The sequence below is a fragment of the Anabrus simplex genome, chromosome 6 (assembly GCF_040414725.1).
Source record: "Anabrus simplex isolate iqAnaSimp1 chromosome 6, ASM4041472v1, whole genome shotgun sequence".
Classification (NCBI taxonomy): domain Eukaryota; kingdom Metazoa; phylum Arthropoda; class Insecta; order Orthoptera; family Tettigoniidae; genus Anabrus; species Anabrus simplex.
This window is the reverse complement of record NC_090270.1, coordinates 192,007,850-192,152,028: the sequence shown is the minus strand read 5'-3', so window position 1 is coordinate 192,152,028 and position 144,179 is coordinate 192,007,850. Positions and strand designations below refer to the sequence as shown.

Here is a 144,179-nt window from a genome sequence, read left to right as displayed (position 1 = left end):
GATGGTTGCCTAGTTGTAGTTCCTCTTAAAACAATAATCAACACCACCATCACCTGAATGGAAAGAATCATCAACAATGTGACTGGCTAAATCACTAGCTGATCAGAATGCGGTGCGATTAACGATTATAATGTTGTATAGAAATCGCAGGTGATGGTAATGGTGGTAATTGTTTACTATAATTCAAAGTTTCTCCTTTCCCTTCTCCGGTCCAGAGCACAATCATCCACAAATCGTTTTGCGGTTAATACATACTGTGGAACGAATTGTAGTTTACAACTTTGCGGAAGTGGCCAGGTGTACTCAGTACATGAATTTATAAGTTTGAACTTTGTTATTGCGGAGTCGACCTCGGCAAGGCAGTGATGACATACTCATTTCACCTGGACGGATGTGGGTTAGAATTCACTTCAGGAATTAAAGACATTTATAAACGGGACCTCCACTCGTGGTATTCAGAGAGGTGGCTACACGGTAGGGCTGTTTAGCATCATCAGTAAACCTGAATTTGTTTTTCCGTGGTTTCCCATTTTCACACCAGGAAAATTCCACGGTTATACATTAATCAGTGGCACGCAAGCTACCATTCTAGTGCCAGTTCTTTTCATATCCCATCACCAGAGGGCTATATGTGTAAATACAACGTTAAACAAGTAGCAGACGGAAGGCCCCTTCTGGAGAGGCAAAAGGTTCAGGTGATGGGTTTACTTTACTTTCATTAAGGTTCAGAGAAGGTCGCAGAGGACCAAAATGAAGTGGAGTGAAGTGGAGAAGATTGGTGAATCACCATACATTAACTGTGAATGATGTTCCTAAATGAAATGCGTGGACACGGCCTTTTGAATCGAAGGAAGGAGAAGAGAGATCCACTACCTCAGAGGTCATTTAATTTATTAAATAAGGTGGTGGTAGTTTTAAGATGATGTACATCTAGGCAACCATCCCCGATGTAACACTAATCAGAGAGAAAAGTGGAAGAGATCCGACACTTCGAGAAATGAAGGTATCGGCCAAAGAAGGATGAGGGCCACGAATGGCGTGAAAATAAGACTCCCTAGGCCTCAATATCTAATACCGTCGGGGTCGGAAAAGAATGAGTTGACGAAGGGTAGTTGGATAGGATAGATGACAGTGAGGAGGAACCTGGCACTATTAAGTGGAAGCAATGCCAGGACACAGCTAAATGGCCCCGTGGTCACCATTTCACGCTCTCTGGATCCCCTTTTAGTCGCCTCTTACGACAGGCATGATATACCGTGCGTGTTATTCTACTGCTCCCACCCATAGGCCACTAGCCTCTACAGACATTAGTGTTATGTATCTTTCTTTCTTTTTCTTTCTTTCTTTCTTTCTTTCTTTCTTTCTTTCTTTCTTTCTTAATCTGTTTACCCTCCAGGGTTGGCTTTTCCCTCGGACTCAGCGAGGGATCCAACCTCTACCCCCACAAGGGCAGTGTCCCGGAGCGTGAGACATTGGGTCGGGTGATACAACTGGGGAGGATGACCAGTACCTCGCCCAGGTGGCCTCACCTGCTATGCTGAACAGGGGCCTTGCGGGGGGATGGGAAGATTGGAAGGAAGAGGGAAGGAAGCGGCCGTGGCCTTAAGTAAGGTACCATCCCGGCATTTTCCTGGAGGAGAAGTGGGAAACTACGGAAAACCCTTTCCAGGATGGCTGAGGTGGGAATCGAACCCACCTCTACTCAGTTGACCTAACGAGACTGAGTGGACTCCGTTCCAGCCCTCGTACCACTTTTCAAATATCGTGGCAGAGCCGGGAATCGAACCCGGACCTCCGGGGGTGGCAGCTAATCACACTAACCACTACACCGCAGAGGCGGGTTATGTATCTTACGTAGTTAAATCGCTTTCACAGAGTAAGTTGGCTACACAGTATGGATCACGTAGCTGTGAGTTCGCATTCAGGGGATAGTGTGTTCGAACCCCTCTGAACACACATCATGTACCGTACACACACATCAAATAGACTTCACATCACCGAACAAGTTGGCCGTACGGTTAGGGTCATGCATATGTGAGCTTCATTTCGAATCCCACCGTCGGCAGCCCTGAGCAACTGCAACGTGACCTCGATAATGTTGTGAGATGGACAGCAGGCAATGGTATGTTGATAAACGGGGTTAAAAGTCAGGTTGTGAGTTTCACAAATAGGAAAAATCCTCTCAGTTTTAATTACTGCGTTGATGGGGGGAAAGTTCCTGTTGGGGATCATTGTAAGTATCTAGGTGTTAATATAAGGAAAGACCTTTTTTGGCGTAATCACATAAATGGGATTGTAAATAAAGGGTACAGATCTCAGCACATGGTTATGAGGGTGTTTAGCGGTTGTAGAAAGGATGTAAAGGAGAGGGCATACAAGTCTCTGGTAAGACCCCAACTAGAGTATAGTTCCAGTGTATGGAACCCTCACCAGGATTACCTGATTCAAGAAAAATCCAAAGAAAAGCAGCTCGATTTGTTCTGGGTGATTTCCGACAAAAGAGTAGCGTTACAAAAATGTTGCAATGTTTGGGTTGGGAGGAATTGAGAGAAAGAAGAAGAGCTGCTCGACTAAGTGGTATGTTCCGAGCTGTCAGCGGAGAGATGGCGTGGAATGACATTAGTAGACGAATAAGTTTGAGTGGCGTTTATAAAAGTAGGAAAGATCACAATATGAAGATAAAGTTGGAATTCAAGAGAACAAACTGGGGCAAATATTCATTTATAGGAAGGGGAGTTAGGGATTGGAATAACTTACCAAGGGAGACGTTCAATAAATTTCCAATTTCTTTGAAATCATTTAGGAAAAGGCTAGGAAAACAACAGATAGGGAATCTGCCACCTGGGCGACTTCCCTAAATGCAGATCAGTATTGATTGATTGATTGATTGATTGATTGATTGATTGATTGATTGATTGAATGATAAAGGTGGTTTTCCGTGGTTTCCCATTTTTACACCATGGAAATTCGATGGCTGTACCTTAATTAAGGCCACGGTTACTACATTCCCAAACCTAGCCCTTCCCCATCGTTCCATCACCATAAGACTTATCTGTATCGGTGCGAGCTGAAGCAAATTGTAAGAGAAAATAAGGAACATCTTACATTACTACTTCAGGTAATGTAGTCCATTTATAAATTCCCCAGTTGAGGAAATGCCGGGTTCGGTAGCGACTGGAACATATTGTACACACAAATATTTATCATAGTTTTCTGTTTTCTACTTTTTACTTTATGTGAATGATAGTTCCTGCGCCTGCTGCTTATGTAACAAGGCTATTCAAGTGGTGGTGGTGGTGATTATCGCTTTAAGAGGAAGCATAACTGGGCAACCATTCTCTATATAACACTAAATTAGAGAGAAAAGAAGGAAGGGATCCTACACTTCGAAGAATGAAGGTATCGGCCAGAGAAAGACAAGGGCCACGAAGGGCGTGAAAATGAAAGACTCCCTAGTCCCCGAATGCTCTAATAGCATCGGGGTCGGAAAAGAACAAGAGTTGACCAAGAGAGGACCGATATGATAGTTCAAAGTGAGGAACCTGGTACAAGTAAGTGGAAGCAATGCCAGAACTCAGCTGAGGACCTCGTGGTCACTAACCCACGCTCTCGAGCTGAGAGCCCCTGGGGCCCCTTTTGGTCGCCTCTTACGACAGACAGGGGATACCGTGGGTGTTATTCTACCGTCCCACCCACAGGGGGATCAACTGTTCAAGTCTCCCCAAGCTAGCTTATTCGTATAGGTGCTGTACACGGCGCATAACCGTGATCTTTCCCTTTTAGCATCCAACGCCTCACACTGAAGTTTATCATTCTTGTCATACTACTCCTAGGATTGATAACATTTAAGTAGTGTCCTCATGAGCGAAAATAGCCCAGCACCTTCGCCTGGGACCTGCTGCCTTTCTGCACCTTCATCGCGAAATACAAGAACTATACGCTTTAATCATTATACTCTCTATATGAGTGTATCATTTCAGATTATTCTTTTATGTCAACCCCTAGGTATTTACATGAGCTTCTCTTCATAACAGCATCCGATTCCAGAAAATCTTACCTTTCTGTCTTCCCTATTCTTGCAAGATTGCATTTTCGTGAATTTGATCTGCTTAATCCGCTTCAATCCGGTGTATTAACCCTCAGCTTGTGAGGACGTTGTGCGATGTGGCCACAGAAACCATCAATGGATTGTTCGTACTGACAACCAAACGATTAATTAAGAAAATGTCCACTGCTAGTACCAATTATTGGTCTGAGGTACTAAATGAAATTATTACAATGTAATTCGTCATTTTTTTACCAACAGGTAGTGCGTCAGCAACCCTGAAGACGGTGTTCCGTGGTTTCCCATTTTATCACCAGACAAATGCTGAGGATGTACCTTAATAAAGGCCGCGGCCGCTACCTTCCCAGTTCTAGCCCTTTCGCATAATTCCGTCGCCGAAAACCTTCGATGTGTTAGTGCGACGTTATACATGTAGTAAAAAATAAATAAATATAGAAACTGGCAGTGCATTGCTATGGAGAGTTTCACAAGTTGGAAGGGTAAATAAAGTAAATGGAATGGGAACCAACTACATGAGGTGGTGGTGATTACTGTTTTAAGAGGAAGTACAACTAGGCAACCATCCTCTATATAACATTAATAAGAGAGGAAAAATGAAAGGGATGCGACACTTCGAAAAATGAAGGTATCGGCCAAAGAAAGATAAGGCGTGAAAGACTCCCTAGCCCTCGGAAACCTAATAGCATCGGGGTCGGAAAAGAACAAATGTTGACCAAGGGAGGCCGGATAGGATAGATGGAAAGTGAGGAGCCTGGCACAAGTAAGTTGAAACAATGCTAGAACTCACCTAAGGGCCCTGTGGTCGAAAACCCACAATTCCAAGTTAAGAGCACATGGAGCTCGGGTAGGAAAGAAATGAAAGTCAGGAGACTGTCACAAGTCAGACTCAGTTAGGATACCGGAGGTTGCAACATATCCTCCGCAGTTAGAGAGCCTCTGCTAGTTACCTCTTTAGTCTTCTCTTACGATAAGTAAGGGATACTGTGGATGTATTTGTACTCCCCACCCACTGGAGGTCCGAATTCATCGAGCCTGGCCTTTCGCAGACTAACAGATCTCTGTTGGTGGTGATTGTTAAGAGGAAGTACACCTGGGCAGCCATCCTCTCGTAATACTAATTAGGAAAACAGCAAGTACTCCGACCCTTCGAAGAATGAAGGCATCGACAAAATAAAGGGAAGGGATCATGAACCCCCGCAAAACTAACACTATCGGGGTCAGAGGAAAACACGTATGGAGCAAGCGGGTAATGAGAGAGATGAACGACTGATACAAGTGGAAGCAATACACCTCTCGGCTGGGGACATCGTGGTCGCCAACCCACTTTCCCAGTGAAAGGGTCCTTGGGAATTATACCTTTTCGTCACTTCTTGCGGCCCCCTGTGGGTGGGGGTGGTAAAATACATCCACGATAATCCTGCCTGTCAGAAAAATCTACTTAAACGAGCATCACGGGCTGTCGCCTTATTAGCGTAGTTTGGCAGCCACGTTTTCAACTACACTGACTTGGCAAATGTCATGGGATAGTCACCTAATAGCATGTGGGGTCTCCTCTGGCCCTGCGAACTGCAGTGAGACGCCGTGGAAGTGAGTCGACAAGTCCCTGGTAGTCCTCTGGACGCAGCTGACACCAAATCGTTTGCAGAGCGGCCGCCAATGCTGGTCCGTTCGTGGGTGCAGGATCGATGGCACGGAGCCTGCATTCCAGGACATCCCAGATATGCTCGATAGGGTTCATATCGGGACTCCTAGGTGGCCATGGCAGTCGTTGGACCTCCGCTGCATGTTCCTGGAATCTGGCGGCGTTATCATCTTGAAACACCGCAGAACCGTCTGGGCGCTGGATGGCCAAAAATGGGTGGAGATGGTCTCCGAGCAGCTCAACATACCGCGTACCATTCAAAGTCTCTTCCAGAACAACTAAGGGGCCCATTCCATACCAGGAAAATGCACCCCAGACTATAACAGAGACACCAGCGCCCTGGACCACACCTTCGAGGCAGGCGGGATCCATCGCTTCATGTGGTCTGGGCCATACACGGTGCTCCGATCGGCATGGTGCAGTTGAAATCGTGATTCGTCCGACCATATCAAGTTACGCCATTATTCCAGTGTCCATCCGTGGTGACTGGCGACAAATGCGCGTCGTTGTGCCCGATGACGTGTCCGGCGCCGGCTCCCATACCCCATAGAACCCATGTTCCTGCGGATTGTCCACTGGGAGACGTGTCTAGCGCGGCCTGTGTTGAATTGAGCCGTGATTTGTTGCACGGCTGCCCGTCTGTCACTATTGACAATCCATCTTAGATGTCGCCGGTCACGGTCATCGAGGGTGGCTGGACGGCCGGTCGTTCGTCTGTTGTGGACGGTGACACCCGCATTCAACCATTCACGATACACCCTGGACACGGTTGATCGTGTGAAGCCGAATTCCCGTACCACTTCTGAAATCGCACTTCCCATCCGTCGGGCACCGACCACCATACCCCGTTCGAACGGTGTTAGCTCACGACGACATTCCATGTTACACCTGTCACATGCACAGCCACTGTTCACACGGTCTCCTATACAACTGCCGCTGGCACAGGGGTCGTGAGGTGCGCAAACAACACACATGCGCATTAGTGCTCCGTTATACCAAGACATTTGCTCAGTCAGTGTACATGAATTTGGAATTGCTCCCACTTACTTGTGCCAGTCTCCTCAGTTTCACTTTTCCTATCTGACCTCCGTTGGTCAACTCTTTGTTTTCTTCTCACCCCGACAATAGTAGGTTTGCGAGGCCTTGGTATTCTTTCACTTAAATGCCCTTCGTGAGCCTCCTCTTCCTCTTGCCGATACCTTCATTCTTCGAAGGACTGGACCTCTCCCTTTTTTTCCTCTCTTGATTAGTATTAACAAAGGATGGTTGCTCAGTTGTGCCTCATCTTAAAACAATTATCACAATCACTAATCCCTCTCCCCATGCTATAAATGTATTCTACTGTCTCTGCCCACAGGGGGACATGATACCAAATAAATAGGTTTTCTATCAAAATTTCTTACGACAGACCGACGCCACAAAGACCACAAGAACTCAGGGGTTATAAAAGTGGTTTCAGAATGCATTTCTTTGCTTGTTTACCAGAAGGTTGATAGTGATAGAGAAAGTATTGTGGCTTCAAAATGACCTTAACTTGGTACGGAAGTCAAGCTTTATTAAAAGTGTATTACCACCGAGATCTGGGTCATCTACTTTAGGTAACCTCGGAGCCCTCTGGCTCTGCTGGCCTCGTTTCCACTCGCACATCTCGAGATGCGTGGGCTGTGAGCCTTGTCTTGAGTTCAGACGTCAAAACAGTCGCCAACCTAATGCCACCGTGCTCCAGAAGTTAACATGTTAGGCCTATCTCTCGACTACACCGGCCAGCCTGAGGAGGTTAACGTAGAAAATAGAAACATCTACCGTACATACCTACATTCGAATTTTTCAGACATATTTCACGAGGAGAGTTTATTCTTAAGGTCAGTCAGAACCGAACTGACACAGAGAGAAGACATAAATTAAATAGAGTACCATTCTTGTGTGAATAGTTTAGTCCTGAGATTAATTTAGATTAACAATGTATATTTTAGGAGAAATTAAAATATTAAGTTGAAGCACACACTTACCACTGTCCATAAATCATAAGTATAGTACTAGGTTTCATATTTTAAGTTTCATTGTATATTATTTATAAAATTAGAAATAAGAAATGGAAATGTTCTGTAAGTGAGCCGAAATGCCTGTTGAACATTAAATCTAATAAATAAATAAATAAATAAATAAATAAATAAATAAATAAATAAATAAATAAATAAATAAATAAATAAATAAATAAATAAGCATTTTACTTAGAAAAGCCGGAAGTATTGGGTTTAATGGTAGGGGCACGTGGCACTATAAGCAGGTTTTTTATAAATTTCTGAAACAGATTCTAGTCGTCACTTTACGAGGATCTGTGTCTATTTTAAAATCACATCTGTATTCACAATAGTTCCCGTTAATGTCCTAATAACGAATGTATTGTTGTTTAATTCTCTTGTGTGTGTCCAAATGTTTAATGTTGTACACTATTTATTGTGTTATTATTGATATTTTAGAGTTATTTATCAGGTAATGTTAATGTTCAAATTTAACTTTGTTACTTTATGAACGTAGTTAAACTTTGTGGCAATATAGAGTGTCTAGAAAGTCCTTGAGTCTCTCAGTACATATATATTGAGACTGTTGAGGATTAGGCAGCGCTTGGTCTCAGGTATCACTAGAGCCCGGAGTCATATGAAATTAAATAATTTGTATTTCATATATTTCAATGACACCATATTTCTTATCAGTCATAAATAGACTACGTATATCCTATCTAGATTTATAATGCCTTATATCAACAGCTGGAATGTTGCACTGTATGACATTGAATGTTGGCAGCCAATATTGGGTGTCCAAAGTCAAGAGGTAAATGAAGAAGATAACAGTTCTCTTTTCTATATATTTTTCATAAAATATACTGTCCTATTCGGTTCATAAAGTCCAGTTTTTATAGAATTTGACCTTAATTTCTCTAAACAAATATCGTATCAATCAATCATGAATGAATGATCTCCATTTAGGGCTGTAGACAATTCGCAATAAAATAATACCTCCCTACCCTCGAGCAGGTCTTCAGCCGGGACTCTGCCATGTGAGCTATTGCAAGGCTTGACATAGGCCTACATCGGACAATTCCCAGCCTATAGGCTACAATACCTGCTCCTGGTCTGTGTGTGCGCCTCTTGTTGTAAGGTACGTGTTCTTCGTATATGTGCTCGTTTTACGGGTTAATTCGGGGTACCTGTGATTAATTAACAGTGGTGCTCACGATTCCTGCTGTCTTTTAGTCCGTAACCTTACATCCCGTTATATTACCCAAGTTTAGGATGAGGGACTGATGTATTTCAGAATTGTAGTACAGTAAATGTGGCTGGTTGTATAAAACTATATCGCAGCGGGCGAGTGGACCATCCGGTACGTAGATCATACGCACTGTCCGCAGTTCAGACTCAGCAACGATGTGATACCTGCAAACGTCTCCTCACAAGTCCCATGGGTGACCATTCCTGGAGATTGATTGTGACATGCAATGAATGAAAAATTATTTCTCTGTCGTAATCCTGGGAGTGAATAAAGTGTGAACCTCGTAAGAAGGAGCCTCAGTCAGTAGTTGGTAAGTTAAATTGATTTCGATTCTTGCGAGGAACTGGAAATATTTTTCCTAAAGGAGTAATAAGTCTCTTTTAGTGTATTGGCACTGCTTATAGATCCAAGTGGCCTGTGCGGTGGCCTCCATTAGGTCAGAGAGAGGGCGTTACCGTCTAGGTGGCGCGCTCCTCCCCCTCAGGGAGGGGGAATGAAAACGTTCTTAATGAAGATGCCTCCACTGCATGCGCCTAGCAATGCAGCTTAGTGGGTGTGCTGGTTGTCGGCTGATGAGCCCGAGCCCGGTGTGGTGCACTGGGACGAAGAGCTGGCGACCAGGAACAGGTTGGCTGGAAGATTTGTAATGACAGTAACAGACCAAGTATACTGGATATATAGATGCCAGGGGCCTTCAGAATAAAAAGGCGTTCCTCTTTGTTTGGTATAATTTTTAGTCTGTTCATTTATAATTCGTCCTAAATGGTCGAGTAGTTGACAATTAGTTGGATAACATGGAAAGAGATCAAAGTCGACATAACGGGCGAAATTGAAATCTTCTCTATATTTGTACAACGCAGATTTGAGGGAGCTCCATTATCGCAAGCGTGATCAGCAACCGCATCCATGAGTCCAAAGTATTTTTCCGCCACTGGGATGTACCAATTATGAATTATGTGGACGGCTGCGGCACCAGTAGCGTGGACATCGCTTCTCAACGCTCGGCCGTCTTATCTTTGAGTCACTCACAATTATTATTATTATTATTATTATTATTATTATTATTATTATTATTATTGTTTTCGAATGGGTCTACTATGGACCACGTTAAGCATCATTCATTTACGGTTCTTCCTCTTTCGATCGGCCCAGTACTTCATCCTTTCGGAGTGGGCTTCTTTATGTTCTCGTGACCAGTTGTTGCCGGTCCGTTTTTTGCTACTTTGATCTTGGAATCCCTTAATTTTGTTGATGATTTTTCTGTATTCCTGTCTGTTGTATACTACCTGCTGTGATATATTATTTTCCTCCATATCCTCCTTGACCCCTTTAAGCCAGCTAGTTTGTGTCTTCCTGTTCTCCATGTATTCCAGAATTCGCTTGGCTGTTCTCTCTGGTGGCATTCTTTTAATGTGTCCGTAGAAGCAGAGTCTTCTCTTCTTGAAGGATGTTGTGATTTTTTCGGTCCTTTTGTATAATTACTCATTTGGTCGCAGTCTAAATTCTTGACCCACTTTCCTGGGCCCTAGTATCTTCCTCAAGATCTTCCTTTCTGTCTTTTCAATGTTTTCTAGTAAGCCCTTCCTGTTCAGTGGAATACATTCGATCGCATATGGACTTTCTGGTTTGATGACAGTGTTGTAATGTCTGATTTTTGCAGTGAATGAAACTGATTTTTTAATTGTAAACATGATTATTATTATTTACTATTTTCTTTACGTCGCTCCGACACAGATAGGTCTTATGGCGACGATGGGATAGGAAAGGCCTAGAAGTGCGAAGGAAGCGGTCGTGGTCTTAATTAAGGTACAGCCCCAGCATATACCTGGTGTGAAAATGGGAAACCACGGAAAACCATCTTCAAGGCTGCCGACAGTGGGGATCGAACTCACTATCTCCCTGATTCAAGCTCACAGCTGCGAGCCCCTAACCGCACGGCCAACTCACCCGGTCACTCACTATTAGCCTTATGATGCTCGGCATTTGGACTTTCTCGAACTTTGTTGAACCTGACGAGCCGCTTTATCCTCTTGAATGCGTTTTCGAAAAATTTGAAGCCATTTATTGGTCATATGTCGGGAAAGAAATTTTTCGCTCTTCATCACACTATAATTTTCTCAAATTTTCAGTATTTGATTTTTTTTTTTTTTCGCCATATCATTGTACAACACTCTGAGAGGAATAACACGACTTGTTACCACACTGCAGTACAGAGCTATACTAATTGTTAGCAGTGCGCTACGATGTTCTTAGTAGGTACCTCACTGCATCGCCCGATAACATGATCTTGTTGCTAGGTGCGATTTGGTGCTCCCTCTTTACAATGATATATTTTTATTACATCATTAAGATTAAGGATAACACCAAGTAATGGATAACAAGACAGAAAGTAACTTAAAATGTAATGCCTAACTTAACAAGACTGTCCTGCGATGGTTTTTGATAATTACTAACTTGGTGCAGGAAAATTGGTGGTATGTTATTGGGTTTAGAGACTGTGTCCGAGTTGCTTGCATTTTCGTCATCCATAGGTTCCAATGGGATGTACCAATTATGAATGTCTATTACAGCGGTGCTCGGCGGGCAGGCAGACGACGAGCACAGTGCATGCTATTCAGGCACAGTGACGTGTTATGTCAAGGGCCGCAAAGGCTGAACGAAGTCCTCATAATCACTTTCAGTCTCTGCTCCGATACCCGAGTTTTAAATGAAGGCAGAAAATAATGAAATAGGGCAGAAATCCACCTCATTTTCAATTTCTAGTGATATGAATTACAGTTTATGTATTTTGACCGGATACAATAAAGAGTTAGCCTCAAATATTTTTATAATGTGCCTAATTAATTGCAATTTTCACTATTACATATTAAGAGGGTCCGCCTCAGTGGTGTAGTGGTTAGTGTGATTGGCTGCCATCCCCGCAGCCCCGGGTTAGATTCCTGGCAATGACACGAAATTTGAAAAGTGGTACGAGGGCTGGAATGGGTTCATCCAGCCTCGGGAGGTCAACTGAGTAGAGGTGGGTTCCATTCCAAGCTCAGCCATCCTGGAAGTAGTTTTCCGTGGTTTCCCACTTCTCTTCCAGGCAAATGCCGGGATGGTACCTAGCTTAAGGCCACGACCGTTTCCATCTCTCTTCCTTGTCTGTCCCTTCCAATCTTCCCATCCCCCACAAGGCCCCTGTTCAGAATAGCAAGTGAGGTCGCCTGGGCGAGGTACTGGTCACCCTCCCCAGTTGTGTCCCCCGACCCAGAGTCTGAAGCTCCAGGACACTGCCCTTGAGGCGGTAGAGGTGGAATCTCTCGCTGAGTCCGAGGGATAAACCGACCCTGGAGGGTAAGGAGATAAAGAAGAAGAAGATATCTTAAGAGGTAAGTTAGAAACAGTTCTAATATAATACGGAGTTAAGGTGGATAAGCTGTGGCTTGTGGTTGTCTGGGTTTAAATTATCTGATAATCTCATCAACAATTCAATCATGCTTACCGGGAATAAAATCAATGAGGTTACTTATTTCAAGGCATACTGTATACCAATTTGGTAGATACGTTTACGTTCTTGTTGTTGTTGTTGTTGTTGTACTTTAATCTTGGATAGTAAATATCCATGTCCTCACTCGAAACTCCCTCACGCCGTTTAGAGGCTAGTTTTTATCACCGAACGCCTGTTAAGTTTTAAATACTGTTTACAGAAATTCAGTGAACAGGGAAAGTCACACAACACTACAACACTGTGCAAAATCATTGTTGCATTATGTAATTATATTACTTTTTGCTTAATGAATAACAGGAATTTTAATTTTTTAATGAAAATACCGTCGTCCAGCTCTGTGCTGTATGGGTTAGTGTGATTAGCTGCCACGCCCGGAGGCCCGGGTTCGACGTGGTACGAGGGCTGGAACGGAGTCCATTCAGTCTCGGGAGGTCAACTGAGTAGAGGTGGATTCGATTCACACCTTAGCCATCTTCGAAGTGGTTTTCCGTGGTTTCCCATTTCTCCTCCAGGCAAATGCCGAGACGTACCTAACTTAAGGCCGCGGCCGCTTCCTTCCCTCTTCCTTGTCTATCCCTTCCAATCTTCCCCCCCCCCCCCGCAAGGCCCCTGTTCAGCATAGCAGGTGCGGCCGCCTGGGCGAGGTACTGGTCATCTTCCCCAGTTTCATCCAGACCCCAAGTCTGAAGCTCCAGGTCACTGCCCTTGAGGCGGTAGAGGTGGTATCCTTCGCTGATTCCGAGGGAAAAACCGATCCTGGAGGGTAAACAGATAAAGAAGAAGAAGAAGAAGAAAATACCGTCATTCCCATCGAAGGAATTGTAAATCGTAGCTTGTGCGCTTAAACCATGTACTTTTGTGGATTGTAACACAAAAATCATAATGTGTCAGTTTTCTTGAATAAATACAAGAAAATAAAATAAAACTGACTGTTCATATCGAGCGCAAATGAAACCGGAATGTCCTGAAATTCTTTTCTTTGCGATTGTACTTTTATTTTAAAAAATAAATGCACCCCAATCAGCACTTCGCTGTCCGGCTCCACGGCTAAATGGTTAGCGTGCTGGCCTTTGGTCACAGGGGTCCCGGGTTCGATTCCCGGCAGAGCTAGGGGAATTTTAACTATAATTGGTTCATTCCCCTGGCACGGGGACTGGGCGTACATGCCGTCTTCATCATCATTTCATCCTCATCACGACGCGTATGTCGCCTATGGGCGTCAAATCAAAAGACCTGCACCAGGTCTCTTCGGAGGTCACACGCCTTTATTATTTCAGCACTTCGCTGAATAGTGGAGGAGAGCTTCATAATCACAATCGATCGTCAATGCTCCCTCGCTTTCCTGCAAAGTGTTTTCGCTCACTCTCCTCACTGTGACGTATGCATTCTACGTAAGCTGCCCGCATTTACGTCACGACAGCCCGGCCGCACTGGGCTAGCCTCAACGGGCGCCCAGCTGAGCACCCCTGGTCTATTAGGTTTATCGAGTAATATCTCTGGCCACGGGCGGCAGATATTGTTTGTTTCTTACTTGGTATTTGGAACTCGTCAATGCTACCTTGGTCAACATTATCAATTACACTGTCATGCACACACGTTTATAAGGTACAAGTTTAATTAATAACGACTCGTCGGTAATTACATTGTGACTTACAATTTGTTGTTGTTGCTGCTGTTCAAATTGCTGCTGAATAGGAGGTGGTTGATTTAAGGACTGGATGTTATTTATCGCAACATGCTGGTTCCGTCAAAGTTGGTCGTGAGGCATGTCAAGGGTTAACTGTTGGATTGTGCTGAATAACACATGTTAATTTATTCACTGATGAAAGGCCCTGTTTCCGGATTAATTGTGTTCTCCATGGTTTGAGAACAGAATTACATTTTTAAGAAATGAGAGGAAAATATATTTATGTTGAACTGAATCACTTTGTTCGAATATCGACACGCAAACACTGAATAGTAGGCTACACACACTGAGCAGATCAGAGCGGATCTGACCTTCTCAGAGCAAGGTAAGCGAGGAACCGACAATGAAATACTGAACACCATCGTCACACGCGTTATCTAGAAATTAAATTGAAAACTTCCACGTTTTTTGTAACACTCAATGGTTCTACTTTCCAAGCGGTAAGTACCATTATGGGAGGACGATGACCTATATTTTGGACCCATTTAGCTTGCAAGCATCATCGATGCAGTATTGAGCTATAGAAGCAGTCCCTTGGTCAGTATTACTCTTGTTCTCCGTCAGTTTCTGAGACTGAGGCATTGCGGGTCGGCTCCACTGATTGTTTTAAATTCATATCCATCCGTTCATTTTTCGTTCTCACGTTTTGAATTCTGGTTAGTGGAGGATTTGGGATTTTTATTTTGTCATTGCATTTCGTCTCATTTCGTACCATCAGGGGCCAATGACCTAGATGTTAGGCCCCTTAAAACAACAAGCATCATCATCATCATCATCATCATTGTAACACTCACCGGTCCAAGTACAGTCCCGACATTATGGACATACTCTAGGACGAAAAATGTTTCGGATCTCAGAAAGTGAAATGGTTAGTGTTATGTTTCGAGCCAAAAGATTTTGACTTCTCTAGCTGTCGCTCTCCAAATATCTCTTGAAAATTAAAGGTTTGAGTGAAATATCAACAGGCGAAGAAATGTGTCAAATAGAAGGCGAAGAGGTGGTTATCATCAAAACAGTACCAAACTGGTTTAAGTACAGGAACACTAGTTTAGAAGACTAACTTCGCTCAGGACGAACTTGTTATAGAAAATAAGTTTCCGCCCACAATGCTTGAAAACCACGCTAATTGTTGGCAAGTCTTGAAAACGCTAAAGTCACTGTTGCAACGCAGGATGCTAAATTCGACGAGATGATCATTATGTACTGTCTGCAGCTTAAACTCAGCAACGATTTGATATTTGCAAATGTCTCGTCACAAATACCACGGACAGCTTTCCGACATTCAGTGAAAAATGATTTCTCTTTCGTAATCCTGGGAGGGAAGAAAGTGCGAACCTCGTAAGAAGGAGCCTCAGTCAGTAGATGTTAGGTTGCTTCCAGAAAAAAAAAAAGGCGTATGTTTGGTGGAATTTTTAGTCTGTTAGCTCCTCTGTGGTTAAATGGTAGAGTTGGTCACCGAGTCCCAAGACAGTGGGTTCAAATCCGGCAGAGGTAGTCGAATTTTTGAAGGGTAGTAAAAAGTCCATGCCACATCCCATGTCGTATGATGTGAGCATATAAAAGATCTCTGATAATATATTTGGTGTTCACCCGACAAAAGTAATTGAAACTAAGCCATAGACGCCAAGAGAGATTTGGTTTACTGTGCCATCTGGTAGACCTACAGGAAAACGAAACGTCGAAATTAACGAGCAGACAGCCAGAAAGTGTCAAACTAAAATGTGTGCATACGGTAGCTGACGCCATATTATTATTATTATTATTATTATTATTATTATTATTATTATTATTATTATTCAACTTCGCTAATCGGCCAACTAGGGACCACGATAAGCCTCACTTTACGTTCTGAAATTTGTTCATTTTTCGTTTGATCCACATCGTCTTCATTAGTTCACTGCGTTTAGCACGACGTTCTTCTGTCCATTTAGCACCAGTTGCCCGCTTTTCGTCCCGGAAAGACCCAAAAGTATTGATGGCTGCTCTGAAAAGATTTCGGTCTTATGCATCTTCTGCTTGTAGGCCCAGTTCTTTAAGATATTTCTTGACATTAACGTACCATGGCATTGCCGTTTTTGGTTTTGAGTCAAATATACTGAAGATACGTTTCGTCCATCGAGAGTCGATCATACGTCGTATATGACCGTAGAAGCGAACTCTGCCTTTACGCATTGTGTACGTGATCTTCTCTATCTTAAAGTATACTTCTTGCCTGGATTTTCAAACATAGATGCCATTTTTGTAGTTTGGGCCAAGTATGGTGTGTAGGATCTTTCTTTCTTTCCTCTCTAAATCCGCAAGCAAATATTTCTCGGACAGGATAAGGCATTCAGATGCATACAGCGATACTGGTTTGATGACAGTGTCGTAGTGACGAATTTTTGTGTTCAGGGAAAAGCACTTTTTGTTGTATATGTTGCGGGTGCTTTGGAAAGTGACTTCCATTTTCTTGATTCTTGCTGTTATGGCCTCTTTGTCAAGTCCATTTTGCTGAATCATTCACCAAGATATTTAAATTTACTAACACGGTTTATCGTTCCATCGGATACTTGATAACATCTCTTACAACAATACAGTTAATAATCTTCAAGGCACCGAAAACGCCTGCGCTGAGTCCTACGCCTTAAATGTTCTAAAACGGAGTTATACACGTAAATGAATGTAAGTAATGATACTGTGTAGAACATGCTGACAAAATAGGAGGTTGATCGTGCCGTGCTGCCACTGAAAATGAGAGTTCTACATTTTGACTGAATTACTCGTGGTGGTCTTCATTCTTTCGTCGGATAGAGTCACTGTCATATATACCGACCCGTTGGCTGAATGGTCAGCGTACTGGCCTTCGGTTCAGAGGGACCTGCGATCGATTGCCGGCAGGGTCGGGAATTTTAACCATTATTGGTTAATTTATCTGGCACGGGGGCTGGGTGTATGTGTTGTCTTCATCATCATTTCATCCTCATCACGACGCGCAGGTCGCCTGCGGGTGTCAAATCAAAAGACCTGGTGCGTCAAACATGTCCTCGGACACTCCCGGCACTAAAAGCCATACGCCATTATAATTATAATACTGTCATATACGACAACTGTCTTGTGGAATGTTTCAGCGGCGTGTCTCTAGCCTGAAACTGATTTTCTCTATAAACCTGTCTCATTAAAACGTCTGTTGCCTTATATAGGCTGCTCGTTAACCTTCAACTGCAGTGTTGTGGATCGTTGATTTGCAACTGGAGGTATGTAATATTATATGTGATTGTTTATTTATAAACATCTTATTAGTGTTGATGAACCGGCCGACAACACGTAGTTTTTAAGCTGAGGTTTCTCCGGCTAGTTGTGTTTTACAGCATTCCTCCGCTGACTACCAACGTTTGAAGGGTAGCTCAAGGGTAGACAATGAGGTGTAGATACCATGAAACTTTGCAGAAACAATATGGCGTAAAGTAAATTCTTATCAAACGAGCTCGATAGCCGCAGTCGCTTAAGTGCGGCCAGTATCCAGCATTCGGAGGATAGCGGGTTCGAACCCCACTGTCGGCAGCCCGGAAAATGGCTTTCCGTAGTTTCCCATTTCCACACCAGGCGAATGCTGGGGATGTACCTTAATTAAAGCCACGCACGCTTTATTTCCACTCCTAGCCCTTTCCTATCGCATCGTCGCCATAAGACCTATTTGTGTCTGTGCGACGTAAAGCAAATTTTAACAAAATAAAAATTATTGTCCTGGCCCTGAGGTAGTGCAGCTCTTTTCAGGCATGTCCCGAATGGAGGTAATTTGCATGTGCAATTTAACCACACACCAGCCCTTCCGTCGATTTTAAATGTCTGGCAGTACCGGAATCGAACTCGAGCCTCCAAGGACCACAACTAATAGCGCTAACCGTTACGTTACGGAAGTGGACACCACATGGGGTGGAACTTGAAGCTACAGTTTATGACGCAGGGTTCAAGCTGGGCAGTAACGCTTTGATAACTACGTACGGTTCCACTGTGCTCACTTTCCCAGTATCTCCTCATCCTCTCGCTGGGTTCCATTTTATGTTGTTCATTCCATCCTGTATTTAGTCGAGTGAGCTTTGCAGAGAATTTATATTTTTGAATTAAGGTTCAGAATTTCATTATATCTTGAATGGTTCCTTCATTAATGCCAGTTTCGTTTAGGTCTTCACTGATATCTTTCAGCCAATTACTGTAATTTTTAATTGATAAGGTTAAGTTTAAAATTTTCTTTGTGAACCTGTTATTATCCATTCATTCTATACAAGTGGCCATACAATTGTAATCGCCGTTTCCTGATGGTATCGGTGATTCTGATCATTTGTAATTCATCCCAAATGCCAATATGACTTAGGTCCGAAGGCCTAGTGGGCCACTGCTGCTGAACTTGCTGTATCGTAGGTGCATGTTGGCAAGGGCAGACTTGATAGATTTCATGTAATTTCGTTTTCATCCACATTCCATTTTCGCATTTTTATCCTAAGATTTTTCTGAAGATTATCCTTTATTGTTTTTCGATCATTTTTATTCGAGATTTGCCACTAATTATAATAGTTTCAGATGCATAAAGTACCCCTGTTAAAAACTGTGTTATGTCATTATTATTATTATTATTATTATTATTATTATTATTATTATTATTATTATTATTATTATTATTATTATTTCAAAGCAAGCTTGCAGTTTTACGTGACTGTTGATATCACGGTAATAGCCATGAGAGCTCCAGAAACCACAGGAATGAGAAATATAATTTCAAAACTCTCATATGCATTTTACAATTTCCTTTAGGTCACACCGACATAGAAAGGACTTATGGCGACGATGGGACGGGAAAGGGCTAGGAATGGGAAGGAAGTGATTCTGGCTTTGATTTAGGTACAGCCCCCCTCCCCCCCACGCAGCATTTGCCTGGCGTGAATATGGGAAACCACGGGAAACCATCTTTCTAGTTCCCTCTTCCTCCCTCTCCCCACGAGAATACCGTATTAGGTCTCCGATTTTTTCTTCGGACATATCCTTGCTTTCTTCTTCTACCGCTTTTCCCACGCCTGTGGAGTCGAGGGTGCGAAATGTGTCGCACATGTGGATTTGGCCCTGTTTTACCGCCGGATGCCCTTCGTGGCGCCAACCCTTTATAGAGGGTTGTAATGAGTATTGCATGATTCTGTGATCTCCTCGTGAAAAGGAGAGTGTTGGGACAAACACAAACACCCAGTAACCGAGCCGAAAGAATTAATCAGATGCGATTGAAATCCTCGACCCGGTCGGAAATCGAACCCGGGACCCTCAAACCGAAGGCCTCAACGCTGACCAATCAGACAAGAACTCGGACGGATATATCCTTGTCTATGCAGTTTTAATTCTGAACAGTCCTCTGTTTCCTACCTTCTATCTCGATCCAGTACTCTCCTAGTTCTTGGTGAAATTATTTTGCTCACGGGAATTGCGTCTTCTGCATCTCGTGGGATGCTTTGAAGTGCCAATAGAAACCCATCCTCATTTTAATCACGGTTGAGATATTAGCAACTTTTTATCATAACACTTGGTTTGGCCTGAAGCGAATTGTGGAATCGTTTTCTGTTATTATTATTATTATTATTATTATTATTATTATTATTATTATTATTATTATTATTATTATAACATGTTTATATTTAGCTTCGTCATAATTCCATGTCTCTATTTGTTCATAAGTTTCTGTGGATGGTAAAGGTACCCCATAATTGTTCCGAATTTTACTTAAAGTAACTGTTAAAGAAAAGAAAAGAAATTCCACTGAGGGTAGCTGTGACAGGGAAGTGTATTCCTGTCGCTAAACCGGTGTAATATCCTTCTTCTCTTTACCTCAATCTGTATATTTCCGGGTATGGTTTCATTATTTTCTATTGCCAACTGAACAATGAATAATATTGCCATACTGTGTGTACATCTATGTGTACATTTCCTGGTCGCTCACGCGGCGATGACTCAGTGTGAGTTCCCTCATTTATCTTTCTGTTTTGTGTTTTCTGCATTCTTAGATGACTCAGAACGTCGGTTTTCATGAGCGAGGAGTATGTTACACGCTGCGTCGTGCTAACGTCATAAGTACTGTAGATCATCTTTGCGCCTCGAAATACCGTTATGTGGCAATGTTAAGGGGAGAAATACTGACCCGCAGCACATTCATTACTTATACTGCTAATAAGAAGAGATGGCGTCTGACAGGTAAGGTTGGAGGGAGGAGCACTGCACGTGGCATTTCACGATGTTGCCACATTCCAGCATTCCTTTCTGTACATGCTCTTACCCCTCGCTTCCGGCTCACTTGTTCTCTCCGTCATTCTGACCACTGTGATCTGTTGTAGACTGCCTGGCCAGGCGGTGTCGTCCCATTTGCGATCACTCTTATACAATCAGGTTCTTATCAGTGACATACAAACAGTCAGGTTGCTGTGAGGGAAATCCTTACTGAAGGATTAGTACAGGAAGACATCCCTCAAGTAACTGGCGAAACTGGGAATCTTAGGAATCGTATGTTGAAAGTCATTAAATTACTTATATTTACCGTTTGAGACTGATGCGTTTATATCGGGATTGACAGGGAATAAACAGGACTCAAATAAACCTTTTATTTACCGAGCTGGATAGCTGCATTCGCTTAAGTGCGGCCAGTATTCAGTATTCGGGAGATAGTGGGTTCGAACCCCACTGTCGGTAGCCCTGAAGATGGTTTTCCGTGGTTTCCTAATTAATTTACACAGCATGTTTCTACTGCCGGATGCCCTTCCCGGCACCAACCTCAGTTGAGGAGCTAATGAAGACGAAATGTGTTATGGTGAATAAAATTGGGTAAGGGGTGCCTATGGATAGGAACTGTACCGGCATTTGCCTGGAAGTGAAGATATTAAGCCGCAAAAAACTATTCTGAGAAGAGCCGACGGTGGGCATCGAACCCATGCGTTTCCCGAATGCAGAGCTTGGCTCCATAACCACAGAGCGTTAAAACGCGCGGCCACTCGGTCTACTTTCATCTATATAAATAAAATTATAATTTTTGTCTGTACGCTTCGATTAGATGTACAAGATTCCAGAACTTAATGTTAAGAAAATGTTTAGATTACAATAAGTTGAAAAAATGACGATTCTATAATGATAGCGCGAAGAGAATATATTGCGTTCGGAAAATAGTGGGTTCGAATCCCATTGTCGGTAGCCCTGTAGATGGTTTTCCGTGGTTTCCTATTTTCACAACAAACACAACAAGCCAGGGTCGTTTCCTTCCCACTCCAAGGCCTTTCCTATCCCATTGTCGCCGTAAGACCTATCTGTGTCGCTGCGACGTAAATCCAGCGGTAAAACAAACCCTTGTCACCAAACATCCTCACTTTTCCGTAAATTTCTGTAAGAGTATCCATTATATAAAGCTACGCCTTAATTAGCAGTCCCCTTGCTGCGTTAAAGTTGGGAAACCCTGACAGGCTGCTGAAAATTTTACAGTGATCGCAAATGAGACAAGAACTGGTCTTTCTTCACATTCTTGTTTTCCACTGTAATGGAACTGGTCGCAAATAGAACAAATTTTGCTCTGGAATGGAATTAAGGGAACATTCCTTTCCGATAAACTCGTAGCCTCGTCTTCAAAGAATTCTCTTGCAGCACATATCATTTCTCTTCCTTGGTGATGAATTGTCACACCATGGCCGGCGGTATTTTTTTCACGAGGTGGACGAGTCCTGGGCCTCCCTCTCCCTCGAGGAGTATTCATCGTACTCAAAATATAAATACAATGATTGCACGTGCGTACGTACGTAAATAGTATTTAAAATACAATTAGAAACTTACTAACGGCCACTCACACTGAACTGCTTGCAACAAGATCTAGCTCATAAGTGAAGTGAGAGGTTTGGCAACTCCCAGCAAGACGAGCCTCCCAGAAGTTTTATCTCCATGGCAACCGCAGTCGCCCCACCCTCGTTTCCATGGCAACCACTCAGCCACTCCCTTTATCCCGCCTCGGCAGGCAGTAAACGGACCTCCCTCTACGAAATGTCACAAACCATCTCTTATTATTAGCAGTATAGAACGAAAATGCATTGAAATACAGTAGTTCATGCAATACTGAACCTTAGATGACAGAACCTTTCTGGTCAGAGTTCTGAGCTGAAATATTATCACACAGCAGTCTTTCTAGGCGCAACGACGATATATTATAACAATCTAGTTGAAGGTATAGTATCCAGCTAACTCAGAAGAAAGTCTTCGCAGATGTCTGTCAGGCAGTAGGGTAGCCAGGATCAACCGATCGCGGAAGGTTATAGTTACAAAATGATGATAGAACGTAATAAAGGTGCTTTTGCGTGTGTGGTGTGCCATTATAGGGACATTTATACAAGTAGATTATATTGATATTCAAATTGAAGTACTCTACAAAATCTTACATTAAAATACAGAACAAGAACAGTATGATCAAGGTCAACAATTTTACAGCGAATGGAATGTTCAGATTACAATAAAAAATCCAACTTTCGAGGCTTCTTAGAATGTATATTCAACATATGTGTTGGTTCTACAATTATGTCTCTGAATTTTTAGTGAGTTTATTGTCAGTTCCTGATTATTTTATTTTTGTAAAATTTCCATGGAGTTGGGGGAGTTAAATCACCCAGTAACCCCCCCCCCTGGCTATGACACTTCTGCAATCCTTTTATTGCCTCAAAATTATAAAATGTATTATTGAAATTAAATGTTAATTATCAGTGATTCGTCTGATACATTAAATGTTAGGTGTGAATAAATTAATCTGAAGCCCAGAAGTATTCCACGGCGTTTTCATTTTTGTCCTCTGCTGTTATCGAAAAGGATGCCACTGCAGCAGAGATATTGAACCCTTGAACCTACCGTTCCATCGTCGGTCGTCTGTCTCAGCTGCCCCGGTAGAACATTTGACCCTTAAATCTTAGGGGTGCGCCGGATCCCTTCTTGTCACTTCATCGACCGATCGATAGGGTTCGGAGGAGAGCATAACTACGTTAAATAAGGAGCATAAATTAATGTACTTCCTATATATATATACATATAGGAAGTATATTAATTTTATAATTTTTTATTAAAAAACGATTGTAAAGAAATTTTAACAGATTTTCACAAAATTGACTCATTATTCGAAATTCGTTCTAAGTTATGAGTCATATTACCTTCTTAATATTGAAAATATCTTAGACGAGGCTATATTTAAGTCTGACAATGACTGTAAACGTGATCACAAAAATGCTGATAGAAAAAAACAGAAAACTATAAAAACCTGAAAATCGGGTAACGTCATACGATAACTGGGAATCGACTAACTGATCCGTGGAAAATCTGACTTTCGACAACTAGAACTCCAGATTTACATTTAGTTGAGGTTGTCCACCAGTAGAATATCCTATCGGATACTGGTAACACTTTCCGAATGGACCCTCAATCGAACCTAGTCAACCAGCAGCTGCTCTGCTCTGCGTCGATTATCAAGTTGTTAGGTCTAATCCAAAGCATAGTGCCTGCTACAAGTTAATAGCAATTATCAAATATAAAATAAAATTTGCACCATATGTTGTCATCATATTATCATATTATGGCACCCGTGTCCGGCTCCATAGCTAAATTGTTAGCGTGCTGGCCTTTGGTCACAGGGGTCCCGGGTTCGATTCCCAGCAGGGTCGGGAATTTTAACCATAATTGGTTAATTTCGCTGGCACGGGGGCTGGGGCTGGGTGTATGTGTCGTCTTCATCATCATTTCATCCTCATCACGACGCGCAGGTCACCTACGGGAGTCAAATTGGAAGACCTGAATCTGGCGAGCCGAACTTGTCCTCAGTTACAGAGAAATCCCGATGCTAAAATATGCATCAACCCCAAACATGTGATCATAAGGAACCAATAAAACTTGATCTTGGAAGAGCCTGCTTTATGAATTCTGAAGGAACAAACTGACGAAATGCAGTACAATGTTAATCCAGACATGCGTTTTGAAGAAATGTTAAACACTGAAGTTAAATTTTAAAAAGTGCAAATCATTCGAAAAATCTTATTACCGAAACAACTTCAGGTTATGAGCGCTTTACGACATGAAATTAATTTAAAATACAAGTCCGTAGCTTATTTGAAATATATCATGACATTATTTTTCAAATATCCAACCACTAATACGATTACAGATCTGTCTATCTGCTACTTGTCCACCTACTCAACAACTACAATTAATAAGGAAAGTCCGAATGAATGTCTCAACTCAATAACACGTAAATAAATTGCGACAAAAATTATAATAAATGCCATGACATATTCGTAGTGTTAACTCCACAAAAAATATTTTTGAGAACAACTAAGGGCCAACCCCGGACTGTCCTAACTTAACATAAACCTGAATGAAATGCAAACGCAAAGAAAAATATAAATATAAGCTATCAATGTTCCTGGAGCTTAAACACGTGTGGCTGTGTTGTAGGGATCCGTCTCCATTAGCCAGACCTTCACGCGGAATCATCCTTACACGTATGACCAATACTGGTGCGACGCTAATATGGACGCATTTTTCCGGCTGGTGAGGATTAAGCTGACTGATCTAATTGATGACCGAATCCACTTCTGTAAACACAATCATCGTTCAAGCCAATTCGCAAACCTAACCTAAAATTCACAATATGTACGTGACCTCGTACTCTTGTCGCGAGGTGGGCCGCTGAGTGTATGTACACCCCTACCATGACTATGGCTATAGCCTCCACACGCTATCATAAAAACTAAAGTAAAATATATCGGCACCCCTATCTGGTCGAGACACACAACTTCCTAATGTCATTGTCCGTCTTTTATTATAAATGAAATGCTAAATCGCATAAAATTTCTAGTCGATTGAATCTGACAATATCAAAGTTCCAAAGACAACTTAACTGATCTTATTTGTGGTAACACATCATAACAAATTCGTGGATATCGCTTGCATTTAACTCAAGGCGTAGTAACAACAAGCACACCTAGAACATTATTCCTTTCTCACTTGCTCTGTGAAAATTGAGTATGGGATCACTGCATGACCTCACTTCTTATCCCCTTCTTGACCATTGGGACTTACAAGTCCCACCCTTATAAAAGTGCATTCACATTTTATTGGCAGAGTTTGGATGGCACTTGACTATTGGGACTTGCTAGTCCCACTTCTGAGCAGGAAGCAATATACTTGTAGTGTTATTACTGGTCAACAGATGGCAGTTAAATGGTTATATCTTAGCTGTGGTATCTAGGCAACCGCAGAGAAAAGTGTAATCAGTTTTCAAATTATTTATTGCCTTGTGTGACAGCATAAATAAACTTATGATATTATATTTATGAAGCATGCATATTTGGAAATATATTTCTATTACTGCACAAGGCTTCTAATATGTAATATCGTAAATATTCACATATTTCTAAAAGGGACTTGCAAGTCACGATGGGCAGCTAGTGACACTCATGTCGTGAGTGTTTTGTTCCATGCCTTAGTGTTGTTGGAGTGCGGTAATAATTATGCACGTTTTGTTAGTTAGAATCCGAGTGAAATGTTGAAAATGTTTAGGCTTAAGACAAAAGGATTAAGTGAAGATGAACTTATTTCTGTCGTATGTGAAGATATTCCAGTAGATGAAGGAAACTTAAGCGATTTGGAAGACAGTGACAAAGAAGAAACAGCTGGTAATTTTACAGTGTATTTGATGCAGAATTGGAAGCTACTGACTGTAAGTATTTATTTATTTTCCCATCAATGGCCTAACACTAATACAAATACAAATAATACAAATGCAAATAAATAAAAATATACAATGATATTTGAATGGTATTTTGCTCAAATATAATTTTCATTACTTTTATGGGGTTATGTTAGTCACTGACAACGTTACAAAACAGATACTAGTATTGATTGATTGATTGATTGATTGATTGATTGATTGATTGATTGATTGATTGATTGATTGATTGATTGATTGATTGATTGATTGATTGATTTTCCCTATTAGTTATGTCAATAGACAAATACACAGTGATGTCTGAATAGTTCTATTCCTGAGTAGGGCTACTCTTCATTTGTAGTGTTAGGCCTAATAATTATAAGATAGCAACTAGAATGGTTTGGAGGCTGTTATAAATAGCATATTTGTTTCATTTTTAGGTGTTAATCCTTAAAAATGGTGATGACAATGATGAACTGTGCAATGTTTTTGAAGCAAATGTTGAAGATGGTTCATCAATTGAAAGTAAGACTGCAAGAAAGAACGCTAAACTTCCTGAGCCCAACAAAGGATGGAGAAGAAATCCCCCTTCGACGGTGATTCCTATATATGAACATCTGTTGTGCAAAGAACAAGAAATGATGGCACTAAAATAGAGGTAAAGTGCCCCATTGTAGTAAAAGACTACGATGCAGATATGGGAGGTGCTGACAAAGCTGATCATCTGCGCGCCCTGTACTGTGTTGATAGAAAGTCAAGAAAGTGGTGGCAAAGGTGATTTGGGGGAATTTTTGACATACTTCTTGTCAGTGTCTTAATCATACATAACCAGATGTACCCAAAGATAACAGTCGTGCAATTCAGAAGAGCTGTTGCCCAAGGACTGGTGACAAAAGAATGTAGGAAGGAAGAGATCCAGCCAAAGACCCATGCCAACTGATGCACCCCAACCTAAAAGAGGGAAAGGTGCCTGCCTATTCAGTGTCCAATGATGTAAGGCTAGGAAATAGGGGGTGTCATTGACCTGTATTTTCACTGAATAGAGGAAGATGTGAAGTGTACAGCCTACAGAAAGTTGAGTCTAGGCCTTATTCAATTTGTAAGATTTGTAAAGTTCATTTGTGCTGCAAAGACAGGTAAAACTGCTTTGCCCTGTACCATGAAGCAGAAATAAGTTAAGAGTGACAGTGCATACTTGTATTTTTCAGTTGTAAATGTGTCCTCTACATTGATGTAGTCATAAGTCAGAATGCACAAATTTTTACAGGAAGCCTATTTCAAATTTTGTATTTTTCAGTTGTAAATATTAGTTAAATAGTTACTTTATACTTATTTAATAATTCATCACAAATCATGTGCTTCCTATTTAAATAATAATTGTAAATAATGAATGTAGATCTTGTCTCAACGTATACGTCTACGCTGTGGTCAATACTGGGTTTTATGACTGTTTACTGCCCAACGGGACTTCTGAGTCCTATTCTTTTTGTTATCATGTATTAATCTTTTTTGTAAAATACTATGTAGTATGTTTCATTTAGAGTGTATTAACCTTAAATTTAACAATATTCAACAAAAAATATTTTTCATATATGTAGTGGTCAAGAAAGGGATCGCTTGCATTTAACTCAAGGCGTAGTAACAACAAGCACACCTAGAACATTATTCCGTTCTTACTTGCTCTGTGAAAATTGAGTATGGGATCACTGCATGGCCTCACTTCTTACACAGCCTGTCTCTGAAATATCACACCGTAAGTATATACATCCTGTCACAAAACTACCTTCACAAAATCATAGGGCCTTTCCTCACGGCAACCTACTTCAGATAACAGCGGGGAGGGGGGCTCTTCACAAAATATAGGACTTACGTCTGCCTTAAACTTTGTTATTCTCATTACTCTCGTAAATATTCCCTTCTCAAATTCCGATCCATTTCTCCTTCTGAGCTCAAATAGTATTTAACTGCAAACTATATTACCATCAAAGGGATTCCAAAATCTTAAATTTCACGTATATTCCCCCGGAATTCAGAGACAAATAAATACCATAACCTCAAATTTTACACACATGGTGTCACAAAAAATTGACAAATACCTAACTGGCAACTTCACTGGATTTCGCTCCTAAATTATCATCCCATCCTCGTTTACACATATTATTATGACTTCAATTTATTCCCGCAGATAATGTTATTCTCACTGCAGTCTTCAAGATATAAATTCTAGTATTACCATATTAATTTTATTCTGGTCATTAATATCACTTTTTTATTACTACAAATTTTAATGGCGTGAATATGTTAACTGGTTTTTATCACATAGTTTAAATTTACTTTTTAATGATATTATTACATTTTTATATGTCCCGTGGTCACGCAAATTACCGGAATCGCTCCTACAAGATTTTCCGAGGATTTTCCTACAAAACATGACAGTGATCAGCACTCGCAGTGACTTAAAACTACACACGCATTTCCTTTTATAGGCAGCGCATTGTCATGACTAACTACTGAAAATGTAAGTGGACAAGTATTTACATTCTAACTATAAACACATGAAATTTTAGACAGACCTGTAACTGATGATGAGTAGTTTCTTCCTGGCCTCATTTCACTAGCCAGCTTCACCTCTAATAATTAACACATCATGATGGTAATAAACATTTCACTTGAACCAATTCTTCCTCTACAATTAGGGCACACATTATTAAACTTCCGACACCATAAATTAATACAAAAATTTAGACATGATACTGCATAGGCTTTTGGGCTTATGCCGTCTGGGGAGCCATCTGGTGGTGAATGAACGTACCATTTCCACTTCTATTGTAACGTCTATAAAGAGTCATTGTTTAAGAAGCCTTTCTCGTGGACAGTCGAGATTTTCTTCTGATTACGCAGAGCACATTTCTCTGCGAAACGTAAAGAATTTCACCTTATTTTCTTGACACGGCATAAGCCCAAAAGCCTCTACAGTATCATGTCTATTAGCATGAGCCTTGAAAGCATCAATGGCAACAGAACACTTTACTTATATAAACACCGAATATGAACCTCACGGCCCAATTTCTTGGCCTTTAGACCGTTATTGACGAAGTTACATGAAGATTTCTTAGTCAACTCGACCAAGCGCTCGGTACTTAAGACTGTGGGAAACTTTACCTTCACCCCCGCTCGACCATGTGTTCTCGTCCCCGGGTAGTTAATAACCGTGTTATCGAGACGACAGATATTTTTAGACCTCAATGTCTCCCTAGCAGAAGTTGATGAATTCTCGACCAGTACGCCGATGTTCCCTTGTGCTGTGACAAATACTGACACATATATATATATATATATTTGCTAGGGGCTTTACGTCGCACCGACACAGATAGGTTCTATGGCGACGATGGGATAGGAAAGGCCTAGGAAGGAAGCGGCCGTGGCCTTAATTAAGGTACAGCCCCAGCATTTGCCTGGTGTGAAAATGGGAAACCTCGGAAAACCATATTCAGGGCTGCCGATAGTGGGATTCGAACCTACTATCTCCCGGATGCAAGCTCACAGCCGCGCGCCTCTACGCGCACGGCCAACTCGCCCGGTACTTTAATATTTTAACCACAGCTAAGTATGCTTTATTTCTAACACTTTGATATTCTCTCTAGTGGAAATTCATGAATCATCTCAAATAGCTACACCAACGTCCCTTCGTACTATGACGAATGTTGAAGACCTTAATATTTATTAAGCTGACTTTATTTTCAACACTTAGAAATTGCCTCCCTCGTCCCTTAAGCCAGGTGGCTTCTGAGATAATCAGATATATTTCCACACGACACTTAAACATTTCCTAGTATCTGATTTCTGAAGTAAACTAACGCAGCTCCACCCTCTGACTCTGAGAAATTGGGAGTTTTGGCTTCTGGAGGAGGGGGAGTATTTAAAGGAAAGTGGTGACGCTAACGTCCGCCTCGGGTATTTCATAACAGAGCATCGCCTCTTGGACCCCTGGGTCGATTTCCTCGAAATTCACACCAGAGATTCCACTGTCAATGACCATTACAATGGTGATATCCCTGGCTCGTCATGTTCTTCCAAATAGGCGTAATTAAATAATTCCATGGGTGATTTTCCCGCGTCTTCTGGATGGATGAACCTGCCTCGTGTCGTTTTCACTCTGGTGACTAGGAAACTGAACTTCCCCTATCTAAGTAATTAACCAGATTCTTCTATGTAGATTGATACTCAAATTTCCATTAATTATTTCCTCTTTAATGATGTGCCGAGAAATCTCCAAAGCCTTACTCAATCTTTACTATTGAGTACAATTATGAATTTCCGAAACCCACGGAATCATCCTTCTCGATGTCTTCGGTCACCGCGCCGTGAGTAATAAGCAAGGAACATGACTCTAAATTTGCCTGCAGGCTGGCTATTTACCAAAAAGGATGCGCGCTTTTTCCTCTCGCAGCTGGCCCTACATAGCCGTGCGGCGGTTTTTTTGTACTGTAGAATTATGGGCTCAACATTTTTCTTCTCAACTCTCAGCCGGAGTTTACCTGGTGTTCTTTCCCTCTCCTCCTCAACCAACCGGGCAAGGGTCAACGCTGCAAGAATTTATCACGCCCAATGTTGTTCAACTTCGGACGGGGTGTGGTTAGCTCAGTGGCTTATCTGCTGGCTTCCCTCCTGGAAGACTGATCCTAGCCAATCCTGGGTTGAGAGTTTCATCTCAAAAATCGCGTGACGTCAGGCATCCGGCATCCAGCCTTAAACCCCCGTCCAAAAACAAAATGAGCTTCGGTGACTCCATCGTCCCCAGGAATAAAACTGAGATAAGCTGAAGAAATGTAATGCCCACCCCAAGTTCTCGTAGTTGGGAAAAGGCCTGGAAGAAGAGAATAATGTTATTCAACTTCGGAAGTTTCATGGGCTCTGGTGTTTCAAAATGGCTTCATTCTTTAACTTATTCACCTGCAATTGATCTCAGGTTCCCTGGCTGGGGCGTCAAAGGCATGCTCGGTGCACCCGGAAAGGCAGACGGGTTCGATTTCCCGTAAGGAAGTCGAAAAATGTAAGGATTTCCCCGTCTGAAAGGACACATGTCCGTGAGGTTCACTCAACCTACACCAACAATGAATGTACAGCTAACCACTCTGCCCCACCAAGTGCCCGGGTTATGAATAGTGGAAACTTTTACCTTCCACCCCTCCAAGGGCCTCCATGGCCCGTATGGAGACGACTTAGTTTTTGCTTTCAAGATGTTGTTCACTTATTTTTAGCGGCTCTTTCCTCTTGTGCCGAAGATATTGGTATCGTTTTAGCATGTTCAACAAGATACGAGAGGCATAAATTTTCTGGCTCATTGGAACACCGGAGATGCCTGTTTCTTGAGAGTGGAAAGGATGTCAGTAAGAGCGCGGAAGAGAGAGTGATGATTTCATAAGAGGAATCACATAAAACGAGACTGTACAGATCTCGTCATATGACTGTGCGAGTACTTAGGGGGTTGTGGTAAAGATTTAAAGGAGAAGGCATATAAGTCACTAGTAAGACCAAAATTAGAGTATGCTTCCAGTATATGAGACCCTGCCCAGGATTACTTAATTCGATAACTGGGGAAAAACCAGAGGAGAGCAGCACGATTCGTTCTGGGTGATTTCTGACGAAAGAACAATGTTAAGAAAATGTTGCACACTTTGGGCTGGGAAGATTTGGGGGGTAAGGAGACGAGCTCTCCGTTTAAATAGTATGTTCCAAGCTGTTAGTAGAGAGATGTAGCGAAGTTGAGCGGTTTTTTTGTAGTAGGGAAGCTAAAGTTGGAATTCAAGAGAAAAAAACTGGGGCAATTATTTCTTTATAGGAAGAGGAGTTAGGGATTGGAATAATTTACCAATGTACAATAAATAATCATCTTCATTCAAATTATATAAGAAAAAGCTAGGCAAACAAACGATAGGGAATCTGCCACCTGGGCTACTACCATAAATGCAGATCGGTGGCGATTGATGATAATAATGATATCCTTGAAACACTAAAAAGACAGATTTATGAGCAGTGATACAAGAAAACCTACAAATCGAGTTTAGGAGAGCATTGAGACGAAATATATAAGAAGAAGCTGAACAATAACAAAGCCAAAGAATGGAAGGGATACTGGTAAGGAAGAAAGCTCTCAAGAACGGACACACAGTTCCAACAACCGTTTGATCATTTTCACAAGAGTTTAATACACTGAATGGTCAAAAGTCATGGGAAGACGCTAAATATGATGTTTGTAACGAGTTGCTCCTCCACGAGCCCTCAAAACGGCAGCAATACGGCAAGGCATCGACTCTACGAGGGATTGGAACCGTTCTGGAAGGATCTGGACTCACGCATCTTGCAGTGCTACCAACAACTGTTCTTGTTTAGTTGGTGCGGGGTTCATGAAGCGTACACCAGCATCGACAGTATCACATAAATACTCGATTGGATTAAGATCAGGGGATCTGGAGGGCCAATCCATGGTCGTAACTTCACTGGAGTGCTCCTCCAACAACCTGCGTGCCTCTACAGAGCGGTGACATGGCGCATTGTCCTGTTGAAACATGGCATCTCCATCCGGGTACTCTAGGGCCAGAAAGGGGTGCAGATGGTCTGAAAGAATGTTCACATAACGTGCACCTGTCAGACGGACAATGAGGCCTAACTGCTACCATGAGAATGCCGCCCCGACCAGAACTGAGCCACCTCCCTCCATGGTCCATTGCCGATGTTCGCGGTCTCTTACACGTCGTTGAGCTCTGTGTTGAGGTGTCAGCAAAGGGCCACGAGTTGGTCTTCGGCTGGTGAAGCCTCTGCCTCCTTACAGTTCAGGTAGGAATGGATTCCTGACTCCTACATTCGATTGGGTCAGGTGATCTGACTCATCGTAACCCGTCGAGCGTGGGTCTGCGGAGGCAACGTAATGCCTGTTCGTTAGACAACTGTGGTCTTTCCGTGCGGCGGTTTACGCGGGTGGTAATATTCTCTCTGCGATATTGAAGATCCACCCTTGACACTGTTGACCTCGGAAACCCGAATTCGCGTGTAATATCTGCAATGCTATGAACCATGCGCCGTGCGCCGAAGATCATCCCACGTTCAAAGTCGGTTAACTCGCGATGTGTTGCCATCTTCACGACACAGACTGCTTCAGCTACCCCGCAGATAGCCGCAACGCTCAGGCACATTTTCTAAAGGGGATTTTTGGCCACTCAGTGTATTACAAGCAATGAAACTGAATGTTGAGTTTTTAAGGCGAGGTACATACATTCCCGAAGAAGAAAAAAATAACACCACCACCCAAGACAAGTGGGAAAGAATGTTATCCAGAATCTGTTTCAGTACATCAAGCAATATTTACGACGCTGTTCCAAGTATGGACTTATATTTTATCAAGTCCAGTTTGCCCCATGTCTTCAGCGTCAGGGCGTTTACTAAATCTCGCATATCCACGGGATAATGAAGTGCACGTGACGGCTGCAAGTAAGGCTTTGCAATTTATATTGTGCTTTATCCAGCGAGAATAAACCCGACTTAGAGCACGTAATATTTGCCAAGGCTCAGATAAGAATGCTATATAGCGCCACATTCCTTTGAATTACGACGAAAGAAATGTATACGCAGCACCGCGCTGCCAAGACAATTGTCACCTTTCAGAGTTCGATACAGTCGTACATTGAACTGGAACTACTGATCTGTAAAGACACATGATAATCTGAACTACTGATCTGTAAAGACACATGATAATCTGGTAGTATTACACAGTCAACAAGCAAGTAGCTATCGGCTTGCATTCGGGAAACAGTGAATTCGAACCCCAATTCTCAACAGCCCTGAATGTGGTTTCCCGTGATTTCCCATTTTCACATCATGAAAATGCTGGGACTCTTCCTTAATCAAGGCCATGGACGTTTCTTTCCCACTTCTAGCCTTTCCCTATCTCATCGTCGCCATAAGCACCTATCTTTGCCGGCCTGAGTGGCTCAGGCGGTTGAGGCGCTGGCTTTCTGACTTCAACTTGGCAAGGTCGATCCTGGCTCAGTCCGGTGGTATTTGAAGGTGCTCAAGTACGTCAGTCTCGTGTCTGTAGATTTACTGGCACGTAAAGGAACTCATGTGGGACAAAATTCCGGCACCTCGTTATTATTATTATTATTATTATTATTATTATTATTATTATTATTATTATTATTATTATTATTATTATTATTATTATTATTATTATTATTATTATTATTGGACCTATCTGTTACGGTACGACGTAAAGAAAATTGTAAAGCTGTATTACACAGTGATGATAAACATAAGTTATCGCAAATTATTATTATTATTATTATTATTATTATTATTATTATTATTATTATTATTATTATTATTACCATTTGCTTTACGTCGCACCGACACAGATATGTCTTATGGCGACGATGGGATGGGAAAGGCCTAGGAAGTGGAAGGAAGCGGCCGTGGCCTTAATTAAGCTACAGCCCCGGCATTTGCCTGGTGTGAAAATGGGAAACCACAGAAAACCATCTTCAGGGCTGCTGACAGTGGGGTTCGAACCCACGATCTCCCGATTACTGGATACTATCTCTCGGGTGCAAGCTCACAGCCGCGCGCCTCTAACCGCACGGCCAACTCGCCCGGTGGACCCAGTTTTAAGGCACCAGGTACTCGCCCTTAGCCATCCCCATGAGGGGTAGGATTTGCTGGTTATATTAACAGATGGACTGTCAACTAAAGCATCTCTTGAGTTTTAATGGCAGCACTTACTCGACATCAGTGCAACACCCTAGGTTCAACAACCAGCCATTGACCCTCCTCCTTTACCGGGCTTGGGACCGGCACTAGGAAATCCGAGTCATTCCTAGTGGCGGAATTGCTTCCTATATTATTATTATTATTATTATTATTATTATTATTATTATTATTATTATTATTATTATTATTATTATTATTATTATAATATTCATTTTCTTATTATATTCATATTATTATTCTCTCATTGTAACATTTCATTATGCTTACTCCTCTTTTTTTCCATCTGTTTAGCGTAGGTTTGCGTGGATACTGGGATAGGAAAGGGCAAGACTAGGAGTGTATCTGTCGTGGCCATATTAAAATACAGCTGCAACATTTGCTTAACCTAAAAATGGGAAAATACGAAAAACCATCTTGAAGGCTGACGACCGTTGGGTTTGAACCCTCCAGCTCCTTCATGTAAACTTACAGCTACACGACTCGTATCACGTAGCCAACTCGGTCGTTGAACAGCACTGTTATTTTTTTCTTTACGTCGCACTGGCACAGGTAGGTCTTACGGTAACAATGGGATAGGAAAGGGCTAAGAATGGGAAGGAAGTGGCTTTAATTAAGGTATATTCCCAGCATATGTCTGGTGTGAAAATTGGAAACGACAGAAAACCATCTTCAGGGCTGCCGACAATGGGTTGGAACCCACTATCTCCCGAATGCAAGCTCACAGCTGCGTGGTCCAAGCAGTACGGCCAACTTCCTCGGTGAACCGCACTGTTGGCAGCCTTGAAGATGATTCTGAGTGGTTTTGCATTTCACACCACCCAAATGCTGGAACTGTACCTTATTTAAGATCACAGTCACTTGTTTCCTAATCCTAGCCCTGTTCTGTACTATCGTCACCATAAGACCTGTCTGAGTTGGTGCGATGTAAAACCGACACGAAAATATGTATATGTTCAGACATTTATTTATTTATTTATTTATTTATTTATTTATTTATTTATTTATTTATTTATTTATTTATTTATTTATTTATTTATTTATTTATTTATTTATTTATTTATTTCCCCAATAGAGTTTCAGCAGCGTCTCCTGATTCCCTGTAGTCGACACTTACGTCGGAAAATGATGATGGATTTCCCTTATTTGGACTGAGAACTTTTCCAGATACTTCATTATCCTCTACCGCCTACTGTATTCTACATACTGAATATTACCCGAGCTACGTGCTGCAATTGGTTAGTCGTTGTCTTTCTATTCCCAAGATAGCGGGTTCTTTCCTAGCCGTGATTGGTGGCCTGTGAGTTGTGTTTAAATGCGACAGCTCATTGTGCAAGCCCTCGGATGTCTTGTACGATGTGCTCCACCGAGAAAGCTGCAGTGGTCCTGCCATTTCTGCTTTGTTGGTTTCCATCTCTCTGACGTCCGATTGGCGAATTTTGTCTTGTTCTTTAACTTCTCTTTGGCATGCATGCTACATGCAATGCATATGATGGGAGCTGAAAGCCTATTTTAAGTACAATGCCTTAGTGAAAACTGTCCATAAATAATAATACGTAGGTCGAGTCATAAGTCATGGAAACTTTTTTCTCGCGAACAGGAGACAACACGGAAAATCTAAGATATGGATTTGGAAGCGTACAGTATGTACTTGTGTATGTAAACAACAGTGTGGGTCTAAGCATGCCCTCAAGTTCAGTGTGTGAGTGAGAGCGTCACAAAATGGAAGTCAACAAGCAGGAACGTTCTTCCACACCCGCCTTATTCGCCTGATCTGAGCCCATATGACTATGATCTTATCTCCAAAGTCAAGAAGCCATTACGTGGACAACAGTTTGCTAACAAAGAGGACATCGTAACAGCATTTCGGAGAGAGGTGTCACACATGCAGCGAATGGTATTCAGCGCCTACCCCACCGCTGGCAACGCACAGTGGAAGCCTTGGGTGATTATTTTGAAAGTCTGTAGCCAGTGGATACCTGTCCTTTGTACGTAGTCTTGTGTATTTGCTGTCTATACCATAATAAAACAATGTTTACCAATGGACTCTGTTCTGTCACTTTCCTACGAGAATCTCCTGAAGTCACAATTTGTCTTCCGGCACTAAGCATAAGTACATGCCCTATATTTCTAAATGCATATCTTAGATTTTCCGTGTTGTCTCCTGTTCGCGAGAAAAATAATAGTTGCCGTGACTTATGACTCGACCCTCGTAGTAATAATAATACTAATAATAATAATAATAATAATAATAATAATAATAATAATAATAATAATAATAATAATAATCGTGAATTGTAGAGGGTACCTGGAAGTTCCGGATTAGATTCACAGCTCGCCCAAGGATTCTAACCCTGGTCGGAGGGCTGGAACGAGGTGCGCTCTGAGGAGCCGTGCGATTTGACGAGCATCGGTCTCAGTGAAGAAAGTCATCTTGCAACGAGTGAGTTGGCCGTGCGATTAGGGGCGCGCAGCTTTGAGCTTGTTGTATTTGGCAGCCCTGAAGATGGTTTTCCGTTGTTTCCCATTTTCGCAGCAGAAAAATGCTGGGGATGTACTTCAGTTAAGACCACGGCTGTTTCCTTCGCACTTCTAGCCCTTTCGTTAATAAATAATAAAATTATCACGAGGAACTGACTCTACATAGGCTACAGCAGGGCCTCTCAAACGCCCAAAATCTCACGCGTGCAGAGCGAGGCGCAAGAGATCCGTGCACTGTGCATCGGTGCCGCTCGGTGCCGCTCGGTATGGCTCGGATCAACGCTTCGTCTCTGGGCTACTCGGCTATGCTCGGCTCTACTCGGCTATACTCGGCTCAACTCAGCCCGGATTTGGAGCGCTACGGCGCAAGTGGGGGAGAGGGAGACAGGCGGAGCGAGCGAGACAGGCGTGAGGAAAGAGAGAGTAAGCGCTATTGCTCCAAATCGAGGAGTGGGGGGTCTGCACTCTGGTCAACCAAGCCAAGTCGTCTTTTGCACCGTGCACAGTGCATGCACCACGCGCATGCACCCTGAGAGGCCCTGGGCTACAGCATAAGAATCCAGCCCATATTTCTAAGCGAGTTATTTAAAAGTGGGTTTTGTGGTTCTTTTGCCCCCTTAATCACTAAATTAAACAAAAAGGAGATCGAAATACTTGTTTTCTGTTCTTACTGTTGATATTGGTTTTAGTTCTTGACGTTTTTAATACCAATCTTTTCCGTTGATTTCATAGCGGGATAAGAAGCACTAAGCAACTGTTAGTAATTAGTAGAGACGTGAATTTGCCTATTTGCCTATTTTATTCCTGTGTTCAGAAACGTAGGCTTTTGAGATATAAATCCGTTTTATGGTCTTTTTAGCTAGATTGTGCTGGTTTTATTGTGCCTATAAATGCCTATTTCAGGGGTTTGTGCCTATTTGGAGTAGAATTGCCTATCTGATGCCTTTTGACTGTATTTTAAACAACCCGATTTTATTCCAGTGCTCGACAGAATTATCTTCTCATTTCTCAATATCTGTTTACCGAGCTCGATAGCTGCAGTCGCTTAAGTGCGGCTAGTATCCAGTAATCGGGAGGTAGTGGGTTCGAGCCCCACTGTCGGCAGCCCTGAAGATGGTTTTCGTGGTTTCCCATTTTCACACCAGGCAAATGCCGGGGCTGTACCTTAATTAAGGCCACGGCCGCTTCCTTCCACTTCCTAGGCCTTTCCTATTCCATCGTCGCCACAAGACATATCTGTGTCGGTGTGACGTAAAAAATAGCAAAAAAAACCAACTGTTTACCCCACGAACCAAAATGGGAATTCTCGGAAGTCACTAGGAATAGTGGGTGGGAAATTTCTATCAGGGCAATCTGATATCAAAGCCTTCAGCCCCTCCAAGCCCCTCCTAAGACATATGCGAGAACCAATCAACGTCGAACTATGTTGCGGCTCCTTCTGGATGCGAACTGTTGTACGCATACCTTTATCTTCAGACCGTGTTGTGTTTTATTGTGAAGAAGAATAAGAAGTGTGTCTGCCGCAATGCCCCCCAAAAAAATCGTCGAAGTCCTACTAACTGAAGCAGTGGATCACGGGGTATCCCAATTTCACTAAGCATGGAAGGGTAGTCTTTCGCCTGCTGTTAGGAGGTAGGTTCGTTTGTTCCTTTTCCTTTTATTTTTTCTGTGATTGAGAACTGTGATCGCATTTCATTGTAGCACTTACTGTATATGCCTATTAATTTATGTATTGTGGCAAATTGTTTTGTTGCAATACTGTATTAGTCGTGAACTTTCAATTTTTCTGCTGCTAAAATGTAAATAATCATTTCATTACTGAACAAGGAGTTAGAACGTCGGGCTCTTGTTACAGAGTGGATGGAAATTAAAAATCTTTATTTTGAACTGTGATTCATTTCCTGTGAAAATAGAAATTTACAACTGAAATGCAATTTTTAAAAACTCGTTAGTAACTTTCACCAGCTCTATGTGCCCGCTACAGTGAACCCTATTATGCTTCCGCTAAGCCTTCGCGAAACATAGGTTACAGATCCAATGTGGCGCGGCTAGGACGAGTCACGGAGGCTAGACATACAACATGGCCCGGCTCGGACGATGTCACAGCTTGTTTTACAAGGCTGCCAAGGCTATCTTTACAAGACCAGGCCAATGAAAAGACCGTTGGTCTGGATTGGTGAGGTCCGGTTAGTAACCGTTGTGCTGGGGAGCAAGAAAAGACAATCTGGGGGGGGGGGGGGAGCGTAAGCTCAGGTAAGGGACGCGAAGCGGCCAACAAGCCTCTAGCATTATTTCTAGAGTCTTGCTAAATTGTGACAAAAGGTAAGGTTATGGGCGCATGCCACGACAATTTCAAATTACGCGGTTTTCTAATTTTCAGTGAGGGTGGCATCCTTGTGGGCACACATGATGCAGGATTTATTGCAGGCAACAGAAAATAGTCTTCATGACGGCTGACCAAAGCCGGCGAATAGCAACAAATAAAATGTTCACAAATCTGAGATTTATAGTTCCTCCATTTTAATTTTTGTATGTAAGTAAGAATACATCTAGGGGCAGCTTGGTAGGTCCGTAGCAAGCATAAAGAAGGGAACTCTCCTCTACGCTACTCAGGTACTGTTTCACGTCATTTTTATTACCTTTTTCACCCGGTGAACTCGACACGATACTGCCAAATTATAACTGAAAAATCTCTGAGGACATATTTCCATGAAAATTACGAATTCCTTGTTCCTACTTTAAAGTGTCGTACTTCTGGAAACATCACCTCTAATAGCTTTTTTTTTTAATGAAACAAGTGCACAGTATAAATACTAAGCATTATTGCCAACTAGCCCAACTGTAGAAATTTAAGATATAGGAACAATGTAATTTAAGACAATTTTATTATTAATATCAAATGTGAAAATAGTATCATATAGATCAACATAGAAATACTGAGATGCATCTGACACGAGTACAAAATGCTGTATCAACGCAGCGTTCCTACCAGACCACTGTGAAGAGCGACCTACAACGATTTTCTTCAGACCTATGCACTGCAATGGTGGGAGCATAAACTGGAGCATCTTCAAACTTCAACAAGCTACCGGGAGCAATCACGGAGCTGGAGAAGAGCGACATGCCCCAGGTGGAGTCATTTATGATTTTGGAAGAAATCAGGGGAAGTTTTGACCGAACCTCCGGCAAGGTAGCCGCTGTCAGCGAAAAGTTCGATAGGGTCCTGCAGCGGAATCCAGGATGAAAAGCGATTGTAAAAGTAACCAGAGTGCTACGAGGTGAGGTAAATGAAACAATGGAACTAAGGGCAGATGAAGTAGCTTCATTGAAGTTTTGTCCGATCATTCCATGTGATGTTGAGAGATCTTTCTCTCAGTACAAAACATTCTGCATGACGAGAGAACAAGACTGTTACCGGAAAACATTGAACAGTTGCTTGTTGTAAATTCTTTTTAAAGTAATTGAATGTGTTATTACATTATAAGTAATTTTTGTTGCCTACTTTACACGTTAGTAGTGCCTATTTACATGCCTACTTTGGCTAATTTAAGAACCTATATGCCTACCTATTTTTAACTGTTTTTAGTGCCTATAATTCTCGTCTCTAGTAATTAGATTTGCTGTGCTCCAAGTTGTAGCCTGGAGTATCGCATGCGCGGATCACGTGAACCACCAGCACTGCAAAATAATTGGCCTCCACCTCGAACCCTGAGGTATTTCCTTATACTGTCCTTGGATACATCTAAACATAATGAATATTATGCTGACATGTGACATTCCATATACGATAAGTACTGCGTCTAATTTGAAAAAGAAAACACTGTAGGTACTGCGATTGGACCCCTTTTTTATTGCTTCTGGTTTCCTCGGCATCTGTGTTATCTAGCTGTCTATGTGAGTCACTGAGACACATTCTGCAAACATGACAACTATCAACAAACCAAATACCGATAGTTTTAACCACCCTGCTTCCATAATATTAAGGAATAAAGAGGCTGAGCATTTAAAACATATGTTTTTATTAATTTCCTGTACTCCGGCTCTGCAGTCTTGTGGGAGTGAACCTACACCTTACCCAGAAGCCCCGGATTCGATTCCTAAACGAGTCATAGATCTGAGGGTTGTTTCATGGTCCATTCAATTTCCATGAGGACAGTTGTGGATCTACCTGACGGTGAGATAGCGGTCCCAGTCTAGAAAGCCAAGAATAAAGGCTGAGAGGTTCGTCGCCCCGATCGCGCGTCACCTCGTAATCTGCCTGCCTTCGGGTGGAGCAGAATTTGCTTGGGAGGCCAAGGCCCGTCAGGGCTATAGCGCCATATGGTTTGTGTGTTTCATTTGCTGGAGTTAATAGCCCTGCAGCCACGCACAATTCAGCGTTAAAGAAGATCACATGAAGCAGACAGGTGTCATTAAGTTCTATACGATTATTTTATATGGCAATACAGGTTGTACCGGACGAGTTGGCCGTGCGCTTAGAGGCGCGCAGCTGTTACCTTACATCCGGGAGATAGTGGGTTCGAACCCCACTGTCGGCAGCCCTGAAGATGGTTTTCCGTGATTTCCCATTTTCACACCAGAAAAATGCCGGGGCTGTACCTTAATTACGGGCACGGCCGCTTCCTTCCCACTCCCAGTCCTTTCCTATCTCATCGTCGCCATAAAACCTACCTGTGTCGGTGCGACGTAAAGCAACTAGCAAAAAAATACAGGTTGGTAATTCGTTTTGAAAATCTAATAATAATAATAATAATAATAATAATAATAATAATAATAATAATAATAATAATAATAATAGAATGGCCTCAGCTACCGAGCGCAGACATTTTTAATCTGACGCCATCTAAGTTGTCTGCGTGTCAGTTTTGACGTTCCATTTTACTCTAGCAGATATCAGAATAAATTAGATCTCTCTTGAGCGATCCATCGCTGGTTTAAAAAAGTAATTTTGTCGGAATCGTAAGTACAACATGGAGTGCCGAATGGAATGCCAATTATCTCTGCCATGTTGGAAATCGCGATCCTGGGATCTAGAGGTCGGCCCTCTGCCACTAATTTGAACATAAATTATAATCTATTTCCTCTGACACTTTCATAATCAAGATTTTTTTTACAAGTGGCTTTACGTCGTACTGACACAGATACAGTTCGTCTTATAGCGACAATGGAATAAGAAGGGGCTGGGAGTGGGGAAGAAGCGACACTGGCCTTAATTAAGGTTCAGTCCTAACCAGCATTTGCATGGTGTGAAAATGAGAAACAACGGAAAACCATCTTCAGGGTTGCCGAAGTGGGGTTCGAACCCACTGTCTTCCGAATACAAGCTGATAGCTACGTGACTCAAAGCGCACAGTCACGTGTTCGATCTCCTGTGCTCTAGCCACAATACAACCACGTACAACTGGCGGAGTTATGGCAGGGCTGCACGAGAACAAGTTAGTATGAGTGGCTCACCCCGATAGCATCTGGCTGTATCCAGCTCGATCCGAAAAGATGCAGAAAGCACAAGGTCTATGAGATGAGTGACCAGTTCCTGGTTCGAGCTGGCAGCGCTCCACCTTACACCTTATAACTAACATTACTATCCATCTAACTAAAACAGTGCACGCTAGTTCTATATAGCCGCACACAAACTTAGACTAATAATAATAATAATAATAATAATAATAATAATAATAATGAACGTCCTGAAAACAGTCATTTCAACAACGAAATATCTTGAATGTCGGCGAAATTCATCAACATGGTGAATTTTTCAATTGAGAGTTTAGACAATGAGAAGTTTAATCATAATTCGTTAACAATTTTTCTCATCAGTAAATTGTAGTCGTCAAGTGTAAACAGTGAATTTTATTTAGACAATTTATGTATTCTCAGTACCTATATATAATTTCAAACTGTAGCTGATGGGATGCTAATAAAGAAGCAAATCATTGTTCTCTTTGTATTCATCAAACGTTCGCACAGTATTTTCTCTGTTAACACAGTGCCTTTATCTTTGTGTTTCCTTTCTTTTTTTCTTTTTTTCTACCGAGCTCGATAGCTGCAGTCGCATAAGTGCGGCCAGTATCCAGTATTCGGGAGATAGTAAGTTCGAACCCCACTGTCGGCATCCCTGAAGATGCTTTTCTGTGGTTTCCCATTTTCACACCAAAAATGCTGGGGCTGTACCTTAATTAAGGCCACTGCCACTTCCTTTCCACTCCCAGCCCTTCCCTGTCCCATCGTCGCCATAAGACCTATCTGTGTCGGTGCGACGTAAAGCAACTAGCAAAAAAAAAAAAAAAAAAAACTTTCTTTTCCTTTTCTTTATAGTCTTGTAATTATACCTGGAGTTGTCGTTCTCTAAGATACACTGATCCCTTCCGGATTGTCTTAGTGTCGCAATCTTAAAATACTGAAGTTAAATATTAAAAAAAAATATTAACCCATATCCTTAGCAATAATTATAAATAGTCTATTATTGTGTTATTATGTTCTTTATGAAGAATGCTGAAGGTGAGACGGCTGGATCGAATTCGAATGAAGAGATGCTGAATCGAATTGGTGAGAGGAGGCCGATTTGGCTAAATTTGGCGAGAAAAGAGAGAGAATGATAGTGCACATCTTAAGACACCCAGGACTTCCACAGTTGGTTTTTGAGGGAAGCGTAGGCGATAAGAACGGTAGGCGTAGACCAAGGTATGAATATGACAAGCAGATTAGAGCAGATGTAGGAATGAAAAGGTTAGCACAGGATAAGGTAGCATGGAGAGCTGCATCAAACCAGTCTAAGGACTGATTACTAAAAAAACAACAACAACAGTATGGTGCTGTAATGTATTTAGACTACCATGATATTAACAGAGCATTAGAAATAGTTTCTTAACGAAAATCAATATAAATTTATTGGCTGTCGAAGAAACGTGTGTAGACGTAAGTTATAACATGTGTACTTCGACGGAAACAACGTTGAAGAATTGTTTGTTGGCGAGCTGCCTTGGACAAAATGTCCTGAAACCGGAGAAAAAAGCTGGGTTCAGTATGACTCATCTTTTATTTGAAATTCATACTTTGATAGGCGAGGGCGCTCATTTTTTTGGAGAAAAAGTTGAAATCGAACAAGGCATTGGCACGTAAAAATTATTAAGGCCCATACGAACCTTGGCCAGCCTAGATGACCGCTCCCCTGACATATTTTTTGTAGATATTCGAGAGACAGTGTGATGAGATTCCAAACCGTATTGCATGGTTTTCATGAACGGGACCCGTGCCTCTCGTATCAGACAGCTCCTCTATTAGTCTCACGTCGCTGAGAGAAACACTTCCATGTCCTAAATCCATAATTAAAATTAAAATCCATGCACTGGTCGGGAAACCAACCCGGAGCCTCTGGATAAGATACAGACATGTTAACTCTACAGTACAAAGTATAGTTGTTGAACATAATCTACGGATAACAGCATAATTGTTAATGCAGTACTTTCTTTGATACTGAATATTTTGTGTTCTGGGACTTACTGAGTTTGTCATCTCAATCATTTTAACTATACTGAGTGCCCTTACCTGGAAGTTGAATAGGGAACTGATGAGTAGCGATGTATCTTTTGAAGATCGTAAGAGAGCTGACAAACTTCAGACTACAACCAGTCTGAGCATGAATGAAGGATGTCTTAAGTGATCAATACTTTTTGTGTCATATTTCTGCATATCTACGGTATTACTAATATAAACTCCTGTTATCTGTTTGCCACAAGCTGAAAACAGTGGTGTTTAATACATTAGTTGTGAAAATAAAATGGAAGTTGCACGGTACTTACGCAGGCCTCTGAAAAGTGGAGAAAATCAGTTAGTTTTGGCTATGTAAGTACGACGAATACACTATGTTTGAGTGGATTGTTTGTATTGGAAGGAGTCATTTTTGTGTGTTGTGTTATTTATCCTGATTATTTCTTTCTTATTCCCTTTACCGTCCAAGGTTGATTTTTCCCTCGGACTCAGCGAGGGATTCCACAACTACCGCCTCATGGGCAGTGTCCTGGAGCGTGAGACATTTCGTCGGAGATACGGGGTTGGAACACTTGCACGGAGTGACATTTGCACGGAGTGACACTTGCACGGATCCCTTCACTCTGTCTAATAGTACTTTGCACGGAGTGACACTTGTACGGAGTCTCGATTTTCATATACTCCGATATTAATAGACCCGTACAGTACTCCTTATAGCCTCGATTGAAGAGCTGATCTACCTCTTCGGTGTAAATTGAAAACATACTCTCCGTTATCCTCGCACATTTATTTATTTATTTATTTATTTATTTATTTATTTATTTATTTATTTATTTATGTATTTATTTATTTATGTACGTATTTATTTATTTATTTATTTATTTATTTATTTATTTATTTATTTATTTATTTATTTATTTATTTATTTATTTATTTATTTATTTATTTATTTCTACACTTTTTGTCACTTCATTCGCTGCTTCATTCGGATTGTAAACATGACTTGCCTCGCCTAAAACTATATTACGTTTCCTTGTTATTCTTTCTTTACAGCCGGGATGAGTGGCTCAGACAGTTAAAGCGCTGGCATTCTGAGCCGAAGTTGAAAAGTTCGATCCTGGCTCAGTCCGGTGTTATTTGAAGGTGCTCAAATACGTCAGCCCCGTGTCCGTAGATATACCGGCACGTAAAAGAACTCCTGCGGGACAAAATTTCGGCACCTAGGCGTTTCCGAAAACCGTAAAAGTGGTTGGTGGGACGTAAACCATTATTATTAGTATTATTCTTTTATATTTAAGTTTCTTGAAATCTACGCGGTAGTAAGTCAGTTGATCTTTTTTGGTATGGTCCACAAAGTACTGATGTCCGTTGTAAATCAACAAGAGCTTCTCCCTGGTTGTCTTGGTGAACTCCATAGCTGTAGAACAATTATCACCAGTTCAACACGGAACTCTAGTTGTCACTAGGTATGAACCATAGCAATGAAGTTTAAAAGTATCTATCTATCTATCTATCTATCTATCTATCTATCTATCTATCTATCTATCTATCTATCTATCTATCTATCTATCTATCTATCTATCTATCTATCTATCTATCTATCTATCTATCTATCTATCTATCTATCTATCTATTTTATTTGTCTATCTATCTATCTATCTATCTATCTATCTATCTATCTATCTATCTATCTATCTATCTATCTATCTATTTATTTATTTATTTATTTATTTATTTATTTGTCTATTTATCTATCTGTCTATCTATCTATTTATTTATCTGTCTATCTATCTATCTATCTATCTATCTATCTATCTATCTATTTATCTGTCTGTTTATCTATCTATTTATTTATCTGTCTATCTATCTATTTATTTATCTATCTACCTGTCTATCTATTTATGTGTATATCTATCTATTTATTTATCTATCTGTCTATCTATTTATTTATCTGTCTGTCTGTCTATCTATCTATCGCGTACGTATTTCCCTTCCCTGCTTCTGCTTTCCAACTTTCCTCAGGCCTCCATGCATGTGTCACTGACATAACCATGCTTAGTAATTTCGAGGAATGTTTGGCGTTCCGTGCAAATGTCAACACATTCCATCTCCGTGCAAGTGTCTCTCCTTGCAAGTGTCACAACTTCGGGGATACAACTGGGGTGGACCAGTACCTCGCCCAGGCGGCCTCACCTGCTATGCTGAGCATGTGGAATTGGAAGGGATCGGCAAGGAAGAGGGAAGGAAGCGGCCGTGTCTTTAAGTTTAGTACCATCCTGACATTTGCCTGGAGAATAATTTGGAAACCGCGGGAAACCACTTCGAGGATGTCTGAGATGGGAATCGAACCCCATCTACGCAGTTGACCTCCCGAGGTTGAGTGGACCACGTTCCAGTCATCGTACCACTTTTCAAATTTTGTGGCAGAGCCAGAAATCGAACCCGGGTCTCCGGAGGTGATAGCTAATAAGTAATAACACTACACCATAGAGGTGGACTATCCTGATACTTACTGACCGTAAAAATCCAGTCGCGTGGCTCATTCCAACCTGTTTTATGAACACCAGTATGTTCAGAAGACTATCTGGCTCCTTGGCTGAGTGGTCAACGTAGTGGCCTTCCGTTCAGAGGGTTCCGGGTTCGATTGCCGGCCGCTTCGAGAATTTTAAACTGAGTCTGGTTAGTATCTTTAACTCGGGATCTGTGTATTTTTATTCGTCTCAATACACATCGCCAAAGAAACACTCAATAATGAATGCATTCTTCTATATAAGATTGGCGTCAAAAAAGACATCCGGACGTAAATCAGTCCAATACAAATTACCTTTTAATTTCCACACAATTTATTTATATTGATACAAGGAGGTGTGCATCATATAGTACTCACAGACATAATTCAACTGATAACTATACCAAAATGAACATAAGCAAAAAGTGTGGTCGACAACTCCATTTTATATGAATAAAAAAAAGAAGGGTTTGATTTGTAAACCTCAAACACAGCGAAGCCTGTCTGAAAGACCTCTCCTACCAAGAGAACACCCCTCGTAGTGATCGATTTTTTAAACGAACGATTTGTAACTCCATAATAACAATGTGGTTTTAATTCTAACCACCCTTAAACCTCCGTTTTATTACTTTGTAATCCTTTCAAACGAACAGGTTTGTAAATGACTGAATTAAAGTTAACTTTATACGGTTCCTATGACGATCAAATTCAATCTGGTAACCTTGTTAACTGTGCATATTATAAATACAATCCACTAATCATCTAGGAATGCGGCTGAAGAAATTTTGAGAAGTGATAAGGCAGCAAGTTTAACAAAAGAAAGGAGGAAGGGTGGGTGTGGTGTGACAGAGCTTGGCCACTGCAAAGTCATTAAGTAGGGACCGAGTGTTAAACAGCTCCAAATGTTCTAGCATGACATGAAGTTGTCAGTAACATGAGAAGTGTATTATCGTTAGAGTGGACTATCGGAACATGGACCATGGAGCATGAGAGGGGACTATCGGAACGAAAATCAGAGGAAAAATTCAAATGTGGCAAAACTCAGATTAATTCGATTTTAAAATCGAAGAACGATGTTTTAAGCGAATTAATTCAAATGTGATTCTTTGCATGAAGGGGAGCCAGTATTTTTTTTTTCGAGCTTCACTATCTAAATCTTCCTTCCTCAATCCGTTTACCCGCCAGGGTTGGCTTTTTCCTTGGACTCAGCGACGGATCCCACCTCAACCACCCCAAGGGCAGTGTCCTGGAGTGTGAGTCTTTGGGATGTGGGATACAACTGGGAAGGAGGGCCAGTACCTCGCCCAGACGGCCTTACTTGCTATGCTGAACAAGGGCCTTGGGGGGATACGAAGATAGGAAGGGATAGACAGGGAGGAAGGAAGGAAGGAAGGAAGGAAGGAAGGAAGGAAGGAAGGAAGGAAGGAAGCGGCCGTGGCCTTAAGTTAGGTACCATCCCTGCATTTTCCTGGAGGAAAAGTGGGGAAACAACGGAAAACCACTTCGAGGATGGTTGAGGTGGGAATCGAACACCCCTCTACTCAGTTGACCACCCGAGGCTGAGTGGACCCGGTTCCAACCGTATTTTTCAAATTTCGTGGCAAACCGGGAATCGAATACGGACCTTCGAGGGTGATAGCTAATCACACAAACCACAACACGATAGAGGCGGAGTACCAAAATCATTTATGATAAAGTTTTATGTTAACACGTTGTTGCTAGAATGTTTAGAAGCACTAGGTCAAAGAACATTAATATTAGTGGACCTCTAATGAAAGACAAGGCTTCAACAGTCCCCGAACAAATTGGGGTTTTAGATTTTACTGCTAGCAACAGTTGGCTCGAAAGATTCTGTGTGCGCAACAATATTGTTTTCCGGTTAAACAGCGGTGAGGCAAGCTATGTAAATGATACGACTTGTGAAGATTTGAAGGATCGTCGCCCCTCTGTTCACGATACGAAAGACATTTACGATATGGATGAAACCGGGTTATTTGTAGAGCGTTACTACCTAAATCATTGAGGATAAAGTCAGAACAGTGTGCAAGCGGAAACAAAAAATCGTTTTTGTTGCCTTCTGCGTACATTGGGCACGTTAAAAAAGAACCACCTGTAGTAATCGGTAAATTCCTTCGCCCTAGTTGTTTTAAAAACACGGACTTCAGAGAGGTGAGTGGGGTTACATGGCAAGCAGATATGAAAGCTTGGAAGTCGGGGGTAAATTTCACCAACGAAAAATGTGTAGTAAAAACAGAAATATTCTTCCTTTATAAGATGATACTCCGTGCCATATTAGTCAATTGGAATTGGAAAATGCGAAACTCCAGTTCCTGCCACCTAACACAGCTGCGAAACTACAAACATTTCATCAGGGAATAATCCAAGCTTTTAATTTGCACTACAGAAAGCGTGTTCCTCGTTATGTGATTGCGCGTATAAATGAAGTTGCCCGTGCACCAAATTTAGGGTAGAAAATAACCACCCTGCATCGTGGATTACTTCAGCTTGGGAAGAAGTTAGCGCAACAACGATTACGAAGTGCTTTTAATTCTTCCTCGATATCCTAGCGATTCAGACCCCGTATCAGCGCCGCAGGAAGCATCAGAAGACTTGAATGTTCTTCCTGAAGTGTCTAGAATATCCTTCTTTGATTCCGCGACTTTACAAGCGGACGAAAATTTGGCATGCTGTGATTACCTGAGGGAAAACAGGGACGAGGGGATTGTGCAGGAATTCTTAGTAGGTGATATTGATTTTAATTAATTGTACATATCTTAACTTACGTTTCTTGCCAAGTTTTATTAATTTTTTTCTCATGTGATTAGAAAAATCAATGACCTCTGTCTCGATGGCGGTAATAATAATAATAATAATAATAATAATAATAATAATAATAATAATAATAATAATAATAATAATAATAATAATGGCGTATGGCCTCCGGGTCCTTTGCTCGTAGGCGGTCTATTAGGCGAGCTGCATGTCTGTGAAGATGAGGACGCTATGTAGGATGATTTCTAATGCTGAGTACGCCACACACATCCAGCCCCCGAGCCACTGGAATTAACCAATTAAGGTTAAAATCCCCGACCCAGGCGAAGGCCAGTCACCGAGAATTCAGCCAACGAGTCGGATGTCGATGGAGGTGGTGATGGCGTTGACGATGATGCAGATTCTATACATGAAACAATGTCACTTCAAGAAGTTCTGTCTAACATTGATTGAATTCAACGATTGGAGCCATTGAAACTGGACAACATATGAATGAGCTTCTTAACATGCTAAAGGAAAATTTATAAAATTAAATCATAAAGAAATATTTATTAAAATGAAACAAACCTCTAATCGCTGGGTTCCGTGGTACAAATCCAGGTCACTCCATGTGAGATTTGTGCTGAACAAAGAGGAGGTGGGACAGGTTTTTCTCCGGGTACTCCGGTCTTCCCTGTCATCTTTCATTCCGGCAATGTTATTACAATACCATTTCATCTGTCAGTCATCAATCATTGCCCTAGGGGAGTGCAACAGGCTTTCGCAGTCGGCACAATACCTATCCTCCCCGCTAGATGGGGGCTTCATTCATTCCATTCTTGACCCGGTCGAATGACTGGAAACAAACTGTGGATTTTCATTTTCATTTTAAAATCATCCAGGCATTTCATATTTCGTTGTAGTACGGTAGTGTAATATACATCAATGTAAGAAAACATCTCTATTAAGCACCACTCCTCTGAAAGACCAGCTTTTGTTGGAATCGTTTGTGGTCTTTTAATACATACATACATACATACATACATACATACATACATACATACATACATACATACATACATACATACATACATCATTATAGACCGTTATGCCTATCATTGTTCAGTCTGCAAGCCTCTGTGAATTTCCTAAACGTCGCCACAATTCTATAATTGCAACTATGCTGTGACCTAATTTAATTCTACACCTCTTATCTTTACATCGTTAGAAACTGAGTCTAACCATCGTCGTCTTGGTCTCCCTGTTCTTCTCAAACCCCCATAACAGTCCATTATTCTCCTAAGTAACCTAGCCTCCTCCATTAGCCTCACATGACCCAACCACCGAAGCCGTTTTATGCGTACAGCTTCATCCATCGAGTTCATTTCTAACGTAGCCTTTATCTCCTCATTCCGAGTACCCTCCTGCCATTGTTCCCATCTGTATGTACTAGCAATCATCCTCGCTACTTTCATGTCTGTTACTTCTAACTTATGAATAAGATATCCTGAGTCCAACCATTTTTCGCTCGCGTAAAGCGAAGTTGGTCTGAAAACAGACCGATGTAAAGACAGTTTCGTCTGGGAGCTGACTTCCTTCTTACAGAATACTGTTGATCGCAATTGCGAGCTCACTGCATTAGCTTTACTGCTCCTTGATTCAATCTCACTTACTATATCCTGGGAGAACACAATCCTAAATACTTGAAATTATCGACCTGTCCCAGCTTTGTATCACCAATCTGACATTCAATTCCCTTGGATTTCACTCACTGTATCACCATCCTGGGAGAATACACATCCTAAAACATTGAAATGATCTGCTTATTTTAATTTTGTATTGCTGGCCTGACATTCAATCTGCTTAGGTTTCTTCCCTCCTCACATCAGTTCAGTCTTTTACCTGAGCTCAACAACTGTGTGATAAATTTCCACAGATTCATCATTGCAAACTCATTTCCACTATTCTCATAAAAATTAGAATCATCATTCCCCCCAAAACCTAAAATATTCTGCATGTATTTTTACATTTGAACGCAGTCATACAAGAGAGCTGAAGGAACATATACCTAAAGCCCGGATTTTTATTCAATAACAGGTTAGATTGCAAACTACTGCAATTTAGTAAAAAGTGTCGGCCACCCGCTCATCTATAATATAGCAGGAGTAACATAAATTATAGGGGTTCTGAGGGGCCGTACGCCGTACCCTTAATGTTCATGCAAACCCCATAGCATAATCGTTGTGAAGGTAGACTATACTTGCTTCTCGCTTCTGTAAGTTTGCATACTAACCTATTAATGCATAAAAATCCGGGCTCTAATTATATCAGTATTATCATCCCGACATAAAGTGAAAGGTTGCAGAGCTTTGTAGAAAATATACTCGTATCTGAATCAACTTCTGGCTGTTCAACCCCGCTCATTTGCTGAATGATCATAGTAGTGATATTTGGTTCCTGGGTTCGATTCTCGGTTAGGTCGGGCACGTATCTGCGATCCCATGGGATGTGGGATAAAATAATGAAGAGCAGTTGGTTGTTTCTCAATGTCCTGTTATAACAGAAGTAATTCAGTGAACTCAATTTTTTAATAACTAGAGTTGATTTTAACATAATCTTATTTCTTTCGAGTAAGTTAAAATAGCAAAATCACGAACAGCTAGGTAATGCAAGTTACTTTCCGTTGCGCTGTTTATAAACAAGTTTTTCGTTCGGGTAAGAAAATAACGCTAATTGTTTGACAAATGTCTTATTAAATTCATTATACCAGGAAGAAATTTATGTTGTCGTTAACAGGGCATTGTTCTCCGGTAACCTGATGAGAGTGATGGGTCAGACATGTAAGCAAGAGTTGATGCATCAGTACATCCTGTCCAACTGCTTCGTCTTTTACCGTGATCCCCTGGAACGTCTCTAGTGTAGATACCCCTTCAATCACTTCTAAGGCGCGGGACTGCATAATGCGTCAGGCGCTTACGTTAAAACAAACTGATGGATTTTACCTCTCTTATTGTAATTTTGTTGTTGCTGTCGTTGTTAGTGGTTTAACGTCGCACTAACACAACGAAGGTTTTCGGCGACGCTGGGATAGGAAAACAGAAGGATTAGGATGGTAGCGGCCTTGCCTTACTTAAGGTGTAGCCTGGTGTGAACATGGTAAACTACAGAAAACCACCTTCAGGGCTGCCGAAGGTGGGATTCGAACCAACCATCTACCGAATGAAAGCTTACAATAACGCGCCCCTAACCGTGCAGCTAATTTGCTCGGTTCTGATTATAGTATCAGAGTGGTCTTAGTCCGGAAGTTATGATATTAACTGACCTACTGGTTCGTTTCGAATACGTATGAAGGCTCTGCCTTGGAGGATTTGAATCTTCACAAATTTTTGGGGGGTGAACGGGATATACTCGAACTTGTAAGCCAGTTGAAAATATAGGTACATGGTTTCGAAACCTACTCTGCGACATCCTTTACTTGTTTCCTCAACGTGTCCAACGTCAACTCCAGGTAAATGCTGATATGAGACCAAACCTTCTGGCAACAATGACTTCCTTTCCAAACCTAAACACAAAAAATAAACCATAACGCTACAGCCAACCAAGCGACTGCTACTCAGCCCGAATACCTGTAGATTACGAGGTAACTCGTGGTCAGCGTAACAGTTTCCCTTGGCCATTATTCTTGGCATTCTAGACCGCAGTGCGACAACTAGGTGGCCAGTAATCTTATACTATAGACAAGACATATCCGTGCGAAATTCGATCGAGGACTTTTCTGTAATAAATAAAAACCTTTCTTCAACTTCCCCTTCGCTCACAGGATTCCCCTTGTCAAGTGAGTGTGAATACATATAACACATGGCCCCTGTAACTTTCCGCTGTTACGTAACCATATATTCCTTCTTTTAGCTCTTTTAGCAGAAGATTATTACGTCACACACTCTAAATAAATGCTCAAATCACGAACAGCTCTTTTGAATCATAGTTGAGTGCTGTATTATGAATTGTGATAATTATTTCCTTATGGATGACAAAGTTGGTCATGCTGATTTAAAGATGTCTCCCATATTTCGATGCTATAAAGTGTACCTCTCCCACTCGGCAACAACATGAGGTGGGGATGACTTCTCCTTTTTTCAGCTGGGGATTCCCTAGCTCGACCACACCCGTGGCGTCCCAAGCTTCGAGTTCCCACGAACTCGCTACCAGACAAAGCAATGAACGTTCACTTTGTTACCAGTTCTTGGTTCATGTCCCCTGACGGGTACAATACTAAAGTAACGCTGACGATGATGATGCATATGACTTGGTTAAATGGAGATGATTGCATCTCATGTAAGATTTACAGAAGGTTGGAAAGTCTTGCCTGCGTAGCTCCGTGGGATAGCGCTGAAGTGCTGACACGTTCACTGCCTACCTTTGTGAAGAGGTTTTCTTATTTGCAACTGAAACTTCTCAGTGTATTAATTGGACGAGTACTTGCCGGAATATCTGTTCAATAGCATCGACAGGAGTGCATAACAAGGTCATCAGTTCAAACACTTCCTTCGTTAAAAATCTCATGTTTTGGTCAGAAATGGCCTTAGAAGTGAAAAGGGAGACCACCAATAACGTGGTATCGAACAGTGGAAGCAGAGACGGTGATAGCTGGGAAGTCCAATAAGAACATCAAAAAAGTAGCAGAAAATAGTCAGATAAAGAGATTTGACCTATGCCCTATGCCTAATGCTCCAGCCAGGAGTGACAGGGAATAAATCAAGTAAGTCAAACGTTTGTCCTGCAATAACCCTCGATACTCACTCCCATACAGCGGCTTGAAAACAGACCGATGTAAAGACAATTTTGTCCCTAAACTGTCTGCTCAAGGCTCAACGTCTCCATCCGATGGTCGAATCACCATCAACTGCGTGATATGACCTCACTCAATATGAGCATTGCGGAGAGATTTAGAATTTAATCCAGGCTTCTGGCACGCAATGTAGTGATTAAAAATTGTATACCACCACCTCCCCTATCCCGCCGGCCAACATTCTGAAGATTTTTTCGACCAACGGGACTCGAACCGGCTAACCACGGTGTCAGACCGTTTAGACTTCAACGTCTTAACGATCATGGCTACCAGGCGGGCTGTTGAAATGATCTACGTGTTCCCTCTTTGCATTCCTGACCTGATGTACATTTTTCACTTTCGTATTCCCGACCTGCATTCAATCCTTTTTGGATTTTTCTCTCGTAACATCACTTCTATCTTGGAAATGCACCTTTTTATAAAATACTCGCTATTACTCTTTTCTAGATCTATGATATTAGATAATAGGCTTTCACGACAGTCTGTCATTAAGACCAAGTGTTGACATAGGCTCAACTGCTTATTACATTTCCTCCCATGTGAACCCCTTCCTGTCATTTTAAATATTTCAGTAAAGGATTCATATAATATATATTATTTATTATTTAGCGCATGATGCAATACAACATAAAAATAAAATAATACAGATACATAAGAACATCAACAGAAATGGCATGTCTCATACAACTGAATGACTAGATCTGTACGTCTAAACCAGGACCTCTCAAACGCCCAAAATCTCACGCGTGCAGACAGCGGCGCAGAGTTCCTGTGCACAGTGCATCGGTCCCGCTCGGCTCGGCTCGGCTCGGCTCGGCTCGGACCAACGCTTCGTCTCGGAGCGACTCGGCTACGCTCGGCTCAACTCGGCTCGGATTTGGAGCGCTATGGAGCAAGTGAGGAAGAGGGAGTCAGGGGGAGCGAGCGAGACAGGCGTGGGGAAAGAGAGAGACAGCGCTATTGCTCCTAATCGAGGAGTGGGGGTCTGCACTCTGGTCAACCAAGCGATGTCGTCTTTTGCACCGTGCACAGTGCATGCACCCTGAGACTTGACTTGACTTAATTCCTGTTGTTCCTTGTGGAACATAGGGCATCAACAAAGCATCTCCATCTGATCCTGTTGCCAGCCAATCTCTTCACCTCTCTCCAGGTCTTGCCTTCTTCCATTGCTTCCATGTGTACAGATCTTCGCCACGTTTGTTTGGGCCTTCTTCTCCTCCTTTTACCCTGCGGGTTCCAATCCAGTGGCTCTCTCTCAATGGCTTCATTCCCTTTCCTTAACGTATGCCCTATCCATTTCCATTTCCGCCGCTTTATCTGAGAGGCCCTGGTCTAAACTCTTGATCCAAATTCACCGCTTCAGGAGTAACAAAGTTCAGGTCCTCCAGACTTCCAGTGAAGGCAAGGAGGAGACAATCCAACACTATGTGTTCCATTGTTTGTGAAATGATAGCACAGCCGGAGTATGGGCTACCTGTCCAATACCACTTATGAAGAACAGAAGTTGTTCTTTCCAAGCTGCATCATATACGTTTAAGCCTACTCCAGACACACCCAGGCAGAGTGAAGCTACACTTGGGTTCTCAACTTTCAGGATGCGTGGTGCTACAGAAGATGTCCACTCATTCAGCCATTTGTCTACAATGAACAACAAAGATGAATGATTACAGCCTTGTCTAACCCCTGTAACTACTTGGAACTAAGAACTCATTCTGCCAACAATTCTCACCACGGCGCGATTTTCAATATAAATGCCTTCGGTTTCCCATGACCCATTAGGGATCCAATGATTTTTCTTTCAGGAGGTATTCCTTTCTAGTTTATTTAAGATTTATGGGACATAAAACAAACGTAAACACACACACACACACAAAATTAGGAAACTCGTTAGTTTGTTGGATATGACTTGTGACCATATTGTCACGGTAGTCCTAAACGGGTACAAATCTCAGATCTTTAAGTCAATTGACTAAAATACACATTCTTCTGAATTTTTTCCAACTTTTGCATTTTTATTGTTCTTGTGGTTTTTCTTACATTCTCTTCGCTATGATAATCTGCAATGCACCTCACACACAATCCAACGTCACACTTTATGCACTGAGTGTGACCTACGCTGGTGGAGAAATGGTTAGCACAGCTCATTTTTACAATTTGATTTACGTCGCACCGACACTGAGAAAGCGGCCGTGGCCTTCTTTCCTGGAACAGGCTCCTATTAAACCTCACATCGGCCGGAAAGTCTTGAAGCAAAAGGACGTTCCGGGCATTTTGGGATGCTGTGGAACAGCAGAATGAACAAGGGGAGTGTATATGAGAGAGCTTACAGAAGGCAGAAATATCCAATCAGCAGTATGTAAAGGTGGCTGGGTATAAGGATAATGTCCAGATAGACGAGGTGACTAATACCGGCGACCGAGCGAGTCAGCAGTGCGGTCAAGGTTGCGCAGGTATGAACTTGCATTCGGGAGATGTGGTTTCGGAACCCCATTGTCGGCACCCTTAAAATGCCTTATCCGTGGTTTCTCAGTTAAGGCCATTGTCACTACCTTTCCAGTACTAACCCTCTCCTTTCCCACCGTCGACAAAAACTGCAGTTGTTAGCAGCAATAATCGCATGCACAACAATCCGTGTTCATTTTGGTAACAAGTCAGGAATAATCAGTCCCTCCCTAGAAACAAGAAATACCATAGGACCATCGCAAGGGAAAACGATCAGGGAGATGGTACGATTTTAGGAGATGTCGTGGGTAGCCCGTCTTACGTAACCTATTATGTTAAGAGAGGGCTGGCTATTCGGGGATTAAGAGAACCTCCAAACCAAACCAAACCAAACTCCATGGCACAACAGCCCCGAAGGGCCATAGCCTACCAAGCGACCGCTGCTCAGCCCGAAGGCCTACAGATTACGAGGTATCGTGTGGTCAGCACGACGGATCCTCTCGGGCGTTATTCTTGGCTTTCTAGACCGGGGCCGCTATCTCACCGTCAGATAGTTCTTCAAATGTAATCACGTAGGTTGAGTAGACCTCGAACCAGCCCTCAGATGCAGGTAAAAATCCCTGACCTGGCCGGTAATCGAACCCGGGGCCTCCGGATAAGAGGCAGGCACGCTACCCCAACAACGTGATGCCAGCTTAAAAGAACCTCACAACATATATTTTCTAAAACTCAAGTCTATTCGTATTCAAAAATTAAATTGATACCAGTTTCGGTACTAATTTGCCGCCTTCTCTTGTAGTTGTTATCGTTAGTGGATTGATGCCCCACCAATCACAGTGCTTGCTTTGCTTCAAACCAATTTAACATCCCCGGCGTAAAAACACGCCATCGTCGGCCATGTGCTTGTATAGGGAAAATACGATTCCTTCAAGTAACCTTGTAATGTACAGGGTGGTCGGAAACAACGTGAACCAGATATGTGAGCGTTAGAGGCAAAAAGGACCATCTCACGGGATCATTTGAATGCCCCGAACAAAAATACCAAGTTCGAATTAAAAAAACTCATGAGTACGGAATACATTTCATTTCCTGAGGCAAAAGCTAGGGTAGCCCTTCCGATGTATTATCCAGATCAACAACCTAATCAGTTTCCCCCATTATCGCTCGAAAGTAGGTCACCTCCAGCTGAAAAGCCACGGAAACGGAAGTTCACTCAAGTAGTTATGCAATCTCAGCCCCCAGCGCCTGAACCAGGTTATGACAAACAGGGTTATTTAGCCATTCTCCTGAATTTCATTTAATTTTCCTATGTACTCTCATTTTATATCACCCTAGGAAGAGGATATAATCTTCTTATCAAAGAGAGCTCAGAGAGAGTAGGCGAAGCTTTATTTGACTCTGTAATAATTAAGAGGGGAATTCCTCAAGGCAGTATTATTGGACCTTTATGTTTTCTTACATATACAGTGGCGGTCACAATAATAGAGCCACCTCCATTGACGGGATTAAGAACTAGGATATCTATTAGTTCGCAAAATCTCCACGAGTGCCGTGTTGTCAGTCCCTTTTAGACAACATCAGGGAAGAAGTCGCTGCTATCTGTAGTCGTGTGAAACGAAGCGTTTGAGCTAGACGTGCGGAAAGAGGCATCAAGGTAAGAATCTTATGGGTCAAAATAATAGAGCCGTTTTACGGAAGTCCCATTCAAATTGATGTTTTGCAGTTGTTTTGGGGGCTAGCGATATTATTTGTCAACAAACCTCCACTCAATAATATTTTGTATATAAATTGACGTTTGATTTTCTTTACATTCTTCTAGATGGGCAGAGCAAGGCATACAAGTGATGATGAGCGTATAGTAATGTTCCGGATGTTCAAAAATGGGATGTCCATGAATCAAATAGCCAAAGATTTACACGTTTCGCGAAAACGAGTCCAGAACGCCATTAGACTGGCAAAACAAACAAAGCCGCAGGTGGAGAACGGGGAGACCTCGTGTAACTAGTCCTCGCGTAGACAGACTCATCACTAGGGAAGTAAAGAAAGACCCATTTTTGTCACCACCACGACTGAAAGCCATTTTGTTTAGCGACAAAAATGATGTTCAACCATCAACCTCAACGATTCAAAAACGACTGAGATCCGCAAAATTGAATGGGCGCATTGCGAGACAGAAGCCACATGTTTCAAAAGCTAATGTTCGGAAAAGGTTGGCCTTCGCCCGGAGAAATGATCAAAAACCTAATATTTGGTGGAGGAACATCCTTTGGTCCGATGAATACAAGTATAATAGGTTTGCCTCAGACGGAAAAGTCTATGTGCGCCGCCCACCAAACCAGGAATTTAATCCTAAGTATACTTTAAAAACTGTGATATACGATGGTGGAAGTGTTACGGTATGGGGATGTTTTTCATGGTACGGCATTGGTCCAATACACCGTATTAATGGCATAATGAACGTAGAAATGTACAAAGACATCTTGGCAAATGTGATGCTGCCTTATGCTGAAGAGGAAATGCCACTGAAATGGAAATTTCAGCACGATAACGATCCAAAGCACACTGCAAGGATCATAAGGCAGTATTTCAAGATCACCATTTCGAAGTATTAGAGTGGCCACCTCAATCCCTTGATGCATCACCCATTGAGAACTTATGGGAGATCGTTGACAAGAGACTTGACCGCTCAAAAGCTACATCTTTAGATAAACTTTGGGAAGAAATCCAGAGAGCCTGATATGCGATCAGCAGTGAAGAATGCAGGCGTTTATTCGACTCTATGGGTAAGTGGTACAGGGCAATCCTCAAAAATAAGGGTTACCCCACGAAGTACTAATGCACTCCTATGCAAAAACGACAGTTCCTGTAAATTTCATAAGACTGACACCAAGTACAAAATATTTGTGTCAACTGGCTCTATTTTTTTGACCCTGTGGTCTGGTATTCTTTTGAATATTATTGATTAGTTTGAGCTGTGTTATCTATATAACTGACTGTGGTACAGTGTGACTCTGTTGTAATGGTTCCTGTACAACGTAAAATTTTGTTCCCATCATAGTACAAACATGTCTAGTAATAAATTAGCACTTTATTCCAAACCTTTGCTAGGTGGCTCTATTATTTTGACCACCACTGTATAAATGATACAAGTAAAGAAGCGGAATCAAAGATAGGCCTAAGGCTTTTCGTGGATGACGTTATTCTGTATAGATTAATATATACCGGTAAGTTACAAGATTGTGAGAAACTGCAAAATGACCTCGATAATGTTGTGAGATGGACAGTTGCCATGTCCAGGGACACAAACCTGCATTAAGTAGCATTGTGTAATATAAGTAGTACATAGTATAGAGTGGTTATTTTGGGAACTTAATCCATGGGCCTGTGCTAACTAAACAGTCGTGTGTTGAGGAAAAAGAAATAAATAAAAACAGAGTCTTGTGAAGTCGGAAGGTCTTACGCGTAAGTCGATACAGGCAAGCTGAATAGTCACGTTCCATTGTTTGGAAATAGCAAGCGAAGGACTAGTTTGAAGTGTCCTATAAGTTAAAAGTAAAGGGCCACCCCAATCAAATGTTAAGAGACGGAGAGTCATGTTTATGATGAGAAGTATTAAAAAAGGGGGAGTTAGGTTATGAAGATAAGTGTTAAGAGGCGAGTTGTCATGTTTATGAAAATGATAATTGCTACATGTGTAAGAGTGGGAGATGCGATACATGGGGTGAGGTGATAGAGCAAATAGAGGGCCAGAAAAGCCTTAGCTAAGAGTAGGGAATGCTCTCATATTAATTGCTAGTTGCTTTAAATACGAATGTAAATGAAGGAACAAGCGTCTTACTGCATTAGTCTTCGCCTTGGGAGTTTTGCCTTCAGCTCACGACAGGGAAATCGCGATCGATTTCAAGAAGTGGTCTCGTTACTTAGAATATTTCTTAGTAGATCAAGTTTGGAGGGTGTTGCTAACACTCGGTATTCATCATTCATACTTTGATTCTGGACGTAAGCCCTAGTTTGTTGGGATTATCGTAGTTGGCAACTTAAAGCTTGAGAAATCTCTGAGAGACTCCACGGTACTCTGTTTTTACATCGCTTTAGCTTTTCAATGGTACTCTAATGTTTTATAGTCCACTTGCACTTACTTGGGGTAGCCGTTTTGAGGAAGGCTAATTCCAGTACGTCACACTAAGTGAACGACTTCAATACGCACATACATACGAAATTATATGCGTTTCAAGTTTTAATAACCAACTTACCTAACGTCTATAAATTACCATCTTCAATCCCTTTCGTTTTTAGTACTGTTATTAGCCATCAGGTGATTCCACTCATCGATAGGAGTTTCACCTGTTGGCAGGGATACGACACAGTAGGCAATGGTGTAATGATATACGGGGTTAAAAGTCAGGTTATGAGTTTCACAAATAGAAAAGGTTCTCTTAGTTTTAATAACTGCGTAAATGGGGTGAAAGTTCCTTTCATTCTACGTACCTACGTGTTAATATAAGGAAATATCTTCTTTCGGGTAATCACATAAATGGGATTGTAAATAAAGGGTACATATCTCTGCACATGATTATGAGGGTATTTAGGGGTTAAGGATGTAAAGTAGAGGGCATTTAAGTCTCTAAGAAGACCCCAACTAGAGTATGGTTCCAGTGTATATGACCCTCACAAGGATTACTTGATTCAAGAACTGGAAAAATCCAAAGAAAGCAGCTCGATTTGTTGTGGGCGATTTCCGACAAAGGAGTAGCGTTACAAAAATTTGCGAAGTTTGGACTGGGAAGACTTGGGAGAAAGGAGACGAGCTGCTCGACAAAGTGGTACGTTCCGAGCTATCAGTGTAGATATGCCATGGAATTGCATTAGTAGACGAATAAGTTTGAGTAGTTTCTTTAAAAGTATGAAAGATCACGATATGAAGATAAAGTTGGAATTCAAGAGGACAAATAGGGGCAAATATTCGTTTGTAGGAAGGGGAGTTAAGGCCGGTCTCCACTGATTAACATTTAACACCAACATGTTATATTTAACATGTTACAATTGACATGTATATTGTGATTGTGTCTTCCAATTCAATCAATCAATACCGATCTGCATTTAGGGCAGTCGCCCAGGTGGCAGATTCCCTATCTGTTGCTTTCCTAGCCTTTTCCTAAATGATTTCAAAGAAATTGGAAATTTATTGAACATCTCCCTTGGTAAGTTATTCCAATCCCTAACTCCCCTTCCTATAAATGAATATTTGCCCCAGTTTGTCCTCTTGAATTCCAACTTTATCTTCATATTGTGATCTTTCCTACTTTTATAAACGCCATTCAAACTTATTACTCTAGTTGACTTTGCATGTTAACTTAGAAAGTTGAGGGTTAACATGTTGGCGTGTTTTCCGCTCCAAGTGGAAAACATGTCAAGTCAATTCGTTGTTCGTGAGATGTCGGCACAGCTTCGGCAACTTCCTTGCTGTTTCCATGCCAACAGATAGCCAAACGACGCAAAAGACGTGCTTCTCGTGAAGTAGGATTATAGTTACAACACTCCGCAACACTCATTCTCTTTGTTATAAGCTACCTTACAAATACAGTACCAGTACCGGTACGCGCACGTGTGTCGTTCTCTCTGCATTATACTAAAATGTATAGTCAGAAATGGAGTGGAGCAAGATTACTTTGAACTTAATTAATTATATAATAGAAAGGCCTTGTTTGTGGGATGTGCCATCAAAGGAATACAGAGATAAAGCGAAGAAAGCCGACAGTTTCCAGGAACTCTAAATTATCTATAATTGTTCCCGCGAGTGCATTGAAAAAGAAACCTAGCGCCCCTCTTCTCCCAGTACAGTCGAATATTGCAAAAAAATATCAGAAGTCGGGTGCGGGAGCGGACGAAGTTTATACTTCAAAGTGGTTTGCTTTTGAAGCAATGAGCAGGATGAGGGAAGTAAATGTGCCTAATAAAACTGCATTTCTAAGTCATAACAATAAGCAACACTGGCAATAACAAAGGGCCAAATCATCTTCATCTGAGTCCATTGTCCTTATTTGAAAATACCTAAATGTATTACCACAAATTGATATGATGAACTACTTAGGGCCTATATATAAACAAAGAAAGTCAAGTTTAACATGTTTATTAAGTGTGGACACAATGTTAAATGAAACAGTATTCAACATTTAACATTGAACATGTTGATGGTGTCACCAGCTAACATTTAACACTTTTAACATTTAACATGTTCTTGTTCAATGTTAATCAGTGGAGACCGGCCTTTAGGGATTGGAATAACTTACCAAGGGAGATGTTCAATAAATTTTCCAATTTCTTTCCAATCGTTTAAGGGGAGGCTGTACTCCCTATACCAAAAATGTTAAATTACCTACTTTGAGATACACTATATACTATATACTATAGACTATACATTATATATTAATGAAAATTTATACACTTGTTTAATGATTTATTTTGCGTCTTGAACCAATTTGTTAGGAGTCTCAAATTAAAAAAAATATGTTTAAATATTTTTGAAAATTTTGTGAAATAGTTCATTTTTTTGGCATATAAAACACTGTATGAACGAATTTATATTGGACGTGCGACCTTAAATAAATGCCATAATGTTTATTTATATTGGTCGAAAAAGGAGTGAAAATTTCATATATGTATGTTGGATAGTTTCCGAGTAACGTGTACTTTTATGTGAAAAAAAGTTTTTGAGATAATTGATGTTAAAGTTGACATGATACTCAACTGACATGAAAACATCCCAGGCCCGTAATCCGGATCACTATCCTTCTCTGCATCCTCCGTGGCCATCTAAGTTGCCTGTAATGCTGTCTGGACCGTTTCTTGATGATTTCAGTCTTTTCACATAGATCGTATCAATTTCAGAACAATGTGTCACCATGTTCACACCTAACTCCAAATCTAATTTCTTCATGATATTAAGTTTGCCCACACTGCCGTCATGGAACAATATCACCGCATCATTCACATCCATCAACAATGTTTCAATGTTTTAGGTATTTTGTTTACAAATCGTATTATTACACGGCTCATTCGGATTTTGAGTTTTACCGTGCACGCATTTCTGCAACAGATTAGGATCAGCTAAACTTCTGTGAAAATGGGCTTTGTTTGATCACAAATTGCACTTGGTAGGAAGCTCTGATGCCTGTATTTCTTACCCGTCTTCAATGCACGGTTATACTTGTACCAGGATATAATTCCTTTAGGACATAGCATATGGTATGGATCAAGTCGGTTGACAATTTATGGAAATAAATTGCCCAGGTGGCTCTCTGCATTATTTTCACACAGTCAGAGTTGCTTCTTAGTGCCTGTCAATAATAATTTTGTAACCTATTAATTTCTTTATCTGTTAATCGTCCTCTACCACCAATGCCTCTGCCATCCTCTAACTTTTCACCTTTCAGCTTCTCTCGAAGCTTGTGAAGTCATATTTCCATACGCTTCTGAACATGTCCGATAAATTTGAGCTTTTCAACTGTAGTTTCCCCATATAGCTTGGACTCTGCCACACTTAAGAACTCTTTACTGTCACCATCACCCAGGTATTTTATGAACCTCACCTCATAGGTGTCCAGAGAACGGTGAAAATATTTACTTTGCAGCCTCTACTTCCATTCCTCCATTTGAACCCTTGTAATTTATTTTACATTCATCACTCTCTTGGTGCTCTTTTAATTTGTTTCGGTCGTCGCCATAAGACCTATCTGAGTCGGTGCGACGTAAAGCAAATAGCAAAAAAAAAATGGTTTCGGTTCTTCTCGACAGAACATTTGTGGCAATGTTGTGTGAGGACCTCTACGTCAATTATGTTGTCAACAACTGTTGCTGACACAACACCATTGAGACTAATGTGACCCCGGCGATGCCAACTCCCATCTATAGCCACTGCAATATCCTTGCAACCCTCGTTGTCATCCATTGCTTCAAGGGCTGCATTTCTCATGGAAATCTCAGCACGTTCCCGAACTGCTTCATTTATACAGCTTGTGTACCGCTGATATCTAGTGGGATCTTTTGGCAGATTCATTACCGTGCGTAGTGTTTTCCCAGATGATTCGACCTTCCCTATGCTACGCAGGGCATACACGAATCTCAAATTATTTTCATAATACCTTCTTTTAGTAGTTTTAGTACTCAAAGTCCTTTTCTTGCCGTAATATCTTCATAACACACAATGCTGTCACATACACCACAAAATTTACACTTCATAAAACTACAAGCAGCAGCTGACAGTAGCTCTATATCTATTATAATGTTCCCATTCAATTATTTTTTTAATTAGTAGAAACGTCATGATCTTCACATACACTCTCATTCACACTATTTATACGCGTATCAGCAGAAGATAGCTTTCGTTTCGAGGCACTACAAATATTTACACTTGGACAGCATAATCACTCTCACCATTATCACCATCTTGTATATTTTACAACATGTACACTACCGGCAGATTCCGAATTGTTTACACTATCCTCAGTATTTACAGGTATAATCTTCTTTCTCCTAGAACCTCCTTTGCGCTTTGCATTGCATTGCATTGCGAGGCATTCTGCGGACACGAAGTCTCTCTTTCTTTCTTTCTCGAGGATTTTGTTTGGGATTGAGGCGTCCTTTCTCCCATACGTAGTATTTCACTTAAGTATATTATACAATTGGCTATGCACACGCAATCACTATTAAAAAACTATTTGCACACGAATAACCATGTGGGTAATGTTTAAATACTAGGAATCACTTCACTGCTATTAACACCAGAAAATATGCTAAGCTAAGCACTTTGAAAAACCATGTAGGAGTGTCATTTCCATGTATGTAGCGAAAAAACAAATGAACGAGGTATGTTCACAACCGTATTTGAGTTGAATCAAGAAATTGGTTGACGAGAGTTATTATGTGTGGTGATAGTTCAAATAACAAAACGGAAATACTTGGTGGCAGAGGTACGTGTAGACTTATTAATTTCTGAATTAAAAATCGTTGTTGGGAGGCGTATTGAGAACATTGGAAAAATAGATGATCACTATCTCCAGTTCTGTGTCCACATGTACAATATGGAAGATTAGAAATTTGAAAACGATATTTATACTCCGGTGTTAAGGCATGATTGAAACGTTAACGTATTATATTCATAATGTGCCGGCACGTATACGAACTTTTGAAATACCATGGTTGTATAGGGATAGTTTGCTGTACTTGATAATAGTAGTTTCCCTTGTTACCAGCAGAAAGTCGCCATAGCGTTTGCTAAGCTTGATTAGCGTCTTGTTTAATGAGAGAAAAGAAGTTAGAATTCGAAATTTTGATTTGTAGTGGGTTTGAGGTAGTGTGACTTGCCTCCTTGGCTGCAGAATCCACTTGATAATTACCGAAGTAATTAGTATGCCCTTTCATCCAGATCAACTACTGTATACGCCTGACTTCTCAAGTTGATAGATCAAGTGTTTAACCTCGTATAAATACATATTATAGGATTGCGGAAGTGCCTGTAAAGCGTGAAGAACACTTTGAGAATCTGTAAAGATATTTACTTTCCGGAAACCGGAACGTTAGACATATAATAGTGCTTGATAGATCGCATAGAGTTCTGCTGTGAAGATAGTTATAGTATTCGGTAGAAGATATTTAAAACTTGTTTGTGTATGAGAGTCAAAGAATGCTGCTCCTACTCCGTTTGGGGATTTTGCGCCATCGGTAAAAATATTTAAGTCGTGTGGGTTTAATAATACTTTAAATTTTTTGTGAATTGGCCTAATAGATTCTGTCCTTTTGGAAGGTTGGGCTGATAAGGAGGAGGAAGGTATTATTATTTGCGGTTTGAAAGTGAGAGTATCATAATTGTATGAATGCATGATTAAGCGAGGTGTTCGTAGGACCAAGTCTTGAATATGCTGCAATTCAACGAACGCCATATATATCGCTGGGTATCTTCCCCTTTTTGGTGGACGCTGTTGGTAATATTCATGCAATAATTTCATTTTAGGGAAAATAATGGAGTTCGATCGAGCGATATGTTTGAGAATTTATTTTTTGCTAACATTAACCTACGAATATGGAGAGGTGGTTCATTGGCCTCAACTAACAGAGCATTGGTGGGTGTAGTTTTAAGAGCACCGATACTTATGCGTAATGCGGAATATTGTATTCTGTCTAATTTTAATAGAGTTTGTTTAGGTGCCAGGTCGATTATATGCGCACTGTAATCCAATGCAGAACGAATTGTGGCTCGGTACTGCTGTAAAGCGGAGGAAGGGTCAGCTCCCCAATGACGCTTAGTTACTGTTTTTAGAATGTTAAGATACCCTTGCGACTTTCGATATAACATCTGAAGCTGGAAATTCCAATTAAGATTTTGATCCAAACAGATACCTAAATACGAATGTCGAGGGGAAAAGGGGATGCTATAGACGTCAAAACTGATTGGACTTTTATCAAACACTCGCTTGGAAGTAAAAATCATGGCTGCACAAGGAAGCGAAAGGTGAAGGCCATGTGAAGTTAACCACTGAAAAACAAGGTGCATAACTTGCGATATGGGAAAAATAAATTACGTAGTCATCGGCAAAGGCTAATATTCGGGCATAAGGAGTTATGATAGATTCCAGTTCTTTCATATATAAGGCGAATAATACTCCACTCAATATAGATCCCTGTGGTAAGCCATATGATGTTTGACGACTGGGAATGTGGTACTGAGGAGATTTTAGTGTTATTGTACGGTTAGTAAATAATTGGTACAAGATACATATAAAATTAAAGGGAAAACCATGACTAGATAATTTTTCCCATAAAATATGTAATAAGACCAAATCGTAGGCACCCTTTATGTCCAGGAATATAGCGATAGTAGTTTGCTTCCTCCATCGCGCTAATAAAAGATCGAGGATAAATATTATGATTGGATCTTGTGTACTGCGTCCTCGCATAAAAGCAAATTGATACTTTGGAAAAATGTTATAGTACTCTAACGTCCACGCAAGTCTTCTAAGTAAAATTTTGCAAAATGTTTTGCGGATGCACGAACCTAAAACTATTCCTCGGAAGTGCTCTGGAACGTTTGGGCGTTTATGAGGTTTGAGTATTGGAGTTACAAAAAAATTGTTCCATTGCACTGGTACTTGAACTGAATTGAAGATATCATTATAATACTGCAATAATAAAAACTGAGCCTGAGAAGGGAGTAGTCTAATCATATTGTACGTAATGGCATTCGGTCCAGGCGATGAACTATTTGCAATGGATATCACTGTTTGAAGTTCGTGATAGATTATCGATTGTAGTAAAGTAAAGAAATGACGATGATCGTGAGTTAAAGGGGTTCTAAATTGGGGTACTGCCGAAGCTGGGGTGATCAATTGTAGAAATTCTTCTAATACCGTTTGTGAAAAATAATATTGAGTTTGATGCTGAAAGGTGCTTGTAATCATGCGAATTGCATTCCATAATTGTGTAGAAGGTAGGTGCGAGGTTAAAGAGGAGAGAAATGATTTCCATGCCTGACGTTTCTTGGAATTAAAAATGAGTTTCGTTTTAGCAATATGCTTCCGTAATTGCAAATAATTGTATTGAGTCATAGACTGACGATATAATTTGAACTACAGTTTGCGCCGAGAAATGAGGTCATGACAGTCCTTATCCCACCATTTAATTGAGGGAACTGGAGGAGGGCTAGATGTCCTGATGGGTCTGCAAGGGTGATAGGTGTTTAAATAGTGAATCAAAAAGGTAAATAAGGACGGAAAAGTTATATTATTACTACGCTCACGTTGTAAAACTTGATTGACGTATTCGCAATAAGCTTGGGGATTAACATTTTTATATGAGCGTGTGTTACGTTTTTTCGTGATAATGATGTCGTGAAGCTTTTACTAAGACCATACGTGATGAGGATGGGAAAATGATCGCTAGTATGAGTATCTGCCAAAGTATGCCATGTGGTGACTGGAACCATGCTCGTACGGCAAAGTGTTAAATCGACCGCACTAGGTGGGGAACCTGGAGGTGAAAGACGAGTTGGAGAGCCGTCATTTAGAATTGAAAAATCGTGTCTATTGGACATTAATAATAAATTTGATCCTTTTGCTCTATCTGTTGCACTTCCCCATTCGGAATGATGACAATTGAAGTCTGCGCAAACGAAGATGTGTTGAAACTGGTCAAATTGAGCAAAAAATTGCGACCATTGATCTTGTGTAATATATATATGGAGGACAGTATACATTTAGAAAACAAATATTATTATAAATGAGTCCTACTGCATAAGTGTTCGGTATAAGATATCGAAAAGATAACTGCAATAATAAAAACTGAGCCTGAGAAGGGAGTAGTCTAATCATATTGTACGTAATGGCATTCGGTCCAGGCGATGAACTATTTGCAATGGATATCACTGTTTGAAGTTCGTGATAGATTATCGGTTGTAGTAATGTAGAGAAATGACGATGATCGTGAGTTAAAGGGGTTCTAAATGGGGGTACTGTCGAAGCTGGGGTGATCAATTGTAGAAATTCTTCTAATACCGTTTGTGAAAAATAATATTGAGTTTGATGCTGAAAGGTGCTTGTAATCATGCGAATTGGATTCCATAATTATGTAGAAGGTAGGTGCGAGGTTAAAGAGGAGAGAAATGATTTCCATGCCTGACGTTTCTTGGAATTAAAAATGAGTTTCGTTTTAGCAATATGCTTCCATCTTATCCATCACCATCCTGTCTTATTATATGATAACCAGATATTCGAAAACGAGAGCGAGGTTTAAACCAAGTTTCTTGTAAAAATATGAGATTAGCCTGAGACTCTTGTATTAGTAATTGTAGTTAGTGTCGTATGGAAATGACACTCCTACTGTTCCATTGAAGAATTCTGATCATGAGCTTATATTAATGATATGATCTCTTAATTTATAAAGGACAGTACTGAGTTGGGGTTCATGTCCCAAGAGTTGTATTAACATTACAATGATGCGTTGTATTTCTTGGTGAAGGTATTCCTTCGTGGTAGAAGAATTTTGGGCCTGAGAGGTGGAAATATTTCTCTGTACCCGGTGTTGAGGAGAAGGCTGAGTAGGCAACACTGGTTCAGTTGTTAATGATGTACTTGGATGCGGAGTTAGTCGTTCTGAAGGAACAATTTCGTTACGGAGAATGGCTAAATAACCCTGTTTGTCATAACCTGGTTCAGGCGCTGGGGGCTGAGATTGCATAACTACTTGAGTGAACTTCCGTTTCCGTGGCTTTTCAGCTGGAGGTGACCTACTTTCGAGCGATAATGGGGGAAACTGATTAGGTTGTTGATCCGGATAATACATCGGAAGGGCTACCCTAGCTTTTGCCTCAGGAAATGAAATGTATTCCGTACTCATGAGTTTTTTAATTCGAACTTGGTATTTTTGTTCGGGGCATTCAAATGATCCCGAGAGATGGTCTTTTTTGCAATAGGCACATTGAATAAATTGTTCAGTACACTGGTTAGTTGCATGTAACTGTGAGCATTTACCACATCTGTAATTTTTTGCATGACATTGCTTTTCGGTGTGACCATATCTCTGATACTTTCTGCAACGAATTGGGGAAAAAATAAAAGGTTCTACATCCATGTATACTTTATACAATGCTATTTGTTGAGGAAGAGATTGTGAACGAAAGGTAATCTTATCCGGTAGGGAGATACTCTGGTGCACCATCCTGTACGACTTTACGATTAAGCCGTTGAACTGACTTAACAGGTACTGGAGTGTCCAAATATTGAGGATTTCCTCATGGGAAAGGTTCTTATCTGCACCACGTATTATACCCACTCGGAATACTTGTGATGAGGGAATATACGCCTTGATTTTTGATGATTCCAGTATAGGGTTTCGCAAAAACGTATTAGCTTGTGTGGCAGTATGAAAAGTCACTTGGATTCTGTTCCTGCTCTTTCTTTGAATTGATTTAATGTGTAAGTCCTGTTCGTAAAAACGTCGTCCAAGGGCCATAGGGTGCAACCGACCGACATTCTTATCTACAGTGGATTCTACGAAAACTATATATGGACCATAATGAAATTTGCTATAATACCAGTGGCGGCTCGTGGATATCAGCAGTGGGGGGCGCGCCTTAGTTTCATAATTCCATAATTTATCTCCAAGTTCTTCAAACCATGTTATCAAGATACACACTTCGAACACTATACGGTGCAATGCATATACAATTATTATTATTATTATTGTTATTATTATTATTATTATTATTATTATTATTATTATTATTATTATTATTATTATTATTATGCGTGAATGGTCCCTTTCGGAACACACGAAGCTTTATTTATGATTTCGTTTGCGGAGGATCCAGGATGCTTTCATCTGTTAACTAAAGATCCTCTTCCTTTCTTCCGTCCACTTGGTACCTGCTCTTTTTGGTACTTCATTCTCTGGAGTAACTTCCCACTTGTCAATTTTATTTCTATATATATTTCGATTCAAAATGTCTTCGGGTTGAATTTGTGCGTTCTTCATGTCCGCTTTTGTTTGTTGTATTATTATTATTATTATTATTATTACTATTATTATTATTATTATTATTATTATTATTATTATTATTATTATTATTATTATTATTATTATTAACATTTGTCTGTTCTTGTCCACGATCGAATTATGTTTACGAATAGTTTCACTGCAGTGATCACTCAAACAAGACACGACATTGACTTTACCAATCATTTCAGAGTCCATGGTACTATTGATATCACCCCTGTGGTGATCCATTTATCTCCTTTCATAGAACGGGAGAATAGCAGGCAAGGAATGCAGTAAAAGGTTTCTGAGATATCACTCCCACATATCCGCGCGTTCTTGTTATATAATTATGTCAGGAGAATTAATTTGTCTTTGAAAAGCCCTATTTTCATTTTCCTTGGTCTCCGGTTTTTTCAACGAGAAGTCTTGTGTCGGCCTACCACACTCCTTCAGTTCGACTTTCTTTTCGATAGAAAAAGAAGAAAACGTTAGTTTTTTAATATATTCGACGGTAATCATACTGTACGAAGTGCAAACATAACACTACGCCTACATATAAATCACAACCTTTCTCCTAATTTCACCTCGTCACAGTCACCTCACGAGATCATTCATCAACACACAGCTAAACGTCGCGCTCTCCAGTGAGTATCGCCAACATGAGTCAAGTGAGACGAGACGGTAGTTGCAGTCGTTACTCGTTTCGTTAGTTAATAATCCTAAAAATTACAAGACTATTTTAAATATATACCGGCACATTTAACTCAGGTAAGTGCCTCAGTAAAATAGTTCCTAGTTTTAGGAGAAATGGCACAAACTGACCCCTGTTAAATAGAAATCAAATCAGCAGTGTTTCGGGTAAGTTGGCTGCAACGATAGGCCGCGGCAGAAACGCGCCGTAATCTCCGTTAGAACAACACATCTCTACTGTGCCTCTGATTGGCTCCCTCAAGGCCAGTCGAGCGAGGCTCGGAGTATTTGGTCCGCTATGAGAGAGCGCCCTCCTGCGCAGGGCCAGCAGCGCATCGGGCCGCAGTACAGTACAACTCGCGCCTTTGATAATAATAGTAAAATATTTCCCTCGTTAACATTTAAGATTAAAATTCCCTAATTTAATGGAACCCCGTGGGGGGCGCGCGCCTTAGCGCCTCCCAAATGAGCCGCCACTGTATAATACTCAGGTGTATTATCCAATTGCTGTACTGTTGATCGCTGATTGTGCTCGTTATCAGTAGAACGATTTTGGGTTCCTGTAGATATACTTCGTTGATCACTATTGGTTAAATTTGGTAACGGTGCTTGCTCGGAATCTGAAGATTCATCAGTGATGGGTTCCTCCTCCATTTGAACTTCAATTTCACTCTCCACTAATATATTATCAACTGACACCGGCGGAGGACTCCCACTGGAGGCAGCCATGGCCTACCGTCCACTCTCTACACACACACAAAAAAAAAACTAGTCACCAAACGCCGTACACAAGTGAGACGCACACACGAGCTATCGTACCGCACGGCGAACGAACACGAACTGACCATTCCAATCAAAGCCTGCCAAGTAAACCAACACGAAGTCAATAACTCACGTTTACATATAAAAAACAACAACAACAACCACCATGGAGGAAAAATAATGAATAACGTAATGTGCATTCAGAGCTGCAACATACATAAACAAAATTCCCAGCATAAATCGTGGAACCATTATAAACAAGACATTAAATGGAGAATAACTTCAAGGAAGAAATGGAGGCGTGGTACCTAGTATAGAAATCGTTTTAAGTTGCCATTTTAAGCCCTTAAATATGTCTTTCAAGAAAGCCTATTTTGTTCCAATAAATAAGAGTCCAAAATACCATACAATGAAACAAAACCAAAATTTGAAATGGCTAAATGGTTAGTGTGCTAAACTTTGGTACCAGGGGTCCCGGTTTCGATTCCCGGTAGGGTCGGGAATTTTAACCGTAATTGGTTAATTCCACTGGCACGGGGGCTGGGTATATATGTCGTCCTCATAATCATGTCATCCACATAACGACGCGTAGGTCGCCTACGGCGTCAAAACCAAAAAGACCTGCACCTGGCGAGCCGAACTTGTCCTCGGACACTCCCGGCACTAAAAGCCTTAAAAAAAAGCTAGGAAAAGGAATCTGCCACCTGGGCGACTGCTCTAAATGCAGATAATAGTGATAGATAGATAGATAGATAGATAGATAGATAGATAGATAGGCCTAGATAGACAGATATTCCTTTGCACAAGTAGACTAAGGGAAAAAAGTCAGGACTGCTAAGGGCCCCTTAGTCGCCAACCTACACTTCAAGTTAAGAGGCCCTGGGCCCCTCTTAGTCCCCTCTTACGACTGGCAGGGATAGCGTGTGTGTTAGGCCCCATTCACAATGCAAACGTAACCGTAAACTTAACGCTGTGACGTAACCGTAAAATTAACGTAAAATTTGTGGTATTCACAATGGAGGACGTAACATTAACGTAAAGAGTACACAGCAGCCAATCAAAACACTGCCATGTTATTTAGTACGGAAGCCAGGTTTTGGGCTATCTCGCAGTTTTATATTTCAATACCTCGATGGAGTCAAACAACGTGGTAGCGGAATTCATATTACTTCAAACATCTATTGCTTTGCTCCTGGGAGCTGCGTAGGCCTACGGTACCTGAAAAGGCGATCTAAACAACGGTGCAGAAAATGGGTTCATCCCTTGAATCAAAGAAGGTTATCTCAGGGCGATTTCGGTAATCTACTGTAAGAAATGACCCTCATCAGTTCGTTTTGGACATGCGGATGAAACCTGAACTGTTTGCCTTTCTTACGATTTTCTTCCCCTTTTCTAATAAAAAGAAATGTAAGGTCTCCTTTACCGACATCTATGACCCTATCTATCCACTCCGATGAGATGTTTGGATCTATTTGTTTGGATGATATCGTTTTCGTAAACTAGTAGTCCGTCATAATGTTAAGAAATATACAGGGACACTGTTTTATTTATGACAGGGATTGTCTCTCGTCCGTTTGCCAGCGCTGCGAACTTGTCTCCCGCCATTTATTGTCAGTTTTCATTACTACAGGATATTAATTTCCACCTATTATTTTTCGGTATAGCGTATTTGTAATTCTTTTTCCTTCTATCATACATAGCCTATACACAAAGATTATTTTGAAAGAGAATTACAGGTGTTTCGTCGAAAGAAGTCATTATATCGTGCACAACACACAATGTTTACCTGTGCTCTGATTGGCTGGTTCTTAAAGTTAACGTAAAATTAACCGCCAGAGCTTGGAGTTTGCAATCCCTTAATTTTACGGACTCGCAGTTAAGTTTACGTCGGCGCATTGTGAATGGATCTATTAGATAAGATGGCCGCTAACTTCTAAGTTAACGTTAATTTTAAGTTTACGTTACGTTACGTTACGTTTGCATTGTGAATGGGGCTTTAGTATACCACCCGCACAATCAGGAGATAAATATTATGAAATCCTAGACAAACAGGTTTGCACTTATCTGCCGCAAGTGTTATACCACTCCTATGAAAGTGAGATATGTGATTCGAATAAGTGTAGCCAATATTCACATAATGCCTATTCTTCTTCTCCTTCCTCTTCTTTTACAGTCTGCTTTACGTCGTACCGACACAGGTAGGTCTTATGGCGACTATGGGATAGGAAAGGACTAGGAATGGGAAGGAAGCGACCGTGGCCTTAATTAAGGAACCTTAATCTTCAGGGGTGCCAACAGTGGTGTTCGAACCCACTATCTCCCAAATGCAAGTTGATAGCTTCGTAACAATCCAAACTGCACAGCCACTTCCTCGGTCTTCTTTTTCTGATGATGATGATGATGATGATGATGATGATGATGATGATGATGATGATGATGATGATGATGAGTATTACCTTGATTTTTTCTTGCCAAAAGCCAACTGTAGACTGTAGTCCTACAAATTATTATCACCAGTTTTCAAATGATGTTGAAAACCTAATGCAGATGTCGGCTTTGTACCATTTTGTGGGAGTGGTAGAATACATCCACGGTATACCTTCATTTTTCGAAGTGCCGTATCCCTTCATATTTTCCCTCTAGTGATAATAGCGGATGGTTAAACGAACCCCCACCAGCACTTTGTACCATTTAGCTGCGTGGGTTATCCATAAACTAGTTAGAGTAACTAAGAACATTACTCTTGTTGTATATGTGAATATACTTGCTCACTTAAAGACTCAATATGGCGGTTCCATAAGTAACATTCGTGTCTGGATCTTGTCTCAAAGAGGTTCAGTTGAAAGTTGTAGATAATTCCGCTAGAGTTCCCTGTGCTCCTAGCATGTAGGATACACAGTCTAGCAAAGAGGATAGAATGGTCTACTATCTGATATTCTTTGGCTAATACAGTGTTGTTGATCTGCGGTGAAGAGTGTTGACGGTGTTGACGAGTTTGGTGGTGTCGGTAGCTCTCTTCCAGATTTGTTAAAATATTGTGAATTTCTACGGAGCCTTTTTATATTTATTGCATTTTATTACTGTCTGGTGTAAGCGCGGTCTCCGCTGCATGCGAATAATATTTTGTCGTTCTGTATGTGAAAATGGTAAGTTTCGTAACTGGACCTATTGTAAGTAAAGTAGGGCAATATCAGTGATTTTACAAAAAAATTATGGTGCTTTGGTATATTTACGAAACCTTGAGGTTCTTAAATTTATATTTTTTCCCCACCTTTGCATTAGAACTGAATGCAAACATTGTTGGATGTCTTCGGTATTCGTACATGGGTACGTTATGATTATAAGCTAGAAACACATTACGGAACTGTTGAAACGTTCTGGTGTTAATATAAGGAGTCTGTGTAAACATAATTACATTGTAATGCATAATTGCTCTGAAAGAGATTTGAAACTATTACATGTCTTTTGTAGGTCTTCATGAGCACTCAACAGAGCCCTGCCAATTTACAGTCTGGAGTTGATCGAGAAAAAATCTATCAGTGGATTGTTGAACTTTCAAACCCAGAAACGCGGGAAAATGCTCTTCTAGAGTTAAGGTATGTTTAACTCTGATATGAATTTGTGTTGTAAGAGTATGATGTGCACCAACTTTGAGTTACATTTAGTCGATCAGTCTTGGAGTAGGAGACAACTCACACATGAACACAAGGGGGTAGAAATTCAGTATAGCATAAGTTTGATAGCATCATAAGGGATTTAATATGTTACAAATCTTACGTGGAATACCTTGTAGAGGAGAGATGTGTTCACTGCGACAGCCAGCGACCCAACCACCGCCCCCAGAAGTACATTTACTTTTATAACCCAATAAAATTTATCCCGCGCCATTGTTCATCGCTTAACTACGCAGCAGCTTTTCCATTGGCTGAGTTACAATCGGATATGACATCACTGCCAGCAATGAAGTAAAATTAATTCCGTTATCAACCCGCATAAAAACACAACTAAATGCAATCTGTAAAGAAACAATGTACAATACAGAAGCCAGGAATGGAGTACGGCCCGTACTAGCTGGACGTAACCAATCCAGACCAATGGCTTTGTCGCTAGCTCCTATCACCGTACGAAATGCTAGAGGCCTAACAGCTGCTTCGCGGCCCTAACCTGGGGGCTAAGGCCCCCCGACCCTGTTTGCTTGATCGTAGTCCAATGGTTTTGTCACTAACCAGACCTAACCAGTCCAGACCAATGGCTTTGTCACTAGCTGGACCTAACCAATTCAGACCAATGCTTTGTCACTAGCTGCTATCACTGTACGAAATGCTAGAGGCCTAACAGCCGCTTCGCAGCCCTGACCTGGGGGCTTACGCCCCCATAACCCCTTTGCTTCATCTTAGTCCAATAATTTTTCCACTGTCACAGTCCAAACCAATCCACTACTTCGTAAATTCAAAAGCTGCGCTGCTGCACCTAACAATGTACGACTAGTTCTTTAGATCAACACTTGGCAGCTCTGTCCACCACATGATCACAACCATAACGAGAAATCAGCGAGAGAGAAACAAATGACAGCGCAATTGTGCCTAGAAGTCTGAGCTGAAGAATTGTTGTAGTAGCTGAACTTTTGCCACACAGGAGTTTTTATCGATGAAAGAATCTTCTCATAACACACTGCTGTGCTTTGTTCTCATATTTAAACTTGACGTGATGTGTTCCTTCATGACTACAAACATGTCAAATTCATAACACACCGCATCACAGTCTGAAGGAAAATACTATTAAAGTCTCTTGGCGGACACTAGGCCTTCACTAACGGTCCCAGATAATTACAGTTTGTAAAAGGTTACGCTCTGGTCCGCTGGTAGGCACTACATGGTGGTTCCATTGGTAAAGCTTCCGTTGACCCTAACAGTTTCAATATGGTGTGACTCGGACAATGTCACAGCGCACTACACAAGGCTGCTGAGTTAGGAGCTAGTGGCAAGACCACTGTCTATACAAGAGCAGACTAGTGAAAAAGACCTTCGGTCTGGATTGGTTTGGTCCGGGTAGCGGGAAGTTCATTGGGCTGAATTGGTTAGGTCTGGTTAGTGACAAGACCATTGGGTTGGGGGGCAAGCTAATGGGTCATAAGCCCCCCAGATTAGGGCCGCAAAGCAACCAACAGGCCTTTAACATCCCTTGGAGTCCTGCTAAAATGTGAAAATTAGTCAGATTACAGGTGCACGCCATGACAATTTGAAACTGTACAGTATTCTTCATTTCAACAAAGGTGTCAGCCATGGGGGAACACATGATGAAAGCTCTGTTGGAGACAATAGAAAACTTTTATTCGGAACAGCTGACCGGAGCCAGTCAATAGCACACAGAAAATGGTCGTAAATCTCATATTTACAGTCTTTTCATTTTAATTGTTCCATATAAGTAAGAATATTTCTTCAGACGAGTTTGTAGGTCCCTTGCAAGCAAAAATGAAGGATCTCTCTACGCTGCTTCAGTTTTCATCTCACATTAAATTTATGCTTTTGTACCTGTGAAGGGTCAACAGAAATACTGCCCTTCTGTTAAAATCTATTTAACATGTGGCTTTTACTGCCGAGTGTCCGAAGACATCTTCGGCTCACCTGGTGCAGGTCTTTCCATTGGGCACGCATGGGTGATCTGCACATCTCTGTGTGACATGATATTGAGGTGGGGAGAGGTTGAAACATGGTGTCAGCACATAGCCTACTCATGTTGAATGATGCTAAGGAGTTCGCTCAAGGTTTTAATGTCCCTTATCGACAGACGACGATTCGCCATCAACAGTGTCATATGCCCTCACTCCATATGAACACTGCAAAGAGGTTTGGAATCTAATCCAGACTTTTGCCATGCAAGCTAGTGATTAGAATTTGTATACTATCACCTCTCCTACCCTGCCGCCAACATTCTGATAGTGAATGTTTTCAACCAACTGGACTCAAAGGGGCCGTAGTTGGACCGTATAGACTTTAAAGATTGTAGCCACTGGGTGGGCTATTTCCATTGATCAGTTGTGGGTGAAAAAGCATAGGCATAGTTAAATGACAGGTTAGGCCCTGATTTAGTGGAAACCAGTAAGTGACTGAAGTTAGGTGTGAATACCTTATGGTCATATAGCAGCCGTAAAATGCATTACTGTTAGTGACAAAATCATGAAAGTAACTAGGTTCTGGCTCACTGGAAAGCACTGTGTGTGGCAAAAATTACTCACTGAGGCAGAAGCCTACTGTACTCACTCCGCTCGCTGTACACCGAGGCTCGGTGGCAGGTGATGCTCTTTTATTTTTAGTTCACGGGATTGCCAATAGGAGCATCTTTACGATCTGCGAACTGCTACCAACTGTTAAGAAAATGTCCAATGAAATGTGACGAAATGGGATATAGGTTACAACCACTAAATTAACTTTTTTCTTGCCGTGCGGGCAGTATGCGTCATAGCAATAATTAAGAACCTCTTGAAGGGAGTGTGGCGCCGAAGCGGCCACTGATCTCATAACAGAGCTTGGCCTGGATTTGCAAAGATAGGTTACAGCTACTAATACATTTTTTTCTTGCCGTGCCGGCAGTATGCACCGCAGCAGTAGTTAAGAGCCTCGCGAAGGGAATGTGGCCCCAAAGGGGCCATTGTTCTCATGACAGAGCTTGGCCTGGATTTGCAAAGATCGACTGCAAGCTCACTGCATTAGCTTTACTATTCAATCTCATCTACTATACTACCATCCTGGGAGAACACACAACCTAAATACTTGAAACTATCGACCTGTTCTAGCTTTGTATCACCAATCTGACATTCAGTTCTGTTGAATTTCTTACCTACTGACATCAGTTTAGTCTTCGAAAGTCTCATTTTCATACCATACTCATTGCACCTATTTTCAAGTTCCAAGATATTAGACTGCAGACTTTCGGGACAATCTGCCATGAAGACCAAGTTGTTAGCATAGGCCAAACTGCTTACTACATTTCCACCTAACTGAATCCCTCCTTGCCATTTTAGCATAGGCCAAACTGCTTACTACATTTCCACCTAACTGAATCCCTCCTTGCCATTTTATACCTTTCAGCAGATGATCCATGTAAACTATGAACAGCAAAGATGAAAGATTACAGCCTTATCTAACCCCTTTAAGTACCCTGAACCAAGAACTCATTCTACCATCAATTCTCACCGAAGCCCGAATTGTCAACATAAATGCCTTTGATTGATTTTGATAATCTACCTTTAATTCCATAGTCCCCCCTACGGCGAACATCTTTTCCCTCGGTACCCTATCATATGCTTTCTCTAGATCTATAAAACATAAACACAACTGCCTATTCCTCTCGTAGCATTTTTTATTAATCTGGCGCATACTGAAATTCTGATCCTGACAGCCCCTCTGTGGTCTGAAACCACACTGGTTTTTATCCAACTTCCTCTCAACTACTGATCGCACCCTCCCTTCCAAGATGCCAGTGAATACCTTGCCTGGTACACTAATCAGTGAGATACTTTGATATTTGTTGCAATTCTTCCTGTTCCCTTGCTTATAGATAGGTGCAATTACTGCTTTTGTCCAATCTGAAGGTACCCATCCTTTCCACTTCCTCAAGCGTAATTTCACCAACATAATTTTCTTCCTCCCCATGAGTTTGGCTGTTCGCAACACCACCAGGAAGATTTCCGTTTACGTTGAGAAGCTGTTCAAAATATTCCCTCCACCTATCCAGTGATTCCCTGGGATCTATTACGAGTTCACCTGAATTACTCAAAACACTGTTCGTTTCCTTTTTCCCTCCCTTCCTAAGATTCTTTATTACTGTCCAAAAAGGTTTACCTGCTGCTTGACCTAGACTTTCCAGGTTATTACCAAAATCTTCCCAAGACTTTTTTTTTGTATTCAACAACTATTTGTTTCGCTCTGTTTCTTTCATCTACGTACAGATCCCTGTCTGCCTCGGCCCTTGTTTGGAGCCATTTCTGATAAGCCTTCTTTTTACGTTTACAAGCTTCTCTCACTTCATCATTCCACCAAGATGTTCGTCTTTTCCCATCTTTACACACAGTTGTTCCTAGGCATTCCCTTGCTATTTCTACTACAGCAGTCATGTATGCCACCCATTCTTTTTCTATTCCCTGAACCTGCTTACTGTCTACATTTCGAAACTTCTCAGTAATCATATCCATGTACTTCTGCCTAATTTCCTCGCCCTGGAGATTTTCTACCCTTATTCGTTTGCAGACAGATTTCACTTTCTCTACCCTAGGCCTAGAGATACTTAGTTCACTACAGATCAGATAGTGGTCTGTATCATCGAAAAATCCGCGAAAAACTCGTACATTCCTGACAGATTTCCTGAATTCGAAGTCGGTTAAGATATAGTCTATTATGGATGTGGTATCTCTGGCCTCCCATGTGTAGCGGTGAATAGTCTTAGGCTTGAAGATTGTATTCGTTACAGCTAGACCCATACTAGCACAGAAGTCCAGCAAACGCTTCCCATTCCTATTAGCTTCCATATCTTCCCCACATTTACCAATCACCCTTTCGTATCCTTCAGTTCTACGAGGGCCATCCAGAAAGTAGTACCCGTCATGCCGCATGAAGCGCTGATGACTCGGGTAACCGCTGGGCAAGGTCAGACCTGCCTACTCTGTGCGAAGTTGTGTGACGCTAGCATTGCCTATGTTGTGTCTATGATCGTTTAAAAAGTTTAAACAAATTGAGAATCCTGCCAGTTGTGAAGTGAGGCCCGTGATTAAATTTCTTAATGAATGAAACGTTCGACCTTGTGATATTGCCAATTAACGGAGGTGTATGGAGACAATGTGATGGATGAGTCGTCTGTTCGGCGCTGGTGTCGCAACTTCAACCTGGGGAGGGGGAATACACACGACTAGGAGCGTTGAGGGAGACCATCTGTCATTACAGACTAACTGCTGAGCGCAATAGACGAATGCATGAGGAACGATCGGCGCGTCACAATTGATGAAATCTGCGAACATTTTCCTAATGTGTCTCGAACATTTGTTAATGAAATTGTCAAAGACCATCTGCATTATTCGAAATTCTGTACAAGGTGGGTCCCTCGCATGCTTACAGATGAGCACAAAACCAAGCGTATGGCTGCAGCACTGACGTTTCTGGGACGTTATTCCGATAAAGGAGACTCTTTCCTGACTCGCATCATTACTGGGGACGAAACATGGGTTTGTTATGCATCACCTGAGAGTAAACGACAGTCAGTGGAGTGGCATCATGCTCATTCACCAAACAAACCAAAAAAATTCAAGACAGTTCTGTTCACCAGGAAAGTCATGGCAACCGTATTCTGGGATCGCCGAGGTGTACTGGTCATTGATTTTATGGCCCATGGAGAGACAATTAATGCTAATGCATATTGTGAAATATTAAAGAAATTACGGCGGGCAATACAAAATCGACGGCGAGGTCTATTGTCTACAGGCGTCATTCTCCTTCATGACAATGCCAGGCCTCATGCAGCTGTGATAACACAACAACTTTTGCAGCAATTCAAGTGGGAAACCTTCGACCATCCCCCGTATAGCCCGGACTTGGCTCCTTCGGATTTTCATCTCTTTACGAAGCTTAAAGACTTTCTGGTGGGAAAAAGATTTGACAGCAATGAAGAACTTAAACGAGCCGTGACTACGTATCTCAATGCGCTGGCGGCAGAGGACTATGACACTGGAATACAAAAACTCGTCCCACATTATGACAAATGCCTAAATTTGCTCGGAGATTATGTCGAGAAGTAGTGTAAAGTATGCTCTTTCCAATAAAAATGTGTATATTTGTTAATATTTACTCCTGTGTCTTTATTGCGCAAACGGGTACCACTTTCCGGATGGCCTTCGTATTTCCAACTCTCGCATTGAAATCGCCCATTGGCACTGTTCTATCCTTGCTGTTGACCCTGACCACGATGTCACTCAATGCTTCATAAAACTTGTCAACTTCATCCTCATCTGCACCCTCACATGGTAAATACACTGAGACAATTCTCGTCCTAATTCCTCCATCTGCCAAATTTACCCACATCATTCGCTCATTTACGTGCCTAACAGAAATTATGTTGCATGAAATAGTATTCCTGATGAACAGTACTACCCCACACTCTGCCCTCTCCTTTTTAATCCCCGTCAAGTATACTTTATAATCTCGTATCTCTTCCTTGTTATCTTCCCTTACCCGAATAGCATTAACTCCTAGCACATCCAGATGCATCCTCTTTGCTGACTCAGCCAGTTCTACTTTCTTTCTTCCATAAGGCCCGTTAATATTGGTAGCTTCCCATTAAATTCCATTTCGTTCGCCAAGTTGTTTCCAAGGAGTCCCTCGCCTGTCAAATGGGAGTGGGTCTCTGTTACTCCCATAGGTCCGAGGCTTGCTTAAAATGTTCTGAGCTAGGTAAATTCATGAAGCAGGATGCTACCCTACTTACACATAGTCCAAGTGAGGATCTCTCCTCTAACGGGTTATGGACCATCGGTGGATTGTATAGTCCTAGCCGCCTGAGCACAAGGAGGGCCATGACTCAGAATATTTCTGAGATGCCCACTCCCTTTCCGTAGCAACTGGTATCCCGACTCTCAGGACCACTTACTAGGCCACTCAGCCTTTGCCCATGGTTCACAGACTAGGATGTGACTACAGTAACCCACACCATGAACCATTTTTTTTATAAGAATATAAATCGTGTGACATTTTCAATACCACCTGCATCAACAGTCGCTGCCATTGGCTGAAATGTCTGAAATATGGCATCACTTCCATAATTCAATTCTAATAGTAGTAATCGCCAACTGTGGCAAATGAATTGTCTAAAATACTTATTCAGATTTAGAGGATAGTTGCCCAGTTGTACTTCCTCTTAAAACAGTAATCACCACCACCACCTCTCATTAAAATAATTTGACGTGTGATGGGCCCCCCACGTCATTGCCAGGATGACTCAGTTTTGTGAAATATGGCATCACTTCCATAATTCAGTTGAAATAGGAGTAATTGCCAATGGGATTTTTTATTTAAATTCATTTATTGGAACACACAAGGCAATTACAATTTGTTTTTCCACATAGTTTCCTGCTTTGAAAATGCGTTTGTCCCAGCGTATGAGCAGCTTTTTGATGCCTTCATCATAAAAAGAACAGGGTCTTGTTACCAGCCAGTTGTGCAAAGTCTTCCACACTCTCGTCGTCTTCAAATCGTTGCCCTCCTAGAACTTCTTTAAGCGGTCCGAACAAATGGAAATTGCAGGGCGATAAGTTTGGGCTGCAAAGAGGATGATCAAGTGTAGTCCAGTGCATTTCCTGTAGCTTGGTGACATTAAGAGCTGCAGTATGTGGCCGCGCACTGTCGTGGAGGAGGATGCCCTGTTGAATCGGTTCTCCTCGTCTTTTGCAGCGATATGCAACCCTCGCCTTGTTCAACAGCTTGCAGTAGTAAGCAACATTGATTGTGCGTCGCTCATGCCCATCGATCATAGTCAGTAATGTTTTTAACCACACAAATGTTTACGTCCGTAATGCTGGTCCAGGAACGGCAATTGTGTTGCTGATTTTCCACACGTTTTCGCCCTTCCTTGAACTTTTTATACCATACGTCCTTGACATTGTTTCATCACCGAACTGTGCAGTCAATCTCTGGCAAATTTTCGCCACTGTAACTCATTCACGAGCAAGAAATTTTATAATTATGCATTGCGCAGTGGAGGGGTGCACCTGTTACTCCGACATTGTGAGCGTTGCCGATGAAACGGCGGGAAGTATCTAACAGCATGCTCTCCCCACTCCTAATAGCCCCGCCTAAGCATAGCAGAAGTGTAGGGCTGGTCCTACCAACTGTTGATGTTCAGGAACAAAAATCCCATTTATATTTGATTCATATTATTATATGTATATTTCATATTTCATCAGTTGTGGAATTAAGGTAACTGCTGGCAATAAATGAGCATCAAGCTGCGGCAGTTTGGAGCAGTTGCTTGTGACAGCCATAGTGAAGTCTACCCTCCCCTCACCCATGACAAGCTAAGTGGTAGTAGGTGGTCAAATATAAATAGGTGGGATGTGCATGGCCAAGGAGATTGCTGTTTGGCTCATGTTTTAGAAAAGCATGACAGAATTGTCTGTGTTATTCAACGCAGATCTACTGTATGGGAGCAAAACCTGCTTGTATTCTGGTTATCTTTTTCTAAAACTGATACCCTAAACATTAATTGAGGTGTGTGTATTAAGGCAGTTTGATTTTTCATTGATAAGCATTCCAAAATACCATAGTTTAAAAAGGATCTGGATTGATGGTCATCTACTGTAGTTACCATAAAAACTGATCATCATTGTCATTGTGGACTATCTCCAGTTGGTCAGGTGTTTGTTAGCCTCCTCCATTTCTTCCAGTCTAGGTGGATTTTTTTTTTTTTTTTTTTTTTTTTTTTTTTGCGTCGCACCGACACAGATAGGTCTTACGGCGACGATGGGACAGGAAAGGGCTAGGAGTGGGAAGGAAGCGGCCGTGGCCTTAATTAAGGTACAGCCCCAGCATTCGCCTTGTGTGAAAATTGGAAACCACGGAAAACCATATTCAGGGCTGCCGATAGTGGAGTTCGAACCTACTATCTCCCGAATACTGGATACTGGCCGCACTTAAGCGACTGCAGCTATCAAGATCGGTAGGTAGATCACCTCATCTTCAGCTTTTGTCAGTTCTAATCCTCTGTTCATCATATTCTGTGTAACTTAAGCCATCTTCTTTTAGATCTTCCCCTTGGTGTGGTGCCCTTCACATCTCTTTCCAGCTATACTCTAGCTATTTTCTCAGGTACTATTCATTTAACATGGTCAAACCATTGCAGCCATGATCTTTCAATATAATATCAATAAATTTACTCATTCGGCAACAAATATTTCAAGTTCTTTATGGAATCAACATCTATATCATGTTTTAATATATCAGAACTTTGAGTGGTTCCTTTATCTTTGCATCCTTTCAAATGTTATCATTCCTAATCCTACCCTATCTTGTTTATGAACTGTTGTCCTCAGGAACTTAATTTATGCAACCTTCCTGAAATGATACAGATCTCTAGTTCATACGAAATTATGGGAATGAGTTAATTATTTTACAGGATATGTTTAACTTTAGATGGTACTTTATTATCCCACTGGAGGTTTGTTACTGTGTTAACTAGTCATGCTAATTAGTTAAAATAAGTCAGACTGGTATAATATGGTATTTGTACCAAGATTCTTTGTATATTCTGTTGACACTTTTACCATTTGTGAATAATATGCTTCTCTTTTTTTTTTTTCCTCTTCCAGCAAGAAAAGAGAAGTAGTGCCTGATTTGGCACCTATGCTATGGCATTCGTTTGGTACAATTGCTGCCTTGCTGCAAGAGATTGTGAATATTTATCCTGCCATCAACCCTGCTTCACTTACGGCACATCAGTCTAATCGTGTATGCAATGCATTGGCGCTTCTTCAGTGTGTTGCCTCTCACCCTGAGACTCGTTCTGCATTTCTCCAGGCACATGTACCTTTGTTCTTGTACCCATTTCTGCATACAGTGAGCAAGACCCGGCCTTTCGAGTACCTTAGGCTCACAAGCCTTGGTGTTATCGGTGCCCTAGTTAAGGTATGTCTTTACACAGCTGTATTCTGTAAAATTTTTAGAGGTATACATGTTAGAATTTAAAAGTATCCCACAGTAATTTAGCAGAAGTGAGAGGCTATCTTCCTTGTAGATCTTAGCAGAAGCATCATACCTTTAATTTTGAAGTAAAATTTTTGCTACGTCAGGATGGTAAATGGCTCTCTCCTCCATCCTACAGCCATTGCTCCTCAACTGGGTTCCACTCCAGGTTCCTTCTCATTATGCTGTTCTTGTTTGAGTCCAACCACCTTAGTCTGCATGTCTATCTCTTGTTCTCTTCCTTCAGTCATAGCATCTATCGTTCACTTCTATATCCCTCCCTTCACATTACAAGATAGTAGAATCATTCTGTATTGACAGTTTTCACTTTACAAAGGAAATTTAATATATCCTCCTATTCAGTGCATACACATCTCCCATCGTCGCCATAAGACCCATCTGTGTCGGTGCAAAGTAAATAATCTGTAAAAAAGAATTAACATATCTTCAAAATTTCATCTCACTTGCCTGGATTTTACTCTCCTGCGTTTTTGTCTATGTCCATATCTGCTGCACATGTCATCTGCTCCATCTATAGGTGGAGATGTGTATTGAATAGGAGGACATATTAAATTTCCTTTGTAAAGTATCCCTCCCTTTGCCACTCCAGTTACCTTCCTGACATCCTCTTTTCTTACTCTGCCCTCTCTTGTCCTTCCTAACGTATCTACCGAGCTGGGTAGCTGCAGTCGCTTAAGTGTGGCCAGTATCCAGGAGATAATGGGTTCAAACCCCACTGTCGGCAGCCCTGAAGGTGGTTTTCCAAGGTTTCTCATATTCACACCAGGCAAATGCTGGGGTTGTGCCTTAACCCTTTTGCAGTCAGCCTTTATGCAGGGGTTAGCTCAAAGAAGCACAAACTAATTTCTGTGATTTACCAACCAAATTACAAAAATCTACACATAAACAGTTTAAAACATATTAAAATAAAATAAATCACTAATACAGGAAACTATGAGCATTTCAGAAATGAATATACCTTGGACGTATTATTATTGGTAAAGGCAAAAAAAATTATTAAACTTCGAAAATAAATTAAAAAATAAATTATGGTTTTCAATGACAGAAAGATGAGACGTTATTCCATCTTTCTTCTTTACTCTTACACCTGAAAGAAAGAATATTTAATTCTGAATAATTTGATATCAGTATGATGTGTGTGCTGCAATTCACTCATGAATGATGGCACAAAGCTATTCACTGTACACGTAACTGTCATCAATGTCAGGTCCTTGCAGTCCGATGCACGGTGAGCAACTGTAACTGTGTCACGTCTCACATAATGGGAATCACTTTCTGCAAACGAAGGTCATCATTACTGTCTAAATCATCTAAAAATTCAAGGATATCGGCCTCATTCAGCCTAGAATGTGGCCTAGCCTTTACGATAAAAGGATGACGCAAACACGTACAACAAGGGAGTAATGAGAAGGAGTAAAACTATGGTTTGCAAAGTACAGCGAACACACGATATACCAAAGAAACGAAATAAACTCTAAACTAATAGCAAGATCAAATTGTTGTATTCATAAGCCAACCAAACCAAATCAACGCAATAATAACTTCAAATAACCACAACATAAACATCCACGGTCAACAGATTTCATTTGTCGAAAATGAAAATATTTTGTAGGGCTGGTGGATATAGCTGTAGAGTAAAACACAAATTCACCGCTTTAAGTTACTGTCACGATGAACTGTTACCATTTAACAGCCACGCAAATGACCAAAATCCCTAAATAGGAAAGAGCCGATGTATCAGAGCCGTGAGCTTTCTCGCCATAACATTTCGCCCTGATAGATCGGCGCACTGAGTGTGAAAGGGTTAATTAAAGCCACGGCCACTTCCTTCCCACTCCTAGCCCTTTCCTGTCTCGTCGTCACTGCAACATAAAGCAACCTGTATTTTAAAAAATTTAACATATCTTCAAAATTTCATCTCTCTGGCCTGGATTTTACTCTCCTATGTTTTTATCTGTGTCCAGATTTGCTGCACATGTCGGTATGAGGGAATACTACATATTGTACATTACCATACCTCTTTACTCTTCCTTGCATGGGCACACTCAAAGGTGTTCCATTAGCTTCCTCCTCCTCCTCCTCCCCCCCAACCACTGAAATTCTAAAATGTTTTTAATTTTCAACAAGCTCTAGTCTCAATTTAACCAACTATGTGGTCAGGGGATGGCCCCGTGGTGTAGGGGTATCGTGCCTGCCTCTTACTCGGAGGCCCCGGGTTCGATTCCTGGCCAGGTCAGGGATTTTTACCTGGACCTGAGGGCTGGTTCGCGGTCCACTCAGCCTACGTGATTAGAATTGAGGAGCTAACTGACGGTGAAATAGTGGCCCCGGTGTCGAAAGCCAAGAATAACGACAGAGAGGATTCGTCATGCTGACCACACGACACCTCGTAATCTGCAGGCTTTTGGTTTGGTTTTATGTGGCCATGGATACAACGGTTATGCTACGATGGTTGAGGGTGAAGGAGGTGTTGCAACATTAACGCATTGAACTCTGGCATATTTGTAATGTGTTATCTGGTGAATACTGAGCATTTTAGCCATATGTTGAGGCTTTATAATTTCCACACTTTTTGAGATACAGTAAATGAATTATTCCTGTATCTAAATCTATAATTATCTGTCTCAGTCTTGAATTCATTTAGTTCTTTGATTTTTGACACTGAAATATGAAAGAAGGCCAATTTGTGACATTTCTGAGCTTTTCCATTTTTTATTTAATTTAACTCATGTTTATAATTACTTTTTTGATAATTACATCCTAACAATATTACATTAGTATTAGTATGCTTATAGGAGAAAAAAGAAAGAATGTGATTCATCTTATTAGGTTTCCTGTTATGCTATCGCTGAGAGAATCAAGACACCGTGATGCCATTGTTGGACTGAGCAGGAAAACTAAGCGCACAAAACACATCCTTGCTACTCTTCAAAACAAGCAATTGTCTTCTCTCCAGCAAAGGTCAGTGCTCCCTTCTAGTAGCAGTATGCGGAACTTTAATGCTGTTGTTCATGTTTACCAGAAGAGACACGGATGTATTTCCAGCAAGTGATGATTTATTAGTTTAGAAAACCCAGCCCAAGTGCTGCTAAGCAATAAATGAGGGAGCCCGGGTACTGTGTTCAAAGTGTTAATACAAGATAGGTAGCAAAAGGCTATTTTCTGTCACAGTGTTAGTTGTAAACTTAACCGGGTAATAAACGACCTGCATCTGAAATATCTGTTATATCTTCCTGGATATGATTACAAGTGATTTTTTTTCATATACAGTAGAAGTCCGTTATAGCGAGAATTCATAACATCGAAAAATTTACTCGCTATAACGGATTGTCGATATATCCGATTTCTTGTAAAAAGTCGGCAAAGCCCACATACAGATTAAAATCAGTATGAAACAACTGTCAGCTTGCACAAAACTTGCATTTTCGCGGATAATATCCACTCTACGACTTACTTTTTTTTATTTTTCGAAATCTGATATTACATGAAAGTATGTTTAATTTCATTCTGAAAAATTATAGTACCGTATTTCTCCGAATCCAAGATGCTCCATCTTTTCCTTCAAAAAATGTATATCAGTCTTAAAAAGTGCTTTGTAAAATCATAAAATGCCTTTCTTATACAGTACACTATTTTAGACTATTTTTAGACGTCGAACATTGACTTTAGTTATGGCGTATTAGCCTACTTTTCGGCTGAACCATTTTAATCTATTTCAGCGGGTTTAATAACCATTAACTTATAATTGACATCATAATATCGAAGTGACCCTTTGAAAATTTGTCGGCAATACCTATTTCACGCGTCTCTACAATATGATGATTCATCGGAAAATATTCTTGCTTAACTATAAAACTGTTACTTTGACTCAGCGTCAAATATAACTGGCTGCCGCTACACGCACATCTCACTTGTTGGCTTTGGCCAACTTCAGCGGCTAGCGATGTATAGGCGTAATCGCTGACGTTGAAGGTCAACCAACGAGTTTATTGCGCCGCCGTATGGCAATTCCGCCCTTGCGTTTTTTGTACACATACTTCACAATTTCATCTGCGACTTCTTTAAAGTGTCCATGTTGCGGACCACAAATGCACAGTTTTTTTTTTTTAGCTATCCTTGTTTTCACGCTAACGCCGAATATTGGCTTTAGTTAGGCCTATGCCGTATTTTCTTTCAGCTGCACGATTATTCTACATTTAAGAGTGTTTAATAACCATTAACTTAAAATTGTCATCATAGTATCGACGAGCACCAGTTGAAAATTTGCCGTCAATACGTGTTCCACATATCTTTACAGTAAGACGATCCATCACAAAAATATTCCTGCTATCTCTAAAACTTAATTTTACTAAGCGTCAGGTACAGTGAACGCGTTATAACTCTGCTACTGAGTAGCCATGGCCTTTCTAAGAATTTGCTTGCATTTTTTTAATGCCATTCTGCAGATTTGAGAAATGATTGTGTAGAGAGGCTAATATAATGTTATTCTCTCTTCACTATTTCCCGAGATCCAGCGACGTTACACATAGCCACTGAACAACCGGTCGCCGCGGGCTAGCACTGCATAATAAAGAGACGGTCGTTTATTATTGTCAACGAGTTTCGTGTGCACGCGCGGAGGGGGGAGATAGCACCGTGGTTACTACGGTAGTTGCCAAGGCCACGGATGCAAGACAACCCTTGATATTTCACATGATATTCTGAGGAAAAAAATTGTCATCTTGGATTCGGAGAAATACGGTATCACTGAGCTCGATAGCTGCAGTCGCTTAAATGTGTCCAGTATTCGGGAGATAGTAGGTTCGAACCCCACTGTCGGCAGCCCTGAAGATGGTTTTCCGTGGTTTCCCTCATTCACACCAGGCAAATGCTGAGGCTGTACCTTAATTAGGCCATGGCCGCTTCCTCCCTTTCCTGTCCCATCGTCGCCATAAGGCATATCTATGTCGGCGCGACGTAAAGCCAATAGTAAAAAAAAAAAAAAAAAAAAAAGAGAAAAAAATACGGTATCACTCCAGAGGCTTCTGTGGCAAACATTTCAGTGTATCGTGAAAACACATTTCAAATGCATGTAGAGAAATGATAACCTCCTCGCTAAAATTTACATGGGAATAACCATTCCGAAATTTAACCAGATGCGAGAAAATATAAACTACGGTATCCTCTGAAATCAGTGATGTACTTTGCCACATCTAGAGGTGTATCACATTCTTACTTAATTTCAGTATATAACATTAAAATTAAGAAACCGTTTACTTCAGCCTGTATTTTTAACTAGTTAACAACTGCTATCGGCCACGTTATTTACGCATTTATTGAGAAAACGCGTTATCCTCTTTTATTTCGAATTTTCTTTAGAAAACAGCAGTCGACGGGTATTACTAGACTAATCAACCCCAACATCGCCTTCGAATGTCGACGAGAGAGCTCGCAAATGCAGGTAGCGAGAAAACTATACCGTTTTGTCATTCAAACAGCGCGACCTAACCTAACCGTACTATATTTATCGTGAATACTTACGTGCGGTATTTCTAGCGCCAGTAGAAAATACTCTTGTCGCTATAAATTTACATGATAATAGCCTTTCTGAAATAAAACAGTCGTGAGAAAATAGAATCTAACCTCTGAAATCAATTATGCACACTGCCATATCTTGAGGTGTATTTCATCCTTAATTAATTGCAGTATTTAGCATTAAAATTAAGTGATCATTTCCTCAGCCTTTATTTTTAACGGGTTACAAATGTTATCGGACACGTTATTTACGCATTTACTGCGCAAAAAAGTCCTCTTTCATTTTGAATTTTCTCTACAGAACAGCAGTTGACGGGTTTCACTAATCGACTCCGACATCGCCTTCGAATGTCGACGAGAGAACTCGCTAGTGGGCATAGTGAGGAAACGATACCGAAACAGATCGATCGCATGCAACATAATCGCTGGGGTGCATAAATATCGGTAATGGAAAAAAATCGCTCGTAATAACGGATGCGTCAGTGATAGTGCCCTCGCTGTAACCGAAGGATAATACACAGTTTAATATCGGAATTTTGAAGGGACCGGCAAAAAATGTTGTTATAACGGGGTTCTCGTTATATGCCATACTCGCTATAGCGGTCTTCTACTGTATTTTTCTTTTGTAACCTCGAAGTACTGGGAATATTTTACATCATTTTTTGGGTTAGCTGGAGGGCACTGCAATGTTCCTTTTAAAAAGCAATTTTGTCATATTGTACACAGACATCAGAATATCTCCAAATTGTATAATTGGACAAAGAAATCAGGGAAAAGATGCAGCAGGGACGTGTACCCTATTTCCTCGTGTATAATTAGACCCCTCTGGCTTTTAGAGACAAAGAAAGTGAAAAATTAACTCTCATATAAGATCCCCCAATGTAATTCAACAATGAAGAACATCGATTCCACTTCAAAGCAGGTACAGGCCGTATTGCAGCTCCGATGACATCACACAAATAGGTGAATAGTTACGTCCACCCAATCCGTGCGATGCAGACACATCAAAGTTGTGCAGTACGTTTTTGTTTCATACTTACAAAATGTAGGTACAGCTCCAATGATGTCACACAAATAGGTAAACAAATTCATATGTCTGACCCGCACATTGCAAGCATGTATCAGTCGTGCAATATGTCTTATGGTTTGTAGTTAAGAATGTCCTCCACCCCAGCATAACGGTTAGCACAATTAGCTGCCATTCTCGGGGACCCGAGTTTGATTCCCGGTATTGCCAGAAATTTAACAATGGCAGCTCACTCTATATGGGACATGCCCAAAAAGGGTTGCACCACCTTGGGATGAGGAAATGAGTTTACATTAGTTTAGTTGAACTGTTGCTATTATCATAGCAGGCGAGATAAATCCAATCATAACGATTGTTTTACTCCTCAACGTTCCTGAGAAATCATAATAAGAATAAGAATGTTATTGTTTTTATGTCCTGCTAACTACTTTTGTAGTTTTCGGAGACGCCAAACAAATCATACTATGCGTTAATCAAAACATCGATACAACGGACGTTCGAAATTAAACATTATGTTAATGAAAGGCATTACATCCACACCTTTAAGTTAAGCCAGCGATCAGCGGTGGTTTGGCATGCTTTGTACAGTGCGGCTTTATTTGGAAAGTGTATCTTCTGCTACACATACACATACTGAGAGAATACAGAGACCATCTGTAAATAGATTCTCACTGTTTGGACTGTAATTGGGAGTGAAACTACAGTGGAACCTCGATTCTCCGTTTCTGGAGGGACCACGAAAAAAAAGTACAACACAGGAAAATGAAAAATCCCGGAACGAATGAACCATCAACAATTTGGCTAAACATCACAAAAATGAAATATGTATACTTATAATCTTACAAACGCCCCTAAACCAAACCAAACTACAGCCCCAATGGGCCTTCCGCCTACCACGCGACCACCCTCAGTCTGAAGGCCTGCAGGTTACGAGATGACACATGGTCAGTGTGACGAATCCTCTCGGCCGTTATTCCTGGCTCTCTAGACCGGGGTCACCATATCACCATTAAATAGCTCCTCAATTAAAGGTAATCGTAGAATGACTGATCCTGGAACCAGCCCTCATATCCAGGTAAAAATGCCTGACCTGGCCAGTAATCGAACCCGGGTCCTCCGGGTGAGAGGCAGGCAAGTTAGACCGCGGGGCTGGCTCCAAACGTTAATTATCGGTACGCGACCTAAAAATTTCGAAACTTTACATTCAGTTTTACCGGGGAAACTTCGTCAAATTCTGTAGAAAACTTATTTTAGTTCAGCAACTTTGATCAGCAAAACTCTTCGAAAAATCTAATACCCGTAACGCAAAGCCAAACAACAATCGACCACAAGTAGTTTTTAATTCTCTAATCTAATAAAATAAAGCACATTAGATACAAAAGCGTCCAACATGATTCGAAATCCTTTTTCTTTTTAAATCTTCCATTGTAATTTGGTCACCGGTATAATGTTCCTAGTCAGTTTATGGAAATCTTATACCGTGTAAATTAGGCCTACATCGACTTTTAAAAGTTATGTTGAACTCGGGAATATGGTTTCGAATGTAAGTATCAGTCCTCAAGTTCTCGAATGCATTGTATTCAATTCTGCCCGTCACTAACCGCAGTCAAATTAGAAAGAGAAAAATATCATTAACACTTCCGAAATTACGATTATTCGTGACCTTGAGCTCAGATGGAAAGCGCGTTCACCGTACAATTTGGTACGAGTGCAAAATGATACAAAGTTTTTAAATGTAATGTGCGCAAATAAAAGACTGCGCTTTTTATAACATTTTAACATAAAAACATGAAATTCCCAGTCTTATATTGGCGAAAACAGTAATAGGCTATCCCAAAACATCCCATGGCTTTATGTATGTAAGGTGCATCATCTGTTTGGTCTCGATAGCATAACAGTATACGATAATATTAAAATACTAAATTTGTGTTACTTAAGAAGAAGCAGTTTCCATACCTGCCTGAAAGCCCAGTGATTATACAGTGCCCTGAGGGAAATGCCGAAAACCTGTTTGGCGATACACTTGAAAAAAGTAAAAAAATGAACATCTAACCCTGGACATGTCTGTCTGTTAGGTCATCAGCCCAGAGGCCGGTTGGATCCTCAAATAGCACCACCAAAGGCTATGCAGTTATAGGAAAACCACAAAACCAATGGCAGTACCAAAATGAGGCATACTAGGCATGACGGGGAGTGAGGTAGTTTGCCATTGCTTTCCTCACTGGGCCAGGCAGTGCTATTGTAGCATGACTGACCCTATGAGCAACACCTTTCATAACACTCAGATGCACTGGTTGTACTCTAAATGCCGTTACTCAGCACCACCCATACCCCAGGAGCTTTCATATTGTCACAGCCATTGATGAGACTGGGACTTCAGTGGAAGCTACACTTTGCTCTGGCCTGTGCCAAGAGATGGATGCAAAAGTACTGCATCCATCAAGAAATGACAGCAGGCAGACCCTGGACATTATGTAGATGTTTAGCAAGAACAAACATTTGACGAAACTCGTTCCGTGTTCACATAGAGCTGTCGAAATGCGCTCTGTCTCCTTCCAATTGTTGTGGGCACTCTTTGCTGTATAATTTCCAAGGTTTCTCTAAACATTACTATCCAGATGTGATGCTAAGACGATCCCTTATACAAGTTCACCGCCGATCGCTTTTCCAGTATAGTACTTCCTCAAATCACCGCAATGACGGGACATCAACACCAAGATTCGTAAGTCTGCCGTAGCCGTCCTCTTGTAAGATACAGTTTCTTGAAAAACACATGATCCAGGATTTAGAGTTGATGGGACTGAAATTTCTGGACAGTTGATCCGGGAAATCATTTCTTCAAGGAACGGATGATGTGGGATTTTTACAACGTGATTTAATTAAGACGCTCGCGGGACCATGTAATTTGAACGAAAAGTGCGGGGAAAAGTAGTTTCCGGGAACATGTAATCGAGGTTCTACTGTATCATAAAAGCATCAAGAAAGACTGGGATCTTGAATGCTTTCAACAGCAGTGAGGATGACGTCATTTGGGATGATAACCCCGATAGCTGGGAAGTTGGCAACACAGATGATAATTCAAATGAAAGCAGTGGTTAGGTTTACTGTATGATAGGCCTGATGCTCAAGTGACAGAGACAAAAGACTCGCATTAAGTTCTTTTTCTTTCTCTTTGTATTAATATTGCATAATATAAGTAAAACTGTATGCCTGACCCTTATCCCTTTATCTGTACGGGGTCCGATATGAAGTGAAATGCATCTTTATAGCAAGTTTTTTACATCTGGATGTAACATCACTGTCATCACAGGAGTTAACGGGATGAAATGAATGATGTGATATAAGAGTGAACAACTGATAGATTATATTTACATTATATGAAGGCCTAAAAGCCACGTGTTCACCATTTATTGGTTTCTTTTTTTTAAATTTAGAAGTACTGCCGTCGAACGAAGGTAGCCAGTAAGACTTGTAATACAATCATAAATTTATTAAAAAATAGTGTTGAATACATACAATTTATAATTCTTTATAGCCAGAAGTCGTGTGTTCACTGCACAAAACTGGAGGCTGTTATATATTGGACCCACCCCCCCTGTTATTTTTTGCATCTATAAAAGAGAAAATAAAAGGGGGGGGGGTCTATTACGAAGTTCAATTTTTAAAACTTTGCTATCGAATTGCATGCAGACATCGGGATACAACCGAATTGTACAATTGGACAAAGAGCTCAGGATACAGCAGGGACATGTATTTTAGCAGAGTGTGAGAACCTTTGCCAAGGAAGCATGGACCCGTGCAGTTTTTTTCAAGGGGCAATAACACTTTTCCATATCAACTTTCCTGCTGTAGAGAAGAGATCAATTTCTTCCATTTCATTACCCAACTGTCACTAGATGACACGATGCGGGCACCTCCCGCCGCCGCCCCCCCGCCCCAAGTCTATTTTTTGTTTCATTCATTACTTTCTTTGTTAAATGCAGCATTTAGCTGCTTGGAAACCATTGGCTACTTCATGACAAAAACGAGTGAATATTTAGCCTTCAGCTCAGAGTTTTCCTCTTCTGTAATTTGTCAGAAATTTCAGTATTAAACCAGTTAAAAATAGTAAAGTGACCATGTCATATTTCCAAAAATAAAAATCAAGCAGTTCATTAAAATGGTAATATTAACCCAGATGGCATATTTTCTAAACAACTGGTTATATTGTTACCATTGATGCTTTCACGGCCTGTACTTATAGACATGATATAAACTTTTGGGCTTATGTCATGTCAAGAAAATAAGGTGAAATTCTTTACGTTTTGCAGAGAACTTTGCTGTGCATCATCGGACGAAAATCTCGACTGTTCACGAGGAAGACTTCTCCGAGAATGACGTTTGAATTTAGGCATTAAAAGATACAAGTGGAAGTGGTACGTTCATTCATCACCAGATGGCTCACCGTACGCGGTACAGCGTTAGCGTTCAAAGCAGAAGCTGACAGAACCATCAGAATCAATCTGAGAGGGACTCACATACCAGATGTACATACACATATGAAAGTATGACATTGGCACAAGCCTGGAATGAAACATCTGGTGATGAGGAACGTACGAATTTGGAAAACACCGAAACAAAATAACAATAGTGAAGGGACATGGAAGGGAACTACCTACGTACATCCTTAATGGCTGGCAACCATGTATTCCTTAATTGGTAGCCAGTGTCCCTGTTGAAATTATTAGGATTTCTACATATTTCCACGGCTTCCTGTATAATCCTGGACCTGTAGTATCGAGTGTGGGTAAAAACTAGAGCATTTTGGAACACGGCTTCATGACCCGAGCATAGGGCGTTCTCAGATATTGCGGATTTGTTTGGCTGGTTGAGAACGAATATTTCGTTCACGTTCCTTTATATGAGTACCAGTGGACCGGCATGTTTGTCCAATGTATACCTTGCTGCAAGTACAGAGAATTTTGTATACCCCAGGATGTAAAAATGGTTTTAGTGACGGTGCCAAACACGGTTTTTATATTGTGTTTGTGGAGGACCTTGTCAATTCAATCTGTGATGTGAATATAAGGCAGGTAGGAAGTTCTCTTCACTTCTTCCTTCTATGAGCTTTGCTTGATCCTTTCTCTTGAATGCAGGGCTCTGTGAATCTGCACATCACCATAACCATTACCCTTGAATGTGACTTTGAGTGTGTCCATCTCTACCTGGATATTTGATGGCTCACAACTTCGTGTCGCGCTCTTGGTGAGTGTCGTGAGAATGCTTTGTTTTTGTGCTGGATGGTGGTGAGAATCTGCATGAAGATAGCGATTTATGTGGGGAGGCTTACGATAGATGTTATGCCCTGAGGAGCCGTCCGGTTTCTTTCTTAGTAGAACATCCAAGAAAGGAAGGTATCCATCTGACTCGAACTCCATAGTAGATATATTTTCAGTAATGGAATCTCACCTCCATTAGACAGCCAAGGAACTTCTTGGAAACACTTGGCAAACAAATTGTAATTTTATGGGGAGCTATTTGTATTAATGGGGCTTATGGAAGAAAGTAGAACTTATTCATGAATTATATTTTGGGCTTATGACGTGTAAATTATAAACAACACACTATGCGTTTCAAAAGGAACCTTGCCTTTCTTCATCAGGTGACAACAGAGAAATTAAACAACTCATTAAAGATTGCTAGGAGAAAACAACAAGGAACTTAAAATGGTCCCCTAAGATGTAAAAGGGGCGCCATTTTAGCCCCATGCTAGAGACAACGAATGGCAACAGTAAAGCATTATTCTCTAATGGTTCTGATTGTAGGTTGCCATGATTCACTGAAGTTATAGCCTGTATCGCAGTTGAAATTATCTGGGTGTTTACGTATTTCAACCGCCTCTCTGATTTCTTGAGCCATATTGCTTTATACGGGCAAGAACGTCCTCTTCTTGGAACAAGACATCATGACCAGGTGTTAAGGCATGATCAACAACAGCTGATTTATCAGGTTGGTTGAGTCTCATACACTTGGTATATTCTTTGATGCAAGTACATACCGTTCGCGAAGTCTGCCCAATATAAACCTTTTCATACGTACAGGAAACTCTGTAGATACCAGGTTGTTGCAATTTAGGCAAACTATCCTTTGTTGGTCGCAGGAGTTGCCTAATCTTAATTGATGTTCCAAAAACAGTTTGTACATGATTTTAACAATACGATCCGTCGTGTTATGTATGTAAGGTAGGTACACAGTTCCTTTTACATCTTTTTCCTTAACAGACATCCGATTATGCATCGATTTCAGAACCATTGAGATCAAAGCTCTGCTGTAACCGTTGCTCCCAAAGGTGGTTCTCAAGGTGTTAATTTCCTCTTGTAGAGCTGACGCTTCACAAATTCATCTTAGGGCACCATTTTAAGCTCCTTGTTGCTTTCTCGTAGCAATCTTTAATGCGTTGTTTAATTTCTCTATTGTCTCCTGATGAAATGAAATGTCGTATGGCTTTTAGTGCCGGGATATCCCAGGACGGGTTTGGCTCGCCAGGTGCAGGTCTTTCTATTTGACTCCCGTAGGCGACCTGCGCGTCGTGATGGGGATGAAATGATGATGAAGACAACACATACACCCAGCCCCCGTGCCATTGGAATTAACCAATTAAGGTTAAAATCCCCGACCCGGCCGGGAATCGAACCCGGGACCCTCTGAACCGAAGGCCAGTACGCTGACCGTTCAGCCAACGAGTCAGACATTGTCTCCTGATGAAGAAGGGCAAGGTTCCTTTTGAAATGCGTAGAATGTTGTTCATAATTAATTACACGGCATAAGCCCAAAATATAATTCAACAAGAACCAAGGACTATTATCAATGCTCAAGTTTTCAACAACACGCCATTTGACAATCAATTGGAATGTGCTTTCTGATTTTTAACTTTATTGTAATATCTTTTAATATCAAGAATCAACCACCTATGTCATAATCCTCAAACAATTGTCATGTTTTTAGACTCAAGTATTAACACAAATATTATTAAGTAATAGTATACTACATTTTAGATTGCAATAGTTGTTTAACGATCTCTAATCTATTTTACAAGACATAGTAACTTTTTAACAGCATTCATAAGTCATTTCCAATCAGGTACCTGATCTATTCCTAAGGTAAAATATGGCTGATGATGCCTAGTATTGATAGGTGAAACATGTACCATCCAGTGTATTAATTTTATGTTAACAATTTTGATAAGGACAAAGTCCTAATTTTTAAGATTGTATTGTATTTAATAGGTGGGTAAAGAAAAATATACTAGTGTTATTTAATACATTCAGAACCAGTCAAGCTATTCTGCTGGATACTCCTTCTAGTACTGATATCTTCAGTTTTCTTTCTGGCTCGCCACAGAAATAATTTCCAGATTTTAAGAGAAGACAGTCTTCTCCTTTCCAACGTATTTCACTTACACCAACAATACTCCAGTTGATCTTCCCAAGTTCTTCTTCAATCTCTTCTAGTCTGTCACTACCCAGCAATGAGCGACAGTTGTAGGTACAGACATTGAATATTTGAGGTTTCTTTGTAATAGATCTTTATTTCTGAGACATCAGAACTGCTCCCACCCGGAGATCCGATTGTGGGAATATTTTACCTCCAGAGAATTTATTAACCTTAATGTCATACTGCATTTGACTTAAAGGATGTGAAGCTTAATCACCACGCCTGCTTCAGTGACGGATTGGTGATCCTCCCGCGCACTGATTGGCTCGCCGACCCAATTTCCCGCTAGGTTTGGGTACCCAAACCTTCCACTGGGTTGCTCGGCTTAACGGGGGCACTCCTGTAGGTTATGTGCTTGGAGTTGAAGTGAGAAAGCTAGAGAACTCAAACTTGCCGAGTCCTTATGTTATTGTTGCTAGATGGATTGCAACGACGTATTTCACTCCCATTTGCCAGAGTCAAAAAGACTCTTCCCAGGACCCAGTTGGTAGTATAGCGAGATTGAATTGAAATGACCATTGCAAATGCTGTGGGCTCACAGTTGCGACCAACAGTATTCTGTAAGAAGGAAGTCAGCTCCCGGACAAAACTGTCTTCGCACTAGTCTGTTTTCATACCAATGTTCTGTACAGGAGTGAACGCTGGGTGGGCCCAGGACATCTTCTTTTAATTTAGAAGTGACATGAAAGCAAGCAAGAATGATCACCGGTACAAGCTGGTGGGAACAATGGCAGGAAGATGCTTGGAATGAGGCAATGAAGACTAAATTGGGAATTAACTCTATTGATGAAGCTGTACATATTAACTTTTTCAGTGGTGGGTTTCTGTGAGGCAAATTGAGGAGTGTAGGTTACCGAAGAGAATAATGGACTCTTGTCGTGGAGTTAGAGAGAAATAGAGGGAGACTCAGATGAGTATTGTTAGGCTCAGTTTCTAAAGATTTAAAGATAAGAGGTATGGAACTAAATGAAGCCACAGGGCTAGTTACAAATAAGGAATTATGGAGGCGTTTAGTAAATTCAGAAAGGCTTGCAATTGACTACTGAAAGTCTATAATGAAAATGTGTAAATAATATTATTATTGTTATTATTATTATTGTTATTAATATTATTATTATTCTGTTGTGCAGACTGATGAACAAGAGGTGATTACCTTCCTGTTGACTACTGAAATAATTCCACTGTGCCTCCGTATCATGGAAAGTGGCTCAGAATTATCCAAGACTGTTGCGACCTTCATTCTGCAGAAGATCCTGTTAGATGATAGTGGCCTCTCATACATCTGTCAGACTTATGACAGGTTTTCTCATGTTGCTATGATATTGGTGAGTTTCACTTTTAAATTATTTTGTATTGTTTCTATAATATGCTCAGATTGTGGGTAGTATTAAGATCATATAGGGGGGAAAAATTGGACTTTTCATGTTTTCTTGTAGTAGCATTTGTAGTTGTGAGAGGGAAATCTGAACCCTGCCTCTTGTTAAATAACAGGGCTGATGACTGCTATTGTTTTGGAAATTGTTGATGTAAGTTTCAGTAATGTGTGGCATTCAGCTTTTATATCATTTTGTTTTGAGCTGATATACAGTCAAGATTTGGAAATGATAGAGGAAGTATTTAAGGAGCAAATTACAATGACCATTTTTGTTCGAATATTTTAAACACAACTGTATCATGTGTTGCTTAGTATAAATGCACCTTTGGATGTCTTGTGTATGCTTTCTGAAATGATCTTTAGATTTGTTACTTTGGAAATACCCCAGTCTAACTCATACCACACATCCTGATTAAGAAACAACAGTTCGTTTATTCAAATCCTTAGTTGCCATCATGGCATTGAAAAGGTGTAGTCGCATATAAGTAGATGAGATAAAATTTCCGTGTGTGAAGGAAATTCTGATTGTACTTATAATAGTATTGAGGAGTAGGAAAGTGACATAAACCGTGATGATTATGAGAGTCTTTTGAAATGCATTTGCAGTACTACATGAATTTTTGCAAAATTTTACCAATTTGGCTCAGAGACGCAAAACTATTTATGTTTAAGCGAAATCGCAAAATAATTTGGAATTGCTTCATTTGAAGTTAATGACTGAGCTTCGAGGCAAGTTGTGGCATTAAAATCCTTTTGATATACAGTTTATCAAAAACTAATATATAGTAGGCCTATATCGATTATCGCTAAATTAGCTTCCTGTGAAGCGAGAAATTTATTGTATTCATAATTACGTGACGGTGTATTTCATCTTGCCTGTTGAAAATCGCTGCTGATCGATGTGTTTAATTTCCTATTTTGTGCTCAGTTTATTAAAATGGTTGTGACAGTTTTTGATCGAGAAAAGAATTTGCACTATAATAGGACCGGTTTCGACCTCTTACAAAGTCATCTTCAGCTAATTGTATTAGAATCTTTATTATTTGCATCTTTGTATTATGCCTCACTATTTAAGAACTTTATAACAGATTCTGAATTTGACAAGATTATGGTGGTTATGCTTATGCTTTACTAAGAATTTCTAATTTTACAGCTTAGCTAAAAATTATATACACAAATTAAAATGCTCTTAATACATAATAAAATATGACACAATATATACATATGTCCAATTATTGACAAGAATAATTGAATGAGTTCGTCATATATATTCGTATTTTGTCTATGTATTTTAGAAATTGAAGAATTAATGACACTATTCGAATTCGCTGTTAATAACAACGTATTTAGGTTTCACGGTACAATTTATCAACAAACAGGATTACCGATGGGGTCTCCCGCATCTGGTATACTAGCGGAAATATACATAGACCACCTAGAATACACATCAATTAGCAAAATAGACGGAATATGTTTTTGGTGCAGATTTGTCGATGACATTTTTGTCGTCATCGACAACAGAACAACTAACGATAATACTGTTTTAGACAAAATAAATGCCATAGATACACATATACAAATTTCTAAAGAATCCGAGAATAACTGTGAGGTAAACTATCTTGATCTGACCATTACTAGACATGAGAAACACTTGACCTTCAAAATTTACCATAAACCCATTCATACAATAAATACTATAAAAGCAGACTCCATTCACCCTAGTTCCCATAAAAAAGCAGCATATCATAGCATGATTTACAGAGCCTTTAATATACCGTTATCAAAAACAGATTTCAACGAAGAGATGCAAATAATTCATGAAATAGCCAGAAAAATTGGTTATAAAAAAGAAATGATTAATTCCATTATTCGAAAGATCAAATCCCGACCCAAAACTACACTGTTGAAGCTAGATAAACCTAAGAAGGACTACGCAATTTTCACTTTTAATAACACATGTATATACTCTCTGACTAATATCTTTAAGAAACATAATCTCACCGGGTGAGTTGGCCGTGCGCGTAGAGGCGTGTGGCTGTGAGCTTGCATCCGGGAGATAGTAGGTTCGAATCCCACTATCGGCAGCCCTGAAGATGGTTTTCCGTGGTTTCCCATTTTTACACCAGGCAAATGCTGGGGCTGTACCTTAATTAAGGCCACGGCCGCTTCCTTCCAACTCCTAGGCCTTTCCTATCCCATCGTCGCCATAAGACCTATCTGTGTCGGTGCGACGTAAAGCCCCTAGCAAAAAAAAACAACATAATCTCGAAATAGCTTTTAGAACTACACATAATAGCAGGAACATCATACATAATACCAAGACAATCAATAATAACAATAAATACCTTCAATCAGGAGTATATCGAATCAGTTGTAACAGTTGCTTAACAAGTTACATAGGGTGTACTGGTAGAAATTTTGCGATCAGATACAATGAACATATCAACGCCATCAAACATAATCATTTCTCTGCAATAGGTCAGCACATGCATGATTACAAACATAAATTTACGGATATAGATAATGATTTGAAAATACTAAACACAAACACCAAAGGCCCATTGCTTAATATAAATGAAGAATTATACGTAACATTTGATCAATATACAAACCCCAATTACAATATTAATGAAATAACTGAAAAATTAATATTTTATTTAACAAGATTATCCCTATTGTACAAAATTACTACCTCAGATTAGTCAACAAACAACGTCATACGCAAGCCATAATGCAGACAGTACGAGGTACAGTAAGCGCCAGACAGCCAAGCTGCACACATCTCAACCACTCAACAGCAGTAAGTAAATATCATAGAATGCATACACTAATACTGTTAGGTAAATTTATTCCCTATAGTAGTCTTTGTCTTGCAGGTTGGCAGCTGTATAAAATGTGTACATTATTAAAAAGACAAATGTCAGATAGCTTAGTTTGCATTTATTTCATGGTCCTCTCAGCCCGGATGAACTTGCAGCTAGATTATGGTACAACTAGCGCTACCTTTCGCCCAAAGTCATAACTTCTTACAAGGTCCACAACCGTCCACTGCTACAACTACCCTGGCTAGTATCATCTATTAACAAATTCACGAACCTTTATAAAATATTGTAATTAGTTCTTACTTACTCTTCCGTTCATCCAGAAAGTTACGTGTTACCTCGGAATAATTATTATCCGCTACACTGTGATAACTTATCGAAATCTACTCATTTTATAGCACCACGATATTCTATAAATATGGAAGACTCCAACAAACGAACATTAACCAAAAGGAGAGCAACCTTGAAGGCTTGTGTAACTTGCATTCAACACTGCGTTGAGTCAGAAATAAATTCTGCCGATATCAACCTCATTCAGGTTAAATTAAACAGATTGCTCTCCACCAACGAAGAATTCAAGCAAATTCAAAGCCAACCAGAGTCGTATGATCAAGAAAGTGAGGAATCTAACACGATCTACCGAGAAGAATTCGAAGACACAATCGACTTGCTGGAGGCTAAATTAAGGAAGGCCACCAATCTACAAAACATGTCAGGTAATGTTGAAGCATGACATGCCTAGAAATATCAAATTACCGAAAATAAATCTCCCTACCTTTAGTGGGAATCTAATTACCTGGCTGCATTTCAAAGACACGTTTGAAGGCCTGGTGGTCAACAATAATAACCTATTAAACATAGAGAAATTCCACTACTTGCTCTCCTCTCTGAAAGGCGAAGCCAAGGACAGCATAAGAAATATCAGCATTTCTGACTTCAACTTTCAAGTAGCCTACAACATTCTGGTCAGTCGTTATCATTCACCCAAATTAATTGCAGCTGAACACATTAGGCAAATTACGGAAACTTCCAATAAAATAGGTTCAATGGAGAGTGAAATACGCAAACTGATCAATATATTCAAGGGCAGTATAGATGATCTTAATGCCCTAAACGCCCAACCAAGTATCCTAGATTTACTTCTTAATGAACTCCTACTCTCTCGACTAGACAAAAAAACCAAGGTTAGAATTTGAAAAGGAGCATTCTCATTCCGATCCAGTTAAATTCGAGGAGCTCATTAGTTTCTTGGAGAGACGCTGTCAGACACTACAACTCTGCTCTTCTACCCAACCACCTGCAGTCAGTCTTAACAATTACCCCAAATCAGCGCCACGCTTGATAACACAACAGCAATCATACATTTCGACAGCAGAGAGATGTTACATCTGCTCAGAAGAGCACAGACTGTATAAATGTCCTGATTTCCTCCATTTGAGTTCTGGTGAATGGTTCAAATTGATCAAAGATAGCAAGCACTGCAGTAACTGCCTTAGTTCATCACACACTTGGAAGGCATGTAGATCCAGTACTACATGTAAGGTATGCAAGAAATACCACCACACGTTGCTACACAAAAACGATCAGAATGAGGAAAAAACTAACATAAACAACACTATGGCACAAAACCCACAGGGTAACGATCACACTCCAATCGTCGTATCACTCTCTCAGAAGTACTCCAAACACTCAGGTTCTTCTAAGCACAGTCACGGTTAAAATCAAGGACTCAAACGGAAGATATCATCGCATGTGAGGTGTATTAGATAGTGGTTCCCGAAGCAACTTCATATCCGAGCAGGCGGTACAACAACTTAAGAAGAAAAGAACGGCCGTTATATCCCTGAAAGCATGCGGTGAACTGACATCCGAAGCTGATTCATCGGTAAACGTAGAAGTGCACTCGACAGTCAGTGACTTTCATTTCAATATGAATGTATAGTACTATCTAGGATAACTGGCAATATCCCTGCATCAAACATTGACCTCAAGGAATGGAATATCCCAAAGGATGTCGTCCTCGCTGATCCAGATTTCCACCTTCCTCAGAGTATTCACTTACTAATCGGAGCTCATTTCTTTTTGCATCTCATGAAGGAGGGGAGGAAATTTCACGCAGGATATCCCACACTGTAGAACACTCGATTAGGATGGATTCTAAGCGAGGAGTATCCACAGCAAATGAATGAAGGAGAAGACAATGTACAAAGATCTAATTCATTCTTTATTAGGTCTGACCTCAGTTTTGAGAATCAAATACAAAGACTCTGGTCCATAAAGGAAATAAGTCATGAAATTCGTTCACCAGAACATGCGGAATGTGAGAAAAATTTCATTGACACCACCTTATGGGATGAGAGTGGAAGATATGTAGTAGAATTACCCCTGAAAAAGGAAATAAACCTAGGAAGCTCAAAGGAGATTGCAAGACAACGTTTTCATTTCCTGGAGAGAAAATTGCAAGTGAAGAGCAATCTTCGTCGAGATTATGTCAAGTTTATGAGGAAATATGAAGCACTTGGACACATGGTCGAACTTCAACAAAATTCCACACTAAGACAAACAGAATATTACCTTCCTCATCACGCGGTTCACAACCATTCGAGCAGTACTACCAAGACAAGGGTGGTTTTTGATGCCTCTACAAGAACCGACAATGGCATGGCACTAAATGACATTTTAATGGTAGGACCAACAGCACAGGACGACTTATGCTCATTGGTCATGAGGTTCCGTATGCTTAGAATAGCCTTTACAGCTGACATAGAGAAAATGTACCGACAAGTAAGAGTGCACCCAAAACATCAACCCCTGCAATGCATATTATGGCGAGAAAGCCCTCAGGACGAACTAAAATCCTACGCCCTCACTACAGTCACGTATGGCACATCATCAGCAGCTTACCTAGCTACAAGATGTCTAGTACAGCTGGCTACGGATGAAGCAACCAGATTCCCTCGAGCGGCTTCGGTCCTTCGCCATGATTTTTATGTGGATGTGATTGCATCTCAGGAACAGAGACTTTGGATGAAGCTCTAAGGCTGCGAATTGAACTTCAAGACCTTCAGCTTGGAGGATTTCCATTGAGAAAGTGGTGCACAAATAGCCCAGAACTCCTTGAATCAATCCCAGAGAACTTACGAGAATATAAACATTCATTGACTGACAGTGAAAGCAGCGTAGTAAAAACGTTGGGTTTAACTTGGCACCCTTCAACGGACCAATTTTGAATCAACTGTAGCCTGAAGCCACATTAGTCGATCTCAAGGGAATCCAAGTGCTCAAAACGTATGGTGCTGTCCATAATATCATCAATATTCGACCCACTAGGGCTGATAACTCCCGTAGTTGTTCTCTTCAAAGTCTTCATGCAACGTCTGTGGCAAGAAGGTTCAGGATGGGGTGATCAACTACTCGGGAATTTGCTTGATACCTGGATTGACCTATATCAACAAACACCACTACTTAATAATTTCAGAATTCCAAGACTGGTCCTCAGTGAAGGGATAGTGAAGAATATCGACATTCATGGCCTCTGCGATGCCTCACAGACTGCTTACGGGGATGCCGTGTACATAAGGTCTGTTAACCAAAAAGCCGAGGTTCTCACGAGACTTCTTTGTGCAAAATCAAGGGTTGCACCTCTGAAAGAGATTTCAATTCCCCGTCTGGAATTATGTGGTGCCTTAATTTTGGCTCGCCTCGTCAAGAAAACACTTGAAACTCTACGCACTACCCCCGATGGTGTACTACTTTGGACTGATTCAGCAATCGTATTAGCTTGGTTATGCGGATGTCCTACAAAACGGAAAACATTCGTGGCAAACAGGGTGGCAGAAATTCAAGACACTGTGCCAGCCTCCCATTGGCATCATATTCGATCACTGGACAATCCTGCAGATCTTGCATCACGAGGAATACAGCCACGGCTTCTTCAAGACAGTGCACTATGGTGGGAAGGCCCCAGCTGGCTGCGTCTAGACCCTGCATCATGGCCAATACAGTCAGGATGCGACACCTCGAAGATCCCTGACCAAAGAATTATAACATCACTTATTGTCATAAAATACGGTGATACATTCCTGAATAGATTCTCATCCTTAAACAGATTACTCAGAACAGTTGGTCAGTGTCTCAGATTCTCTTCCAATTGTAAGAAAACTCGCAGTGAGGGCGATACATCACCACTGAAACCACAAGAGGTAAATAATGCCTTCATGGTCTGTATCAAAATCGTACAATCGGTCTCTTATCAAAGAGAAATACTCTGCCTCAAACAAAGTAAAGCTGTTGATGCAAATAGTACACTGAAGAGTCTGAGCCCAATTCTGGACCAAAATGGGTTTCTTCGAGTTGGAGGAAGACTACAAAACGCACCAGTTTCATATGAAGCCAAGCATCAACTTATATTTCCTCCTGATCATCACCTCACCACATTTGTCTGCCTGACTGAACATGTAAGATTACTACACGCAGGACCTCAATTACTCATTTCAACGCTGCGACAGAGATATTGGATACCGAGGATTCGCCAAATCATTAAGAAATGCATTCATTCATGCTACACATGCTTCAGACTGAGAAAATCAGCAGCTCAACAGAAAATGGCAAACCCCCCAAGATTTAGGGTTACTCCTACTAGAGCCTTTATGAATGTTGGAGTAGACTACACTGGCCCATTCCTAATACGGATAGGCACACGACGAAGTAAGACAACAGGAAAGGCTTATGCTGGAATATTCACATGTCTTTCATCAGAGTTGTGCACATCGAAATCATCTCTGATCTTGCAACAAGTGCATTCATGGCAGCACTACATCATTTCACCTCACGTCAAGGTTGTCGTGCCAATATCTACAGCGACAACGGCACCAATTTCATTGGTGCATAGAGGGAATTAACCCCTCAGCGCCGACCTCTATACTTGGTATAGACCCTCTTTTCTTCCGTAGCCGCCGACCTCTATACGTGGTATAGACCCTTACATGGTTTCACATTTACGGCTGTAGCGCGAAGAGTTTTGGAGTTACTGATATTCAAATTGTTTTGTTTCCAAGAAGACAGTTTCGGGTTTATCATTGTTGTAAATAAGAATTGAAAAATCGTTATAATGTAGTTGTTTTTGCAAGGATAATTATTTGTCAAATAAGTCTGAGCACTAATCTCTTGCTTTTTTAAAGTCTGTTTGCTTAATTCTTTCCCACGGAATAAAATAAAGAAATGATGGTCTGAGAATTTTGTCTTTTCGTGTGATGTTCTTTGCTCTGTTTGTACATTGGGAGTGCGGTTTATTTATTATATTTGTCTTTATTTCTCAGCTTGTAATATTTTCGTAACTCTCCACGAGCGCTCTGTGTAGGCTTCAGTTAGTGCTGCTTTCTGTCATACGATATGAGAACCAGTTGTTCATGGTATATATCTCGTTTGAAAGACGATGTTTCGACCTTTTATCTGAAATATGTATCGAGTTGGTTTGTTTTGTCATAAATGTTATTCCCCTCATTCAGTTTCGTCCTATGCTTTCGGTCTCGCAGCAGCTTCATCAGTCCGTGTGACGCGCCGCGCTCAGCCGTGGTATGACTGACAGTAACGTGTTTGAAATACTGTATAATTAAGACGAAAGTTTAGTCGGAAGTAGTAGTGACAGTATAAGCAGCAGTGATAATGAAATAGATGATGTAGCAGTGGTAAATGATGAGAGTGACGATGAGGAGGAAACAGTACTTGGAAAAATCGTGCAAGAGAATATAGATAATTATGCAGGTCAAAGAGAAGTTTTCAACGGTGAATTCTGATTGTTAAATTCTCTAATAATACTCACACAGGTCACAGAGACAAATATTGAGCAATTACCTTATCGGGTTCAGCTGGTGAAAGGTTTGTTTACAAAATACGCTCGGGAGGGAGGGGAACGAAATATTCAAGGCCGGCGCGCATCAGATAATACAGTTCCAAGGTTGCAGGAAAGACATTTTATCAGGAAATTAGCACCCAAGAGTTGGAAATCCAAACCTCAGAGACATTGTATCCTGTGTTCAAAACACGGCGGAAAGAAGACGTCAGTGTACTGCTGCCAGGAGTGTGACTTGAGTCCCTGTCTCAAAGAATGCTTCGAACTCTATCACACGGAACTAAATTACTAAGGGAATGTGAAACAATTATGTAATTATCTGCATGTACATAGTTCTGTCATAAGGAATTCCAAATTTTGTGAAAATCGGGCTACTCTTATACTTGTAGTAACGCTTTAAGTGAATCGATGTATTTCGGTCGCGCGTAGTTGAAATCTCATCCGGCCGCGGGGTAGGAAGCTATTTAAATGGCTGCGACGCTGAGGGGTTAAAGGAACTTCAGAAGTTCTTACAAGATCCAAAGCAAGAAAAAGAAATTGTGAAGATCGCAAAAGGAATAGGCATTACCTGGCACTTCATCCCTCCATCTGCACCTCATTTTGTAGGTGCTTGGGAATCCATGGTAAAAGCATTTAAATTTCATCTTCAAAGAACGATGGGAACAACAATACTCACCTTTGAAGAATTAACTACCCTATCTTCACAGATCGAAGCTTGCCTGAACAGCCACCCGCTATCCAGATTTAGCGATGATCCGACAGATTCATCCTATCTCACTCCATCACACTTCTTTATCGGTGAGCAACTCACGGCACTTCCCGACCACGATCTCAAACCTTGTCCCATCAATAGTCTCTCTAAATGGAGACATATACAAAAAGTGACTCAAGACTTCTGGAATATGTGGTATAAGGATTACTTCAACACACTTCAGCAACATTACGAATGGACACAAGAGCATCCTAACCTACGTCCTGGTGATCTTGTGTTCATCAAGGATGACAACCTGCCTCCTCTTCAATGGAGAAGAGGATTGGTGGAAAAGGTCCATCTTGGAAATGACAGTCTCGCCAGAGTAGCCCTTCTGGTGCCATGATGCGTCCTATCAACAAGTTGTGTGTATTGCCAGAAACAAACTGGGAATGATCATCAAACTACAGTTTGCTTGAACATTATCAACGTACTGTTATAAAAATCGTGTTTGCCCTATTTTTGACTAGTGCATTTTTGTGTGCATATGTTCCAGTTTATTATTTTTCTGCAAAAGGCCAATACCTTTTGGTGGGGCGGTATGTTAGGTAAATTTATTCCCTATAGTAGTCTTTGTCTTGTAGGTTGGCAGCTGTATAAAATGTGTACATTATTAAAAAGACAAGATGTCGGAAAGCTTAGTTTGCATTTATTTCAAATACACTAATAGGCAATGAGAACATTAATTCAAATAAGAATCTCTAATTCATTTATTTTGACTTACAGATACTTTAATCTATCAGCTTCATTGTCCGTATTGATGAATTAAGAATGCAAGTATGAAGAATGAGATTTCCACTTAATCAATACTTTATTACAAAATGTTTAAAGTTATCTACATTAAAAGAGTACCGGTTTCGACCTGTAAAAAGGTCATCATCAGCTGTTGGTGAACCTGCTTAATAGCGATTGTACATAAAACATTACTAAAACTTCCATTTAGCAGGCACTCTCTATCAGTTATTCTAATCCCACTTCCTTTTTCTTTCTCAGATTTTTGAATTTACCTGAATACAAATGCAAGTGTGAAGAGGGGAACCCTATCAACCTTTCTTTAATTTCAAAATTTCATCCATAGCATGACATGCCTCAACAAGGAACCTGGAAACTAGTATTTATCAGCAACATCATACACTAAGAATGAGCAAGCTACAGAACCTGTCGATTACGCTCCCCGCAAAATTGCGGCCCAACAAAGCACCTTGATTGTGTATTCACAACGGTTGGTCTCAGTGCCGACATGCTGCATAGACGTTTCAACTTGACACCGAAACCTCTGTGATCCTCTATTCTATAGGAACTGTATTTTCAACCTCTGTTATACAATTTTTGGAGTGTGTGGCATTCAAGGGACTCCAGCAAGCCAAAGCCCTTTATTGCACCATATGTATATATGTTATATTGTTTGACATAATGTTGGCAACAGCACAGATTTTTGAATGGAACTCCAACGAGTCTAAGCCCCATATTGTACCATATGTATATATCTTAATAGTAATATTATATTAGAATAAGGCATTCTTGTTAAATTAGTTTTAGTAACGTTTTATGTACAATCGCTATTAAGCAGGTTCACCAACAGCTGATGGATGACCTTTTTACAGGTCGAAACCGGTATTGTTTTAATGTAGATAACTTTAAACATTTTGTAATAAAGTATTGATTAGGTGGAAATCTCATTCTTCATACTTACAGATACTTACCAACATCATAAGAAAGGAAAGAGCCACCAATAGCAATGGTTTTAGCACTCAAAGTGAACTGCACTTAACAATCTCCAGAACATCACGCAAACTTATTTTCAAATCAACAAAATTTGAACATTAGTAAGATAAAGTGGTTGAATTATGTACATTGGCAAAATGCTTACACAAACTCAAGCTTATAACTCTCACTTTTAACGATATGTAAAAATAACACAAGAACATACTGTCACTTGTTGCTTTAGACTGTCAACAGACATTTACGTCCAAGCACATCTTATTATGTTTGTTAATGTTTTAATGTGTTTATGTAATTTATTATAATGGACAGTTTTCATATCAACCAATGTAATATGAACTATAAAAACAACGCGAGAATATACTGTTACCTGTTGCTTTAGACTATCAACAGTGCATCCAAGCACATTTTACCATGTCTGTTAATGCTTCATTGTGCTTATGTAATTTATTATTTTAATGGACAATCAACACATAATTTCATATTAACTAATGTAATTACTGTTAATACGAATGCAGTATTAACCACCTTATAAGTGACAATTAAGCTTATCTCACACGACTAAGCATGTACATGTTAATGGAACTCCTTTTAACTGACAAGGCAAACGCCTATTGTAACTATCACAAAACTAGTTCAACATACTCATTATGCATAAAGATTAAGATAGATGACGAACTCATTCAATTATTCTTGTCAATAATTGGACATGTGTATATATTGTGTCATATTTTATTATGTATTAAGAGCATTTTAATTTGTGTATATATTTTTTTCTAATTTTACAGCTTAGCAAAGCATAAGAATAACCACCATAATGTTGTCAAATTCAGAATCTGTTATAAAGTTCTTAAATAGTGAGGCATAATACAAAGATGCAAATAATAAAAGATTCTAATACAATTAGCTGAAGATGACTTTGTAAGAGGTCGAAACTGGTCCTGTTATACGTGTTATGATAAATAAGTATTGATCAGGTGGAATTTTTCTTTCTTTTATGACATTTGGTGACTATCGATACGGAACAAAATGAAATTTATCAATCAAGAAAAAAGAATTTGCATCGGAAGGATTCTACATGTTTGACAAAACTTTTTTTTGCTAGTTGCTTTACATCGCACCGGCACAGATAGGTCTTATGGCGAAGATGGGACAGGGAAGGGCTGGGAGTGGGAAGGAAGCGGCCGTGGCCTTAATTAAGGTACAGCCCCAGCATTTGCCTGGTGTGAAAATGAGAAACCACGGAAAACAATCTTCAGGGCTGCTGATAGTGGGGTTCGAACCTACTATCTCCCGAATACTGGATACTGGCCGCACTTAAGTGACCGCAGCTATCGAGCTCGGTTTTGACAAAACTAGACAGATGCTAATGAGCAAATACTGTAATGTACAAATTGAGTGGTAGAGAAAGGACATGTGCCTGAAACACCTTAATAACAGAGTTTGGTACAATCCTAGTGTATTCACTTCAGCTTATAATACACTACTTCACAAAGAAATATATATGAATCATACCTTAAAATCCTTGTAGAAGAGAGATGTGTTCATTACCAATGCCAGGGACCCACCCAACCCACCCAAAAAACATACATTTACGTTTATAACCGAATAAAATATTTCACACGCCATTGACCATTAGCCGGCCAGCTACATACTGAGCCATTCGCCGACATGAGGTCATTCCCAGAATTCCTAACTCGCTGCTTCCCTTACCAACCGGCGCAAAATAAAAACACTGAAAAAGGCTCTCTTAGTAATGTAATTTAGTAGGAGAACCTATCTTTGCAAATTCAGACCAAGCTCTGTCATGAGGACAGTGGCCCCACTGGAAAAAGCTGAGAGAGGGGATGGAGAAATATATACGGTACCAGTTTGTGCAATACTATACAATTTTTCCAAGGAAGAAATTTGAGGTTGTTTTTCTAATAACTTTGTGCAGTTATGCTAGTTTTCTCGTTTGATGACATTTAGGCCTAGATAATTCATGCTGGATCCCTCATTTACTTATAATTATAAATCATTTAATTCATTCAAATAATGTTAAATAGCTCTCAAATATTAGGCCTATTGATTTTTTTTGAGGTGCTGGAGACTTGCCCACAACTGGAAGACTGCAGGAAGTTTATGTACCTCAAATCATCACAAAGGAGGAGAAAGATTAAAAGAAGCTGTGAAAGATGAGAGAGTTTCAGTGTTTATGGTTCTGATTACGTGCTTAGTATTGACGATAGTACAGTTCAGAACTTATCCGTAGAAGGGAGTGAAAGTTATTACAAATGCTAATGCTACAGAATGTTCACAAGTAATTATGAGTGTAATTCACAAACTTGAAATTTGTACCAGAATGTAGTTTCTATAATTCCAGATTCAGCACGTTACATGGCCAAGTGTATAAACACAGTTAGGGTTTTAGTTTCAGAAGGGTTAATACACACGCAGTGCTGGGCTCATAAACTGAATTTGGGGGGCAGTGTGTGGGCTGTGGAACTTCGTGCTTTGAACCAATGTGTTGTTCAGGCAAAACACATCTTCCTTAATACACAAAAGAGAAAGCATGCATACATTCAATTCTTGAATCAAAAATGAACCTGCTAAGGCTAAACTCTTCCCTGTTACTGTGATCACCAGGTGTAACTCATGCCGAGTACCTTGGAGAATATCTTCATGAATTAGAAGGCCTAGACTTTGTTGAAACTATTGAAGATGAGAGTGGTGTTCTGAACTATTTTAAAGCCTTGACCCCAAATGAAGTAACAAAAATTCATTACCTAGCTATGTTCTTGTTGAGCATTGTTCAAAATGTTGTAACTTGCTTCTCACATTAAAGAGCTCCAAATGCCGTTAATTCATGCACTACCGAGCTCGATAGCTGCAGTCGCTTAAGTGCGGTCAGTATCCAGTATTCGGGAGATAGTAGGTTCGAACCCCACTGTCGGCAGCCCTGAAAATGGTTTTCCGTGGTTTCCCATTTTCACACCAGGCAAATGCTGGGGCTGTACCTTAATTAAGGCCACGGCCGCCTCCTTCCCACTCCTAGCCCTTCCCTGCCACATCGTCGCTATAAGACCTATCTGTGTCGGTGCGACGTAAAGCACTAGCAAAAAAAAAAAAAATTCATGCACTTAAATAACCTATAAGCTTAATGTTCTTTCTAAGGGCTTTAAATTACTACTTTTTTTTTTTTGAGACAACCTTGGGTAAACTTTCCAGGCTACCAAAACAAATGCAGACACAGTCAGCATCCTTGTTTCAATCTGTAGGTAGAGCAAGCCTGAAAAAGCTGAACCACTTAATAGAGTTTGACACAGGAAAGTTTATCATTTCTTCTCTCGGTAAACTTTTTGATCGAAGAAGCATAATGGAAGGTGATTTAGAAAATGATGAACTCTCGTCTAATAAAGCAAATTCCCATCCTACGAGAACTCAACGTCAGAATACGTTGAAACATACACAGTGTTTAGTTACTAGTTCATGTAGAGCAGGTAGAGTGATTGCCATTCTTTTTTTTCTGAAACCAGAATATGAGCATTTTGTGGAAGCTGCGGTGAAGGCCTATGGATCCCAGTCAGTAATGTTGATAGTGAGAGAGCATTCTCAAATGTATTGTAATGTAATGTCTGAGAGGAGAGCAGCTCTGGCTCCCAATAATATGGAACTCATGATATCTCTGTCTTCCTCAGACTGATATGTAAATTACAGTAGAAGTCCGTTATAGCGAGAATTCATAACAGCGAAAAATTTACTCGCTATAACGGATTGTCGTTATATCCGATTTTTGTATAAAAGTCGGAAAACCCTTCATGCACTTTAAAATCGGTATGAAACGGCAATCAGTTTGTTCAAAACTTGCGTTTCCGTAGACGATATCCACACTATGGCTTACTTGTTTGTTATTTTTCGTAATCTGATACTACGTGAAAGTGTATGTTTAATTTCGTTCTGAAAAAATTATAGTACCGTACAGTATATCTCAGAATCCAAGATGAACCCCACTTTTTCCTTCAAAAAATTTAAATCAGGCTCAAAAAGTAGTTTGTAAAATCATATGAATGCCTTGTCTTACAGTAGGCCTACGCATTTTTAGACTATTTTTAGACGCCGAACATTGACTTTCATCACACCGTATTTCTTTATTTTTGGCGGCTGCACAGTTATTTATTTCCGCGGGTTTAAGGACCATTAACTCAACATAATACCGAAGAGAACTCGTTGAAAATTTTCCGGCAATACCTATTCCATGCATCTCTACAATACAACGATCCATCAGGAAATTATTCTTGTTGTCTATAAAACTGTTACTTTTACGCAGCGTCAGGTATAACCGGCTGCCGCTACATGCACATCTCGCTTGTCGGGTTCGCCCAAATTCAGCGGGTAGGGATGTATTGGCCTAATCGCGAACGTTGAAAGTCAACGAACAAGTTTATTGTGCCACGGTATGTCCATTCCGCCCTTGCGTTTATTGTGCACATACCTCACAATTTCATCTATTGGCATCATAATATCGACTAGAACCCGTTGAAAATTTGCCGGCAATACCTTTCCCACGTATCTTTACAATACGACTATCCATCACGAAAATATTTCTGCTGTCTATAAACCTTAATTTTACTAAGCGTCAAGTACAATAGACGTGTTATGACTCTGCCACTGAGTAGCCATGGCTTTTCTAAGAATTCAAAGGGTCGCATGCTTTGATGTCATTCTGCAGGTTTGAGAAACACACAGGCTCTGTACAACCGGTTGTCGCGGCTAGCAATGTGTGGTAAAAGAGGCGGTCGTTTATTTTCAATGAGTTCTGTGCACGTGTGAAAAGAAGCAGCGTGGTTACCGCGGTAGTCGCCAGTGGTATCCATTAACTTACTGTTAGGCCGCGAATGCAACAACCCTTGAGTTTTCGCATGAGATTCTGAGGGAGTCTTGGATTCAGAGAAATACGGTATCACTCCAGAGATTTCTATGGCAAACACCTCAGCTTTCTTCTTCAAACAGCGTCACCTAACCTAACCGTATATGTAGCCTATCATGAAAACATATTTGAAACACATGTAGAGAAATAACCTCCTCACGAAAAATTTACATGTAAATAGCCGTAACTAGACGCGAGAAGATATGAAATATCCTCTGAAATCAGTGATATACTCTGCCATATCTTGAGGTGTATCACATTCTTACTTAATTTCCGTATATAACATTAAAATTAAGGTATCGTTTACTTCAGTCTTTATTTTTAACGAGTTCACAACTGCTATCGGCCACGTTATTTACGCATTTATTACGAAAAGGTGTTTTCCTCTTTCATTTGAATTTTCTTTAGAGAACAGCAGTCAATGGGTATTACTAATAAACACCAACATCGCCTTTGAATGTCAACGAGAGAGCTCGCAAATGCACAAAGTGAGAAAACTATACCGTACCGATGATCGATAGCATTTTGTTGCAAACGTTTCAGTTTTCTTATTCGAACAGCGTCACGTATCCTAACTTAACTGTACTATACGTAATTTAACCAGACGCGGCAAAATATAAACTAACCTCTGAAATCAATTAAGCACTCTGCCATATCTCAAGGTGTATCCCATTCTTATTTAATTGCAGTATTTAGCCTCAAAATTAAGCGGTCGTTTAGTCAGCCTTAATTTTAACGAGTTAACAACCGTTATCGTGCACGTTATTTACGCATTTATTACGAAAATATGTTCTCTTTCATTTCGAATTTTCTTTACAGAATAACTGTCAACGGATATTACTAATCGACTCCTACATCGCCTTCGAATGTCGACGAGAGAAATCGCTAGTGCACATAGCGAGGAAATGATGCCAAAGGTAATCGATCGCATGCAATATCATCGCTGGGGTGCATAAATATCAGTAACGGAAAAAATAGCGCGCGCTTAATCGCTCGTAATAACGGATGCGCCAGTGATAGGGTTCTCGCTGTAACCGAAGGACGATACACAGTTTAATATAGGAATTTTGAAGGGACAGAAAAATGTCGTCGCTATAACGGAGTTCTCGTTATATGCTGTACTCGCTATAGCGGACTTCTACTGTATATACTTAAGCTAGGCCCTATTTGTTAAAGTGACAGCTGATACAATTTTTTCAAATTTCCATTCTTTGATATAATCTGTAATACTGTATGTATTCTAAGCAGAAGCATAACTCATGTATTTATATACTTAAGTAAAAATACAATGTTGTTATACTGCAAATATGCTATCAGCTAAGTTATTGGTTAGTGAAATTATTGACGAAATAAAATAGCTAAAAATCTATCAAAATAACTTAAAAAATGACAAAATTAGGGAAAATTTTTCAATACAAACAGGTGTGTCTATGAATGAAACTTCATGATAGAAACGAGACAGAAATTCACGAATATTCCATTATTTACACATTCACTGAGTATATAGGTGTTAATAAAGACTTTTTGCACAAGTTTACGATAAAGCCACCATTGGAACTTTAAATTTTTCAGAAATGTATGGAACCATCATTTGGCAAAATTTCTGATTAAACCGGTACATAAACGACAAAACAACTGAAAAATTCTGACAGAAAGAAGTTAAAAAGAACAGAAAAGACATTGAACATTACCAACATGTTTGTTACTTGCTACAAAAAGGGAGAAATAAGTGAAAGTTCTTTGCGATGTAAAAAGTGTGGTGTTCAGCTGCATGTTTTAAAGTTTGATGTATCAAACATTTGTATTAAGGAAATGTAACTTGTCTTCATGTCATTACTCATACGAAATTTCAGAAAAAGTCTCCTGTTGGTTGATTTTATGCTTTTTTGTATGTTAGCATGTTTCCAACCTCTCTGTTAAGCCATTTACTGTATTTACTTATATAATTTTCACCATTGCATAATTTGCATATCCTTATTCATAGAGTTCAAAATGGGGGAAATAATCTTTTGCTTATATCTGATGCTCCTGTTTTCTCAAGCATTTATGGTACTGTGCAGTTCAGTGAATGTTGTGAAATTTGAGTGGCTTGCAGCAGCCTTTCTGCTTTGAAATCTAGTATTTCAAAATTGCTGTGCTAAACTAGTTCATTTTGTGAATCAAACCTGACCTGGTGCTGTGATGCTCTGTGTAGTCAGTTACAAACATATTAAATTCTTTGCGAGTGTTTCATGTGTGTTTTATGACCTTGTAACTAGTTTTTATTGAATCCAAATATGCAAGTAATACTTTGAGTACAATGTGCAATAGTGGTAGAAAGCAGAGGTGCCAGCTATTATGGATTGTCCATAATGATTACGGATTTCACTTCGCAATTACGGCATTACTGTCAAAGGGGAAATTATTACGGAAAAGCAACATTTTCATGATAAAAATTAATTTCTGTTAAAGATAAGGAAAGAAGTCAAAAAAGTGTTCAATCCCTTAGAGCATTAATAGTCAATGCTCCTCGTTTCACTGTTTGCAAGTTGGTAACTAAACATATTTGGCGGTTATTTGGTTGTCACTTCTTTTTGTTTCCCGTGAGCGTTGTGAAATCATGGCCAGTCACATAGATATACACTGCTCTCTTAGCTAGAATGACGCATCAAGTCGGCCGTGAAGTAGGTTCTACTCCTTGCTTTGCTGTTCTCCAGTGCGCGCGTTCGGCTCTCTCTTTGTTGTGTGCGTAGACGTGAGTGGTATATTTAGCGTTTTTCACTTCTAATTATACTAGTCTTTGATTTGAAAAGAATTGATTGGTTTTGTAAAATGATGATTGACTTAAAATTTATTAGAAAATAAAGGCACTCACGAGTCTCGTTTATTGAATGGATGCGGCAGTTTTTTCTAACATCAAATCTGAGTTCATCTTGTTTGTCTAATGGTAATTTGGAAATAGCTGTTCGACTTCTGCAATAGTGGCTGTCATATCTTTTCAATTTGGAAGACCTAGGCCAATTATGTTTTGGACCTAAGTTAATTTTCATTGATATGTGTATCAGTAAGATTCTTTATAGTGGGGTGGAAAACATGATCAGTGATGGTACTAGAAGATATTTGTTCTCTTTTAGGGATTACTTTCTGATTTAGGACAATTGGCAATTTCTGATTTATTGTTCAAAGTGTTTTGCTTCATAGTTATTACATTGTGAAGTTTTTGGTTGGCAGATTTCTGAAGAGTCCCATTCCAAGTGTCTATTGTTAGAGGAGCACTGAATTGAGCATCATGATGAACCATATCGTCATATGCTTCAGTTAATTATGTATAACACTGTGGATATATTTTACTTAAAGCATCATGGCATGGAAGGAGACAAAGGCCAGATAGGGAGGTGGGCCGCACCCTAGGCAAGTCATCTAGTATCGATCCAGTAGAAACAGATATTCCAAGTTTGAAAGGAGCCATTGGCTGAGAAGTTGTCACGTAGACCCTTGTTCTCTGGTTCAAATTTAACCGACTGCAGACTGGAGGGGAGAATCTTTGAACGTTGGGATCCACCAAACAGTGAAATCTGGCTGACCAACTTCTTCTACCCAGGAATAGAATCATTTGAAAATAAGGTGAGAAATCCGTCACTGAGCTATAATTCCACAATTTTGACTTGTTGAGAAAATGAGAATAGAATTACTATCTACCTGAGTATGATAATGATTAGTTGTGTTCTGTTGATTATAATTGCATTTAAACATAAAGCTGTTCGAACTTGAGTGGCCGTTAGAAGAGGAGTGCCAGTGTATCGTGGGGAACCCCCATCGCAACGGCATCACAGTGAGGCTTTAAAAGGGCCAGTGGAAGGGGAACCACTCTCATTTGGTTCTCAGTCGTTCTTATTCACTGGCGAAAACGTTTGTCAGTGGCATGTTACTCGATGTCCGTTGATGTGTGTGTGAATTCAGTCACACGCTAGAAGCGAACTCTTTATTTGTAACTTTGTTAATGAATGTAGTCGCATTTCCTATCGATATACTCTTTTGTATAAGATATATTTAGAGATTTTTCTTGTCGTCTATCTTTTCCGAACGTCACCACGCGCTCTTACCCTGAGTTTAGTCCATTTTATGACAGGATACGGTGCAATATAGTTGTGCATTCAAAAGGCATTTCTTCCTGTAAAGAAATTTTATTTCATTTGTAAGCCAAATGGAATTTGTTTTTGTTGAGCTTTTGGTGTCGGCTTGAAAATTAAGATTTTTTCTGAACAGAGTTTAAAAATTTTGGAATGAAATTTTAGTGCCAAAAACTGTATTAGTGCCATATAGAAGAGGCTACTTAAAAAAAGAAGAGACTGTTGTACTATCACATGGTGCAGGGGTGCATTGATGAACTTTAGAACTAGTTTTCTGTAGGTCAAAATTTTTCCAGAAAAAGGAATAGTTTTCCAGAAAAAGGAATAGTTTCTCTGAACTTATTAAAAGAGACTCACATGAAACTTGCAGACTTTATAAAAAAAACTATACAATTTTTAATATGACAGTTTTTAAATACATCAATTTGTTTATGCAACAAATTATTTTGAAATTACAAAGAAAAATTATAGCAAATATCTGAAAAATCATAGGTCAGCACAAGATATGAAAATAAAAATAAAACCATCATCAAAGCGTGTGAATAAATTGCAGAAAATATCATGCAAAAATGTCAGTTCTTTGCACAAGTTAAGAGAAGTCTTGTCTTGCACAGATCTCTATATGATTGAATTACTTGTAGTAAAGAAGGTCTGTATTGTGACTGCCATGTCTCTTGAAAGATTATTTCCAAATGCTGATGTTCTTTTGATGGCTTTTTAAAGGTCTACATTTATGGTATGAATTACAGCTATGGTTGAGAAATATATTTAAAGCGTTTTCCTTGTATCATTTACATTACAGTTGTTAATATACTTCCCTGTAATGTCTTGTAATTGTTTATATTAAAATACACCTTTATAGGAGAAATTTTGTATTCTTTACGGCAGAGAGTGTGTATTAAGACAGTTACTTTCAGTGTTAAACTGGCAGTGAATGCTAACTATACTTCTTTCTCTCCAGGGCAAGATGGTGCTATCTTTAGCTAAAGATCCATCTGCAAGACTGTTGAAGCATGTGGTTCGCTGTTACTTAAGACTATCTGATAATCCCAGGTATGTGTCGTTATTGTAATTTACTTATTTCTTACATACATTATATGAAATACACAAACACAGTTATAAAGAATAGGTGTAATTAAACAAAATTATTCAAAAAATGATAAGTTAGTGAACATTCCAGGTTCAAATTAGTATTTGCTCTCAATCAGCATTACTTTGAAAATAATTTGTGATCTTACTTTGCTTTGGAAATGTTATCTTGGCTCAAACAACAATTTCTTTAAGATCATGAAGTGCTATAAAAATCTTGTATTTTACTCTTGGTTGAATTCAGAAAAAAAGTATCAGGTTTTTGTTACCATTGTTAAAGTTCAAAAGTTGATGGTACTGGTTCTTTCGCTTGGAGGTCTGGGTTATCTTAATCAATAGTTTCATTTCCCACTTTATCAAGGATCTAGTCATGTGTTGGCATTCTATCTATGTATACCAAGCAAAATGACTGCATGGTACATGTAAAGCTTACATTCAGGACATAATGGGTTTGAATCCTGCCCATTGGCAGCCTTGAAGATGATTCTCCATTGTTTTTGAGTTCCACACTGAGTAAATGTTGGAGCTGTACCTTAATTAAGGCCATGCCTTCCCATTCCTAACCAGTTCCTGTGCCCATCATCAACAAAAGCCTGTGTTACACAGATATTCGTTTTCCATCAGGCCAATTTCAAAAATGTAAACAAACTACTCAGCAAAATACTAAAATGTATGTATGTTTAGTCATCAGCCCCAAGGCTGGTTGGATCCTCAACAGTTCCGCCATGAGCTGTCATAGATAGCCTAGGCATCACTGAAGAGGCGTACTAGGGAAATGAGGAGTGAGGTAGTTTCCCGTTGCTTTCCTCACCGAGCCAGAAGTTGCTATTACATATCAGTCTGCCAAGCCCACTGAAATGCATGCACCAACCGACCCTATGATCAATATTTTCACACCATTCATAGCAGGGACTGGCTACGTAAGGAATGGCATTACTAGCATCGCTCATACCTCAGTCACTCTCATTTTGTCAAAGCCAAGGATAAGACAGAGACAGATCAATGAAAGTAACAAAATTGCTCTAGCCCATACCAGAAGACTTAGTGCACTGTAAACACTAGGTCCTGCCAGAAAAGGCATATAAATAAAAAATAAGGGTTTGGTCAATCAGTAACACATTAGAACTAACAAATAAATGAAAGCACTAGAATTATATTTTTTGTTGTCATCAACTTGTACTCTAGCGAATTGGGTAAACTTATAGAGAAACATCTAAAAGAAAACAATTCACCATAAGAAACTAAAGAAATAATCAACCTGTTAAAAATCTAATGTTTATGTTCAACAACTAAATATATTGTCAAAAGGAAGGATCAGCCATGAGTTCATCATTGTTAGGAATAATAGCAAACATTTTCCTAAATAATATTGAGAACAATCTCTTAACCAGCCTATGTTCCAAAGGGATCTTGGACTGCAGCAGGAAGCATAATTGGCAATCATACAAATTTTAGTGAAAAATGGAAGGGTATGTATAGGTACTTTAAGCCAGAAACAGGTTCCAAGAAGGACATTCCACGAATCATTAATGAACAAGGGGAGTGTGTATGTGAGGATCTTCAAAAGGCAGAAGTATTCAGTCATCTTGTCGCCATAAGACCTATATCTGTCAGTGCGATGTAAAGCAACTTGCAAAAAAAAAAAAAAAATCAGTCAGCAGTATGTAAAGATCGTTGGTTACAAGGATAATGTCAAGATAGAGGAGGTGACTAATGCTAAAGAAGTATTAAAATTTACATATGATGACATTTTAATAATGGGTTGGGATATAGTACCCTATCTGAAGTACTTATTTGATTATTGTTTGCATGAAGGAGCTATTATACCAAATGAATGGAGAGTTGCTATAGTAGCCCCTGTGTATAGACATAAAACCGAAAATTACAGACCAGTAAGTTTGACATGTTGCATGTAAGCTTTGGGAAAGCATTCTTACATGTTTGCAAAATTAATAACTGGTTCAATAAAGGCAGTTTGGGTTTAGGAAATGTTATTCCACTGAAGCTCAACTTGTAGGATTCCAGCCAGATATAGCAGATATTTGCCTGCTGCCATTTCTTGATGGATACAGTACTTTTGTATCCAACTCTTGGCACAGGCCAGAGTAAAGTGTAGCTTCCACCGAAGTCCCAGTCTCATCCATGGCTGTGACAATATGGAAGCTGCTGGGGTATGGGTGGTGCTGAGTAATGACATTCAGAGCACGACTAGTGCATCTGAGTGTTATGAAAGGTGTTGCTCATAGGGTCAGTCGTGCTGCAATAGCACTTTCTGACCCAGTGAGGAAAGCAATGGCAAACTACCTCACTCCTCGTCTTGCCTAGTACGCCTCATTTTGGTGCTGCCATTGGTTTTTGGGTTTCCTTATAACCGCATAACCTTTGGTGGTGCTATTTGAGGATCCAACCAGCCTCTGGGCTGATGACCTAACAGACAGACATAGCAGATATCTTGGATTCAGGAGGTCAAATGGACTGTATCACGATTGACATGCCTAAGCATTTGATAGTGTGGATTATGGAAGAGTAGTGGCAAAAATGAGTGCAATTGGACTAGACAAAAGAGTGACTGAATGGGGTACTATACTTCTAGAAGATAGATCTCAGAGAATTAGATTAGGCAAGGCTTTATCTGACCCTGTAAATTAAAAGGGGAATTCCTCAAGGCAGTTTCATTGGACCTTTATGTTTTCTTATACCGCCAAACGGGTATACTTGCAACACTTTTCAAATTCAAAGCTGTGTAGCATAAAAACTAAATGGTATAGGTGAAAAGTTATTTCACACACAGTTTAATAGTGGGATAGAATACAACCTAACATAACAAAGAACAACATATTTTGCACCAATTTTTTTCTGGGCACCAAAAACTGGTGTGTTGCAAGTAACCCCACTAGCGAGGTTACTTGCAACAGTCATTTCAATTTCATACAATGTGTGAGTTCGTCAACAACTGGGGTTACTTGCAACACTTATTACATTTTTCTAGCATTCTGAAGATCTTAGGTTACAAGAATACCAGTCCAAAAATTTTGGGAAATTATATAACAGTATTTTATTTTAATATTTGTAATAGAAAAATATTTACAAAAGTTAACATTGGAAATCTGCAAAACCCTCAAACTCTGCTGTACGGCAACTTGAAAATATTCATTGAAAGAGTGATGTACTCTGTGATTGTTGGAGACTTCAAACATTTTACAATGTTTTCCAGTTTCACGTTCATGACGTCATCAACCAAGGGAAAAATAAGAATGTTGTCAACCTTTTTACTTCTTCTCATAAATGAACAAGTAATGTTCTCCTTGTCTTTTATATCTTTCACCTGAGCCACAAACCACTTGAATTCCTTCTTGTTTCTTCTGAATCATAATATAATTTTACAAGAACAAATTTCTCTGCCATAATGTCATTGGAGGCGTGTGGTTCTACATCTGGTCCATGGGTTGGTTCATCTTCATCACTGGTAGAAGTTTCAGATTCTGGGGAAACATGGAGCTGAGGAAGCCTTCTTTTTGAGGCAGTTTTAGGAGTCGATGTTTCAACATTCGTTGTCGGCAATGATTGTGTCGAATCATCTGGTGTGACAGTTTGACCGGGTTCAACATGAATTCTTCGTTTGTGTCCCTGAACAGGGGAAGACTGTCCAAATCTGGCCTCCTTCAACACACTGACAAAAGTGTCAGACCGAGTCAGAAGCATTGTTTTTACCATCTTCTGAGTCGTCAGGGATGTTTTGTAAGCACTTGATCAGGACTAAATGAATAAATGCCTGTTGCTCGAAACCCCAAACGCAAGTTTTCCGTAATCTTCTCCATCTTGTTAATGGCTTTTTTCAGGAATCCAGGGATTATGGCCTTTGGAATGGTGCCTTTAAACTTTGCTTTGTACTGCATAAGGACTTCTCTCCATTTGACTTGTAGGGGGCAAAAAATTGCAACGTCTAGGGGCTGGCGAAGTGACTGATGCCCAATAGTTCGGCTTGGAATACCGAGCAGTTAATGTCTAACCTTTTTATTTCAATGAAGATTTCCTTAGAGTTTTTCTCGACTACCATTCCTGCTCCGACATGGTTTTGCGTTTTCGATCCGTCTGTGAAGATAAGGACGTCTGCTTTATCTACAGCTCCTGAAGTATCTATGTTTATGTGATTCTCTCTAGGATGGTTTCTTCTTGGTCTTGTTTGGATTTCAGTTTCTTTCAGTGAAGGAACTACTGCATTCGTGGGTTGACCTCTGGAGATGGCTTTGATGCCGTTGTGTAAAAGAATGGCTGCATCTATGGGCATTGTGCAGGCTATAGCTTGCAAAGCATTGTTGGAGACTGTTCTGTATGCCTTTGTTGCAAATATCAGAAAATATCTTTGTATTTGTTGTAATAAATTAAATGTATTAATTTTAAATTTATTTGTAATAAATTAAATTTTTTAATTTAAAATTTAACTGAAGAAGCCCAGCAGGCAAAGATGGTAGGTAGCCCATCGGTTTTTGGGCTTAAGAATTAAGGTAGGAAAGATAGGCAAGGATATAAAGTTAATCAAAAAATGTATCTAATTTAATCTGAGCCCAAATTTTTTAAAGAGGGTATTTAAGGACTTGAAAATATGTGATCAATTTGACGTAGATAAACTTATATGATTGTCAGTTTTTCCACAAACTTATATCAGCTGATGATGACACAGAGGGGCATTGAAACTAGTTCTGATTGATATATATGTTGTAATTATGTATTGAATAACGTGGACTCAAATTATAATAAAAGTTGTACCCTACTATGTTTTATTTGGCGTCTCTGAAAATCGTTTAGGTAAGTGGGGACATAAGATTATTATTATTATTATTATTATTATTATTATTATTATTTGTTAGGTACGTTGGCAAGCAAAACAATTGTTATAATTGGATAGCTTTCATCACATTTTAAACTTACTTCTTTCCAAAAAATACCTATATCGGCCTAAATTACAAGATATTAAATGATCACTTTTGTAATGATCTTGCCTGCTATATAAATAGCAACAACCGTGAACATTTCTCAACTAAAGTAAACTTGTTTCCTCATCCCGAGGTGGTACAGCTCTTTTTAGACACACCCCCAGTGGAGGGGAGTTACACGTACCATTTTTGCTGCACATCAACCTTCCTGCCATTCGTAAATCTTTGGCAGTACGGTACCGGGAATCGAACTGAGACTCCCGAGAATGGTAGCTAATTGTGCTAACCATTACGGTGGCAGACATTATTAACTACAAAACACAGACATATAGCATGACTGATGCATGCTTGCAATGCGCGGGTCAGACACGGAAGCTATTAACCTATTTGTGTGACGTCATCGGAACTGCAGTAGGCCTACGCTATGGAGGCAAACATTTCTTTACTACGAAATACAGATGTACTGCATGACTTTGGCGCATGTTTTCATTGCGTAGGTCATACGGATGAAACTATTCACAAATTTTTGCGATGTCATCAGAGCTGCAATAAAACTTGTACCCGCTTTGAAGTGGAATTGTTGTTCACTGGCGAATTACATTGGGAGGGGGTCCTTGTATGCAAGATTTTTTTCCCCCCATTTTCTTTGTCTCAAAAAGCCAGGGAGGGTCTAATACACGAGTAAATATGGTATAAGGATGAAGACGACCCCGGATTGAGTTGAAACCAGTCCCTTCAGTAGTGAAATGGTCTATAAATCTCTTTGTCATTTTACTTGTAGTATATAGAAAGGTGGATGGTTAACCTCGTACCTCCTGATTACATGTCAATACGAATAACATTAAGTTCATATGATATTAATGGGTTTGCATAGTTTTATTTAGTAGCCGGGCTAAGTGGCTCAGAAGATTGAGGCGTTGGCCTTCTGACCCCAGCTTGGCAGGTTCGATCCTGGCTCAGTCCGGTGGTATTTGAAGGTGTTCAAATTCGTCAGCCTCGTGTCGGTCGATTTACTGGCATGTGAAAGTACTCCTAAATTTATAGCAAAAACGTTGTCATTACTCTACTGGCGCTTGAAATATGTTTTTATGATACATATGAGGTTAAGTGAAATTGAACATACCTTTCATGTTGTCTCAGAATTTAGAAGACAACTAACGAGTAAACCATAGTATGAAAATGTGCAAATGCAGGTTTTGAACAAACTGATTGCTGTTGCATACCGATTTTAATGTGTGTGAAGTTGTTCCCAGACTTTTACAAAAAATCGGGTATAACCACAGTCCACTGTAGCAAGTAAATTTTTTTGCCATTCTGAATTCTTGCTATAACAGACTTCTACTGCACCTCACTTCTCATTCCCTTATACGCCTCTCGAATGACACTTATGCTGTTTATAACAACTGATGGTGGATCTGTTAAGGTTCAAACCAGCCGTGGGCTGAGGTTTCAGCGTACATGTGCTCTATGCTAAAAAAGTTAATTTCTGGACAGAATTGTTTGTGTAGCCAAGTCAATTTTCTAGAATTCTTGGGCACATCCATTACCATTATTGTTATTGGTATCAGGCTGACTTAAGCTTATGATATTTGCTGTATGATGGATTAAAAATGAAAATTATATTTTCTTATTCAATAACTTTATTTACCATTTTACACTTTTTTTACCATGTTTTAAACATTTTTTCCATTGATAAAGAAGCATTTTATTCACTATTTTCTCAGGTCCCTAGAAACTGGAATAATTTACCAAGAAATATGTTCGATATATTTCCAACTTTGAAATCCTTTTAGAAAAGTTCAGATAACAATTGATAGGGAATCTGCCACCTGTGGGATCAGTGCTGATTGATTGATTGATTGATTGATTGATTGATTGATTGATTGATTGATTGATTGATTGATTGATTGATTGATTGATTGATTGATTGATTTTATACTAATGCTCCTGATGGCAACTTGTCTCTGATATTCCAGATCATTATTAGTCAGTAGAGGTGTACGTAACCTGTGGCCTTTTTCATTTAGAAGTCAAATTTTCTCGGCATATTCAGCACACAGTAAACTTTCATGAATGTTGTTCAGTTAGCTTTGAATTGAGTATAATCTTGTAATATTGGTAGTGTATAAATTTCAAAATACTAAAATTTACAATTCACAAAAACCCTCTTTTTTACTGTCAATTATATCTAAATTTGAAGACGAATTTTGCAGAGTTCAAGTTATTCAGATTAAACAATTTCTAATTAGTCGAATCCTACTCCATTATTGATTTAAACAGTAAGTTTCCATCCTCAAAAATGTCTCTCAGAGTAATCTGGCTTAATAAACAACATAGTATTACTTATGAACATTAAATTAGAAATCTCTCCCTTCTGTTGAATCTTACAGTTGGGAAGTGCCAACAACGTTAGAAAGATGATGTTTTATATGTTTGTGAAATATGAAGATGACAAATAGAAATTGGGTACTTTATTTTTATAACCTTGTGATGTACATTCTCATTTCAGAGCTCGTGAAGCGCTCCGCCAGTGTCTGCCGGACCAGTTACGTGATGCCACATTTGCCAACTGTCTACAGGATGACAAGTCAACTAAGCATTGGCTGTCCCAGTTGTTGAAGAATCTGGAGACTGGTTCAGCTGTAGGAGTGGGTGACCCTCGCAATGTTGGCATCTCCCCTTTGGCGCCTCAGTGAATCTCTTGATTCAATGTTCTGAGCTATATACCGTATATACACGAATAATCCGCACAATTAATTAATCCACATACACTGATTTTAGGAGAGGAAGTTTTAAAAAAAAAATTAAAGAGTGGTTTATTTCCAAGAAATGAATCCTATGCAAAACAGCGTGTCATAATTTTCGTGATCATCTAGAAGCCATTCAGCAATGTTATTAATTTGAAAACCTAATCCGCTGCGTTTAGCCAGCCCCAGCTAGTTTGAAGCCTGTATTGCTTAGTTCTCTGGCTATAGCTAAAACCTTTAGCTAGCACATTTCACCTGTAACTGCATGTCTACATTGCCTCTTTTTGTTTGCATAATCATGCAGCCTATTTTCAAGATAGGAATACTTCACTTGTTGGCTGCAAAACACCCAGCGATTACCATTTGTTTCTTGAAGTAGAGTTTTACGTTTTGGCCAGTCATGAATGCCACTTTTGCTGATATTGTGCTTTCTTCCTGCTATATAATTTCTAATATTTTCTGCATCTTCAAAAACACAAACATATTATTTAGCCACAAACAAGCTATAACTAGAACTTGTTGCAACCATACTTTGATCCGCACCTCTAACTAGGTAATGATGGCCATGCGCAGTGTTGAAGTATACAGGATTCAGGTATTATGAGGATGGTAACAACCTTGTACTGAATGATTGTGTATACCTGCATTTTTCAGTTCCAACTAAAAAAAACCTTTCTCCATGCCAACTTAAAAGAAAAGGATTTTCATGGAGTATTTGCGTATATGCGGTATTTATTTCATAAACTAGTGAAACAGCTAGTCCTATAATTTACTTAACCTCACTTAAAGTGTGAGGTTTCTTTTTTGCTGAATATCAGCAAGCTCCATATTATTTTATGTTTAATGTTAGGTGACCTGTTGGTTTGGTTGCTTATCAAATCCTCCTAAAAGTATCCATTCGGAAAGATATTGCACGACTGTATAGAATGTAAGTAACTTAGGTGTTGATTTATAAAGTTAAAACAGATGGTTACCTAAATGATTTGTTATCTAGTGTGAGAGAATTCCATGTTTATTATCATGGCAATGTGCTGGGAGAGCTCTCTCTATTTTCTTCTTTGACAGTTTCAGTATTGTTATAGTTTATATACCCTTCCCTACATGCCTATGATAATAACATGTTTTAATCATGAATATCATTATTGTAAATAGGTGTATTTATTGAGGTGTTTGGTCTTTGTAAATATGTACTTGTAGTGTGTTTATACCTGTGGGTATTTAAGTGATTGAGGAGTGAGAGTTTGGTGGGTGTTTTATTTAAATTATTGATAAGCATGTCTCTATGAAGATTTTGTGATAAACTTTGTGTGCAATGTATGGACTTCATGTTTGTGTGTGAAACTGGTTTCTGTGTAAGGGCACAGAACCTTCATCCTGTGTGTGCCAAGACGCATGAAATGTAAGCTTTAAGGGGATAAATATTCCTCAAGCCTTCAATGGAGATCTTCATACCTTAGTACAATTATTGTGGAAGTCGTGAGAACAGATGAATATAGTACTTTCATCAGAGTGGTTTTCTGCCATTTCTTCCTGCTGAAGTATGTTTTTAAATTCTCCCCTGTCATTAGCATGAACTAGGGAAAATACTTCATGTTCCCTTCGGGATGTGGGAGTTACGGTATACCTGAATATTTGTGTTTCAACATTGTTTTATTCATAAGCATAGGTCTGAATCTATCAGTGGATGCAAGAACATTAGCAATATGTGTGTACTCTCATGCTGATCAGTTAACTTTCTAGTAGTTTAATTACAGCTTATATTGCTTATTGAAAATTAGAATTGTATAAACGTTGTAAAAGAACTAAATTATTTCATTAACTTACAATAATATAAGTATTGGATGATCTGTGACTCACAAACCAGCAGTAAAAGGTTAGAATGATTATGATTAATGATTGCAAGTGTTATAATTATGATTTATATTATTGAGTAAAATTTAAGTAACTTAATGCCTGAAAAGTTTTGGCGTTCTGATTAAGAAAGACTCCCAGAATTTAGTAGATTGCCCTTGTTGAAATGAAAACTTTCCTGAATCAATTCATCGTCATCATTTTACATTTCCAGTTTCCAATTCATATTTTACTGGAGTACCTGCAAGTTTTAATTATTATGAAATTTGAAAATAATTATTATCGTTTTCTTTCCTGAAATATACATGTTAGTATGTAATGACAGTTCTCGTAGTCTGCCTGTGTCCACAGACAGACAGATTCCACTGATTGTTGCAAATATTACACCTCATTTTGACATAATGTGTTTTCGAAAACTGACCCACTGCTTAAACTTTCATTTGACATTCCTTTTACTATGGAACTTTCAGCATGTCAATTATTGTTCTGCTGTAATAGAGTATAATATATACATTTTGGATAAATGTTATTTAAATTTCATAAAACACTTACTGTAATATTTTCAAATTTTTTAAATTATAAAAATGCCAAATAGCACCTGTCTAAACTGAACAAAAAGGACTAAAACAAAGCCAGTTATAAATCCAACTTCAATTTTATATGATGAGAAAAGTTTTGTAATAGGGTTGTGGTCATGTTTTTTCAGGTGACAGAGTGCTCCAGCATGTATTCTTTGAAAACCTCTGTGCTGAAGCTAGAATACATACATACATACATACATACATACATACATTATCATTATAGACTGTTATGCCTTTCAGCGTTCAGTCTGCAAGCCTCTGAGAATTTACTAAACGTCGCCACAATCCTCGATTTGCAACTAGTGTTGTGGCCTCATTTAGTTCTATACCTCTTATCTTTAAATCGTTAGAAACCGAGTCTAACCATTGTCGTCTTGGTCTCCCTCTACTTCTCTTACCCTCCATAACAGAGTCCATTACTCTCCTAGGTAACCTATCCTCCTCCATTCGTCTCACATGACCCCACCACCGAAGCCGGTTTATGCGTACAGCTTCATCCATCGAGTTCATTCCTAAATTAGCCTTTATCTCCTCATTCCGAGTACCCTCCTGCCATTGTTCCCACCTGTTTGTACCAGCAATCATTCTTGCTACTTTCATGTCTGTTACTTCTAACTTATGAATAAGATATCCTGAGTCCACCCAGCTTTCGCTCCCGTAAAGCAAAGTTGGTCTGAAAACAGACCGATGTAAAGATAGTTTCGTCTGGGAGCTGACTTCCTTCTTACAGAATACTGCTGATCGCAACTGCGAGCTCACTGCATTAGCTTTACTACACCTTGATTCAATCTCACTTACTATATGACCATGCTGCGAGAACACACAACCTAAATACTTGAAATTATCAACCTGTTCTAGCTTTGTATCACCAATCTGACATTCAGTTCTGTTGAATTTCTTACCTACTGACATCAATTTAGTCTTCGAGAGGCTAATTTTCATACCATACTCATTGCACCTATTTTCAAGTTCCAAGATATTAGACTGCAGGCTTTCGGTACAGTCTCCCATTAAGACCAAGTCGTCAGCATAGGCCAAACTGCTTACTACATTTCCACCTAACTGAATCCCTCCCTGCCATTTTATACCTTTCAGCAGATGATCCATGTAAACTATGAACAGCAAAGGTGACAGATTACAGCCTTGTCTAACTCCTGTAAGTACCCTGAACCAAGAACTCATTCTACCATCAATTCTCACTGAAGCCCAATTGTCAACATAAATGCCGTTGATTGATTTTAATAATCTACCTTTAATTCCATAGTCCCCCAGTATGGCGAACATCTTTTCCCTCGGTACCCTGTCATATGCTTTCTCTAGATCTACGAAACATAAACACAACTGCCTATTCCTCTCGTAGCATTTTTCAATTACCTGGCGCATACTGAAAATCTGATCCTGACAGCCTCTCTGTGGTCTGAAACCACACTGGTTTTTATCCAACTTCCTCTCAACGACTGATCGCACCCTCCCTTCCAAGATGCCAGTGAATACTTTGCCTGGTATACTAATCAATGAGATACCTTGATAGTTGTTGCAATCCTTCCTGTTTCCTTGCTTGAGAATAGGTGCAATTACTGCTTTTGTCCAATCTGAAGGTACCTTACCAGCACTCCACGCTAATTTTACTACTCTATGAAGCCATTTCATCCCTGCCTTCCCACTATACTTCACCATTTCAGGTCTAATTTCATCTATTCCTGCTGCCTTATGACAATGGAGTTTATTTACTATCCTTTCCACTTCCTCAAGCATAATTTCACCAACTTCATTTTCCTCCTCCCCATGAGCTTGGCTGTTTGCAACACCATCATGATGATTTCCTTTTACATTGAGAAGATGTTCAAAATATTCCCTCCACCTCTCCAGTGATTCCCTGGGGTCTATTATGCGTTCACCTGAATTACTCAAAACACTGTTCATTTCCTTTTTCCCTCCCTTCCTAAGATTCTTTATTACTGTCCAGAAAGGTTTCCCTGCTGCTTGACCTAGCCTTTCCAGGTTCTTACCAAAATCTTCCCATGACTTCTTTTTGGATTCAACAACTATTTGTTTCGCTCTGTTTCTTTTATCTACGTACCAATCCCTGTCTGCCTCGGCCCTTGTTTGGAGCCATTTCTGATAAGCCTTCTTTTTACGTTTACAGGCTGCTCTCACTTCATCATTCCACCAAGATGTTCGCCTTTTCCCATCTTTACACACAGTTGTTCCTAGGCATTCCCTTGCTGTTTCTACTACAGCATCCCTGTATGCCACCCATTCACTTTCTATATCCTGAACCTGCTTACTGTCTACTGTTCGAAACTTCTCACTAATCATATCCATGTACTTCTGTCTAATTTCCTCGTCCTGGAGATTTTCTACCCTTATTCGTTATCAGACAGATGTCACTTTCTCTACCCTAGACCAAGAGATACTTAGTTCACTACAGATCAGATAGTGTATCATCGAAAAATCCGCGAGAAACTCGTACATTCCTAACAGATTTCCTGAATTCAAAGTCTGTTAAGATATAGTCTATTATGGATCTGGTACCCCTAGCCTCCCATGTGTAGCGGTGAATAGCCTTATGCTTGAAGAATGTATTCGTAACCCATACTAGCACAGAAGTCCAGCAAACGCTTCCCATTCCCATTAGCTTCCGTATCTTCCCCACATTTACCAATCACCCTTTCGTATCCTTCAGTTCTATTCCCAACTCTCGCATTGAGATCGCCCATTAGCACTATTCTATCCTTGCTGTTGACCCTGACCACGATGTCACTCAATGCTTCATAAAACTTGTCAACTTCATCCTCATCTGCACCCTCACATGGTGAATACATGGTCACAATTCTTGTCTTAATTCCTCCCACTGACAAATCTACCCACATCGTTCGCTCATTTATGTGCCTAACAGAAACTACGTTGCGTGCAATGGTATTCCTGATAAAGAGCCCTGCCCCAGACTCTGCCCTTCCCTTTCTAACATCCGTCAAGTACACCTTATAATCTCCTATCTCTTCCTCATCTTCCCTTACCCGAATATCACTTACTCCTAGCACATCCAGATGCATCCTCTTTGCTGGCTCAGCCAGTTCTACCTTCTTTCTTCCATAAGCCCCATTAATATTGATAGCTCCCCATCGAATTCCATTTCGTTCGCCAAGTTGTTTCCAAGGAGTCCCTCGCCTGTCTAATGGGAGTGGGACTCCATTACTCCCATAGGTCCGAGGCTTGCTTAAAGTGTTCTGAGTTCGGTAAATTCATGAAGCAGGATGCTGCCCTACTTACACATAGTCCAAGTGAGGATCTCCACTATTATTTGTCCTTTTCGATGAAGCATACTTGGTAAGCATTTGTTAGTTTATTTCTGGGATCGTTGGAGTCGCCCTGGCCTGTTTCAAGCCAGGTGCCTTTTCTGACATCATATGACTTTTTAGAAAATTGCACTCTAGGATATGTCAGCATTTGAATGGTTAATTCTTCTGTCTCAGAGATTGAGTATTTTTGTTCTACTTAACCCTTGTCTAGTCGTGCAAAAATTATTACGTTACTAGTCGTGCACGGAGGTAACCTCCGGGGTTAAAAATGTGCGTCATTTTCGTCCTTTGAGATGTTGTTTTGGCATGTTCGTTTGCAGTGTTCTTCGGTATAATTAAAAGGAACACTTTTAACTACTTGTAGGTTATTTTTACACAGTTTGTTTGATCTAAAAGCAGAATACTGTAGATCTTAACTATGTCGAATGATCTTATGATATTAAATTCGTGAGACTCTCAATTACCTTCATCTACCCACTACACTACCAACTACCACAGCAACACATACCGTATTTACTCGCATATTAGACCCCCTTTTTCCCCACTTTTACAGCCAAAAATAAGAAAGAGGGGTCCAATATGCGATAACCTCAACATTTTGTGCAGCGAACACATGACTTCTAGGTTATAAAGAGCTATAAATTGTATGTGTAAACATTCTATACTATTATTTAACAAACTTTGAATGTATTTAAGTTATACTGGCTATTTTCGTCTGAAGCCAGTATTTCTAAACGTAAAAAGACAAGAAATGGTGAACACGACTTTTAGGCCTACGGTACATATAAAAGTCCGTTTTGGTTATTCATTTCACGTCATTCGTTACATCTCATTATTTCCTCTGGTGAGGTTGACGTCAGGAAGGGCATACGGCCGTAAAAACTCGCTACGAAGATTCGTCTCACTTCATACTCGATCCCGTAGAAGAAAGGGATAAGGGTATCATGTTATCATATACAGTAATTAAATAATGATACAAAAGAACTTAAGGCCAGTCATTTGTCTCTGTCAGTTCAGCAGTAGGCCTACCACACAGTAAACCTGATCATTGCTTTAATTTGAATTGTCGCCTTGCGCCGCCAACTTCCTTGCCTTGCTACCGGCGTGTCGGCATTCTAAGGGATGTCATCTTCACTGCTATCTCTCGTCACTCGCATCAGCCATGCTTTATTCTCTTTGAGCCATGCACTGCAATCAATAGCATACAAGGTCCCGTCTTTTTGAACCTTTTAAAAAGAATTTTGTTCGCGACTATAGAGTCTAAACAGTGTAAATTTATTCCCAGATGGTCTCTGATATTCCCAGTTGGTGTATATGTAGCCGAAGCCACTCCTTCCTAATAAAGCCGTACTGTAGAAGACATGCCAAACCAACACCTGATAAGTAGCATATGTTACGAGTTGTACTTCCGAATGTAATACGTAATAACTGGATACATTCTTTTGATAACTGCGGCTGTTGAAACACAGACCCTTAGTTTTGAGTACCATATATTTCATGCTTGTTCTCTACATTTATCATGTCAGGATTTGCGTAAACAGCTGTTCGTGAGATAAGACAGACCACATTGTTTAGGTTGTTTAGGTACCGTCTTTATGGATATCTACAGGTGTGGCGGAAATGAGTTTAATTATCATAATGTTTAATTCTGTATGTTCGTTTTCTCTTTTTTTTTTATTAACGCATACCCTAGTATAGTTTGTTTGGCGTCTCCGAAAATCGTTTAAAGTACGTCGGGACATAAAATAATAATAATTATTATTATTATTATTATTATTATTATTATTATTATTATTATTATTATTATTATTATTATTATTATTATTATTATTATTATTTGTTAGGTACGTTGGCGAGTAAAACGATCGTTTTAATTGGATAGCTTTTATCATGTTTTGAACTTAGTTCTCTCCAAATATATACCTATAATGGCCCGAGTTAAGAGATATTAAACGACCACTTTGCTAATGATCTCACCTGCTGTGTAAATAGCAACAACCGCAAATATTTCTCAACTTAAGTAAACTCGTTTCCTCATCCCGAGGTGATACAGCTCTTTTTAGACACATGCCCAGTGGAGGGGAGTTACAGATACCGCTTTTACTGCACATCAACCTTCCTGCTATTCGTAAATCTTTGGCAGTACGGTACCGGAAATCGAACTGAGACTCCCGAGAATGGCAGCTAATTGTGCTAACCATTACGCTGGTGGACATTATTAACTACAAAACACAGGCATATAGCATGACTGATGCATGCTTGCAATGTGCGGGTTGGATACGAAGCTAGGCCTATTCATCTATTTGTGCAACGTTATCAGAGCTGCAGTAGACCTACGCTACAGAGGCGGACATTTCTTAACTAGGAAACACAGATGTACCACATGGATTCAACGCGTTTTTCATTGCATAGGTCGTACAGACAAAACTATTCACAAAGTTTTGCGATGTCATCAGAGCTGCAATAAGACTTGTACCCGCTTTGAAGCGGAATCGTCATCGTTCTCTGACGAATTACGTAGGGGGGTCTTATAGGTGAGATTTATTTTTTCCATTTTCTTCGTCTCGAAAAGCTGGGTGGGGGGGGGGGGGTCTAATACGCGAGTAAATACGGTAATAATGAATATGTAGGTTGGCATCAGAAAGGGCATCCAACCTTGAAACTGTACCAAACCCACATCTAGTATTGATCCTATTTTTTAAAAAGGCCAGGAAGAAGAATGATAGTCACTTTTGTAATGTATAAAATATGTCAAACTTTTTTTTTCGTAAAGCATGTGTAAGGATGCTCATTGATTGACCTTGAAAACATAAAATGGACAAATTTTACATTACTGTAATTCAGTTTTTTATTTCAGTGTTGTTGGAAATATTGTTTAGAAAAAATTAACCCGGTCTATCTTCAATCACAGGAAATCCAGTTCTTCTGTGGAAGCTGTTAGAACTTGATAAATGTTATCTACCGTATTTACTAGTGTATTAGACCCCTCGTGTATTAGAACACAAAAATCACCATAACCACCTCCACCACCACCACCCCTGGCTTTTCGAGACAAGAAGATGAAAAAAAGAAATCTCTCATACAACACCCCGAACGTAATTCGTCAGAGAAGAATGATAATTCTGCTTCAAAGCGGGTGCAAGCCTTACATCAACTCTGATGACATCACACAAATTTGTGAATAGTTTCGTCCGTACAATCCGCGCAATGAAAATATGCATCAAAATCATGGGGTACATCTGTGTTTCGTAGTTAAGGAATGTCCGCATTCGTAGCATAGGCCTACTGCAGCTCTGATGACGTTGCACAAATAGCTGAATAGTTTTAGACATTGCAAGCACGCATCAGTCATTCTATTTGTCTGTGTTTTGTAGTTAATAATGTCCGCCGGTGTAATGGTTAGCACAATTAGCTGTTGTTCTCGGGGCCCCAAGTTCGATTCCCAGTACCGTACTGCCAGAAATTTAAGAATGGCAAATGGTACGTACAGTTCCCCTCCACGTAAAAAGAGCTGCACCACCATGAGTTTACTTTAGTTAAGAAATGTTCACGCTTGCTGCTATTAATATAGCAGGCGTAATCAATAACAAAGTGATCATTTCATGTATCACAATGTAGACCTGCATAGGTATTCTGAGAGGGAAGTAGGTTTAAAACGTGATCAGAACAGTACAATCATAACTATTGTTTTACTTGCCAATGTGCCTAACAAATAATAATGTAATTTATTTTATGTCTCCATTAACTACTTTTACGATTTTTGGAGACACCAAACAAAACAAACTATGCATTAATAAGAAAATGGAGACAACAAACATATGAAATTAAACATGATTTAAAAGGCATTACCACCACACTTGTAGACATCCATAAATGTGGCAAGCTTCCCGTTATTTATTTTTATTCTTTCCATCGTGGAACTTGTGGCACTACCCAGACACTCGATAGCGTACCTAACCTAAACAATGCGGTCTCTCTTATCTCAATTACAGCTGTTTAGGTAAACCCTGATGTGATAAATGTAAAGAAAAAGCATGAAATATACTTAAATATAAAGGTCTGGCTTTCAAGAGCCACAATTATCCAAAGAATGTTTCCAGTCACTATATATTACATTCAGAAGTACAACTTGTAACATATGCTACTTATCAGCTGGTGGATTGGCATGGTTTCTACAGCACGGCTTTTCTCAGAAGGGGTAGCTTCTGCTACACATACACCAGCTGGGAATAACAGAGACCATCTGCAGAAATCATTTGCGAATAGATTTTTACTGTTTGGACTCTCTAGTCGAAAACAGAATTATTTTCAAAAGTTTCAAAAAGACATGATCTCAAATGCTTTCAATGGCAGTGCATGGCTGACAAGATGGCAGTGAAGATGACATCATTTGGAATGACGACACGCCGGTAGCAGGGTAGTTGGCGGCACAAGATGACAATTCAAGTTATAGCAGTGATCAAATTTACTGTGTGGTTGGCCTACTGCTCAACTGACATAGACAAATGACTGGTCATTAAGTTCTTTTGTATTAATATTGCATAACATTATCATTATCCCTTTTCTCTATGGGGTCGAGTTGAAGTGAGACAAATCTTCATAGCGATTGTTTACGACCATATACTCTTTCTCATGTCAATCTCATCAGAGGAGTTAATGAGATGAAACGAATTGACGTGATATAACAGTAACTAAAACTGGCTATATTTACTTTATATGTAGGCCTGAAAATCATGTGTTCACCATTTATTGTCTTTAAATATAGAAATATTGCCTTCCAGCAAAAATATCCAGAATGCGTAAGTTTGTTAAAGAATAGTGTAGAATGTTTACATGTACAATTTATATCCTAGAAGTCCTGTGTTCACTGCACAAACTTTGAGGTTATCGCATATAGGACCTGCCCTGACTATTTGGCTGTAAAAGTGGAAAAAAGAGGGGTCTAATACGCTAGTAAATCCGGTATATACTCGTGTATTCTGTTCATGTTAGATCTTATTCAATTTTTTTTTTTTTTTAAAGGCATTAGTGTTAAATACATGTTTTATACTGGAGCGTGGTACTACAGGATCATGAAGGTACATGAAGGTATTTTTGTCAGCTAAAGCTGCACAGCACTTGCATGGATTGTAAAAACTTGTTTCTGTTGCATACAAGCCTTTTAAGTATATTAATCGTTCTTCAGTGGGCAGTTGTAATGGTGCATTTAGTTTAGGCTGCTGCTAACTAATTTTGACACATCTTAGAGATATAAGAAACACAATTAAAGCCAAAAACTGAAGTACAACCTCCCTTTTATAAAGCTACTAGTACTAGAACCAAAGGAACACAGTAAGTGGGAAATTTATCTAAACATTTGCACCTGATCAAGGAATTGGGCTTATAAACTTAAGTCATCTGTAGAGCACGGATTTCCATGTACTATTATATAACAAAACATACACAGTAAACTGGAAAATATGTGCTATAAAAATTCAGTTCAACATGGTCACATATTCAGTTCCTTTTGAAATATTGTACAACTAATTTCTCCAAGTTGTGTTGATTTAAGCTTATCGATTCATCTGTCAGCACATTCTTAAACACAGAAAATGATCTTTCTACTTCTACAGAAATGACAGGTGCATACTTGCTAGGGACAAAGTGAGGTCAAATTATATGTCTTGCATTTTCACCACACATTAGGACTTCTATGAGCTTGACGGATTCAAAGTCAGGATTTATATGGATCACTTTTTTCAGCTTTTCTTTAGCTGCCACAGCTACTTCTCCATGTGATGATTGTAGACACATTTCAATGTCTTTACTTACTTCTCTCCAAATATATACCTATAATGGCCTGAGTTAAGAGATATTAAACTGTCTACAACCTAAAACCAGAAATAAATTAACTCAAGTGATGTTACACCTAATAAGTGGCATTAAGTTCATTGATGGTATACTCAAAGAAATCTAATCTATAGCCGTATTAATGATTTCTTACAGACATAACCGCTTCAAAATTATTGCGGTAAAAGATTGTAGCATTTAGCCAGGTACCCCATCTCGTTAGAATAGGCTGTGGTGTCAAAGGCAAATCTGGCATGCTCTCTCTTTGTATGCAGCAACACAAGCAATTTGCGATCATCAGGGACCTAAAAATGAGCATCTATTTTGCAGGAATATTTACAGGTTATGCAACTTTAGAGGGTACCTTATTTCCCTAAATCTTACCATTCTAGCCCAGTTAAGGAAGCCAAGAACAACGGCTGAGATTTGACGTGCTGACCACACAACACTTCATAATCTGTAGGTCTGTGGGCTGAGCAGCGGCTGCTTCGGAGGCCATGGCCCTTCAGGGCTGTTGTGCCATGGGGTTTTAGTTCTATACCATTCTGGCCCGGAATAAACCTGTAAACACATATCAAATTATTATTGTTTTGGCCGGCCTGAGTAGCTCAGGGGGTAGAGCCTTGGTCTTTTTTGCTCAAGTTGGCAGGTTTAATCCTGCTTCAGTCCTGTAGTATTTGAAGGTGTTTGAATATATCACCCTAATGTTGGTAGATTTACTGGCATGTTAAAGACCTCCTGCAGGACAAAATTCCACCACCTCGACATCTCCAAAAATATAAAAGTAGTTTGTGGGTCGTAAAACAAATATTATTATTATTATTATTATTATTATTATTATTATTATTATTATTAACTTTTCACAGAAGAAAACTGTACTAGTTTATATTTGAATGTGAATACGTTTTATAAACACACATTTTAATTCTTCTTTCAGTTACTCCTCAAATTCCTTACAGGCTTCTCCGAAAACCATGCGAGATAATAATCTAAGTAAATCTACCGACTCAAGTTTGAGTGGTGTCTTTAAAAGTAGGAAAAATCACAATATGAAGATAGTTGGAATTCATGAGGACAAATTGGGGCAAATATTCTTTTATAAGAAGGGGAGTTAGGGATTGGAATAACTTACCAAGGGAGATGTTCAATAAATTTCCAATGTCTTTGAAATCATTTAAGAAAAGGCTAGGAAAACAACAGATAGGGAATCTGCCACCTGGGTGACTGCCCTAATTGCAGATCAGTAGTGATTGATTGATTGATTGATTGATTGATTGATTGATTGATTGATTGATTGATTGATTGATTGATTGATTGATTGATTGATTGATTGATATTTGAGCACCTTCAAATACCACCGGACTGAGCCAGGATTGAACCTGCCAAGTTGGGGTCAGAAGGCCATCGCCTCAA

General features: G+C 40.1%; 1 protein-coding gene across 1 annotated transcript; it reads left to right on the top strand.

Annotated features, from left to right (window-relative positions):
- Positions 1 to 76,126: 76,126 nt before the first annotated feature.
- On the top strand, positions 76,127 to 133,153 carry Rcd-1 (Required for cell differentiation 1). Its single transcript, XM_067149189.2, has 6 exons — positions 76,127 to 76,287; positions 76,613 to 76,737; positions 86,487 to 86,802; positions 102,025 to 102,219; positions 123,395 to 123,486; positions 130,966 to 133,153. Exons 1-6 carry the CDS (start codon positions 76,285 to 76,287, stop codon positions 131,150 to 131,152), a joined length of 918 nt encoding a protein of 305 aa, XP_067005290.1. The 5' UTR covers positions 76,127 to 76,284; the 3' UTR covers positions 131,153 to 133,153.
- Positions 133,154 to 144,179: the final 11,026 nt, after the last annotated feature.

Excerpts from the sequence above, each read along its gene's own strand:
- Rcd-1 (XM_067149189.2), top strand. Across the intron at positions 102,220-123,394 it reads CTCATGTTGCTATGATATTG|GGCAAGATGGTGCTATCTTT; the intron begins GTGAGTTTCACT and ends CTTTCTCTCCAG. Across the intron at positions 123,487-130,965 it reads AGACTATCTGATAATCCCAG|AGCTCGTGAAGCGCTCCGCC; the intron begins GTATGTGTCGTT and ends TTCTCATTTCAG.